The sequence below is a fragment of the Artibeus jamaicensis genome, unplaced genomic scaffold, assembly GCF_021234435.1.
Source record: "Artibeus jamaicensis isolate MK-2021 breed Jamaican fruit bat unplaced genomic scaffold, CSHL_Jam_final contig_956, whole genome shotgun sequence".
NCBI lineage: Eukaryota > Metazoa > Chordata > Mammalia > Chiroptera > Phyllostomidae > Artibeus > Artibeus jamaicensis.
The window spans coordinates 2,562,089-2,673,828 of record NW_026522021.1 but is presented as its reverse complement, the minus strand read 5'-3'; the positions used below and the strand labels follow the sequence as shown (position 1 = coordinate 2,673,828).

The following is a 111,740-nucleotide window of genomic DNA, read 5'->3' as shown; positions in this document are numbered from 1 at the left end:
GTTGTCCCAGGTGCCATTGGGCACTCGCCACTGGGCACTAGTCCCCCAACCAAGCACCGGCAGAGATCCCTGCTGTTCCTCTTTGCTCCATCCAGAGACTACTGTACTGCTGCTGTCTACCTACCATCTGGTTCCTCCATGACCATTGAGGTTTCTGGTCCCTTATTTTCATATATGCTTGGCAACTGCTGGTTTGCTGGCTTCTCCTCCTCTGATCGGACAGGTTTCTCTCCCTTTTGTACTAGGAACTGGCATCTGCTCCGTCCTACTCCATGACCATTGAGGTTTCTGGTCCCTTATTTTCATATATGCTTGGCAACTGCTGGTTTGCTGGCTTCTCCTCCTTCGATTGGACAGGTTTCTCTCCCTTTTGTACTAGGAACTGGTATCTGCTCCGTCCTACTCCATCGCCATCTTGAAAGCCCCCCCTACTCTCACAATTTCTTGTTTAGGAATCCAAGTGTGGCTTAGCTAGAATCCTCTGGCTCAAGTTCCCTCATGAGGTTGCATTCCTGTCAGGATGGGCTGCAGTCCCATCCAAAGACTTGACTGGTGAAGGATCCACTTTCAAGTCTGCTTAGGTGGTCGTTGGCAGGTTTTAGTTCCTTGCAAGCTCATAGACTCAGTCCATCACTGCATGTTGGACAGAGGCCACCCTCAGTTCTTTGCCACCTGGATCTCTTCATAGGGCAGCTTATAACATGGCAGCTGGCTTTCTAGAGTGAGTGAGTGAGTGAGTGAGTGAGTGAGTGAGAGCAGATGCCCAGGATGGGAGCCACAGACCTTTTATAACCTAATCTCAAAAGTGGCATATCATGTCTTTGGCCCTAATCTATTCATTAGAAGCAAGTCACATGATCTGGCCCACACTAAGAGGATGTGATTAAACAGAAGCATAACTACTAGGAGGCAGGGACCATGGGCTGCCATTTCAGAGGATGCAACCACAGGGTGAAGCTGAGAGAATCTAGAAGGTATAAAGGAGATGAATGGTAATGGAAAAACATACAATAAAACCAACTATTAAAAGAAGAAATTTTAAAAAGAATAAACTCTGTGTTTCACATTTAAAAAAGTCATATAAAATCAATTCAAAGAATTGAAAAGGAACACTCCATGCCCAGCTCATTCTATGAGGACAGTATCAACTTGATCTAATTCAGACAAAATGGGACAGGAAATGAAGATTGAATGCCAGTCACACTCAGGAACTTCAATGCAAAAATGCTAAATAAAGTAGTAACAAGCCAAATCCAGAAGTGCTCATACACCATGACCAAGTTGAATTGGACCATGGAACTCAAAGGGGGTTAACAGAAAAATATATATAAATATCAGTTATCACATTAACTAATTAAAAAAGAAATGTCATATCATTTCAATAGTTTCATTTGATAATACTCAACTACCATTTATGATACTAAAAAAACTTAAACCACTCATAGCAGAAAGTTTCTTAATCTGATAAAAGCATCTATCCCCAAAACATCATTCTTTATAGTATAAAACCATTATCCTCATACTGCTTTAATATGTTACCTTGTGAACATATAGCCTTTTCAAAAATAGTAATTTTTCCTAATAAAGATAATTCTATCAATTAACTTGATTTTTGCTGTAAATGGAAAGGTCATTACATGCCTTTTGTAAGAAATCTTGCTTTTGGATTCCCAGGTGGATAGTTTGAAAATCACTGAAAACATTAAATAGTTTTCTCCCTTATGAGGCTATGTGAACTGACCAGATTTAAGGGCAGGAAGAAAAAGTGGGGAGGAAGAGGGCCAGCAATTCATTCAGCTGGGAGCACCTAAGTTCATGAGTTAAAACTGTTGACCTTTAGTCAGAACATGGGATCCTTTGATAGATAAAAGTAATGAACAGTCACCCCAGAAAATAAACAAACACTGATCATTCTCCATGCAGTTCCAAGGGGTTCCCAAAGAGACGTGTTGCCCTGGCACCTGCCAATACCAGTAACTTTTGCCAGGGGCCAGTCAAGTTCATCCCACTCCTGAACTCCAGCACACGATGCCCTATTCCAGTCATAGGGTTGTCCCCAGAGCCATGGAGCCCTGCCTATTAGGCAGGGCCTATCTGCATTGTGCCTTCACTGTGCCCAGTGCTGTGATGCACCATGAAGACAAGGTGTAAACAAAACCAATGCAAATGTCACTTACGAAGAGGACATAAGCAAGGTGCTCCATTGAGGGCAGACATACCCAAAGGCATGGAGAGCTTGAGGAAGGCAGAGATAAGTGGAATCTGGAGCCACCTGGATCTGTGGGTGGGCTTCTCAGAGGAGGTGACACTCTGCTTGCACTACCATGGACAGAGGACTTTTTTTTTTTTTTTCACAGAATAAGAGGAGAGAGGGTATATCAGGCTGCAAGAATGGCCTAGCTTATCATTATCATTGTTGAGTGTGTCTACCATTCCTTGGTTGCAAAGTACAGTGTTGTAACATACCAACCTTTATTACTGCTAGTAAGGAAGTAATCACTTCACAGGCACAGCTGGGGATTTTCTGCTTCTAGGCCCGAGGCTCAGCCCTGGACAAGTCAGCAGGGTGCTGAAGGTGGGGCAAGTCCTCTGGAAATAGCCACTGGGTTTGGCAGGCCCCATCGTGATCTGTATTGCACTTACTAGGGTACATTTCTGGTATTAAAAAAAAATTTGACTGACGTAGAATCCACCTACCATAAAGTTAGTCATTTTAGAATAAACAGTTCGTTATCTTTTAGTACATTCACAATGTTGCATAACTACTACCTCTATCCAGTTCCAAGACACTTTCATTGCACCAAAAATAAAATCCCTTGCACATCAAGCAATGCCTCCCTGCTTTCAGCTCTTCCGAGCCACAAATGCACATTCTGGCTTTATAGATTTAGCCCTTCTAGATATTTTATACAAATGTAATCATGCATATGTGGCCTTTTATACCTGGTTTCTTTCTTTTTGTGTAAATTTTCAGGGTTCATTCTTATTTTATCATGTATCAGTACTTCATTCCCTTTATTTTTTAAATTTTATTTTTTAATTACAGTTTGCACTCAACATAATTTTGTATTGGTTTCAGGTGTACAGAACAATGGCTAGACAATTATCTACTTTACAAAGTGGTCCTCCTGATATTTCTGGTATACACCTGGCACCACACATAGTTATTACAATATTATTGACTATATTCCCTAAGATTCACTTTACATCACCATGACTAATTTATAATTCTCAATTTGTATTTCTTAATCCCTTTTCCTTTCCACCCAGCCCCAACCTGCTTCTCATCTGCCATCTATCAGTCTGTTCTCTGTTTCTATTTTGTTTCTTTATTTTTAAATTTTTTTGTTATTGTATTACAGTCGTCCCAATTTCCCCCTTTGCCCTCCTCCACCCAGCACTGCCCCTGACGTCCCCAGTCCAATTCCCCAAATCATTGTCCATGTCCATGAGTCATTCACACATGTTCTTCGACTAGTCCCTTACCCTCTTTCCAGTATTTTCCCCCCTCCTCCTTCCCCTCTGGCCACTGTCAATCTGTTCCATGTTTCCATGCCTCTGGTTATATTTTGCTCATTAGTTTATTTTGTTCATTAGATTCCTCTTATAAGTGAGATCATGTGGTATTTGTCTTTCACTGACTGGCTCACTTAATTTACAATATTCTCCAGTTCCATCCATGCTGTCATTAGAGGTAGGAGTCTCTTCTTTCTTTCTGTTGCATAGTATTCCATTGTGTCAATGTAGAACAATTTTTTGATCCACTCATCTATTGATAGGCACTCAGGCTGTTTCTAAATCTTGGCTATTGTAAATAGCACTGCTATGAACATAGAGGTGCATAAGTTCTTTTGAATTGGTGTTCTGGTTTCTTAGGGTATATTCTCAGAAGTGGAATTGCTGGGTCAAAGGGCAGTTCCATTTTTAATTTTTTCAGGAAACTCAATACTGTTTTCCACAGTGGCTGCACCAGTCTGCATTCCAAAGAACAGTGCATTAGGGTTCCCTTTTCTCCACATCCTCACCAGCACTTGTTCTTTGCTGATTTATTAATGATGGTCATTCTGACAGGTGTGAGGTGATATCTCACTGTGGTTTTAATTTGCAACAATCTGATGGCTACTAATGTTGAGCATCTTTTCCTATGTCTGTGGGTGATCTGTATGTCCTTAGAGAAGTGCCTATTCAGGTCCTTTGTTCATTTTTTTAATTGGATTGTGTTTCTACCTGATGTTGAGTCATATGAGTTCTTTATATATTTTGGAGACCAAACCCTTGTCCAATGTATCATTGGCAAATATGTTCTCCCACATGGTCAGATCCCTTTACGTTTTGCTGATCATTTCTTTAGCCATGCAGAAGTTTTTTAACTTCATGTGTTCCCATTTTTCTTTTTTCTTTATTTCCCTTGCCCTAGGAGATGTTATTAGTAAAAATGTTGCTGGGTGAGCTATATGAAATTTTACTCTCTATGTTTTACTCTAAGACTTCTATGGTGGCAAGACTTATAATTCTTTTCTCCATCTTAAGTTTATTCTGGTATATGGTGTAAGTTGTGGTCTAGTTTCACTTTTTTGCATGTACCAGTCCAGTTATCCCAACAGCATTTTTAAAAATAATTTTACTGTTGTTGAATTACAGTTTTCTGCATTTCCCCCCACTATTTCCCACCCCCTCCGGCAGCCAAACTCACCTCCCTCCCTTGCTTCCACCCTCCCCCTTAGTTTTGTCCTGTGTCCTTTACAGAAGTTCCTGAGAACCCTTCCCCCCATTGCTCCCTCCCCTTTCCCCTCTGGTTATTCTTAGATTGTTCTTAATTTCAAGGACTCTGGTTATATTTGGTTGGCTTTTTCATTTTGTTGATTATGTTCCAGTTAAAGGTGAGATCATAGGGTATTTGTCCCTCATCGCCTGGCTTATTTCACTTAGCATAATGCTCTCCAGTTCCATCCATGCTGAAAGTAAGAGCTCCTTCTTTCACTCCACTGTGTAGTATTCCATTGTGGAAATGTACTGCTGTTTTTTTACCCACTCATTTACCCACTCATTTACTCATAGGCACTCAGGTTGCTTCTGACACTTGGCTATTGTAAAATGTGCTGCTATGAGCTTAAGTTCTTTTGGATTGGTGTATCAGGTCTCTTAGGGTATAATCCCAGCAGCAGAATTGCTGGGTCAAAAGGCAGATCCATTTTTAGTTTTCGAAGGAAATTCCATACTGTTTTCCACAGTGGCTACACCAGTCTGCATTCTCACCAACAGTGTACTAGGGTTGCCTTTTCTCTGCATCCTCTCCAACACTTGTTCATTGGTTTGTTTACTATGGCCATTCTGACCGGTGCCACCGTCATTTTTTGAAGAGGCTATTTTTAACTTCATTGTATGCTCTTGCACCCTTTGTCAAATATTAATTGGACTATAGAGACATGGGTTTATTACTGGGCTGTCTATTCTGTTTCAATTATCTATGTCTGTTTTTTTTCTTTATTTTATTTTAATTGTTTTTCAAGTACAGTTTTCTGTCTTTTACTCCCATCCAAGCCAAGCCCCACCAGTCCTCCCCATCTCCCTCCCATTTCCACCCCCTTTAGTTTTTGTCCATGTGTCCTTTATACTTATTCCTGTAAACCCATCCCCCTTTTCTCAGAAATTCCCTCCCCTCACCCCTCTGGTCACTGTCAGCCTGTTCTCTATCAGTGTCTTTGGTTATATTTTGCTTGTTTCTTTTGTTGTTTAGGTTCCTGTTAAAGGTGAGATCATATGGTATTTGTCTTTCCCCACTTGGCTTATTTCACTCAGCATAATGCTTTCCAGTTCCATCCATGCTGTTGCAAAGCGTAGGAGCTCCTTCCTTCTTTCTGCTGCATAGCATTCCAGTGTATAAATGTACCATAGTTTTTTATCCATTCATTTACTGATGGGCACCTTGGTTGCTTCCACCACTTGGCTATCGTAAATTGTGCTGCTGTGAACATTGGGGTGCATAGGTTCTTTTGGATTGGTGTTTCAGGGCTCCTAGTATATAATTCTAGCAGTGGAATTGCTGGGTCAAAAGGCATATTCATTTTTAGTTTTCTGAGAAAATTCCATACTGTTTTTCATAGTGGTTGTACCAGTCTGCAACCCCACCAACATTGAACTAGGGTCCCCTTTTCCCCACAACTTCTCCAACATTTGATGCTTGTTGCTTGTTGCTTTGTTTATGATGGCCATTCTGATGGTGTAAAGTGGTATTTCACTGTGGTTTTAATTTGCATCTCTCTGACATCAAGAGATATTGAGCATCTCTTCATGTGTCTCTGGATCCTCTGTATGACCTCCTTGGAGAAGTGTCTGTTCAAGTCCTTTTCCCACTTTTTAATTGGGTTGCTTGTCTTCTTAGAGTGGACTCATGTAAGTTCTTTATATATTTTGGAGATTAAACTCTTGTCTGAGGTATCATTGGCAAATATGTTTTCCCATATGTTTGGTGCTCTTTTTATTTTAATATTATTTTCTTTAGCTGTGCAGAAGCTTTTCATTTCGATGAGATCAATTTGTTTATTCTTTCCTTTAAGTCCCTTGCTCTAAGGGACATATTAGTAAAAATGTTGCTGTGGGAAATATTTAAGATTTTCCCACCTGTGTTCTCCTCTAGGACTTTAATGGTGTCACGGTTTATATTTAAAAATTTTATCCACCTTGAATTTTTTTGTGTGTATGGTGTAAGTTGGTGCTTGAGTTTAATTTTTTTGCACATGGCTGTCCAGCTCTCTCAACACCATTTGTTGAAGAGGCTATTTTTACTCCATTTAATGTTGCTGCCCCCTTTGTCAAATATTAATTTACTGTAGAGAGTTGGGTTTATTTCTGGGCTCTCTGTTTTGTTCCATTGGTCCATGTGTTTATTTTTATGTCAGTACCAGGCTGTTTTGATTACAATGGCCTTGTACTACAGTTTGGTATCAGATATTGTGATCCTGCCTACTTTTCTCTTTGTTTATGGTTCCATATAAATTTTTGAAGTGTTTGTTCTATGTCTGTGAAATATGCCATTGGTACTTTAATAGGTATTGCATTGAATTTGTAAATTTCTTTAACTAGTATAGACATTTTGATGATGTTAATTCTTCCAATCCATGAATACGGTATATGTTTCCATTTGTTTGTGTCTTTCTTCAGTGTTGTGTAGTTTTCTGAATACAGGTCTTTTACTTCCTTGGTTAGGTTTATTTCTAGGTACTTTACTATTATTTTTTCTTTTTGCTATATCAAATGGTATGTTTTTCTTGATTTCTGATTCTGTTGTTTCATTGTTGGTATACAAAAATGTCTTTGATTTCTGGATATTGACTTTGTGTCTACCTGTTTTGCCAAACTCATTTATTAGGTTGAGCAGTTTTTTGGCAGAGTCTATAGAATTTTCTATGTACACTATCATGTCATCTGCAAACAATGAGTTTTGATTCCTCTTTTCCAATTGGGATGCCTTTTATTTCCTTTTCTCGTCTGATTTCTGTGGCTAGGACTTCCAGCAGTATGTTGAATTGTACTGGTGAAAGTGGACATCCTTGTCTTGTTCCTGATCTTGGTGGAAAAGATTTTAGTTTTTGCCCACCCACTGAGTATGATGTTGGCTGTAGGTCTCTCATATATGGCCTTTATTATGTTGAAGAATGCTCCCTCTATTCCCACTTTGCTGAGTGGTTTTTTATCATAAATGGGTGCTGTAACTTATCAAATGCTTTTTCTGAATCTATTGATATGATCACGTTATTTTTGTCTTTTCTTTTATTTATGTAATGTATTACATTTACTGATTTGTGAATATCGTACCATCCTTACATCCCTGGAATGAATCCCACTTGGTCATGGCGTATGATCTTTTTAATGTATTGTTAGATGTGGTTTGCCAGCATTTCGTTGAGGATTTTAGCGTCTATGTTCATCAGCAATATTGGCCTGAAGTTTTCTTTCTTTGTTGTGTCTTTATCTGGTTTTGGGATTAGGATGATGCTGGCTTCATAAAAAGAGTATGGAAGTCATCTATCATTTTGGGTATTTTGAAATAGTCTGTGAAGGATAAGGGTTAGCCCTTCCTTAAATGCTTTGTAGAATTCTCCTGTGGAACCATCATGTCCAGAGCTTTGTGTGTCCAGAGTTTTTTTTATTACTGCTTCAATTTCATCTGCTGTTATTGGTCTGTTCAGGCTTTCTGCTTCTTCTTCTTCTTTGAGTTTTGGAGGACTATATTTTTCTAGAAATTTGTTAATTTCACATAGGTTTTCAAATTCCTTGGCATACAAGCCTTTGTATTTCTGTGGTATCAATTTTAATCTCTTCTCTTTTATTTCTGATTGTGTTTATTTGGATCCTCTCTCTTTTTTTCTTGATCAACCTCCTTAAAGGCTTGTTGATTTTGTTTGTCTTTTCAAAGAACCAGCTCTTGAATTCATTGATCCTTAGAATTGTGCTTTTCATCTCTACGTCATTTCATTCTGCTCTGATCTTGGTTATTTTCTTCCTTCTGTTTGCTCTGGGCTGTCTTTGTTGTTCTTCCTCAAGTTCCTGTAGGTGTAGGGTTAGACTGTTTATTTGAAATGTTTCCATATTGTTTAGGTAGTCCTGTATTGCTATGAACTTCCCTCTCAGGACTGCCTTTGCTGTGTCCCATAAGTTTTGAATTGTTGTGAGTTCATTTTTGTTTGTTTCCAGAAACTTTTTTTTTAAAGATTCATGTGTGTGTGCGTAATTTCTTTTTTTTAAAATTTTTTTAAATTTTTTTATTGATTATGCTGTTACAGTTGTTCTATTCCCCCTTTATTCCCCTCCACCCTACCCCTCATCCCCACCATTACCCCCCCTTTAGTTTATGACCATGTGTCTCAAGTCCTTTAGATTCTATATTTCCCATGCTATTCTTGCCCCCCCATCTATTTTCTATCTACTGCCTATGCTACTTATTTTCTGTACCTTTTCCCCCCATCTCCTCCTCCCACTCCCCTGTTGGTAACCCTCCTTGAGATCTTCATTTCTATGTTTCCACTCCTGATCTAGCTGTCCTTTTAGTTTGCTTTCGTTCTAGGTGTGGTTGTTAATAACTGTGAGTTTGTTGTCCTTTCACTGTTCATGTTTCTTTAACTTCTTTTTCTTAGATAAGTCCCTTTAACATTTCATATAATAAGGGCTTGGTGATGATGAACTCCTTGAATTTGATCTTATCTGAGAAGCACTTTATCTGTCCTTCCATTTTAAATGAAAGTTTTGCTGGATAGAGCAATCTTGGATGTAGGTCTTTAGATTTCATGACTTGGAATACCTCTTTCCAGCCCCTTCTTGCCTGTAAGGTCTCTTTTGAGAAATCTGCTGACAGTCTGATGGGGACTCCTTTATAGGTGACTGTCCCCTTAGCTCTTGCTGCTTCTAGGATTCTCTCCTTCATTTTAATTTTGGCTAATGTAATTATGATGTGCCTTGGTGTGTTCCTTCTTGGGTCCAACTTCTTTGGTACTCTCTGAGCTTCCTGGATTTCCTGGAAGTCTATTTCCTTTGCCAGATTGGGGAAATTCTCCTTTATTATTTGTTCAAATAAGTTTTCCACTGGTGGCTGTTCCTTTCCCCCTTCTGGTACCCCCTATAATTCGGATGTTGGAGCGTTTAAAGATGTCCTGGAGGTTCCTAAGACTCTCCTCATTTCTTTGAATTCTTGCTTCTTGACTCTTTTCTGTTTGGCCATTATTTGCTTTCTTCTGGTCCACTCCATTGATTTGAGTCCCAGTTTCCTTTTCATTGCTATTGGTGTCCTGTGCAATTCCATTCATTTCAATTAGTTTCGCCTTCATATATTTGTCTAATTTGTCCGTATAATCAACCAGTTCTGTGAGGATCTTGATAACCAATGTTTTAAACTGTGCGTCTGTGAGATTTGCTATTTCTTCATCGCTTAGATTTATTTCTGGGGCTCTGAGATCCTCCTGCGCCATTCTTGGTCTGTTCGGGCCCTTTAAGAAGTGGTGCCTTGGATTCCCAGGTCGCTGGGTTGTGATGCTGTATGTGGGGGCGTGGCCAGAGCGGGGAAATGGCGACCCCCTCTGCCGCTTCTCACAGCTGGGTGCGGAGGAGCAGTGCCTTAGGTGGTTCACCTGGGCCGGGCCACTCAGAGTCGCTGGGGTATGTGGAGGTGGGGTCAGAGCAGGAAAATGGCGGCCCCCTCCACTGCCGCTTGCCGTGGGGACCTGCCGGCCCGGTCCAACCGCCCACTCCCTTGCCTGTTCACCCGCGCACAAATGCTCGACCTCAGTCAACACGCTGCCCCGCTGTCTCCCCCGCGGTCGCTCGCCTGGTCACTCGCCCGGTCGCTCACTAGGTCCAACCCTGCGCCTGGATTCCGCGCGTCTGACCGAGTTTTCCTGTGCAACCCTGCTTTACCAGCCTCTGGTTTCGCCCCTTACCGGTCAGGCTGAAGAATTTGTTGTTAACGGACTTCCGAAAAGTTCAATTTTCTGTGTTCTGGCTGTGTTTTCTGTTGCTAATATTTAGTTGTCTCTAATCTTGGTTGTGTGAGAAGGCACGGCACATCCACCTATACCTCCATCTTGGCGGAAGTCTGTGTTTCCAGAAACTTTTTGATTTCTTCCCTAATCTGATTCTTGACTCATTCATTATTAAATAGCATGATATTCAATCTCCATGATTTTGAGTGTTTTGGGTTTTTTTCCTTGGGGTTGCTTTCTAGTTTCAGTCCCTTGTGGTTGGAGAAAATGCTTGGTATGATGTTAATTTTCTTGAATTTGTTGAGGCTTGTTTTCTGTCCTATCATGTGGTTTATCTTTTAAAATGTTTCACATGCATTTGAAAAGAATGTGTATTTTGATTCTTTGGGCTAAAGAGCTCTATATATATCAGTTAAGTCCATTTCATCTACGGCATTGTCCATTGCCACAGTATCTTTGTTGATATTTTGTTTGGAAGATGTGTCCATTTTTGAGAGTGGGGTGTTAAAATCACCTACTATAATTATGTTGCCATCAGTATCTTTCTGGAAGAGCTCCAAGATTTTCTTTATTCATTTTGGTGCTCCTATGTTGGGTGCATATATATTTACTATGTTTATGTCTTCTTTGGTTCACAAGCCTGCACTCAATCCACTGAGATACACCAGCCAGGGCTTGTTTATGTCTTTTTGATGGACTCCTCCCTTGAATATTATGAAGTGACCTTCTGCGTCTTTCTTTTTTTTTTTTTTTTATTTGGTTACTTTTCAAGTACATTTTTTTTTCCTCTTCCCCCCCCCCCCCGCCCGGTCTCCCCCATCCCTCCCGTTCCCCACCCCCCCAGTCCTCATCTCTGTGTCATTCATACTTGTTTCTCAAAATCCCTCCCCCTTTTTCCCCTTAAGTTCCCTTCCCTCTCCCCCTCTGGTCGCTGCCCATTTGTTCTCTATTTCAGCGTCTTTGTTTTCATTCTGTTTGCTTGTTTGTTTTATTCTTTAGCTTCCTGTCAAAGGTGAGATCATATGGTATTTGTCCTTCAATGCCTGGCCTATTTCACTCAGCATAATGCTTTCCAGTTCCATCCATGTTGTTGCAAAAGGTAGTAGCTCCTTCTTTCTCTCTGCTGCTGCGTCTTTCTTTATGACCCTTTTTTAAGGTCTATTTTGCTCGATATGAGTATTGCTATCCTGGCTTTTTTTCCTGTCCATTTGCTTGGAATATTTATTTTCAGCCTTCACTTTCAGTCTGTGTTGGTCTTTTGTTCTGAGTTTGGTCTTCTGTAAGCAGCATATGTGTGGGTCATGTTTTCTTATCCATTCTAGTATTCTGTGTCTTTCAGTTGGGATATTTAATTCATTTACATTTAAGGTTATTATTGATAGGTACTTATTCATTGCCACTTTTTGTACTCATGTTACTCTCTCTTTCACTGTTTTTCTTCTTATTCTTAAAGCAATCCCTTTAGCATCTTCTGCAGAGCTGGTTTGGAGGAGGCATATTCTTTGAGACTTCTTTTGTCTGGGAAGCTCCTTATTTGGCCTTCCATTTTCACTGAGAGTGTTGCTGGATAAAGTAGTCTTGGTTGCAGGCCTCTGGTTTTTATTACCTGGAATATTTCTTGCCATTCCCTTCTGGCTTGGAGTATTTCCATTGAGAATTCAGCTGCTAGTTTTATCGGGGCTCCCTTGCATGTCACTTTCTGTTTTTCCTTTGCTGCCTTTAAGATTCTCTTTTTGTCTGGGAATTTTTCCATTTTAATTATGATGTGTCTTGAAGTGGGCGTCTTTGGGTTCCTCTTGATTGGGACTCTCTGTGTTTCCTGGATTTGTGTGACTTTTTCTCTCATCAAATTAGGGAAGTTTTCCATCATCACTTTTTTAAACAGGTTTTCTACCCCTTGCCCTTTTTCTTCTCCTTCTCGAATCCCTATTATATGGATAGTATTACATTTCATGTTGTTCTGCATTTCCCTTAATCCCTCTTCATTCTTGAGAATGAAGCCTCTTTTCCTTGCCTCCTTTGTTCTGGGTGTTTTTTTCCACCTTGTCCTCCAGCTTGCTGTTCCAATCCTCTGCTTCATCGAGCCTGCTTTTGATTCCTTCTACTGTGTTCTTCAGTTCAGAAATTGTATTCTTCGTTTCCTCTTGGCCCTTGTTGATAGTTTCTATTTCCCCTTTCCTGTTGCTATAGTTTGCAATGAGTTCATCGTAGTTTCCCTGTAGTTTTTGGTAATTCACTGTGAGCTCATTGAACTTCCTGCTAACCACTGCTTTGAACTCAATATGTGATAGTGGACTTGCCTCTATTTCATTTAGCATTCTTTCTGAGGCTTTCTCCTTTTCTTTCATTTGGGAATTGTTTCTCTGTCTTCCCATTGTTTGTGAGACTCTTCTTGTTAGCCTCTGCTTCCTAAATTATCTTTTCTGACTCCCTGGTTTTATGGTGTGAACTTCTATGGCAGAATACCTGTGAGATTCAGTGGTTCAGTTTCCTTGATCTCTCAAGCTCACTGGTCTTGGACTGTCGTTTAAGTTGGCTCCGTGTTTGTCTTTGGGTTTCCATTGTTGTTAGGTCTTTCTTTGGAGGGTCCTTTTCACCAGCTGGTTAACTGAGGGTCACTCTGTCCACCACCTCTTGTATTCTGTTGTGCAGGTGTGGGCAGGTGTGTTGAAGCTGGTTCTTCCATGTGTACAAGGTTTGGAGGATTCTCTTTTGCTTTTATTCAGTTGTTTGTTCTGGGTAATTTCTCCACTATTTAGTTGTATTTCCAGATAGGTCCTGGATTGAGGCTAGTGTGCCTTCTGCTCCTTCCTTCACCTTTTTCTGTTGTTATCTGTTGGTGGTTCCTTTGTTGTTGGGTTTCCTCTTCCATCAGGTATCCTGGTGTTGACAGCTTCCACCTACTCTTTTTTGTGAGCAGTTGGAGGGGGAAGGCAAAATGGTTTAAGACAGCAAGAGAGTATTCTATGATATTTACAACAGCAGCTAGTAGACAAGAGATAGGAGATCCTTTGGCTATATATAGTGTTAACCGTGATATTCCCCCCAACTAGCCACTTTTTAGAAATGATGGAAAGGAGACAAGTCTTTTATGGTGGGGGTGGGAGGATTATGAGTTGGATCTAGAGAGCAGAGAGCTTGTTGGAGGTCAGATTCTGAGGTAAAGTGAGAGTAAAGGATAGAAAATAGGTTTAGTGTGTAAGAGAATAGAATTAACTACAACATTAATAGAGTTCAGGAAACTATGAAGGGGGCTAAGATGTGGGAGGAGTGTTTTGTAGTATTTCAATAGTATAGAACAGCTATTATTTACAATGATAATAGAGCAACAATCACATGACAGAATCTATGTGATCTGGTTAACCAGAATAGGAAATATAGGACCTAGAGTAGTGTACTCATGGAACACAAGTGAAGAGAGAGGCAATAAATCAACAATACATTATGAAAGAGAGAACCAAGGGAAACCAGTCGAACAATGCGATAACCAGCCAAATGAAGAAGACTAATCTGAAAGATGAGGCATACAAAAACACTAATAAAGTAAAAGATGTAAGAATAATGAAAATAATAATAGAAATATGCAATAACTTGCAAATTCTCTGTAGTAGCCAAGTGAAATTCTTCTCACCTTCTCAGCTGTTGGGATGCCCCCTCTTTGGGTCCAACTCTGGTCTTTTCACAGAGTCTTTTCAGGTCTTTTCCTGAACTCCAGGTGTTTGGGTTGTTTGTTGTTTTTTTTTTTCCTTCTGTGGGTATTATAAAAAGAAAAAGAAGAAGGAAGGAGGAAGAGATAAAAGGGGAAGAAGAGAAGAGAAATAAAACAAGAAAGAAGGAAAGACAGGAAGAAGGAGTTAAGTTTTTTTAAATAATCAAGAATTACTTAAATAAAAAAGCCTCCTGCTGGCTTCAAACTGGCTAAGCCAGTTTTTCTGTTCTTTCTGCCTGCAGCTGGCTGAGGGTTGATTGATTTAGTTTTTCTCTATTCCTGATCTGCAGTTAGTCAGCCTCCAGCCCAGTTCCCCAAGTAGCCTCCCATCCCTCAAGTTCAGGCACACACTCTTCCCAATTTATAGGAGTGTTCCTAGGACCTTCTACACCACCTCCCAAGAACAGCGCTGCTGGGTGGGGAGGAGTCCAAAGTGGCTGCTTCAGGAGAATGTCCTAAACAGTTGCCAAGTGTCTCTTTTTTCACTTTTTCTTTTTGAGAAATTCCTCCTGCTCAAGCCTGCCACTCCATACAGAGGCCTGGCCTCTCACACAGCCCAATTCTCCATCCAAACTAAGGAACATCCGGGTCAGGGCCCATCATGGCCCAACTTTCCTCAGCCTGCATCCACACACTCAGTGAGTACTCACAGCCCCTGTGTGTTTGCCTCTTAGTCCTTATTTCCCTTTCTACAACTTCAAGCAACCAGGTCTCTCCCAGTGCTGCTCAAGCCTTGTTTGGAAGGGGAGGGAGCTGTTAACCCAGCCTTCTCCCAAGAACCCTGTGGCAGACCTGTCAGTGCTGGACCAGGGGCTGCAGCCACTGCACTGGTCCCAGGGACCTTACTGTCCTGAAGCACTCTCCTTCCTGTCTAGTTTTTCAATGTCCTCTACAATTTTTGGTCTTCTATTTTCATACATGCTGGGTATTGTTGGCTGTTCACTCTGTTCCTCAGTAGATCAGCTAGGTGTTTTACCTGTGTGCAGGGGGAAGTGGGCTCCACTCCCACCTACCTCGCCGCCAACTTCCTCAAGTTAATTTTTTTTTATTTTATTTATTTATTTATTTAAATTTTATTTATTTATCTTCAGAGGGGAAGGGAAGGAGAGAGGGAGAGAAACATCAATGTATGGTTGCCTTTCGTGCATCCCCTGCTGGGAAGTGCCCTGCAGGGAACCGGCCTGCAACCCAGGCATGTGCCCTGACTGGGAATCGAACCTCGATTGTCTGGTTCGCAGGCCCGTGCTCAATCCACTGAGCTACACCAGCCAGGGCTTCAATAGTTAATTTTTTAAGTTACCTAGAGAAAGAAGCAGTGATAACTGTTCAAGGAGATTCATTAGGAAAGACTCCAAAAGAAGCGTTTCTGTCTGAGTTGAGTTTTGAAGGATGAGTAGGAATCTTCTAGGGCACAGAGACATTTCTTGGTAGAGGAAACTGTAGGGGTAAAGATCTTGAGACTTAGCTTGTTTGAAGGATTTCAAGTGTTTCTTAGTGCAGGCAGCCATGGGGTCGAGGACAGGTTAGAGATTTAAGGCCAATGCTTTACCTGAGTTTCTGTAACCTTTGGGCATACTGATAAAATGAAGTGAGTTGTTCACTGATTACTCACAGAACATGAACTCAAGGGTGGTCAAAGTGGGAGTTTCCATGAGGCTTTGCCAAATATTAAGTTGAGAGGTCACCTGAAGTTTGAGCACAGATGGCATTTCTACTGGGTCAGATCTGGTCCCACCCCCTCTCCCACTATATAAATAGCCAGTCTCATTGAATATCCACTGGGTGGGAAGGGAAATTTCTCACACACAGGCCTGCTGAGAAGAGCACACGGTGCTGCAAGGAAAATTCAGAGGAGAGAATCTCGGGAGGAAAGTGGCCATGGACCTGATCCCAAGCTTTTCCACAGAAACCTGGGTTCTCCTGGCTACCAGCCTGGTGCTCATCTATCTGTGAGTAAACTGTCCAGGCTCATGTCCTCTGTAATCTTGGACTCGGGGAGCTCATCAGGTCCCCCTTTCCCTTCTCTGTTTTAAATATCCAACAGTCAATAAAGGAAAAGTTGTTTAAATTTGGGGGTCTACAAACACCAAAGGGGTTATTATTGATCTGACTTTGATCTTTTGAGGAGTAATATCCCATCTGCCCCCAACTCCCAATTTCTGTAGCCCACATGCTTTGGTGAAATTATTTGCTCCTAGGGTGATTCCAGACCTAGTCTGAATGACCCTAGGAGTTCAGCAGAGGCAGATCAAAAACAATGGGCTTCTGGGCCCTGGCTGGTGTAGCTCAGTGGATTGAGTGTGGGCTATGTATGGGGTGCTGGACACTGCCCCTTCTCTTCACACTAGCTCTTCCCTTTATTCAGTGTCTCTCTCCTGACACTCTCCTCCTAACACTCAGTTCCATCACCCTATAATAGGCAGAACTATTGAAGTATTCTCCCTTCATGAGAAACTAGAGCAGAAGAAAGTTGCAGCAATTTTGACATTGTATTCTTTTATTTCATCTTCATCTTCTAGTCTTCACAGAGGGTTAGCATTATTATAGAGATTTATTTTCCTCCTGACATGAAATCTTCTAACAGCCTGTAAAGGCACAAACCCACAAGCCAATGTGCATTTAAATATTTTTTCCAGTAAGTTGCAGTACAGGAGGATAAACCAAGCCATCTAGCAGAGGAATTCCTTTCAAGAGTGGGATTCCTGCCATCACGTAGCAGGTTGGGATAGGAGGTATTTTGGACATGTGGGTAGGGAAGGCCCCCTCCATGTCCTGTGTGACTTCTATCTTAATCTCACTTTCATGAAGAGTAGGCATCATGATGACTTGAATATAGAAAATATAAACATTATTTTAATTAATTGAAAGAAATGTTATGAATACAGCATATCAGGGCAATATAGTTTCCGTCTGATGACATTTTAGAATAACTTGATAGTGTTAAATTTTATTCTATTTAATATTAGATTTTTTTTACTGACATAAGACTATTTCTGGCATGTCCTTTCTGTAGAATAAAAGAGGCTATTGGTACAAGATTTGTGACTACAAAGGTGTGTAAGTAACCTCACCCAACTAGAATAATATCTGAAATATGAGTCCATTGTACAAATACATACATGCATGACATAGATTGTATATATATATGCATAACTGGTTATTTTAATCTCATAGTGCAGGTAAGTGAGATTGTGAGGCAGTGAGGGTAAGCGAGGCCTTCTGGAAGGAGTAGGAGGATATTTCTCCCAGAAACCCTGGTTTCACAGGACAGCAGGGTAGGCATCTCTTCTGCCTGACCCTGGGGAGAGGGACACCATCTAAGTCACACTGTGTGGTCTGTGTGGCAGTGGGCCTATCACTAGATGCTTTCACCACTGGATAAACAAATTTGGTGCCTTAGGAGACACTGGTACAGTTGTGAGTCATTGCTGTAGCTAGACCATGCCCTCTTATGGCAACACAATGTAAGTGCAATAGAAATGACTGGCTTTACCAAAAGCAGCATTGCTCTACCAAAAAGGGGAAGTTGTAAAGAAGCCATGGAATTCACACAGCCCATCCTCTGCCTTGCTATGGATCATATGAGTTTAGACACCAGACCAGGTCCCTCGAGGGATGAACATTGCTGATGCATTCACTCAAGTGCTGAAGTTCAGAAGCAGAAATGGGTTTAATTGATTTGCCGTGGTTGTCATGGCCAAGGAAGAACGGGGTTGGGACCATCCAAAGGTACCCCAGGTTTCAACAGTCAGTGCACATAACTTCACCAAGTTTCTGGAGGAAGGATCCACACACCCACCTGGGCCCAGCTCAGGCTCCTCTGCTGTCCTTGAGCATGAGTTCTTTTACACATTATTTTACCATTTCCATCACTTATTATAAGATTATTCATACTGCATAGAATGTTAGAAACCTATACTTTCTTAAAGGGAAACCTCTAAAGAAGAGGGGACAAAGTTTTAATTCAGCTTTCTGAAACATATTTTATGTTGTATAGCACATTTTCTGCAATAAACAGAAAGGTGCAGAAGTCTGAAAGGCCCCTTTAGCAGAAAGTGCTGGTAGGGCATGCTGAACGGTTATACAGAGCCTCCTCATCAGCCATACTTTTCTAATTTGCCTCTGTGGGGTGAGTCTTGTAGGCCCAGCAACTTCACCCTTAAAATGGTTGCCAGCGGCCTATTTCCTCAGCCTCTCCTTGCCCTCCACTCTTCCATCTCTCAGTGACACTGGAATGGAAAAACTTGCAAGCATTTAGAACCCCCAGAACACCACACATGACACAGGAAAGATGAGTCACAGGCAGGCCTACCATGGGAAGCAGTAGCCTTAATGGGATTTCAAGATAGCTGACACACAGAAGCAGTAAACAAACCAATTTCTGACTGGCCACCTTGAAAAAATTAGCAAACCTGGTACTGTGCTTAGCAGGTGAGCATCACAGGCTAGAGGACCAGATACCTCGAGGGGAAAAATGGTCTGGAAATAGATCTTTAGTCATTGGTATCTTTATTCAGTTTCATTCAAGAAACACATGAGTCAGTCACCCTTCTCTAGAGCTCAAGTCAATCAAATTGCCTCACGACAGAGACTTGGGTGTAGCTGACAGGCAACCACGTTTCTACAAGGCCAGGGGAACCTTTGAGCACAGTTTTCATTCTGTGGGTAAGACCACTGTAGCTATTATAAGACCTTCCTATGGTGATATACGAGTATTTAAGAAAAGCCAAATCTTAAAACAGAGTCATGGCACAGAGGGAAGTAAAGCCTAAAAGTCACTGAACAAACTGTAAGGACACTGTCTCGGTAGGCTCACAGTAACTCCCTGCTACTGAGTGGGTGCAGTTAAGCAAAATCTTGTCATTGGAGCAGAATTTATTTTGTGTGTGTACACAGAATAGAATCTCAAAGTCATTGAAGAGTCAATTTGCTTAAAAAATGACTGAATTTTCTAGAAATATTTCAGCCTCTCAGGAGTATTCCCAATGGAAACATTTAACAAGTAATCACTCATATTGGGTCCATGAAACTTCGGCCACTTTTTTCTAATTGTTACTTTTTGCGTGTCTCACAGTAGAAATGGGAAAAGAGGTGAGAAGAGAATGTAATTATTGCTGTTGGAGTTGCTGTTATTATTGATGGATTACATGTTCATTCCCTAGCTTGACTGGTCCAGTTGTGAGTCAGTGAATGGCCACACTCTGTGCCTGTTCCATTAACCCCATAACATGTTTTTCTCCTTCACTTTAAAGATATGGGACCCATACACATGGAATTTTTAAGAAGCTGGGAATTCCTGGGCCGACACCCCTCCCGTTTGTGGGAACCGTTCTGGGCTATCGTAGGGTGAGTGTTGTTGGGATTCTTCTTTTGCTTCTTATGATTACAAATAGCAGCTGAGTTCCATAGCAAAAGGGCTGTCCTCAAGGGGAAGTTCAGTGGTTTCACGCTTTTCAGAAAGGGCAGCTTAGGCACCACCCAGCCCATCACCAGGTTTACCCAGGGCTCTATGTCAGCTGTTCAGAGCCTCACATTTTGTCTTGGTTGGGCAGCAGAGCTCTCTGGCTGATTCAGGACATGATTTAATATTCCAACTTGTGTGCATCCAGAGGAGGATTTTCCTTCTGCCAGGTGCAGGTTCCCAGGAAGATATAATCATGCTGAGTATTAGGACAAATGCATGAAGAGGTGCCTGGTAGTGCCTCATGAGGTTGACTATGCCAGAGTCAGACGTTCCTGTTCCTAGGATATGTTCTGGGTAGCCTTTTTTTCCTTCTTCCTCCTGGACAGCTGTGAAACTTCAGTGTATGAGGCAGCCCAAGTATTCACCACTGGGTAATTTGCACATGTTTGTCTCTTCAACCTCTAAAAGAGTCTTGTGGGGTTTTAAAAAAAAAGCACAGTTACTTATATAAAGTCATTATAGAGAAGATGATTTGACAAAGTTATTAGATTTTTTTAGTTTATCTGGATAGAATGAACACAGTGGCACATGGACTGTGAATTTTGGTAAAACCTTCATGGTTGATTCAGTCCTGATCCTTTGCCCAGGGCCCAACCCTTGAACGGAGAGCTAAGAGCTTCCTTAGGCCAGCAGGCAGAGCCTGTGTGCAGGTTGCTCTGTGCCTCAGATTTTCTTTCCCTCAAGGGAGAGGCTTGATTCTCAGATTCTGATTCTCCCAGCTGGGATCTCACTGCCTCTTAGTCTAAGACCTTCCCATAGTTTTTTGCCTCCGACAAGGCAATATTTTCCTCTCTACCATTCCCAGTCAACTCCTTACAGATGCACTCCAGGGCCCACATTTCTGGAACTTCTTTTGTATAGTTAAAATATCAAATTTCACAACTAAAACTTAGCAATAGCAAGATGTGTTCTTTTTTAATTACAGAATTTAAAACTCAAAGAAAGCATTTTAATGTGCTCTGTCCTTGTGCAGTGCTGGCATTTCCCCATCTTTTCCACGTTGATCCATAAAACTGGAAAGCAAGTACTTTCTCATTCATTCATTCACTCACATACTTACTCAATGTACATGCCTGAGACTTATGTAAATCTATTAGACTTCAAGAGGTCACTGGTGATAAAGTTCCTCATTCTGCTAGAATTCAGAAAGGTCAATGAGAGAAATAAAAAGATGCTGCACCAGGAGATCAAAGAGTGTGCAGGCCACTCTTACTCTCCCTCAGCTTCAGTCCAGGAGTCTATGGAGGTAATAATTCTGGGGGTTATGGGGTTTGAGAGATAATACATGCACAACAAAGCCCTTCTGAAAGACAGGAGTTACTTAGTATCAAACACAAGGGTAAGTCAAGTATCAACACTACTTGGAGAAAATTCAAGAGTGATTTTAAATTCCCCACTGCAAATATCTCCTCTATTTCCTCTCTGTTTCCCAAGACACTGCTGAATAAGAGCTTCCCTCTATCAGTGTGAAACACAGAAACACAGTCCATCTGAGTTCATGGGATTCAAGTCATTTTGGTTCCAGTGAGAGGTAGAGGCCAGTACATTCAGATCAATAATCTGATTTTGTTTCTCCTTGCAGGGTTTTGTGGAATTTGACCAGGAATGTTTTAAAAAGTATGGAAGAATGTGGGGGTGAGTACTGGGGAAACTCCCAGTGGATTTACTTGCTGTTATGATGAGGGTCCCATGGTGTGGAGGACAGTCTCAGCCCAGAGCCTCTCAGGATGAAGCACCTGTGGTAAAGGTTTTGGAGGCTTGTCCTACCAGGGATCCCAGATGTCGCCAGGTGTCCAGGTCTGCATTCTGAATTGAGTTGGAGAGTTGCAGGTTGTTGTTACTCTCCAGACTTCAGTGGCCTAGGGACTCCTGGCATCACCTTCTGTCCAGTCTCATCATGCCCCTCTTCTCCATTTTTCCTCCCTTAGGTCTCCTTCCATTGGGTAAAATGCATTATTTCAGGCTCTTCCAATATAGGCTCATAAATGCCTATTACAACTCCTTCCCACATGATTGACTATTAATTAAAAGCCAAAGTCCTTCATTTTAAATTTGGATTTGTTATGTCATTAGGAAAAGGCTGTGGGTATAGGTAAATGGAAAGGGAAACCATATCTGCTCAGCTTTTTAAAATTTCTCTGAAAATATGGAGTTTGGGTTTTTAAAAAGATTTAAAGCAACCCTTCTCAATAGAAGTTTAGTTTATACAAGTATTGATTGCTTTATGTACTCTGTTCTACTACCTTTGAAGAGATGTAGGATATTTCTAAACCACACTGCTCCCTGGTGGGCTGATGGACCTAAGGACTTTGTAAAGTGGCCTCAGGCAGTTGCAGGGGCTGTTCCTGTTGGGAGCTGCTGGAGGGGTGGTGGGTGCAGCAGGAGAGGGCTTGCCCTGCTGCTGGCAGATGTAGCCTGCTTGGAGCCCAGGGCCAGTTATGACCCACATGTAGAATAAATATAAGTAATGAAAGGAAAATATTTGTAAATGAATCATACATGCTTCTCTGTGTTTTTTATTCTCTTTGTTGTTTGTTTCAAATATTTCTAAACTGGATTCTACCAAGGGCCTCTCTTTAGCAGTTAAAATATTTCCTTTAAGCAATTATAAACTAGTAATCGAATTTTAGAAAAAGAGCATAGAAATCATTCATATTTCTGCCATATCTTTTTGAGCATTCCAAGTCTTTTTTATTTGCAGACTCATTTTTACATGTTTGTGATCAGTACGCCTACATTTTTCACCTAATATTCTGTCATTTGCATTTTTATGTTTTTGATTATCTTCAAAAGTGTATCTCTTCCTTTTTATTGTTTATGGTATTTTTTCCATTACCAAAAGTGTATTTTTAAGGGACTGAGTACCTACCCAGGCTCTCCTTATTATTTTTATGTTCTCAGATTATTTACTTGCCTTCATCTATTTACTAACTTAACTTTCTTTTTGATAGTGAAATATTTTAAGCATAAAAAATTCTAAGAATGGTATACAAAACACCCAGGTACATGACCTAGGTTTAAATGTTCTCATGCTATTTCCAACAATGATCACATAAATATGGGTTATGTCACATCAGAATGAAAGCCTGGACTTCCAGACGTGGCTCCAGCTGCAGAAGCTGGCTTGTTAAACTGAATGAGCTCTGTTTTCCGGACACAGGTTCTATGATGGCCGACAGCCTGTGTTGGCTATCACTGACCCAGACCTGATCAAAGCAGTCCTTGTGAAGGAATGCAACTCTGTCTTCACAAACCGGCGGGTAAGTGTCCATTTTTGTTTAAATTAAAGTTTTATTTATTTAATTTTTAATTTTAATATTGAAATAATACCAGATTAATTGGAAGTTACAAAAGAATTCAGGAATATTCTATACCTGTTATTTTGTTTTCTGAGATAGTAATATCTTTTACTCGTATAACTACAGTACAATATCGAAGTAGGAAATTGACTTTGGTGCTATATTTACAGAGCTTATTTAGATTTCATCAGTTTTATGTGCACTCATTTGTGTGTGCGTTATTTATAAAAATTTATCGTATATGAATACTTGTGTAACTATCATCACAATCAGTATACAGAACTGTTCCACCACCATAGTCTCCCTCTTCATATTCTTCTATGGTTACAATGTGTAGCTTGTCTTTTCCTCTTCTCAGGGTCTTTAGCAGAGCAAATATATTTTTACTATTGATGAAGCCAATTTATTCATTTTAAATAGGTTGTATCTTTTTTTTTTTTAAGATTTTATTTATTTATCTTTAGAGGGGAAGGGAAGGAGAGAGGGAGAGAAACATCAATGTATGGTTGCCTTTCATACATCCCCTGCTGGGAACTGGCCTGCAGGGAACCGGCCTGCAACCCCAGTATGTGCCCTGACTGGGAATCGAACCACTATTGTCTGGTTCGCAGGCCCGTGCTCAATCCACTGAGCTACACCAGCCAGGGCGAGGTTGTATCTTTAAAAAAAAAAAACATTTTATTAAGGGCAATCTTAGCTGGAGGTTCCAGCTTTTCATGACTTTGAATATTCCTTGCCAATCCCTTGTTGCCTGCGAAGTTTCTTTTGAGAAATCAGCTGACAGCCTTACGGGAACTCCCCTGTAGGTAGCTATTGCTTTTCTCTTGTTGCTTTTAAGATTCTCTCTTTATCTTTAACTTTTGGCATATTCACAATGTGTCTTGGTGTAGACCTGTTTGCGTCCATCTTGTTAGAGACTCTCAGTGCTTCCAGGACTTGCATGTCTATTTCCTTCACCAAATTAGGGAAGTTTTCTTTCATTAGTTTTTCACTTCCATTGTTTTAGGCTTCCAATTTCCCACTCTTTTTATCTTCTCCTTCTGGCACCCTTAACATGCAAATGTTGGTTTGCTTGAAGTGGTCCCACAGGCTCCTTGCACTCATTTTTTTTATTCTTTTTTCTTCTTGTTGTTCTACTTGGCTGTTTTTTTGTTTCCTTGTGTTTCATATCATTATTTTAATTCTTGGCTTCAACCACTCTACTGTTGATTCCCTGTAAATTGTTGATTTCCATTAGTATTTCCTTCATTTCTGCCTGGCTCTTTTTTAACTGTTGAAATCCTCACTGAGTTCTTTTAGCATCCTTTTAACCAGTGTTGTGAATTCTGCTTCTGATATATTGCTTGTTTTCATTTTGTTTAGGTCTTTTTCTGGAGTTTTGATCCGTTCTTTCATTTGGGTCACATCTCTTTGTCTCCTCATTTGGCAACCTCTCTGTGTTTGTTTCTGCATATTAGGAAGAGCTTCTACAACTCCCTGTCTTGGTAGCATGAGCTGTAGGTCCAGTGGCACTGCCGCCCCATCACCCAAGCTGGGTACTTGAGGTGTGCCATTCATGTGGGTTGAGTACACACTCCCCTTGTAGTTGAGCCTCGATTGCTGTTGTCAGGCCAATGGTAGAAATGTAGTCAGGCCAGCCAGCTGCAAGGATTGGCTGTGACCACTGACCACCAATCTCCACCCTCTGTGGAAGATTATATGTGCAGGAATGGGGTGGTGGTGCTCAGCATTGTCTGTAGCTGTCGCTGAGTAAGCAGGCTCTGGGGTTTCCAGGGTGGTGCAGGGAAGAGTCAGCCCCTACCTGTGTTCCACCTGGGGCCATGTGTGAGCTACAAAGTAATCTGCAGCTGTCTGCTACTTGTGCTGGGCTTGGAGATCCCCAGGCAAAGCCAAACTGTGATCCAAAGCTGGCAGCTGCCAGTGCTGCGCTAGGGCCACTTAGCAGAGGTAGGGGTCTGGGGTCAGGCCCGTAAGTTGGGTAGGGTGGAGCCTCAGGTAAATGCCAAGACAGGGCAAACAGTGTAAGCCAAGTTGATAGAGCCTCATATATGGCTCTCACCTGCTGAAGCTGTGGCTCTGTGCAGGGAGGGCTCAGAAAAGGCACAATGGCCTTGCCCTGTCTTTCTATCTGGTAGAGAGCTGTTCCCCAACTCTCTCCCTGACACTTCAGTTCCTCTCCTTATGCTACTGTTGCATTTCAAGCTGGTACCCCAGTGGTTCTAGAGCTCAGAGGAAGTACATCTGTGTAAGTTCAGCAGGGGCCCTTTAAATGCAACTACTAGGGAGTATAGTAGTTGTTTTTTGTTTGTTTGTTTTTTATCAACTCCAATCCCACTGGTTTTTACAGCCAAAAGTTATGGAGGCTTATCTTTCTGGCACTTGTACTCTGGGCTGGAGGGTCTACTGTGGGTTTAGACCCCTTGCTCCCACGATATCCCACTTGAGTTCTTATTTACCACACGTGGGTGCGGGACTCACTCGTTCCAGGCGTCTGAGTCTCCTACACTTCTGGATTGATGTGATTTCTTTAGTCCCATAGTTTTTGGATTTCCATTCAACTCGACTTCTGAGAGATGATTGGTCTACAGTTTAGTTGTAATTTTATTGTGGTTGTGTGAGGAGGCCAGCCATGTTCAGGTTGTGCCTTTAGTTCCAATTCTGAAAACTCTTCATTTAGCCCTAAGGATCAAAGATTTCCTTCTATTTCCCTAAATGTTATATAGGTTTATGTTTTACATTTAAATCTATAATCAATTTTGTTCTAATATTTGTATAAGGTATGAAATGTCGGTCAAGGTTCTTATTTCCTGTGAATGGATGTCTGATTGCTGCAGCAACATTTGTGAAAAGGCTATCCTTCCTCCTTGAACAGCTTTTGAACTATTTCAAAAATTAACTGAGCCTAGATGTGTGCATGTATTTCTCATCCTCTTCTGTTCACTGATCTATGTATCTGTCCTCCAGCAGTACCACGGCAGTCTTGATTACCATAGCTACATGGTCATTCTTAACATCTAGAATGACTCCTTCCACTTTTTTTTTTCAGAATTGTTTTAGCTATTCTATGTCTTTTACATCTCCATACAAATTTATAATAAGCTTATCTGTGTTATAAAAATTGCTGAGATTTTGATAAGAATTGAAAATAATCATATAGATCAATTTGGAGAAAATCTATAATTGTTACCAGGTCAAGTCTTTCAATCCACAAGCACAGTAAGTCTTCATATTTATTCAGGCTTTCTTCTGTCCCTTTCACCAATATTTTGTAGTTCTCAGCATAGAAATCCTATACATGTTTTGCTAAATTTTTCACTTAAAGTATTTTATTTTCTTTGGAGTGATAATAAATGGTATTATATTTTTAAATACTCATTGTTATTCCATTAAAATGTGGTTGAGTTTTGTTTGTTTCTTATGTATTCTACAACCTTGCTGGGCTCATTTATTAGTTCTAGAGTTTTCTTTTAATATTCCTTAAGATTTTTCAGATTGACAGTTATGTCACCTGAAAACAGAGACACTTTATTTTTCCCTTTTCATTCTAGTATGCCTTTTACTTCTTTTTGTCTTCCTGCACTACCTAGAACTTCCAGTATGATATTATATAAGAGTGGCATGAGTGAACATTTTTGTTCCAAATCTTAGGAAAAAGCATTCTGGTTTTTGCCACTTTTAATTTATATATTTATTCACAACAAATAAAATGTATATACTTAAGGTATGCAGTGTGATATTTTGATATATTGTAAGATGATTACCACAAACGAATTAACATATTCACCAGTGTGTGATAAGAACACTTAACATCTACTGTCTCAGCGAATTTCAAGTATACAATATAATCAATTAAAGTCACCATGTTGTACATTAGGTCTCCAGCACTTATTTATCTTGAATTTAAACTGAGTTTATAGTCTTTGATTGATATCTTTCTTCCACACTCTCATGTTCTTATAGCCCTCATTTTGTCCTGTTTTACTTGGGCTGACTTTTAAAATTCCATATACAAGTGCAATCATACAATATATATCCTTCTCTGCCTGGTGTAATTCACTTAGAATGTTGTCCTCTAGGTTCATGCATGTTATTGTGAATGGCAGGATTTGTTTCCTTGATTCTTCATGAACCAGTGGCCTTCATTAGTGTCTGTGTATTTGAAGAAGCCATCAACTCTTCCAAACTTTATGAAATAACTTAAATAAGGAAAGAAATTTACTTGTGATTTGGGACATACTGGAGTGTTCTTTGGCCCTCAGTGCTAATGTGACTCCAGAACAAGAGAGCATGGTTGGCTTAGGCAGTTGGAATTCACAACATCATCAACTGCATGATCCTTGGCAGCATGAACTATTGAGGTTCCATTTTAGCTACAAGGGATGTTGGGGGTTCTTCAACAGCATCAACAGGGCCACTGGCAAGGAACTCAGTCAGGCAGTAATAGTGGCCAAAGTGGCTGGTGTGAAACACTTATTAGTGGGGAATAACTGCAGGCATATACCCAATGGTAAGTGCCAGGACCAGTGGCAGGAACCAGGGCCAACTGTGGGCATAGAATTTGCTTAGAGTGTTTGGGCCATTAGTGTGCACTGACATGTGGCATGAGCAGGTTGCAGGCACATGCACTGCAGTGACTAGAGTTGTGGCAGGCAATGCACAGGCATGCAGCTGCAAAGGTTAGTTGTGGGCAAATGTGGTTTAGTCCACTGACAGGAGTCAGAGTTAACATCAGGTCTCTGAACAACTGACTGCAGGTATTATACACATGCACAGCCACATACACCAGGGCTGGCTGCTGGAGTGGATCCCATGACTTGGGGTGGTAGCACAACTTGGGGCAGCTCTGGTGGGTGTGGAGGCTTTTATAATCAGCAAATGTGAAAACCTGTGGAGCTATCAGTACCAACATTGGCAGGGTATTCACAGTGGCTGTGCTGGCAATTGATTTCCTCAGCAGCAAAGTCTGTTAGGGTCTTCTCCAGACCACGACATGAAAAGCTTCTTGAGTTAACTACTGAACTCTCCTAGGCCTATTTTTGTTTGTGAATAGATGTCTAATTGTTCTTTGCGGGGCAACAGACACTGGAGTCTCTAACTCTGCCATCTTGCTGATGTTACTCCAGGCTTTCATTTTTAAGTGGGATGTTAGGTGTACATTTTTTGTTTATGCTCTTTATTGAGAAAATTTCACTCTATTCCTAGTTGGTGAGTTTTTATCAGAATGTGTACTGGAGATGTTCTTTTTAAAACAAAATACAGTGTTAAAAGTGAGAAGAAAGTCTCCAGCAGGTTGGCTTGATAGGCCAGTCTCAACCTGAGAAATAGATTTACCTCTTTCTTTTTTTTCTTCTATCCCTGATGGGAAAATGTAAAAGAAAAGGATTTCCCTGTTATTGTATCTTTTTTAAGGAATAGCAAATAGATTCCTAATTTTTTAAGTATTAACTACATTTTTTAATCACCATGTTAAGACTTTTTTTTTCAAGTTGCTCATGCTATAGATATAAGTAAAGATAAAAGTAGTTTGAAACAACATACAGTTTATCAAGGCTGTCTGGATATCAGTCAAGAATCCCTGGAGGAGGTAGTAGGTCTTGTTCCTATCTGTTCCCCTGAAATAGCAGTTTGCCAAACATATTTGCCTCAAAGAATAGATTGGAATAAGTATTAGAAAACACACTGGGTGGCTTGTTATCTCCTCCACCTTCACAGGATACCAGACGTTTAGGATAAGTATTTATTGAGTATCTAGCATAAGGCCGGATACTAAGTAGACAGTCACTAAATATTTGTTGAATAATTGATGCCCATTTAATGATTTTCTACAACCATAGAGAGCTCTAAAACATATGTAGGGGGAAATGTCTTTTGCTTTCAATTCCAGGCTCTTGGTCCAGTGGGATTTATGAAAAGTGCCATCTCTTTGGCTAAGGATGAAAACTGGAAGAGAATACGAGCATTGCTGTCTCCAACCTTCACTAGTGGAAAGCTCAAGGAGGTAAGTGTATAAGAGGACATTTAATTTGAAACTTAAAGAATGTGTCTGGAGACAAGTAGAAAATAAGATAATTTCTTTCTAAGGGTAACCTACTGAATTTGAGCTCCCTTAAAAAAAAGGTCTTTTATCTTTATGTCCTAGAAATGACAATAAGATTCATTATAAAATATCCCTTACTGCTCCATGCTTGTGAAAGCCAGGTCCTTCTGGGACTTGGCTCTTCACATTTAACTCCAAGTGGTGTTATTTTTTGTGTCTAGATGTTCCCCATCATTAACCAGTATGGAGATATGATGGTGAGGAATCTGAGGAAGGAAGCAGAGAAAGGCAAACCCATCAACTTGAAAAAGTGAGTAGGAGCCCAGATGCTGGGATTCTGAGCTTTTCCCTGAGACCCTCCAGCTGCTTTCCACAGAACCGAAATTCCCACTGCTGAGTTACTCTATGACCAAATAGAAGTAGGTGTGTGGTGTTAGAACTACAGTGGGCTACCCGAGAAGATGTGGCTCACCCAAGCAGGGCAGCCAGGAGGGAAATGCCTTCCCTTGTGTATGTGAACCAGGATTAGTGTGTCTGCTTGATTGTCACTGTGTATATTCTGGAAGACAAAGATACATGGTTCAGAGAGAAGAAACATGATTATATCAAAGGGTCCAGTGTAGAGGGTGTGAAATAGTAGTACCAGGGGAAGATACTGGTGCCTATTGGTGGGCAGTGGGTGGGGCAGGGAAGTTACAATGTGGAACTTGGAACAACTTAAACCCCTTCATGAGTTTGGTAAGGACACCAGCAAAATACTAAATATTAAATTTTACCACCACTTCTTTCTTTAATCTAAAAGATAGAAGGTCCTGTACAGACTATGGGGTAGGGTGGCCATATTATTTATTGTCTAAAGTAAGACTTTAAAAAAATTATGTAGGAACAACTGATGTAAACTGGAACTAAGCTGGGATAACTGGGAATGTATGTATGCTCACTTACCTATGGGATTTCCCCAAATCAATTTTGGAGTGATTTTTTATTATTTTTTAAACCAGAAACAATCCTCCTTTTATCTAAAATGGTATTTTCATATAAAAATATTTTACTAGATATAAATTGTTAACTAGATTGAAAAAGGAGTAAAACATACAGACAAAAATGAAGAAATAACTGCCTTTTGAGTTTCTTACACAGTAGGATGGGGAGAAAATGGACATTTTCTAAGCAATAGCTTCATATCACTGTACTGATTTGTTCCAGTAAAGACATTCCATCTGAAGCATAACTTCAACTGAGATTAATATCTAGATTACAGTAAGTCACAGATATTATCTAAGATTCATCTGCCTTCTAAACCAGGAACATTCTTAGTTCTTGTATTTCACAGAAATGAGTCCGCCCTAAGGGCAACCTCAGATCACTGGAGTTCAGGAGAGTAGGTATTTCTAGAGCTTTAGCAAGAGTGTAGAGAAGCAGAGATGACATTCCTGGCAACTCAGACCAGGGTGCTGCTCTTCTGTAATGTGCCGAAGAGGAATCAGCTGAGTACAGATACTTGGATGGGGCAAGACCTAGGTCAATGTCACCTTTTTTGCTTCCACTAGGAAGAGCTCATTATCTACATTCTGTCCTACTCAAACACAGAACAACTGCTATTGTCCAGACTCAAAACATACTATTGTAGTTTGTCTGATTGTGGGTCTCCATCCCTCTGACTAATCTCCCTGTGCTCACAGGTGGGTCTAACTTTCCTTGGTATCCCCATAACCCCAGCACATGGTTAGCTGCATTACTGACACTTGATAAGTACCTCATGATTGAGTGTGACAGGAGCATAGATTTTCAGGTGATCCAGTTGATGGTTTTGACAGTTGTGTGGCTCTTTACCTGTCTTTCCTGAGTATATGAATTTACATGCCCTGCTTGTTGTATGTGTTGGATAAGGCTTAAAGAGTTGCTGATTTTAATTTTTCATATCTTTGTTTCTCTGCTCAGCATCTTTGGGGCCTACAGCATGGATGTGATTACTAGCACATCATTTGGAGTGAACATCGATTCCCTCAACAACCCACAAGATCCTTTCGTGGAAAAAACCCAGAAGCTCTTAAGATTTAATTTCCTTGATCCATTCTTTCTCTCCATATGTACGTAGACTATTATATTTCTTTTTCTTTCTTCCACCTCTCCTGTCCTCTTCTCTCTCTCTCTGTGTCTCTCTCCCCACCTCTTTCTATAAAAGCTTTTTTGAGATATAATTTATATATTGTATCATTTATTCATTTAAAGATGGACAGTTCTATCAATTTTACAACCTAGTATCTGTCAACAGATAAATGAATAAAAATATAGCATAGGTATGATAGGTATGATAGATAGATGATAAATAGATAGATAGATAGATAGATAGATAGATAGATAGATAGATAGATAGATAGAATGGATATTATTCAGCCATAAAAAAGAAGGAAACCCTGCCATTTGTGACAACATAGGTGGACCTTGAGGGCACTGCGCTAAGTGAAGTAAGTCAGCAAGAGAAAGACAAATGCTATAGGCTCTCACTTATATGTAGAATCTAAAAAAATACTTATACTCATAGAAAAAAATAAATGATTTGTAATTGTCACAAGCAGAGGTTGAGGGTGGGGGAATTAGACAAAGGTGGTCAAAAGGTACAAACTTTCAGTTATAAGATATACAAGAGTGTAGATTCTTAAAGTTCTCATCACATGGAAAGAAAAATAATTTTTAACTATGTGAGGTGATTTTTAATAACTGGACTTATTATGATAAATATTCTGCAATATATGTAGAAAAAGCCATTGTGATGTACACCTATACAGTACTGCTTATCAATTACAATTCAATGAAACTGGAAAAAAAGGTTTTTAGTAAATTCAAAGTTATGTGTAGCCATCATATTAATTATTAGAACATTTTTGTCAATTTAGATATATGATACTTTTTTACTTTAACATCTCAATCTCATTAGCCTAAACAATCTGTGATCAACTTTCTGTCTCTATAGATTTGCCTGTGCTGGACACTTAATATAAAGAGAATCATATATGTGGGTTTTTGTGTCTGGCTTTTTAAAATTTAACATAATGTTTTCAAGGTTCATCCATGTTGTAGCATGTATCAGCACTTTATATTTTATTATGGGCAAATAATATTCCACTGTATGAACATTCTGCATTAGGTTTATTCATTAATCAGCTGAGAGACATTGGGTTGTCTCTCTCTACCTTTCAGCTATTGTGAATAATGCTGCTATAAACATTCTGTACAGGGGCTTTTTGTTTGTTTGTTTTTACCAACCTGTTTCAATTCTTTTGGGTTTCTTTTGGTTTCAGTTCTTCCACTCTAGGGTGGAATTGCTAAATCCTATATTAATTTGTTTTTAACTTACTAAGGAACTGCTAAACTTTATTCTACAATAACTACACTACCAGTAACAAATGAAGGTTCCAGTTCTTCCACATCCTCACCGACCCTTTGTTGACATTTTTCTATCTTTTTTATTATGGCTATTCTAGTACATATGACATTGTATCTCATTGTCAGGTTTTGACTTGCATTTCCCTAATGACTAATGATGTTGAGCAACTTTGTATATGTTTGTTGGCCATCTTCGTATCTTCTTTAGATAAATTTCTATTCAAATCTTTTGCCCATTTATAGTTAGGTTGTTTGTCTTTTTGTTGTTGAGTTGTAAGAATTCTTTACATATTCTAGGTAAAAATTCCTTATTAGATATATGAGCTGAGAATTTTTCTCCCATTCTGTAGCTATCTTTCATTTTTCTTGATAGAATCCTTTGAAGCACACAATTTTTTTCAATGTTCTACAATTTGTGTATTTTTTCTTTTATTGCCTATGTTTTGGGTATCATGTCTAAGATTCATTTCCAGATAGGTGATAAATAGCTACCCTTAGGTTTTCTTGTAAGAGAATAGAGGTTTAGCTTTTAGGTTCAGTTCTTTGGTCCATTTTTTATTTTATTTTTGTATATGGTATAATGTAAGAGTCCAACTTCATTCTTTTGCATATGTGTATCCAGTTGTCCCAGCACCATTTATTAAAAAGCCTACTTTCCCCTTTGAATGGACTTAGAACCTTTCTCAACATTCAGTTGACCTTAACCTAAATAGGCATACATACCTCCAGAGAGGACATACATATAGCCATGGACATATGAAAAGATGCTCAATATCACTAAACATTAGGGAAGAGCTAATTAAAACCACCATGTGATATTATCTTATACCTGTGAAAATGCCTATCATTAATAAATCAACAAACAACAAGTGTTGGTGAAGATGTGGAGAAAAAGGAGCCCTCACAACAATTAAAATGACATTTTTTTTAAAAAGGAACCCTCATACCCTGTTGGTGGGATTGTAAATTAATACAGCCACTATGGAAAACAGTGTGGAGGTTCCTCAGAAAATAAAAAATGGAACTACCATATGACCCATTAATTCTACTTCCAGGTATTTATTCAAAGAAATCCAAAACACTAATTTAAAAAGATAAATGCATCTTGTGGTAATTCCCCAGTTCTGGAATGAATAATAAGAATAGATACACACTCAGCAGCTGGCAGAATCCCCAAATTTATAACCTGTTCTATGGAGTAAGGACTATTACTATGGAAAAGGGCAAGTAGAAGCCACTGGAACTGCCACTACCATCAGAAATATAACAAAGTACAAGACAGCACTTCTGGAGGGACTGAAGAGATTAGTGCCACCATCATGGACATGAGAGATGTGGGGGTAGTGAATCTCATCACATCCCCATTCCATTTATCTATTTGTCCTATGCAAAAGGAAGATAGATCTTGGAGAATGACAGTGGATTATTTAAGCTTTACTAGGTGGTGACTCCAATTGCAGCTGCTTCATCAGATATTGTTTCATTGTTTGGATAATTTAACATATCCTGGTACTTGATATGCAGCTATTGGTTTGGTGAATGCTATTTTCTTCATCCTTGGCAAAAGGGCCCACCCAAAGCAGTTCACTTTCATCTGGTAAGGCTTTCCTATGGCAAAGACTTATCAATTTTCCAAGCCTTTGTTGTAATTTGATTGCCTTTCCCTTCTATAAGCTATCACACTGGCTAATAACACTGATGGTATTGGGCCTAGTGAGCAAGAAGCACCACTTACTGGTAAGAGATTTAAGTTTCAGGGGGTGAAAATAAATTTGACTAAAATTTTTTAAAACCTATATGCACACCTTATGTTTAAACAATATTATTTACAATAGTCAAGGTACAAAAGCAACATAAGTGTCCATCATTAGACAAAGGAATAAAAAAATTATGGTAAATATATACAATGGAACGTTGGTCAGCCATAAAAAATGAAATCTTGCCCTAGCTGGTGTAGCTCAGTGGATTGAGTGAGGGCCTGCAAAGTAAAGAATCATGGTTCGATTCCCAGTCCGGGCACATGCATGGGTTGCAGGCCAGTTCCCAGCGGGGGACACACGAGAGGCAACCATATATTGATATTTTTCTCCCTCTTCCCTTCCCTTCCCTTCTAAAGATAAATGAATAAAATCTTTTTAAAAAATGAAATCTTGACATTTGTGACAACATGAATGAACCTAGAAGGTATCGTGCTAAGTGAAATAAGTTAGGCAGAGAAAGACAAATACCATGTGATGCAACTTCTATGCAGACTCTTAAAAAAAAACAAAACAAACAAAATAGAAACAAACTCATAGATATGGAAAACAAGTTGATGGTTGCCAAATGGGAAGGGGTTGGCAGGATGAGTGTAAGTAAAAGAAATTAAGAAGTATAAATTGCTTGTTATAAAAAACATAGTCATGGGGATGTACAGTATTGTATAGAAAATATAGTGAATAATTTTATAATAAGTGTGTATAGTATCACATGGCTAATAGGCTTATCAGGATGATCATTCATAAGATATACTCTTATAAATGTCTGATCACTATATTGATTGCCTAAAATTAATATAATAGAGTATCTCAACTGTAATTAAAAAATTAACTTTTAAAAAATGTAGTTGACCTTAGGCACATTATTTTGGATTTTTAAATTATATTCTATTGATCTCTATGTCTGTCCTTATGGCAGCACAACATTGCCCCAATTATTAAGACTTTTTGGTAAATTTTTAAATTGGTACTTGTGAGTTCTACAATTTACTCTTTTATTCAGATTTGGCTAATTCTGAAAACAAGAATCCTTTGCAATTTATAAAAATTTTAAATTTAGCTTGTCAATTTCTATGAAAAAAACAAGCTAGGAGTCTGATAGAGAATGCATTAAATCTGTAGATCAACTTGGGGAATATTGCCATCATAATAATATGAAGATTTACAATCCATGAACATGGATGTTTTCCCATTTACTTAGATCTACTTTAATTTATTGGAACAATGTTTTGTACTTTAATGACTGTAAGTTTTACACTTCTTTTTGTGCCTTCTGTGAAGCTTTTCTCTTTTTTAAAGTATATTTTGTTGAATATGCTATTACAATCTTCCCAATTTTTCACCACTTATTTCCCCTCCACCCTGCACCTCCCAACCCTCCAGCATTCCTCCCTTAGTTCATGTCCATGGGTTATACATATAAGTTCTTTGACTTCTCTGTTTCCTATACTATTCTTAACCTCTCCTATCTATTTTATGCCTACCAATTATGCTTCTTATTCCCTGTACCTTTTCCCACCATTCCTCCCGTCCCCTTCCCCACTGAAAACTCTCCATGTGATGTCCCTTTCTCTGATTCTGTTCCTGTTCTAGTTGTTTGTTTAGTTTTGGTTTTTTTGTTTTAATATATACATATTAAATATTATGTACTGCTTAATATTTATATTATTATACAATGCACATACCTTATACATTTTTCAGAAGTTTTTTCAATGACAAGAAGAAATAAGACTCACCTATAATTAAACACTCAGATACAATAATCGTTGACATTTTGGTGTCTAGTGTTCTACTGTGCCCATGCATGTGCATCTGACTACTTCTTGAACAGTGAGATTAATTAAAGTATCAGACTCTGGTCTGGTTTATTCAAGGACAGTCTAATTCAATAGATAAAATGCAAAGCCATTCAGGAATGTAATACTGTTTCTTTAGTCACCCAAAAGATGAGAAAGGGGCTGCCGATCTCACTGCTACAGTGATGGTCCTTGTATGTGGGCTTGCCCTTGCTCAGCCATGGGCTTGGAAGTCTGAGCAAAGGTCATAGAGGGAATGGCTCCTTGCTAAGAAGCCTGGTGTCTTTTACTGTTCAGATTAGAAGAGAAAGTTATAATTGCTCCAGGTGTATTTGTATTTTCATTGTGCTTTCTTTTTTTCTTACAGTGCTCTTTCCATTCCTTACCCCAATTTTTGAACTATTAAATATCCATCTGTTTCCAAAAAGTGTTACTGATTTTTTCATAAAAACTGTAAAAAGAATGAAAGAAAGTCGCCTCCAAGATAAACAAAAGGTAAAATCTGGTGGTGGTTACATGCGAGTGTTCCCTTTCTGATCATTTATTGAGCTGTATACATATAATTTGTGCACTTCTCTTATTTTGGATGGGTAGAGAACTCTAGGTTTATAGGAGGAAAGTTATATAACATTTTGTAGGGAATGAAGAAGGTGGAGGTTAAGAAAGAAAATAAAAAATGAATCAGAAAGACATTGTTTAAAATGTAAGAATAAGCACAAAGCTTGGTATATCATTGCATGAATAGTATTGAGATAAAAAACCTTACCAGTTCCCTTCAATAAATTGTCACTCTCATTCATAAAAATAACTGCTTAAAAATCATAATTCCCCAGGCCTTAAACTGGAACAGAATCACATTACTTCCAAGCCTCTTGCTTTATATATTCTGCAATGAAGGCCCCATGAGGCACCTGACAGAGTGCACTCACTCTGTTAAGTCTGAGCCTCCTCGGAGACTGAGAGGGCAGGAGTCTTCTCTGGGCCTTGAGGTTACAAGCTGGCCAACCCAGCTTTGCCTTCATGGACCTGGAGGCCAGCACAAGAATGTTTGCAAGTCATGGTGATAGGGTTAGTTACCCCAGGATTTCACTGAACATTGTGGAGAGTTCTGGGATGGTGGGGCATTTGAAACTGATCACAGAAAAAGCACCAATAAACTCTTCAAGTGTTGGGAGGTTAATCTATGTGGCCATTAATGAAAAATTAAGGCTAGAGAAAAAAATTGAGGTCAGCAATCACTTTTTTTTGTGAGCAAGCAGGTGTGACAAGGGGTAACTTTTTGACCAGGAAGCTGTGTTCAAAAGTGAGAGAAGCCAGAGACCAGAAAGAGTGAGGACCAACAAGCAGTTGGATCTAATGGCTGGATTTCTCTCAGGGAAACATCCTGCTCTCCAGGTTGTAACTGAATGTTTGTGTTCACTGATGACTCAGGCAGCACAAGTCACACTTCCGGGTGGAGCCATATTATTAGGAAAGAAATTTAGTGCTGCACTCTTGATTTATTTCTAACATTGAAATTTCTCTTTTGACTTCCAGCACCGAGTGGATTTTCTTCAGCTGATGATTAACTCCCAGAATTCCAAAGAAACAGGCTCCCATAAAGGTAAACAATGCATGCTTCAAAGGGCCAGTGATGGGGAGGCTCAGAGGGAGGCATTGGTTCTGAAAATGTGCATGTTTTCCAGGCAGATAAGAATTTCTGCCAAATTGAAGAATGACAGATGCTCAGATATAAATGGTAGCCAGAAGCACTTTCTAGAAACATGTGGGCACAACTTTATTCAAAGCTTGAAGGGCACCATAAACAAGAATTTCTTTTACCTAGAAGTCAGTCTATAGTCTGTGGATCACTTATATCAGAACCTCCAGGGAGCTTGTTTCCACTGTCTATTCTCTGGCCTCACCTGGCCCCCTTTACTCAGAATCTCTGCCTGGAGATTCACATTAAGACTTCATCACATTAGGAGGCACACAGCTCCAGTGTGGGCAACCTTAACTAGGAATACTTCATTAAATTTGTGTTTGCTAGCTTAATTGTAAAGTTTTTATTTTTTCCTTAAATTAGTAAGTAACTTTTCAGAAGGCTTTGAGATTAAGCAAATATTCTGTTCCTCTTCAAAATTCCACATACTAATTTTATCATCCATTATTGGATTTTGACTGAAATCATTATTATTATCATGGTTGCAAAATGGTGACTTTCTAGTTCCATCATTTCTTCTACATTTATGAATTGATGTTTCATTGTAAGGAAGAACTTTCCATTCTCCTTCACTTATTTATTTGTTTATTTACTTATATCAATATGAACTCATATATTATAACTTTACTTTCTGAAATCATTCTTTGTCTTTTTTCATAGTCAAATTTTCTCAGGTTTGTCCGCTGTAGTCCTTTTAAGTGGGCTCTGTGTTCTGATTTTGTAATAGATTTTTTTAGGGCAGTTCTAGGTTCACAGCAAAACTGAGTGGAAGGTACAGAGATTTTCAATATTCTTCTTCCCCCTGTCCCTACACAGCTTAACAGACTATCAAAATCCCTTGCAGGTGTGGATCATTTGTTATATCAGTGAACCCACATTAACACATTCCCAAGAATATTGCAGTAGGTTTCCCTTTTCTCCACATCCTCGCCAGCACTTGTTTGTTGATTTATTAATGATGGCCATTCTGACAGGTATGAGGTGATATTTAATTGTGGTTTTAATTTGCATCTCTCTGATGGCTGGTGATGCTGAGCATCTTTGCATATGTCTATTGACCATCTGTATATCCTCCTTGGAGAAGTGTCCAGATCTTTTGCCCATTTTTTTAAATTGGATTGTTTGTCTTCTTGGTGTTGAGTAATCTGAGTTTTTTATTTTGGAGATCAAACGTTTTTCTGGTGTATCATTGGCAAATACATCCTCCCATATAGTCAGTTTCTCTCTATTTCCCTTGATTAGCCCTACAATCAGTCATTTCTCAAGGAGCTCTGGTTCATTTTAATGATAAGTAATATTTAGAAGCCAAAATCTATGATCTGAGAGTGCTTATTCCTATTAGGTATATTTTTGCTTCTAGATCTCCTTGGTGGACAAACCTAAGAACATCAAATATATTTATGCAGGTGTGATAAACTTAAATATTTCTCTATATACCCATAACCAGACAATGATATGATTATATTCTCTCTCTTAAAAAACCCAATTTATGGTTTATTTCCATAATGTAAATAATGCCATCATGGTTAATTTCAAACTGCCAATACCTTGACAACCATCTCACAAAATGTCTGAATATTAAACATTTGGTTCTACAGAGCAGCAATGCGGTGACTCTATCACACCACTATAAATACATAGATATCTATGTCTAGAACTTCTTTCTCTCTCTTCTTCCTTCCTCTTTTTCTCTTTCTTTCTTTTATTATCTATTTATCCATCTATCTACAATGGTCCAAAACAACCTTCTATGGCTAAGGAAATATACAGAGCAAAGAGATGGAGCATGTGCTAAGAAAGATGACTTTCAAGTCAAAATTGGATAAACATTGCTAATTCCACTCACTAAACCCTACATTTCTATGTTTCATGCTGTCCAATGCCCTTCTATCAGCACATTCTTTCTTCTGCTATGTTAATCCCTCTGATTAGGCTAAGCTCAATCACCAGTCTTCTATATTTTTTCTATCTCTGTAGTTTATGCACATATCTGACATCATCTATTTTGAAGATACATGTCTCAGGACTTCTATTACCTGATGTCTGTTAAAAGTATAACCCATGCTTATCAAGCTCGTTGTGTACACAAATCACATCTCTCTTTTAATACTATTTTAATTAAAGTTTATATTCAATATTATTTTGTATTAGTTTCAGATGTAAAGCATAGTATTTAGATAGTCAAGTACTTTACAATGTGATGCCCCTGATTTTATAAGTATTCACCTGACACCATACATAGTTATTACAGTATTATTGACTATATTCCTTATGCTGCACTTTATATCTGCATGACTGTTTTGTAATTACCAATTTGTAATTTTTAATCCCTTTACCTTTTTACCCACTCCCCCAGTCCCTTCCTCTAGCAGCTATCTGTCCTTTCTCTATTATCTATGAGTCTGTTTCTATTTTGTTTTTTCATTTATTGTATTCTTTAGATTTCACATGTAAGTAAAATCACATGGTATTTGCCTTTCTATGACTTATTTCACTTAGCATAATACCCTCTAAGTCCATCCATGTTGTTACAAATGGTCAGATTTTATTATTTTTATAGCAAGAAATATTCCATTCTGTGTATGTATCACCACTGTTTTAACCACTGGTCTACTGATGAGCACTTGGGTTGCTTCCATATCTTGTAAATTACATTGCATTGAACATAGAGGTGCATATAGTCTTTCAAATTAGTGTTTTGGATTTCTTTGGCTATATGCCCAGAATTAGAATCATGGAATTATAAGGCAGCTCTGTTTTTAATTTTTTCAAGGACCTTCCATGCTGCTTTCCAAAGTGGCTGCACCAGTCCACATTCCCACCAAGAGTGCACAAGTGTCCCCTTTTCTCCACATCCTTGCCAGCACTTGTTTTTGATTTATTGATGATAGCCATTCTGACATATACAGGGTGATATCTTATTGTGGTCTTAGTTTGCATTTCTCTAACAATTAGTGACATTGAGCATCTTTTCATATTGGTCATCTAGTTCTATTGGTCACCTGTATATCCTCTTTAGAGAAGTGTCTATTCAGGTCTTCTTCCTATTTTTTATTTAGATTGTTTGGAGTGGGGTTTGCTGTTGAGTTGTATAGGTTTTTTATAACTTTTGGGTATTAGCCCCTTACTGAATGTATCATTGGTGAATATCATCTCCCATTCAGTAGCCTTTTCCCCCCATTTTGTTGGTTTCCTTTGCTTGCAAAAACTTTTTAGGTTGACGAAGTCCTATTTATTTATTTGTTTGTTTGTTCATTTAATTTATTTTTTTGTTTTCCTTGCCCAAGGACATGTGTCAGAAAAAATTATTGCTAAGAAAAATATCAGATATTTTATTGCCTCTGTTTTCTTCTAGGATTTTTACGATTTCAAGTCTTACATTGAAGTCTTTAATACATTTTGAGTTCATTCTTGTATATGGTATAAAAGAAAGGAGTGTAGTTCCTTACATTTTTGCACATAACTGTCAAATTTTCCAAATACCATTTATTGAATACACTGTTTTTACCACTGTTCTTGTATCCTTTGTCATATATTAATTGATCATATAGGTATGGGTTTGTTTTGGGGGCTATTTTGTTCCATTCATCTATGTGTCTGTTTTTATGCCAGTATCATGTTATTTTAATTACTATTGTCTTGTAGTATAGTTTGATACTAGGTAGTGTGATACCTTCTACTTTGTTCTTTCCTGAGATTGCTGTGGCTATTCACAGTCTTTTGTGGTTTCATATAAATTTTTGGATTTTTTGTTCTAGTTCTACAAATCACTACATCTCTTGACAGTTCATATTGTGATTCAGTAGTTCTAGTATAGGGCTTGAGATTTTGCATTTCTATAACCTTTCAGATACTGCCGATGATGCTGGTCCATGGTGATACTTAGAGTAACTATATTTTCTGTGTAACCCAATATTGTTCTCTTAAGTTTCTGTGAACATGTTTGATGAAAGATCCTTTAATTTTTCCCTGAATAATCCTTAGGACAAAGTCTCTCAAAATTTTTCCAAGTATATATTATCTAGAATAATTTAAATTTTTCCTGGGGGTAGAATCCTATCCCAAATTACTTATAGCTAAACCGCTTTTAAGATTCTGCAGTGGTAATGCTGATAAAACTGTGCATGTTATGCAAAAATGCTATCTTGCAATTACACAGCAATGTTGTGGTTGAGAATAGTATAGACCTTGTGAAAAACTAAATTAAGACAACTTTTGCCTTTTCCTGGCTCTGTAACATACACATCAGAGTGCAAAACACTCCCAATTTAAGTTGGATTGCTTTTCAAATTTTTCCCATACGGGTTTGGGAGATTTATTTGGACTTTTCATCATCTAAACTGTAATATTGTACATTGACCTTTATAAAATATCTTTTTTCTCCTTTTAGCTTTGTCTGATCTGGAGCTTGTGGCCCAATCTATTATCTTTATTTTTGCTGGCTATGAGACCACTAGCACTTCTCTCTCCTTCCTTATGTATTTATTGGCCACTCACCCTGATGTGCAGCAGAAACTGCAGGAGGAGATTGATGCCACATTTCCCAATAAGGTGAGTGGGTGATACCTGGAGAGGGAGCTAGAAAGTGAAACCTTAGCAAGAGTTTCTCCTCACCACTTCCTAGGAAAATTTTTTCAAAAAAACATAAGCATCAATTCTTTTAACTGTGCTATTTAGGAAGGATATAAAGGAAAAAATACAAAAAAATTAAGGTATTGTGTGCTATTCATAGATATATAAGATCTTGGAAAAAAGTTTTTTTCCTAGCATATCAATTGTCTGTTATCACAATAATGCCAAGTGAAAATCTAAAAACTTCAGCAGCAGTTAATAATAAACACTTATTGCTTAAGTGCCTGGGTAGTTATCTCTGTTGATATTGGTTGGACTTGCTTTGGTCTGGTTCTTGGCTGGTTGAGAACGGCTTATAGGTAAGCTGGTTGGAGTGATTCAGCTCCACACATTCTAGCATTAACCCAGACAACTAGCATTGGTATGTTCTTCTCAGGCAATGGAAGAGAGAAAGAGCAAGAAGCCCAATCATGTGGGTGCCTTTCAAAACTCTGATTGCATCACACTTAGCCACATTCCATTGGTGCAATGCATGCAACATGACCAACCTCAGCATTATAAAATAAGAGGACAAAATTAGATGACTAAGGCTATGAACACAGAATGTGGCAGATAACTGGCACCATTATTGCAATCTACACCTCTGGGTAAACTTTGCAGTCTAGGAGAAGCCTAGTATACAGGAAAGAACATAGGGTAGGAAATAGAAGACATGAGTTTGAGTCCAGACTGTGGTTTTGGAGAGATCTTAAGACCCTTCTGTATCATAGGTCCTTCAGATATAAGGTAAAAAAACATACATTTCAGAGTCCAACTAAATTAGAGATTATCTTTTATCTCAGGGTAAGTGTATATTGTGATTGATTTTTATTGCAAGGTGAGGTCACTATGAGACAGAGACTAGCTAAAGCATTATGATCTTCCCTTTTTATATTAATAATTACAATGACAATAGCAACACTATAGCTATATACTTCTAACTATATATGTCTGCTCTAAATGCTTTACATTTGTAAATGAATTTAATCTTTAAAAATATTAGGTATTAAAAATAGAAACAGACTCATAGAGAACAGACTGGCAGCTGTCAGAAGGCAAGGGAGTAGGGCGGCTGAGTGAAAAAGGCAAAAGAATTAAGCAAAACACACACACACACAGACAATAGTGTGATAATTACCAGAGGGTCAGGGGGGTGGGGGAGGTAGAAGGCATTATAGGAGGATATGGTGATGGAAGGAGACTGGAATTGGGGTAGTCAACACACAATACAATATACAGGTGATAATATTATAGAATTTTACAGCTGAAACCACATAATTTTATTAAGCAACATCACATAGTAAATTCAATTATAAAAATTATGTAGTAGGACAAAGTAAGGCATGCTACAGCTTCCGATTAGTCACCAGTTCTCAGTGCCTTTACATAGCAAGGAATTATTTCCAACTGACATTATTATGTTCAAACATAGATTGTTAGAGGAAGATGGGAGTGGGACCCTCTGCTCCACATAGTTCCAAGAAAAATAAGCTTAAAAGGCTCCATGTTCTTAAAGCTTCACTCTCTGGAACACAGGCCTTCATGTTATTGAGGAATAAAGAACTAGCGTATTGCTCACCAGATATTCATATTTTTTAATATATTTTATTGATTATGCTATTACAGTTCCCCCATTCCCCCCTTTTTCCCCTCCACCCTGCACACCCCCTCCCACCCACATTCCCCCACTTTAGTTCATGTCCATGGGTGATACATATAAGTTCTTTGGCTTCTACACTTCCCATACCATTCTTGCCCTCCCCCTGTCTATTTTTACCTACCATCCATGCTGCTTATTGTCTGTACCTTTTCCCTCTCTCTCCTCCTCCCACTCTTCTGTTGCTAACCTTCCATGTAATCTTTATTTCTGTGGTTCTGTTCCTGTTCTAGTGGTTTGCTTAGTTTGCTTTTGTTTTTAGGTTAGGCGTGGTTGTTAATAATCGTGAGTTTACTGTCATTTTACTGTTCATGTTTTTTATCTTCTTTTTCTTAGATAAATCTCTTTAACATTTCATATAATAAAGGTTTGGTGATGATGAACTCCTTTAACTTGACCTTATCTGGGAAGCACTTTATCTGCCCTTCCATTTTAAATGAAAGCTTTGCTGGATAGAGTAATCTTGGATGTAGGTCCTTGCTTTTCATGACTTGAAATACTTCTTTCCAGCCCTTTCTAGCCTGTAAGGTCTCTTTTGAGAAATCAGCTGACAGTCTGATGGGAACTCCTTTGTAGGTAACTGCCTCCTTTTCTCTTGCTGCTTCTAAGATTCTCTCCTTATTTTTCATCTCAGGTAATCTAATTATGATGTGCCTTGGTGTGCTCCTCCTTAGGTCCAACTTCTTTGGGACTCCCTGAGCTTCCTGGACTTCCTGGAAGTCTATTTCCTTTGCCAGGTTGGGGAAGTTCTCCTTCATTATTTGTTCAAATAAGTTTTCCACTTGTTTCTACTCCTCTTCCCCTTCTGGTACCCCTATAATTCGGATGATGGAACATTTAAAGATGTCATGGAGGTTCCTAAGCCTCTCCTCATTTTTTTTTTGAATTCTTGTTTCTTCATTCTTTTCTGGTTGAATGTTTTTTTTTTCTTTCTTCTAATCCACACTGTTGATTACAGTCCCAGTTTCCTTCCCATCACTATTGGTTCCTGTACATTTTTTCTTTATTTCACTTAGCATTGCCTTCATTTTTTCATCTAATTTGTGACCAAATTCAACCAATTCTGTGAGCATCCTGATTACCAGTGTTTTGAACTGTGCATCTGATAGGTTGGCTATCTCTTTGTCACTGAGTTGTATTTTTTTGGAGCTTTGATCTGTTCTTTCCTTTTGGCCATTTTTGGGGGGGTCTCAGCACACCTGCTACGTTTGAGGGGCTGAGCCTTAGGTGTTTACCAGGGCAGGGCAACCCATGTCTGCTTTGTGACACCATATGTGGGGGAGGGGTTCAAGAGGAAATAATGGCACTAGCTTCACTCCCTGTCAGATTTCAGTCACTTCCCCCGCTACCCACAAGGAGAGTGGGCCTTTCTGGTGCTGTGGTGGTTTTGTGTACATTCTAGGACCCTGTGGGTCTCTCCAACAAACTGTGAGGCAGGGAGTTTCTCCCGCTGCAACCTTAACCCCCACAGATGTTTTCAATCATGGTTTGAGGCTTTATTTCACTGAGCTGGGACCCCAGGTTTCGAGGTCGGCCTTGCTCCCCAGCTGTTCCTCCCAATTTATCTGCGTGAATGTGAGACCGCTTGCTCCACCCCCTGCTGCTTTGATGGTCTTCCAGCTGCTGCCTTGCTGGCCAGCTGCAGCCTTGCCCGCCCCATTCCACAATCCACCACTTTGCCATGAGTCCTCTTTGCCTGACTGCCCATCTCTGCCCCTCCTACAGGTCTGGATGGATGTTTCTTCTTTAATTCCTTGGTTTTTGGACTTTCATACAGTTTGATTTTCTGTCAATTCTGGTTGTTTTTTGTTTTTAAATTGTTGTTGTCCTTCTTTTGGTTGTGTGAGGAGGCACAGTGTGTCTACTTATGCCTCCATCTTGGCCAGAAGTCAATATTCATATGTTTGGGCCCTGAACTAACATATGTCACCTTAGCTCACAGCCCATTCTCAAAGCTGGTTTTCCCTAACTTCAAGTGGGCTGAGAGATGCTGAGACTACATGGATGTTGGGAGAACTGTGAGTATCTCTGCCACACAATCTATAAAGAGTCAACTCTAATTATCTCCATGTAACATATCAGAAAACTGAGCTACAGAGAGGCGAAGTAACTAATGTAGTAACTCATTCTTCATGAGTCATGTACTTAGTGGTGAAGAGGTCACTAGCCAAACCTTTAGTCTCTACAATATTGCCTCTTCAATATAACACCAAGTGATACCAAATATTGCCTACACTCTTTTCAGATATCTGACAAAACTGGAATTCTTTGTGGTGGTAAGAGACTGGCCTCTGGAGCTAGAGAGCCTTGTTTGAGATCTTCACAGCTTCCAGTCAACCCCTGGAGCAACAACTAGGAGACTGTTTCAGCAAGGCAGCATGGGGCTGAATAGGAATTTGTTATAAACAAATTCCACCTGTTTATAAGTTTCACTAGAATGAACTGTGTACTCTGGTACCTAGTATCCGGTCCTACCCTTCTTTTGCCATATTTGCTTTAGAAAAGAGCTCATTTCTCTCCAAATTATTTATAGTTTGTATACAATATAGTGTTTCTCTCCAAATTTTATATATATCATCCAAAAAGTTAACAAGTGGAATTCTTTAATTTTTTATTGTTATTCCATTATAGTTATTCTGCTTTTCCCCCTTTTGCTCTCCCCTGCCCTGTCCCCACTACTTCTATAGTCAATTCCCCTCATTGTCCATGCCCATGCAAGCAGAATGTTTCAACTAAAGAACTGTATGTCAGAGATTTTGCTCTTTTGCACATTCTCTTTCCTTGGTACAGAAGTGGCCTCTCTTTTGAAGGATACAGTGACTTTGGTATATTTTAGTTAAGGGTAAGAGTCATCAAAAAAGAGCAAGAGTGGTAGTCTCTTAGTCACATCTGTTCACATGAGATGGAAAAGTAACTGCATGGCAATGTGAGAGGTTTGGGATCCTATTGAGAGAATTGTCTCAAAGTCTCCCACAGTCGTAACTACTCCACATATCTCAATGGGCCATTTAGCAGATCAAAGGACATGATGGGTATTAAAATATTTGTAAATCCTAAGGCCCTTTACCAAAACAAGGTATTCTTTGGAGCTCCTAACATTCCTATAGAACTACGCAGACTGTGTTGAAAGTTGATCCCAAACCTCAATTTATCAAAACCTCTTTCTTTCTTCCCAGGCACCTCCCACTTACGATGCCCTGTTCCAGATGGAGTATCTTGACATGGTGTTGAATGAATCTCTCAGATTATTCCCAATTGCTGGTAGACTTGAGAGGCTCTGTAAGAAGGATGTGGAAATCAATGGAGTGTTCATTCCCAAAAGGACAGTGGTGATGGTGCCAAGCTTTATTCTTCACCGAGACCCAGAGTACTGGTCAGAGCCTGAGGAGTTCCAACCTGAAAGGTACTGGGCCCCTGAGAAAGGGAAACCTCCATGATCTGGGCTGGTTGGGGGATATTCCAATGTCTGTTAGTACAGATGACTAATTTATGGTTGTGCAACATTTATATGTATGTTTTTATTTTTAGACATTTACTTTTATTACAAGAGTGATCATTGTTTGTTATCAAAATTTTACAGATTCAGACTAAATAAAATTGTATTTGTCCATAGTCCTACTATCTTGAGATAGGTTTCACTAATAATAATGTGATGTATGTAATTATTGACTTTTTTCTAGACATATACAAAGTTTTAAAAACAAAAATAGTAATATATTTTTATTTTGAAATGCTTTATTTAACAGTAAACCATAAACAATGTTCTATTATATAACCATCATGTACAGTATAATATACACTATATATGGTATATATACTATATATATTTATTTATATACTGTATACATATATATGACTATATGCATATGCCATAAACTACTTAAACATTACCTGGTTTTAGAAATACAGGCTTATTTAATTTCTTTAAGTTCTGTTTTCTTTAGCTCTCTGAATTTACCACCACTGTTTCCACATTCCATTCTTTAAAAACGTTGGCTGCTATTCCTTTAGCATTATTGGGAGAGTGCAGGCTGACAACCTGTACAGGCTGAAAACCCCTGATGGTTTAAGCAGCCTCAGGGTAGAGATGAGCACGGGTCCCTGGAGTTGTCTTTGGTTGCAGTCCTATATCAGCTTCTTCCTAGTCTCAAAGTTTGGTGACTACCAAAGGGAAGTCATCTGCTCTATTTATGTCTGAGATACTACCCCTAGGGTGGTCTTTAGCTTGTTCTTCTGGTAATTCAGAGCCATTTCTGACTTTGGGCACAGCTTGAACTCTAGAAAGAGCTGATTTCTCCTATTTGTTGTATTGGTAAGCAAAATTGGAATGAACTACTGGAATCCCTAGCTGGGATCTAGACTTTCATTAGCCTTACTATAAGGTCCCTAATGTCAGGGACCTTGTATTATTTGCCACAATGTTCTTAGTTCTAGCTTAATGTCTACACATAGTACTTGCAGGAAGAAGTTAGAGATAACCAAATCCTGTTTCCTGGACCAGGGACCTCTGTGGTTTTCCCAAACTCAGCAGTTCTACCCCCACCCCGCCACCTCCCACCCTGTACCTTCAGGAACATGAAACCAGACAGCACTGACTGTGCTTCTCTTTGATCATTCAGTCATGAACAGAGAGTAAGTGTTTACCATTGCAGGAAGTGGTCAAGGCAGTTACAAACCAAATGTTAAAAAATGCCTATGATGGAAAATGTTTAACATTTACAGAAATATTTGCGTATTTGACATATAAAAAGCACGTTTATCCCTGGCTGCTGTAGCTCAGTGGATTGAGCATGGGCTGTGAACCAAAGGGTCACAGTTCAATTCCCAGTCAGGGCACATGCCTGGGTTGCAGGCCTGATCCCCAGTAGGGGGCATACGAGAGGCAACCACACATGGATGTTTCTCTCCATCTTTTTCTCCTTCCCTTCCCCTCTCTCTAAAAATAAAAAAAGAAAGAAAATTTTTTAAAAAAGCACTTGTATATGTCATATGGAAACTATGGCATATATTTGTATCCACAGAATGCTTTTAATGCACCTATATGTCCCATCACCTGCCTTACAGCCATCAACCTACATCTGGTGCTCTATCTAATGCCACTTTGCCCATCCTCCTGATTCCCATATTATTTTAAGTCACACCATCTATAAATATTCCAATGTTCTCCAAAATATAAGAATCTTTTAAAAGTATATAACCAGCTCTATGCATGGCAGTATCATAGCCAAAGAGGTTTATCTGAGACAAGATGCTTGCTAACTGAAAACAGTTCCCAGTACACTGCCGTGATGACTTAAAATACAGTTGGCACTGGCAATTTTTGACAATTTCTATGGAGACTGAAATAAATAAATAAAATCATAATGCCATGGTCACTTTCCCAAATTCATTTTGTTCTTAATGTAATCAAATGTTGAGGAATAAAAAAAGAGAGATTTTCCTTTAAACAGCATTCATATCATCTCTTCAATGAAACTGAAATCTCCTATAGGGCAAGGGGAATGGAAAAGATCTGTAGCTTACAATTCTCACAGCAAAATAATGAGCAGAATCTCACTGACTAGCCCATACAAGTAGCCTGTGTACTACTGGTTGAGGAGCCTAAGTGAGAACCTCAAACATGTAGCTCTTATGGTGTTTATGTTTCAGTAATTGTTTTCATCTGCTGTTGTGGAACCAGGTTCAGTAAGTCGAACAAGGACAGCATAAATCCCTACATATATGTGCCCTTCGGAAATGGACCCCGAAACTGCATTGGCATGAGGTTTGCTCTAATGAACATGAAGCTTGCTGTCATCAAAGTTCTGCAGAACTTCTCCTTCAAGCCTTGCAAAGAAACACAGGTCAGACACTTAATACATTCCCACTCTGCATAAATAATGCTTGATTGAGAGTTTTTCTTAAACTGAGATGCATATACATATATATATACACACATACATACATACATGTATTGTATATGTATACATGTATATATACATGTATATGCATGACTGTGCTCATTCATTATTTAATAATTTGTCCTGTTGGCCAGAGAATCTGTTTGCAGTCATCTGTGACCTCTAAGATCCTGTTATTCTGGAGTGCTAAGTCTGTGATTTATAAATACCCAACTATAAAGACCATCTAGAGTTAAAGCAGTTAGTGTGACACGATGATGCATAGTCCCTTGAGAAAAGTTTAAATTTGGTTTGAAGTCCACTGGAAGGGAGTGGAAGCACTGTGCACAGCCCTGAAGTGCAATGACAATAATGGGTCATGACTTTTGAACACTGCTCTTCTTTACCAGAAGATAGGCTAAGTTGTAATAGTAGTTCTCAACCCCTGGCTGAACAATGAAATCAGCAGGGAGCTTTGAAAAATCCTATGCCTAGGTCATCTCAGGTTCTAAAATAACTCATCTTGTGTGGGTTTAAAAGCACTTCCTTTAGTTCTCATGTGCAGATGAGGTTGAGAATCACTTGTTAAAGCATTTCTGCCTGATGTGAAGAACTCCCACAGTCCAGGGCCATCTGGCTACTTGCACCCTCCTTCTGAGAACCCTGCTACAATCAAGCTGGGATTGTTTATATCTTAATAAGAGCTCTCTCATGTTCTTGCTCTACTCCTCATTCTGTTCTCATCCTTCAAGTCCTAGTTCACTCCCAAAGCCCCTCCAGGAGCCTTCCCCATCAAGTCCAGAGCCTGTTCTTTACTCTGTTCTGTTGTCACTACTGCAGGCTGTTATCATCAGTCATACCATCTAACCTAATCCCTTATCATTAAACCATCCAGTTTGGTTCTTTGTGTTTTCTTTGTACCGAAGAACGTCTTTAACGCTAGCAACTCATTTTATTCCTTTCATAAATTCCCAATGATGCTTTATAATCATGCAGGAAATGCTTAAAGAGGTTTTTTGTTGTTGTTTTGTTTTGTTTTGTTTTGTTTTGTTTTGCATTTGATCTGGAGATTTGGGTACAAATTTTAAATGATTTAATTTGAAAATTTTAACAAATAACATTTGCAGTGAGCTTTTTATATGTGTGTTGTTCTGTGTACAGGGGAAGAATATACATTCTATTTGAAATTATAAAAGAGAAAGGCCTTACATTAATATAAAGAACTAGAATCTCTCTTCTGAAGAACATACAGAACAGTTGCCCTTGACTCATATCAAGCAAGGCCTTATAATAAGGCTTATTTCTAGGACTTACACATTTATTACATAGATTCTTCCCTTAAGTAGGCTCTATCAGAAGGGGTGGAGGATGGAGGTGGTTTGCATCTTATTTGTGGCTTTGGGCAGCTGTGTAGCAGTCCTGTAAGTGGGGCCTCAGCCTTGAGGGGCAGTGGGCTTCTGGCACAATGGGGTGAGGCAGACACTCCCTGAAAGCTCCCAGTCATTGATGGCTGGTGCTTCACACCCTTCATGACAATTTTCATGCATCTTCAGCAAGTCAGATCAGAAGGTTACCATGTTGGTGGCTCCCCCAACACTGAGGGAGTGACTGAATGAGAATAGAGCTTAAAATATTCGTCAAAACACTATATAGGTCTTCAGAAGTTTACCATTTATACTACACTTGGCAGCCAGGAGATGTTAGAAAACAAGTACAACACTTCACAATGAGTTTTTCCCATCATGAAACTGAAAGGCTTCCACTGGGAGAGGTGACTGACTCTTTAGAAGTCAAGGATGATTCAAATAATTAAACTATATAACGTACTCAGAATTACCTTGCAAGTTTCAGCATGCACAAAATTTATACTGTATGGCTTTTCCAAATAGCTTGCTATAATGTCTAAGAATCCAGTTTAAATTCTAAAAATTTATTCTTTTGCTTAAAATTTAAACCAAAAACAAACACAAACCAGTGTGATTTTGTCTCTGGCCAAGCACATAATAGGTGCTGTACTGATATTTTCTTGAATGAATGTATCAATGAATGTTCTCACTACCGACAAGTATTGAGACAGCTTACCATATAAGTATAATGAATGAAAGATATATTATGCTAAAAGTAATTTTACATGTTTGTAAAGCATTATGGTCCTCAATGTATCTCATCTACTTTGCTTCTGTTGTTGACAGTGCTTCATTAACTAGTTCTCATATGCCATTTAACATTTTCAGATTCCTGTGGAATTAGATTCTCAAGGAATTATTAAACCACAAAAACCCATTGTTCTAACGGCTGAGTTGAGAAATAAGACTGTAAGTGGAGCGTGACCTTCCCTAAGGACTTACACCTTGTTCTTCAAGGGAGCTGCATGCCTGACACTGGAGATCTCGATGTACTTTGTGAATAAAACCCAGAAATGAAAATAGGTTTAACCTACAGCACTTGATGAAGAACTAGTGATTCTGTACATTCATTTAGTTTTTCCAGAGTCTATACAGAGTATTATATATTATGTAATATGAGGGAGGTGACTAAATAAGAGCCAGATACGGAGGCATTCATCCACCCCAACTTAGTACCATCCCCTCTTCCTTAGCGCTAATCAAGAATACAAATTTTTCACAATTTTATCACCAAACTTTAATAAAAACAAGAATTAATTATAGTAAACAGCAGTAGTGACATTTTATCATGTTTTATTTTGAAATTCTATGTTGTATATTATTTAGCAATTCAATAAATACCTCTTCACAATAGTATTCTCTAATGCTTTCCTGCAAACTAAGAGGTGGGGGTGGAATCTATAGGACCAAATCAGTGGGAGCCTGTGACTAATTGTTTTTGATAACTCTGATTTGTATATTAAGATAGATGAGAGTTAATCCACTGTGATTCTCCCATTGTTTAGAAAGTACATTCAGAATTTGATTCTACCCTTTTTGGAACACATGTTTTTTGTAACACTCAGTTGAAGCACTTATTATATTACTAGTTTTAATTTAATGTTTCATCTCATCTCACCTGATGATTCTGAAAAACAGGAAACATGTTTTCTTATATTCTTTGTATTTCACCCTCAACTCTCAACTGTCTTAACACAATAAACATGGAATAAAAGACAGTTGATTTAGTCAATGATTGGGCAGAAAGGCTACAGATATTCATCAGTTTCAGAAGTACACAGGGTTCTTCCTTCTCTTTCTCTGCTCCTCTCTCCCCCTTTAGAATCCCCTCTCTTCTCTTACTTTCTTTTCCCTTCTGTTCCCTTCCTTTGTATCTCCTTCCCTGCCCTTCCCTTTCTGAATAATTCAGTTCTAAAACCAATAGGTGGTGCACAGCATTATGGGTAGACACACATTGTAGGGGCAGAGAAGGGAGTCACAGTGGCTACAGCCTGGAGACTAAGTAGGGTGGGAGGGTATCCACATGAAGCAGTAGCCTGGTATGAGTGTGGGAGCCCAAATGAGAAATGTGTCCATGCACAGATGAACACATTGCACCAGGGGTATCCAGGCAAAAGCAGCCATAGCCTAAAGACTGTGTAGAGAACTCAAGTAGGGTGAGGAGGGCATCCATTAATGGAAAGAGATGGAGTGAAGATTGGCTACATAAAAGAGACCTGATCAAAGAAGTAAACATATTAAAGATAATGAAAACCAGATTTCTGACTTTTAGAGAAGGAAGTCACTGATTCTCATCATTAGAAGAAGGGAAAAACAGAATTAACCATATGGACTCAGAGATTAGAACTGAATATAACTTTGTTTTTCTATACAGATAGATGATAAATATATTAATAAATAGTAATACATAGAGATAGATAGATATAGATACTTACATGTATGTTGTATATAAAATCACACACTCTCTACTTCTTTCCACTGATAGAGCTTTAAAACTTTATAGCAATGAGTATACTTCATGCCCAGATCTTGGTTTATAAATTTTCCACCTAAAGGGACCCAAGCTACTTAGAAATGGCTGATTTGAGGGCCAGTTTTGAGAAAGTACAATATGAGCCTGGAAACCCTTTCCCCCTTTTCTTCCATTATCCCCTTCCACCTCCCCTCTGGTTACTGTCAGATTTTTCTTAATTTTAATATCTCTGGTTATATTTGAAACTACTGGGTCAAAGAACAAATAATATAAGAAATCAAAAGACTATAGATAGAAAAAAGAACAAAATTAAAAATAAATAATTATAATGATTGACAAAAAAGATTATAATAAGTAAGTAAGTAAGTAAGATTATAATAAGTAAGTAAAGGAGATAAAATGAATTTTTTAAAAGTCTCAATAAAATTAGAGAATGCAAAAAAAGAAAAAAGAAACAACAAATGAAAGTAATAGGAAACAGCTAGCAAGATAGTATATTTTAATACAACTATACAAACAATAAATTTAAAGGTGAATGATTTAAGAATAACAGTTAAAAATTGAGAGGCTGGGTTGGGAAAAAAAAGTAAGACCCAACTACATGAGACTGAGATTGTATTGGTCAGGATCCTCCAGAGATACAGAAGCAATAGGAGGGGTCATTGGTCATTGCCTCACATAATCACTGAGGCTAAGTTCCACAATTTTCTGTCTGCATGCTGGCGAGCCAGGAAAGATGGTGGTATAATTCAGTTTGAGTCAAAGTCCATGGGGACAAATGGTGTAAATGTCAGTCCAAGTCTGAAGGCTGAGAATGAAGAGCACCAATGTCCAATGGCAGGAGAAGACAGATGTCCCAGCTCAAGTAGAGAACAAATATTCCATCCCTCTCTGATTTTGTTCTATTCGGGTTCTCAAATGATTGGATGATAGCTACCCACACTGAAGAGAGCAATCTTCTTTAGTCTATTGATTCAAATGTTAATCTCTTCTGGAAACACCTCACAGATAAATCTAGAAATAGGATTTTACAGCTATCTGGACATCCATTATCCCACTCAGGTTGACACTCAAAACTAACCATTACAGAGATCTACAAGAAACCCACTTTAATATTATAATAGTAGACTTCTAGTTTCAGCTCCAACATGTAAAGAATTTAGAGGTCATAACTCATACCTCTAAAAAAAGATATGAGAAAGCTGAAAATCAAGGATTTTCTCAGGCCCATCAGAGAACTGACATTGCATGGCAAATTGCCACCCCAAAATCTAGATAGATACAGAGTTGAAGCTCAGATCTGCTTCCCTGAAGCAAAACTCATCAGAGCCATAAACTTGTAGAAATACTTAAATGGTAGATTTGATGAATTGCTGGGGGTTGAGTGTGGGATAGCTTGAGTGAGAAACTTGTTAGAGCTGCAATATTGGAGACGGGGTTACATATTCATAGGTTTTACCTCCAGGAACCCCACCAAATTCTCAGAACAAAAGTTGAATGAGATACCCTGTGGCTCTCTGGCAGGGGGGAGAGGAATAGAAATCATTGGAAACAGTGCCAGAGTGTTTTCCATAACAAAAGCCTAGTCTCCACGGAAAAAAGACTTTAACAGAACCCTATCCAGGATCACACAGTGTGGGTGGCTTACAACACCAAGGCATGTACCCGCCAAATTTGGGGGCTGTGCAGCACAAGTCTAGGCTGAAATCAGAGATGTTCAATATCACCAGGAGAAAGTGTAGGATAAATTAGTCACTGCCAAACTACCTCCTGGGAAGTGTTACTTGTTGTTCCTAGAGCTGAAGTTTCTGTGGTAAAATAAGCTTGAGAAAAACTGCGTAATAAATACCAGTCCTAATGAGTCAGATAATACATTAACATAGTAAAGATTCAGAGAAATCCCTAAGTAAAATTGAAAATTATTACAAGTTTATTCTCAATCCTGTTTGTGCATCAGAAGGGCTTATTTAATTTTTAGTAAATACAACACATGGATCCCATCCCACACCTGAGGATATGAGAAAGGCCAATATCAAGACTCAAAAAAAAAAGGACAAAAAGTTGTTAATAAGATGGGTACAATACCAGAAAAAAAATTTTTGCTTAAAAAAATCAAAATTATGAACAATAAAATGACAACAAACTCATAACTATCAACAAATGAACCTAAAAGAAAAGAAAAATAATGAAAACAAAAACTAAGCAAACAGCCAGAACAGGAAAGAAATCAGAGAAATGGACATCACACAGAGGAAGTTCAGTGGAGAAAGAGAAGGGAGGAATGGGGGGCGGAGTACAGAAAAGAAGAAGCATCATTTGTAGGCATAAAATACACAGGGAAAGATAAAAATGGTACAGGAAACAGAGGACTAAATAACTTATATGTACAACCCATGGACATAAACTAAAGGTGGGAGAATGCTGGAGGGCTGGGGGGGAGCAGGTGGAGGGGAGATAAAGGGGAAAACTATAATAGCATAATCAATAAAAATACTTAATTTTTTTTTCTTAGTAAAAGATTTAAGTTCTATACTCTGGTTTCTCTTCAGATCGTATAAATCTTTTGGCTTTTATTAAAGATGCAATTTCTTCCCAATAGTAAGTAGTAAAGGAATCCAAATGTGTCACCCCAAAATAGGACTGACATAAAAGTTATTTTGAGCTGAAGGCAATTATGAAGCAGGAAGTCCAGGAAAAGCACCCCACCCCTTCCTGCCTAAAGGCAGGATATAAATTCTCCTTTTATTGGAAGCAGACTCTTTTTTTTTTTTTTAAACAGGCTTCATTGACTTTATTTTCCTTGTACAAAAATTATGTGGTGGCCACAGCTGGAACTCGGGTCCTCGGGTCTTTACCAGATGGTCAGTGAATTCCTGGTAGGGAGACTTGGTGAACACAGTCTCTTTCCAGAGGTCAGGGGTGAGATAGCTGTAGGTCTTAAGAGATAGCATCAAAGGTAGCCTTAGCAAAGTTGCCCAGGGTAGCAGTGCAGCCCCTGGCTGAGGGGTAGCAGTTGTCAATACCAGCCATCACCAGCAGCTTTTGGGCACAGGGGCCGAGACGACGCCAGTGCCCCTGGGTGCAGGGATTAGGTGCACCAGCACAGAGCCACAGAGCCTGGTCACCTTACAAGGGACAGTGTGGGGTTTGCCGATCTTGCTCCCCCAGTAGCCTCGCCGCACAGGGACAATGGAGAGCTTGGCCAAGATTATGACCCCATGGATGGCAGTGGCTACTTCCTTTGAGCACTAAACACTGAGACCAACGTGTCTGATACAGGGTCCAGCCAAGGGGGGTACCCCCCAAAAAAGATTTGGAATGGTGTCCAGAATTCAAAGTGTATAAGAATATTGGAGAGACATATAAGATGTCCTCACCGCCCCCCCCCCCCGCCCCAGGGGGAAGAGACAAATAGAACCAGGGCCATTGAGAGCTGTTTTGCATAGCAACAGTTTTGCAGCTAACCTCTGGAATGATTATTTAACATATCTATAACCTTTAACTGGTTTCATAGATATGTTAAATAGCAGTGGCCAAGTTTGGAGCCAGGGAGAAGGGAGTAGCAGGACTCAGAAGGGAACTCAGAAGGGAACTAGGGGCTGCACTCCTGAGAGAGAAGGCCTGTTTGAGAGCTTGGAAAAGACTGGCTCCAGGACATGAGGGGATAACTGCCCAGGTGAAAGGGAAAATCACGCAGCTTTGCCAGAATGGAGATCCCTGCAGCCAGGTGAAGAAGAAAGCCACATGCTTTTGGTGGAGTGCAAACCCCTGCAGCTTTGGTAGAAGAGGCCCACGCGGCTTTGGGATGCCCCGTTTGGCTGTGTGGCCTGGAAAGCAAGAGAGTCTTTGACTGGAACTGGGTACAAAGAACTCTTGCCAGTGGACCATGAGACGGTACCACAGTACTTTGGATTAACTAGAGAGATCCTGCCTGCATGGTGACACAGCTGATGGTGCCAGCAGCCTGCAACAAAGACGTGTGCTCTTTTCCTGATTTACGGTACCCGGAGTTGGGACAGTGGGAGAAGGGAGCTGTGTGGGTGTAGGTGTATACCCTAAAGGACTTTGATATTTTAGTGGAGGCGTTAGGCCTGAATAGCATTAAATAAACATTTCGTTTCCTTTTCACAAATCTCTGGCATTGAGAGATGTCTTTCCAATTGGCGGCGGACAGAAGAGCCCAGTAGATATTAGTATTTTGTTTTTGGGAGGGGCCCCTGTTGTATAGCAGTTTTGGGCATCCCTAGGTGGGCCAAATATTGTATTGCCCCCCCCCTCCCTTGGACCTCTTGTTCGGTAACATGTCCATTGTAGTCCCCAATGGCAACAAATGCCTTGAATCGGGTCCTCTGGCCTGCACATGTCTGCTTTTGCACGGGCATAATCTTCAAAACCTTGTCCTTGAGGGATGCCCCCAAGAAAAAGTCAATGATCTCAGATTCCTTAATGGGCAGAGAAAAGAGATAGATTTCCTCCAGGGACTTGATTTTCATGTCCTTGACCAGGCAGCTCAACTTGGTTACGGGGATCCATTCCTTACCCTCGGCCTTGCCTCACCGAGCTCCACAGCCTCAACCCTGACCCCGACCTCGGGATGCCACTGCCAAATGCTCCTCAGAAGCCTCCTCGGCCTCCCATTCCAGGGCCCCCAGAGCCTCTCAGCCCTCCTGCAGCACCGGCGTCATCCGCCATTTGGTGTTCCTTGGGAAAAAGAGTGGAAACAGACTCTTAACCAAAATACAGCACCAGAGGAATCTGCAAAGTACTCCATTAGTTTCCTCACATATATTTACCTTCCTGCAATCTGCCACTCTTGGGAGGCTGAAATTGTAATGAGGTGCAGCCAAGGGGGGGGCCCAAATAGGGATTTGTAATGGGGTCCAGAACTCATGGTGTCCAGGAAATATTAGAAAAATGTATATATATAGGATGTCCTCACCCCCACAAATCTGAGCTAGGAGATGGGACACATCACGCTGGGACACAGGGCCACTGAGAGCTGTTCTGCATTGCAACAGCTTTGCAGCCAACCTCTGGCATGGTCATTTAACATACCTTTTAACTGGTCTCATAGATATGTTAAATAGACGTGTCCAAGCTTTGAGCCAGGGAAATGGGAGTGACTTCAACTCATGATGTAACTGGGAGGGAACTCCCTCTGGTTACAGCACCTGCATGAGAGCTTGCAGATTGGCTCCACGCCAGGGGGCCACACCTGCCCAGACTTATTATGGCAGCCCAGTAAAGCTGGAATAATATGGGAATGCTGGGAGGTGCACCTGATTGTAGGAGGAGTCGAAAATGGGGCTGCAGAGGAATATTGGCACTGGGATTTAAACCCAGGCATGGCAGCCATGTGGGGTTTTTTTTAGAACCATGCAATTTTGGTGTGCTCCCTTTTGCCACATGTCTTAGGATGCAGGAGACCTTGCTGGGAAGAAAAGGGGTGAAAGGACTCTTGCTGGGGGGGGCATGAGAAGGTGCCACATGGTTTTAGATTAACTGGCGATTGCAGCAGCAACACAGCTGATGGTGCTGAGAACTGAGGGGCTGCCTGAACCATGGACTTCTACTTCTTTTCCTGAGATACGGTACCCCAGACTGGACAGAGGGAGAAGAAAGGACTGCATTTGTGAGTATTCTAAAGGACTTGAGTATTTTAATGAAGACATTAAGTCATTAGTTTAAGTTTGTATAACTCTTTGAATAAATAATTCCTTTTCACCAATCTCTGGCATTGAGAGACATCTGTCCCTGGAGGCGGGAAGGCAAACCTAGTATGGGTGGGTGGATCCCAGGAGGAGAAAGGGAGGGCCCATTTGGTAATAGTGTATCATTCACCCTCCCAGGTCTGTTCTGTAACAAAACTGCTTTCCTTTGTCCCGTCATTTCTCCACAAATTTATTGTTTTTTGTTGAAGATACTGTGATCTTCAGAAAGCTAAGCCACCAATTTGAGCTACTTTTCATTTTAAGTTTCTTTTGTGTGATGTGGCTTAGGCTGCATATGTCAATACACTGTTTTTCTTTTAATCTTTTTGTTAGAATCCCATCTAAAAACCTAAGATGGGTAGAGGTAAAATTTTACCTCTGCTAGTGGTATGATAGGCAGCTCATGAGTTTGAGAAAAGGAAAAGTTTGCAGTCACTACCACCAGAGATGTAAAAGGAAATCAAGGGATAAAATACTCAAGTTTATTTACCAACAGCTCAGAGACCTCTTGAAGCCAGAGCAAGAACTTTGTAGCAGAACCAGTGGTGCTGGTTCAACAGCCCAAAGGCAGAGTGGAGGAAAAGTCCTTGTAAATTTCCCAAGGACTAGAAATTAACAAGGCAGATACTGACAGAAGTCCTGATGGGATCTATTAATTCCCATTGAAAAATACCACAAACTGATTGGTAAAACCACAGAAATTTATTGCCTCAGATTTCTGGAGGCTAGAAGTCTGAAATTAATGTGTTGGCAGGGCCACGCTCTCTCAGAAGTTTCCAGAGGACTCTTCCTTACCTTTCCCAGCTTCTAGCAGCTTCAGGCATGAAGCAGCTTCAGCTTATGATAGCATAATTTCAATCTCTTCTATAGCCATCTTCCATGTATTCATATGGCATTTCTTGTGTGCATGTGTATACAAATTTCCTTCTAATTATAAGGATACCAGTCATGTTGGACCAGTCCCAACCTAATGACCTCATTTTAGTTTCCCAATAAGGTAATATTCACAGGTAGCACTTCAACATATCTTTTCAGAGGACACATTCAACTCATAACAGCAGATATCTTGGAGGGTTGAGAACTAAGCAGGAATCACTGAATGGGGGGGTGCTCTTGTCTGAAAGACAAGTCAGAATGGGCTGGGACAAAAGAAGGGGAAGAAGAGTTAGGGAGAGAGCTGAAAGTTTTGAAAGAAGCCTTGTTAAATCACTGCCAAAAAAATCAATTGCAAGTCTGGCAGGAAACACATTAAAATGTTAGTATTGGTGGGATCATTGATGACTTTAATTTTTTTACACTTTATACATTCCAAATTTTGTACAATAAACAAATTTTTTTGAAGACAATCATTATCTTTAATGTAATATTCACAATCCTCTGAGTATGTACAATTGAGAGTAGAAAGGTAAAGTGAAAAAAACATGTATACAGGAAAAAAACTTAAAATAAACAAAGATGATACTGATCCACAATCTGCACTCAATAAATGCTTACAAATAAAAGTTGATTTGAGATATTTACTCAAATCCCCCCCAAAATAAAGTAGAAAAACATGTAGAATTTAACCCCAACACTCCCATTTGCCAGTTAAGCAATAATGAGTGAGTTACTCCAAAAGTTTGTTTTCTCACTCGTAAAAATAGGATTTTAATTTCCATCTCACCGAGAGCTCTTACAAGATTCATATAAAAGCATTTTGTAAGCAGGCTAGCACAGTGTAAATACTTAAGTGTTTTTGAACATTTTCAATATATTAATGAACTTGTACATACAACATATAATTTTGACAAATGGATGGATAATGAACACGTGAAGGCTGAGACCTGGTCGAGTGAAGAAGAGGAAGAATCTGGGCAGAGTAAGGGAAGACTGCCTCAGCTTTCTGGTCCAGAAAAGTGAGGGGTATTAGTACTAACTGGAAAGAGGAATTACTCAACTGAATTGAATCTGGATTCTATAAATTTGTCAGGTTTCAGAAAAAGTGACATAAGCCTGAACTGTGGGATGTCCACACTATGTGCCTACAGCACCAGTTAGGATAGTTCAGACTGCAACTAACCAAAATGCAACTAAAATGGCCTTATACGAAAAGGGAGCAATAATCTCATATAACAAGAAACGATGCCAACGAACACCGTGTTTCTTCTTCCTTCCCAATGTTACTGTACCTTCCTCAATTTCTGCACAGCTGCTAACATCAGAAAGGGGGCCGTGTTCCCAAATGCCGCTTTTTAGAAGCTACAAAAACATTTCCCAGAAAGTTTCCCCACCTTGGAAAATTCCCCATCCTATCTCATTGGCCATAATTATCTCACATGGAACTGCTTCTCCTGACACATGCAGAGAGCACATACCAAATGGTTCAATTAGAAAGAACAAGGGAAAAAAAGCAGAGAAGTGGGGCAAATGGCTACTAGAAAGGCAACAACAGGGTCTGCCCTTTCTGTCCATGCACAGAATATACAGGGAGTTGAACAAAACATGAAACTGGAGTCTGAATGAGTATTTCTCATGTACTACAAAGGATCAGGATGTATACAGTGAAAGAAGAGGATGGGTGACCCTGGGCTGGGATATAGGCCGAGATTCTTGGGTAAGGAAAGAACAGCCTCATTTCCCACCAGTCACTGGTGGGAGGATTAAAGATGCTAATGGGCTCAACCAAAAAAATGGCCGGAGATGTGAGACAAAAGAACAAGAAAACGTGTGTATGTGCACTCCATCCACAGCATTGTAGAATGAGACATCCCCAGCCTCATAATCTAGGAAAACTCCCACTCGCTGAAGAGCTGGCTCTACACTGGTGGAAACTACAGGGTTACCTGTTAGGGGCCAATAGCAGGTGGAGCTCCAACAAATAGCCAAGATGCCCACATCAGGGGATATTTCTGAATGATTAACAATCTCCAGGACGTCCTCCCGACACACTCCCACAGCAATCACCAGGCCACTTTGGTTCTCAACTTCCCAGTAATATTTCCCTGAAGTAAAAATGTTTTTTCCCAAAACACTTGGTAAGTGTTGAAATCTCTTCACAGAATGCGTGGTCTGCTGAGGATTCCTCCGTGTGGTAAAGTAGTTCCATGCTGAAGAAAATACCGGCCAAGAACTGGCTGGTGTTCCATTTTGCATGTACCTCCCTTCCTGGGAGAAGACAAGTTTGGGGTGAGCTGTGTCTTCAGCTACACTGATAGCCACTGGAGAGAAAACGAGAGCTGAGATAAGTAACACAAGAGCTTACCACCAGCCCTCCTCCAAAAATACCCATCTTTTCCAATTTTGGTCCCATCCTTCTCCTCCTAACGAGTACAGTCAGGGATGAGCATCCTCGTTGCCTCTCAACTATTCATCAGGTGGGTCTAGTGGGCCATAGAATGGCCATAGTGAGCAACCTAAAATTCTCATTTTCCTTTGGCTCCAAAAGACTAACACCTAGAAAATGGGGAGCTCATTAGTTCATGGCCCTCACTCTTCATGATCAGCATAAACTTTGGAGAAACATTAATAAATTCTGACTTATTGAATCAGAACTAGATCAAGGCTGCTGACTAGCTGAATCATTGTATAGGTACACATGGATGTCGTTAACTAGGTTTCTCTTCACTTATTCCAGTTGTTCACTTGCCATCTCCACAGGCCCCCAACAAATAACTCAAAACAGAACTCTTTATCCTAAGTTCCTTCCCATATACTTTGGACTTGGCACCCCACAAATGCAGACACCACTGTCTTCTATGTTCTCTGAGGTATAAGAGTATTACCTCCACCCAAACACATTTGAAATCTTGAGATTATTCGACTGCTCTTTCCTTCTGACCCTCAATGACTAATTAATTCACTAAGTCCTATCAAATCTACCTCTAAAATATCAGTCAGGTTCTTTTCTCCTCTCCATTCCAACTGCGACAGTCTTTACCCAGACGTTCTTCAGCATCTTTTACTTTAACTGTCTATAACATCCTCCCTACCTCCAAATTCTCTTCCTTCCAACTCTCCATGCTGCTCTAGTTTGTCTTCTCTTTTTTAAATCAGGAATGGATATTAGGTTTTGTGCTTTTTTTAACATATTTTATTGATTATACTATTACAGTTGTCCCATCTTCTCCCCTTCACTCCCCTCCACCCTGCATACCCCCTCTCACCCACATTCCCCCACTATAGTTCATGTCCATGGGTCATAAGTTCTTTAGCTTCTCCATTTCCCATACTATTCTTACCCTTCCCCTGTCTATTTCCTACCTATCATCTATGCTTCTTATTCTCTGTTACCTCTTCCCCCCTCTCTCCTCCTCCCACTCCCCTGTTGCTAACCCTCCATATGATCTCCATTTCTGTGGTTCTATTTCTGTTCTAGTGGTTTGCTTAGTTTGCTTTTGTTTTTTTAGGTGTGGTTGTTAATAATTGTGAGTTTGCTGTCATTTTACTGTACATGCTTTTTATCTTCTTTTTCTTAGATAAATCCCTTTAACATTTCATATAATAAGGGTCTGGTGATGATAAACTCCTTTAACTTGACCTTATCTGGGAAGCACTTTATCTGCCCTTCCATTCTAAATGAAAGCTTTGCTGGATAGAGTAATCTTGGATGTAGGTCCTTGTTTTTCATGACTTGGAATACTTCTTTCCAGCCCCTTCTTGCCTGTAAGATCTCTTTTGAGAAATCAGCTGACAGTCTGATGGGAACTCCTTTGTAGGTAACTGTCTCCTTATCTCTTGCTGCTTCTAGGATTCTCTCCTTCATTTTAATCTTGGCTAATGTAATGATGATGTGCCTTGGTGTATTCCTCCTTGAGTCCAACTTCTTTGGGACTCTCTGAGCTTCCTGGACTTCCTGGAAGTCTATTTCCTTTGCCAGATTGGGGAAATTCTCCTTTATTATTTGTCCAAATAAGTGTTCCACCCATGGCTGTTCCTCTTCCCCTTCTGATACCCCTATAATTCAGATGTGGGAAGATGTCCTGGAGGTTCCTAAGCCTCTCCTCATTTTTTTTTTAATTCTTGTTCCTTCATTATTTTTTGATTGAATGTTTTTTTCTTCCTTCTGGTCCACTCCACTGATTTGAGTCCCAGTTTCCTTCCCATCACTATTGGTTCCCTGTACATTGTCCTTTATTTCACTTAGCATAGTGAAATATGCTAAAAATCTTCATTTTTTCATCTAATTTGTGACCAAATTCGACCAATTCTGTGAGCATCCTGATTACCAGTGTTTTGAACTGTGCATCTGATAGGCTGGCTCTTTGTCACTTAGTTATATTTTTTCTGGAGCTTTGATTTGTTCTTTCCTTTGGGCCATTTTTTTTTTTTTTTGTCTTGGCGCACCTGCTACGTATAATAAGGGGCTGAGTCTTAGGTGTTTACCGGGGCAGGGTAACCCATGTCTGTTTTGTGACACCATATGTGGGGGAGGGGTCCAAGAGGAAACAATGGCACTAGCTTCACTCTGTCAGATTTCAGTCACTTCCCCCACTACCCACAAGCAAATTGGGCCCTTCTGGTGCTGACTCCTGTGTGGGTGGTTTTGTGTACGTTCTAGGACCCTGTGGGTCTCTCCAACAAACTCCTGTGATGCTGGGAGTTTCTCACAAGTGTTTTCAGTTGGTGGTATGAGGTTTTATTTCCTCCTGCTGGGAGCGTGGGTTGTGTGGTCTGTCTTGCTCCCCAGTTCCACCAGGTTTATCTGTGTGCAAATATGGGACCACCAGGTCCACCTTGTGCACTGCGCCCCTCCAAAATCCTCCATCTCACTGGGCCTGCCAGCTACTACCTTGCAAGCCCAGGGTTCACCAGCCACTGCTTTGCCGAGACCCCTCTCCACCCAGCTGCCGTACTCTGCCCTCCTACTTACTGGTCTGAATGAATATGTCTTCTTTAACTCCTTGGTTGTCAGACTTCCATACAGTTCAATCTTCTGTCAGTTCTGGTTGTTTTTTGTTTCTAAATTGTTGTTGTCCTTATTTTGGTTGTGCAAGGAGGCACAGCGTGACTACCTACGACTCCATCTTGGCCAGAAGTCATATGTTAGGTTTTGACACAAGCTTTTTCTGCATCTACTGAATTGACCAGCTTTCTTTTTTTTACTTTGCTAAGTGGTAAATTACACTTGTTTTGTCGATGTTAAACCAACCCTGCTTTTCTGGGCTAAATCCCATTTGGTTGTGATGTATTATTCTTTTAATATGTTGTTGGATTCAATTTGTTAAATTTTAGAACTATTCTATGTTCATGAGAAACACTGATCTATATACAGTTCTCTTGTAATGTCTTTGATTTTGGTAATGCAGTACTCATAGAATGAATTAGGAAATGCTCTCTCCTCAATTTTTTTGTGAGTTATTGAAGAATAGATATTTCTTACATGTTTAGTAAATTCACCAGTGAGGCCATTTGGGAAGGGTTTTATTATTTTTTATTGTTGTTCAACTACAGTTGTCCCCATTTGCCCCCAGTACTGTCCCCTACCCTAACAATCCTCCACCTCCCACTCTCAATCCTCCACCCCCACTGTAATTACACACCAATATCTTTAATAGAAATTTAAGTTATTCCAGTTATCTATTTATTCTTGAGTAAACTTCAGTCATTTGTGTCTTTTAAGGATTTTGTACACTTTACCTATTGTACATTGTCAAATTTATCATCACAAAGTTGCTCATAAAATTTACTTATCCTATTAATATCTGTAGAGTTTGCAGTAATATTCTCTTATTCTTCACTTATTGACTTTATTGGGTGATATTGTTTAAAAAAATTGTATAGGTTTCAGGTATAGCCTCTCTCATTGTTGATATTAATAATAGGTGACTTGTTTTTTCTGGTCATTCTGGTTAAAGGTTTATTAAGAAAATCAATCTTCTCCTAAAAGCAGCTTTTGGTTTCATTAATTTTTCTACTGTTTTTCTGTGTTCCATTCCTTTGATTACTTACTTTATCTTCTTTTTCCAGTGTCTTAAGGTGGAAACTGGTCACTGATTTGAGACCTTTCTTTTCTAATATAGGTTAGTGCTATAAATTTCTCCTTAAATTCTAGGGTTATTGAGAAGTATGTTATTTAGTTTCCTAACATTTGGGAATTTTCCAAGGGTATTTTTGTTACTAATATCTAACTTAAATGCATTAGGATAAAAAAACATACAGTGTATAACTGAAATTCTTTTGAATTTAATGAGGTTTGTTTTATGGTCTACCTTGTTCTATCTAGTAAAAAAGTTCCAGGTATACTTTTTTTTTTCAAGTCCTCACCCAAGAATATGTTTATTGATTTTAAAGAGGGAGAAAGGGTGGGAGGGAGAGAAAGAGAAGAAAAGGGGGAGGGGGAGGGAGAGGGGGAGGGAAGAGAGAGAGAGAGAAACATCCATCGGTTGTTTCCTATGCACACCCCAACAGGGGACTGAACCCACAACTTAGGTATGTGCCTGGCCCAGGAATCAAACCTGCAACCATTTGTATATGGGATTAATGCTCCAGCCAACTGAACCACCCAGCTAGGGGTCCATTGATACTTTTTTAAAATCTGTATTCTGGTGTTCTATGTATATACATATCAGTGAGGTAAAGCTGGTTACTAGGGGTCTTCAAGCCTACTATATCCTTGCTAATTTTCTATTTGTTTAAAAATTATTGAAAAAAGGTATTAAAAGTCCAGCTATAATTGTTGATTAGTCTATTCCTCCTTGCAGCTCTATTAAATCTTTGCTTAATGTATTTTGAAGCTATAACTAGGTGTATCAATATTTAGAACTCTATGTCCTCCTGATGAATTAACCCCACTATCATTAAAAATAACCTTTTTATCTCTGATAATGTTCTTTGCCCTGAAATCTTTGATATTAATATAACCACTCCAGATTTCTTTTGACTAAAGTTAGCATGGTATACTTTTTTCCACTGTTTTACTTTAAACATATATGGGTCTTTATATTTAGGGCATTTCTTGCAAAATATAGTTGAATCTTTCTTTGTTTATCCAATCAATTAATCTCATCTTTTAATTAGGATATTCAGACAAGTTATATATATTTATACACACACACTTTTTAATCCTCACCCAAGGATATGTTTATTGATTTGGGGGTGGAGGAAGCAAGAAACACCAATGTGAGAAACACTGATTGATCACCTCCCAATTACCTCCCATACATGCCCTTACTGGGGTTCAAACCTGCACCCGGGTACATCCCCTGACCAGGAATCAAACCCGCAACATTTCTGGTGTATAAGATAATGTTCCAACCAACTGAGCCACCTGGCCAAGGCAGATGACTTATATTTAATATCATTAATAATAATTATCATGTTTCCCTTTTTAATTTTATATTTCAATTACAGTTGACATTCACTATTACTTTATATTAGTTTCAGGTATACAGCATAATGGTTAAGTAATCATGTACTCTACAGTGTTCCTTGATATTCCAGCACCCACCTGGCACCATATTTAAACTTATAATATTATCAACTATATTCCCCATGTTGTATTTTATATCCCCATGACTATTTTGTAACTATCAATTCGTAGTTCTTAATCCCCTTTCACTCAGTCCCAAAAACCCTCCCCTCTGGCACTCTGTTTTCTGTGTCTATGAGTGTATTTCAACTTTGTTCATTTCTTTTGTTCTTTAGATTCCACATATAAGTGCAATCTAATGGTATTTGTCTTTCTCTGACTGATATGTTTCTCCTAGCATAATATCCTCCAGGTCCATTCATGCTATTGCAAATAGTAAGGTTCCATTCTTTTTCTGGCCTAGTGATGTTCCATTCATGTATGTACCACTATTTTTTTATCCACTCATCTATTGATGGGCACTTTATTTGGTTCCAAATCTTGGCTATTGTAAATAATGCTGCAATGAACAGAGGGGTGCATGTGTTCTTTCAACTTTGTGCTTTGGGTTTCTTTGGATATATATACCCAGAAGTGGAATCGCTGGGTCCTAAGATATTTCCATTTTTAATTTTTTGAGGACCCTCCAGTTCTCCAAAGCACCTATTTGCATTCCCACCAACAGTGCATGAGGGTTCCCTTTTCTCCACATCCTCACCAACACTTGCTGTTTGTGGATTTATTGATAACCATTCTGACAGATGTAGATGATACCTCACAGTGGTTTTAATGGGAATTTCTCTAACAACTAGTGACACTGAGCATCTTTTCATGTCCATTGGCTATCTGCATGTGCTCTTTGAAGGAGTGTCTATTCAAGTCCTCTGCCCATTTTTTAAGTGGATTGTTTGGGTTATATGTGTTGAGTTGTATGAGTTCCTTATAAATTTTGGGTATTAACTCCTTATTGGATGAATCATTGGCAAATATTTCTCTTATTCAGTAGGTTGTCTATTTTATTGATGGTTTCCTTTGTTGTACAAAAACTTTTTAGTTTGATGTAGTCCTATTTGTTCACTTTTTCTTTTGTTTTTCTTGCCTGAGGAGATATATCAGAAAAAATAATGTTGATAAGAGAAATGCCAGACATTTTACTATGTTTTCTCATAGGATTTTCTTCCTTTTTTTTTGAGCCTCGATTTTTTTTGTTGATTATGCTGTTACAGTTGTTCTATTCCCCCCTCTTCATTCCCCTTCACCCTACCCCCCGTCCCCACCATTACCCTCCCTTTAGTTTATGTCCATGTGTCTCAAGTTCTTTAGATTCTATATTTCCCATGCTATTTTTGCCCCCCATCTATTTTCTATCTACTGTCTATGCTACTTATTTTCTGTACCTTCTCCCCCCTTCTCCTCCTCCCACTCCCCTGTTGCTAACCCTCCTTGAGATCTTCATTTCTATGTTTCCACTCCTGATCTAGCTGTCCTTTTAGTTTGCTTTTGTTTTAGGTGTGGTTGTTAATAACTGTGAGTTTGTTGTCCTTTCACTGTTCATGTTTCTTTAACTTCTTTTTTCTTAGATAAGTCCCTTTAACATTTCATATAATAAGGGCTTGGTGATGATGAACTCCTTGAATTTGATCTTATCTGAGAAGCACCTTATCTGTCCTTCCATTTTAAATGAAAGTTTTGCTGAATAGAGCAATCTTGGTTGTAGGTCTTTGGATTTCATGACTTGGAATACTTCTTTCCAGCCCCTTCTTGCCTGTAAGGTCTCTTTTGAGAAATCTGCTGACAGTCTGATGGGGACTCCTTTGTAGGTGACTGTCCCCTTATCTCTTGCTGCTTCTAGGATTCTCTCCTTCATTTTAATCTTGGCTAATGTAATGATGATGTGCCTTGGTGTGTTCCTTCTTGGGTCCAACTTCTTTGGGACTCTCTGAGCTTCCTGAATTTCCTGGAAGTCTATTTCCTTTGCCAGATTGGGGAAATTCTCCTTTACTATTTGTTCAAATAAGTTTTCCACTGGTGGCTGTGCCTTTCCCCCTTCTGGTACCCCTATAATTCGGATGTTGGAGCGTTTAAAGATGTCCTGGAGGTTCCTAAGACTCTCCTCATTTCTTTGAATTCTTGCTTCTTGACTCTTTTCTGTTTGGCCATTATTTGCTTTCTTCTGGTCCACTCCATTGATTTGAGTCCCAGTTTCCTTTTCATTGCTATTGGCTTCCTGTGCAATTCCATTCATTTTAATTAGTTTCACCTTCATATATTTGTCTAATTTGTGGCTATAATCAACCAGTTCTGTGAGGATCCTGATCACCAGTGTTTTAAACTGTGCGCCTGAGAGTTTTGCTATTTCTTCATCACTTAGATTTATAGGCTCTGGGGCTTTGAGATCTTCTTGAGCCATTTTTGGTCTGTTTGTGCCCTTTAAGTGTGAGAAGCGGAGGCTTGGAGTCCCAGGTCGCTGGGTTGTGACGCTGTATGTGGGGGCGTGGTCAGAGCAAGGAAATGGCAGCCCCCTCTGCTGTTTCGTGCCGCTGGGTGAGGAACAGAGGCTTAGGTGGTTCACCTGGGCCGGGCCACTCAGAGTTGCTGGGTTATGACGCTGTATGTGGAGGTGGGGTCAGAGCAGGGAAATGGCAGCGCCCTCCCTGCCTCTGGCCGCAGGGACCGGCTGGCTCCCGGTCCAAATGCCTACTCCCTCGCTTGTCTATCCGCGCACCAATGCGCGACCACAGTCAACCCACATCCCTGCTCTCTCACTGTTTCCCCACGGTTGCTCGCTTGATCGCTTGCTCGGTCGCTCACTGGGTCCAACCCTGTGCCTGGGTTCCTCGCGCCTGAGTCGTCTGTTCGAGTTTTCCTGTACAACCCCGCTCCACCAGCTGCTGGTTTCACCCCTTACTGGTCAGGCTGAAGAATTTGTTGTTAACAGACTTCCGAAAAGTTCAATTTTCTGTGTTCTGGCTATGTTTTCTGTTACTAATATTTAGTTGTCTCTAAACTTGGTTGTGTGAGAAGGCACGGCTTATCCACCTATGCCTCCATCTTGGCGGAAGTCTCTTATAGGATTTTCGTGGTTTCAAAACCACAAAAATACATTAAAGTCTTTAATCCACTTTGAATTTATTCTTGTATTTGGTATAAGAAGGTGGTCTAGTTTCTATTTTATTGTTTATGCTATTACAGTTTTCCCAATTTTTTTCTCCCCTTTATCCCTGCTCTGCCCTGCACTTCCCAACCCTCTAGCATTTTCCCCCAGCGTTAGTTCATTTCCATGGGTTGTACATATAAGTTCTTTGACATCTCTGTTTCCTATACCATTTTTAACCTATCCCTATCTATTTTATGCCTACCAATTATGCTTCTTATTCCCTGTACCTTCCCCACCCCCGATTCTTCCTTTCCCTTTTTCCATTGAAAACCCTCCATGTGATGTCCACTTCTCTGATTCTGTTCCTGTTGCAGGTGTTTGCTTAGTTTTTGTTTTTAGGCTGTTATTGATAGTTGTGAGTTTATTGTCATTTTACTATTCACAGTTTTGATCTTTTATTTCTTAGATAAGTCCCTTTAACATTTCATATAATAAGGCCTTGGTAATGATGAACTCCTTTAACTTGACCTTATCTGAGAAGCACTTTATCTGCCCTTCTATTCTAAATGATATCTTTGCTGGATAGAGTAATCTCGGATGTAGGTCCTTGACTTTCATGACTTCAAATATTTCTTTCCAGCCCCTTCTCGCCTGTAAGGTTTCTTTTGAGAAATCAGCTGATAGTCTTATAACACACCTTTATAGGTAACTGTCTCCTTTCCTCTTGCTGTTTTTAAGAGTCTCTATCTTCACTCTTGGGTAAATTAATAATTATGTACCTTAGTGTATTCCTCCTTGGGTCCAATTTCTTTGGGACTCTGTGCTTCCTGAAAGTCTATTTCCTTTGCCAGACTGGGGAAGTTTTCCTTCATTATTTGTTTAAATAAATTTTCAACTTCTCGCTCTTGTTCTTCTCTTTCTGGCACCCCTAGGATTTGGATGTTAAAGCACTTAAAGTTGTCTCATAAGTTCCTAAGCCTCTTCTCTCTTTGAATTCTTGTTTCTTCATTCTGTTCCAGTTGGATGTTTATTTCTTCTTTTTGTTCCAAATAATTGATTTGAGTCCCAGTTTCCTTCCCTTCACTGTAGGCTCCTGTATATTTTGCTTTATTTCACTTTGGGTAACCTTCATTTCTTCCTTCACTTTGTGACCAAGTTCAATCACTTCTGTGAGCATCCTGATTACCAGTGTTTTGAACTCTGTATTGATAGGTTAGCTATTGCTTCATTGTTTAGTTCTGTTTAGTTCTGTTTCTGGACCTTTGATCTGTTATTTCATTTGGGCCATATTTCTTTGTCTCAGCACATTGGTCCAGGTAAATGTTTAACTCCTTGGATGTCAGAGTTCCATGCAGTTTCATTTTCTGGTACTTCTGGTTGTTTATTGTTTTTAAATTGGTTGTTATCCTTTTTTTGGTTGTGCAAGGAAGCAAAGCATTTCTACCTATGCCTCTATTTTGGCCAGAGCTCTAATTTCTTTTTTTTCCATGTATCTGTCCAATTTTCCCAACACCATTTATCAAATAGACTATTTCTACCTCGCTGAATAGTCTTGCCTCCTCTGTGAAATTTTAATTACCCATATAATCATGGGTTTATTTGTGGGCTCTCCATTCTATTCCACTGATCTATATGTCTGTTTTCCTGCCAGTACCAAATGGCAGGCTGTTTTGATTACTGTGGCCTTATAGTATAGTTTGATTAGGTCCAATTAGAAAACCTCCAATAGGCTTTCTATTTGTCTTACTTGTTCCTTTTTCAGCCTTCCTTTTTATTTATCAAATATTATTTATGATTCCACTTTATCACCTTTAACTGTTTTACTTTAGTGTTTGCTGTGAGGCTTATCAGAATCTAGCTTCAAGTGATATACCATCACTTCAAGTGATATAATAATTGTATAATAATATATTTCCATTCTCCCCTTCTAACATTCATGTTATTGTTGTGTATTTTACTTGCAATATGTTACAAACTCCACAATTTTTTTTCTGTTTAAATATTCAATTACTGCATCATTCATCATTCCCAGGAGAAACAACAAACAGGATATGTGTGTATTCAGAAAGAGATTATAGTGATCCCTCACCTATCGCAGGAGTTACCTTCCAGAGACCCCTACGATAGGTGAAAATCCATGAAGTAGTGGCATTGTATTTATTATTTATATACATTTTAAAGCTTTATAAACGTTTCCCACTTTCTTATTAACCTTTCCCACACTCTTATAAACACTTCATATGCTCTTAAACACTTTCTATACTCTTAAACCTATGTAATTTTAAAAACATAAAATTCTACATGGGTATTCGCCAGTGAAGTATACTAAAACTTGAATGATGAAGATCATGAATTATGTAGCTGTGAAGTACTAATGGCGATGAAGGCGATGACAATGAGATGAATGTACTGCACAACCAAGAGCATTATAGCTTTTCTGAAGGCACCACTTCATTGGGTGCTTCATCAGGTGGTACAGTGTCTTCGCCCTGGGCCATAACTTCTATTTCCGCTAAAGGGATAGGTGCAACTGATCTCTTCGCCCTAGTGATGAACATAGTTATGAGGAGTTGCTGACACTGCTTTTTATCCACAGAGGCAGTTTCTCCATGCAGAGAAACGCTCTTCAGTCCAAAGCGTCTCTGAAATTTGTCAAACCAGCCCTTCCTGGCACTGAATGGGGTTGGTCTGGTAGGAGAAGCACTAGATGGTCCTGCTCCTGTGTCGTTGTCCTCGTCTTCATCCTCATCACTGTCGTGAACGTCTGTGCTTTCCACAAAACTATCATAAAGTTTCTTGGCCTTCGTCTGGATAGTGTTGATATCCAGTGAGATATTATTTTTCCTGCAGTCATTTATCCACAGAGCCAATGCAGACCCCATCCTCACAATGGCCTTAGTGTGGCAAGTGACCACCCTCTTTGCAGTCTTGTTAAAAGTCATTGTTGCCGTAGACCTAATATTCTTCTCATCTTTCTTTATGCAGTGAACAGAAGATTCGTTGATTCCATAATGGTGGCCAACAGCCACATAGCTTTTGCCTTCCTTTAACATGTCGAGAAGTTCCACCTTTTCTTTGATGGTAAGCATATTCCTCTGGCGCTTGGGTTCATGCCTTAGAAGGTGTAGAATGTTTGGGTGGCATCATAAGACTTGAAATAAATTCAAACTTTGACGAAAATTTCACATAAACACAATACCACAGAGCAACACTATGCACAGTGATCAGATGTCGATGTGAAGTGGACAAGGAGAGATGCTGAACATATGGGCACAGTAAGAGAGCAAACAGAACAATGCCATGGTCACTGAGACAATCAGCACCCAGGATACAGAACACAGTGCTGTGGTTGGTCACCCTCCATTCCATCAGCCAATAGTGTGCCATGTACAATCTCAGGCTGGCCAACTTGCACAACTAGCAGTGGCATACTGCATTTCCATTGTGTATAGTACAGTATTCATCCGCTGATGAAATATACTATATTTTATTTTGATTTAATATTCTTTCAATATGTTTGAGTTAACATTTTTATATTTTTTATATTGTTTTAAATGTTTTAGGTAAAAATAATTAAAATCGTAAATATTATATAAATACCTATATACCGCAAAATCCCGTGATATAGTGAAAACTCTGTGATACAGAATTAGATATATATATATATTTTAAAACTGTGATACGGTGAAGCCACAAGAAGTGAACCGCAATATAGCAAGGGATGAATGTATAAGGTATTGGTTCACATGAATATGGTAACTGGCAACTTCCAACATCCAACCTGCTGTGTTGAACAGGCTCAAGACCCAGGCAAAATCAATGCTCCTGCTAAAAGGCCATTAGGCAGGAAAGGCCAAAGCTGCAGATGAAGTTCAAAGGCACTTCCCTCTTGCTTGGGGGTGGGGAAAGATGCTTCAGCCCTTTGTTCTAGTTAGGCCTTCAGATGATTTGATGAGGCTCACCAACATTATGGAGGGCAATCTGTCTTACTCAAGTTCCCCAACTTAAATGTTAATCTCATCCAAAATACTTATAGCAACAACCAAAATAATGTTTGACCAAATATCTGGGCACCCTGTGATCCAGTCAAGTTAACACATAAATTAACCATCACTATTAACTTTTAATGATAATTGACACACACATACACACACACACACAGAGTATAGTTGGTAGGGTAATAATATAGGTGTAATAATTCATATTTTTAATTTGAACATTTCACCTAAAATGTCCTATGGTGTGCTTCTTGAGTGTGATGTTATGCTACAGAATCAAATGCTTATGATTTTGTAATAAAAAGGGGCATTACCTGTGCCACACCCTATATATATATTTATGATATATCATTATCATTTCGGGTAATCTTTTTTTTTTTTTAAATTTTTTTATTGATTATGCTGTTACAGTTGTTCTATTCCCCCTTTATTCCCCTCCACCCTACCCCCATCCCCACCATCACCCCCCTTTAGTTTATGACCATGTGTCTCAAGTCCTTTAGATTCTATATTTCCCATGCTATTCTTGCCCCCCCATCTATTTTCTATCTACTGTCTATGCTACTTATTTTCTGTACCTTCTCCCCCCTTCTCCTCCTCCCACTCCCTTGTTGCTAACCCTCCTTGAGATCTTCATTTCTATGTTTCCACTCCTGATCTAGCTGTCCTTTTAGTTTGCTTTTGTTTTAGGTGTGGTTGTTAATAACTGTGAGTTTGTTGTCCTTTCACTGTTCATGTTTCTTTAACTTCTTTTTCTTAGATAAGTCCCTTTAACATTTCATATAATAAGGGCTTGGTGATGATGAACTCCTTGAATTTGATCTTATCTGAGAAGCACCTTATCTGTCCTTCCATTTTAAATGAAAGTTTTGCTGGATAGAGCAATCTTGGTTGTAGGTCTTTAGATTTCATGACTTGGAATACTTCTTTCCAGCCCCTTCTTGCCTGTAAGGTCTCTTTTGAGAAATCTGCTGACAGTCTGATGGGGACTCCTTTGTAGGTGACTGTCCCCTTAGCTCTTGCTGCTTCTAGGATTCTCTCCTTCATTTTTATCTTGGCTAATGTAATTACGATGTGCCTTGGTGTGTTCCTTCTTGGGTCCAACTTCTTTGGTACTCTCTGAGCTTCCTGGATTTCCTGGAAGTCTATTTCCTTTGCCAGATTGGGGAAATTCTCCTTTATTATTTGTTCAAATAAGTTTTCCACTGGTGGCTGTGCCTTTCCCCCTTTTGGTACCCCTATAATTCGGATGTTGGAGCGTTTAAAGATGTCCTGGAGGTTCCTAAGACTCTCCTCATTTCTTTGAATTCTTGCTTCTTGACTCTTTTCTGTTTGGCCATTATTTGCTTTCTTCTGGTCCACTCCATTGATTTGAGTCCCAGTTTCCTTTTCATTGCTATTGGTGTCCTGTGCAATTCCATTCATTTCAATTAGTTTCGCCTTCATATATTTGTCTAATTTGTCCGTATAATCAACCAGTTCTGTGAGGATCTTGATAACCAATGTTTTAAACTGTGCGTCTGTGAGATTTGCTATTTCTTCATCGCTTAGATTTATTTCTGGGGCTCTGAGATCCTCCTGCGCCATTCTTGGTCTGTTCGGGCCCTTTAAGAAGTGGTGCCTTGGATTCCCAGGTCGCTGGGTTGTGACGCTGTATGTGGGGGCGTGGCCCGAGCGGGGAAATGGCGACCCCCTCTGCCGCTTCTCACAGCTGGGTGTGGAGGAGCAGTGCCTTAGGTGGTTCACCAGGGCCGGGCCGCTCAGAGTCGCTGGGTTATGACGCTGTATGTGGAGGTGGGGTCAGAGCAGGGAAATGGCGGCCCCCTCCACTGCCGCTTGCCGTGGGGACCTGCCGGCCCGGTCCAATCGCCCACTCCCTTGCCTGTCCACCCGCGCACAAATGCGCGACCTCAGTCAACACGCAGCCCCGGCCCGGCTGTCTCCCCCGCGGTCGGTCGCTGGCCTGGTTGCTCGCGCGGTTGCTCACTGGGTCCAACCCTGCGCCTGGATTCCGCACCTGAGCCCGTCTGACCGAGTTTTCCTGTGCAACCCTGCTTTACCAGCCTCTGGTTTCACCCCTTACCGGTCAGGCTGAAGAATTTGTTGTTAACGGACTTCCGAAAAGTTCAATTTTCTGTGTTCTGGCTGTGTTTTCTGTTGCTAATATTTAGTTTTCTCTAATCTTGGTTGTGTGAGAAGGCACGGCACATCCACCTATGCCTCCATCTTGGCGGAAGTCTCGGGTAATCTTTTAATTCTAGGTTTTTCTTTCAGTTCTTTGAAGATTTTGCTCACTTACATTGTTTCCAATGAGAAATGTGATGACTGACATGTTTATCTTTGTTCCCCTTTAACATATTCTTTTTATCCTATTGCATTTAAAATGTTCTCTTTCATCACTGGGTTTGGTGTAGTTTTCATCATATTTCTTGCACTTAGGGTTTGCTGAACTATTGCATCTGTGTACATACAGCTTTCAATTTTTGAGCTGAAAAATTTTGGGCCATTATTTCTTCAAATATGTTTTGTTTCATCCCATCCTACTTCTCTCCTTCAGGGACCCTAACTATCACATATAATGGTGCATGGAGTTGCCCACAGCTCACTGATGCTCTTTTCATTTTTAAAGTATTTTTCTGTGTTTCATTTTACAGTTTCCCCTGCTCCATTTTCAAGATCATTAATCTTTTCTTCTATAATTTCTAATCACCTATTAATTCAAAGCAGTGTAATTCTTCACCTCAGTCATGATAGTTTTCATCTCTAGACGTTTGACCTGGGATTTTTAAAATATCTCCCATGTCTCTATTTGCCTATTTACAGAAGAGTTATAATAACTGTATTAATGTCCTCCTATGTTTATTCTGGTCAATTCCAGGTTAGTTCTGATTGATTATTCTCACTGTGGGTCATGTTTTCCTACCTTTTTGCATGCCTGGTGAGATTAGATGTGAAACATTGTGCATTTACATTAAGTACATACTCATTTTAAAAAATTCCAATCAATCTTCTTGAGCTTGTCCTGGCATGCAGTTACTAGGGAATAATTTGATCATTTGGGGTCTTCTTTCATGATTTTTAAGGTGGATCCAACACACTAATCAATGTAGGGTTAATTATTCCCCACTAATTAGTCAAGATTTTCCTGAGTACTCCATCTGGTACCCCATAAATTAGGAGTGCTCCAGTCTGGCTGGTTGACACAGGCATCATTCCTACCTTAGCACCAGAAGTTGTTCCTTACAATCATTTTGGAAACTTCCTCAACCTCAGGTAGTTCTTCACAAGCATGTGTGGATAGGTACTCCGCTGAAAACTCAGCAGGTACCTCTGTAAATCATCAGGGCTCTCTCTCTGTATAGCTCTCTCCTCTCCAGTATTCTGCAAACTCTCACTTTTTTTTTCTCCCTGGACTCTCAGTTCCATTGCTCAACTCAGGGAGTCTACTTGGCTCCATCTCTGTGAACCTTCCCTACGATGGCCAGAAAGCACTCTCAAGGCTACAGGCTGGAGTAATCATAGGGTTCTCCTTGTCTGTTTCACATTTGTAACATGTATATGCCTTGGTACTTCCCTACAGATCCACAAAATTTGTCATCAGCCTTTCTGACACTCTTCTTCTCAGCCTCAGCCTCATCCTCTGCCTTTCCCCACAATGCACCTTATGGTTTAGTCACACTGGATAAACTCCATTCCATTTTCTCCACACCTTTAGCTCATGCTGCTGCCTCTGCTTGGAAGGGTACACTCCCTTTTTCATGTGGCAAGCTCCAAGTCACCCCTCAAATCCCAGAGCTATCAACTCTGCTGTGAAAACTTCCCTACTTCACCCCCCATCAGAGGTCTTCCTCTGTACTTCTGTAATATTTTATTCATACCACCAATACAATGGATCCTACAATATTACAGTGATATGTGTCTGTGTCCCCAATTTGCTTATGAATTGTTAGAAGGAATGGGTCCTTTCTCTTTGTACAGCTGCCGCCTTATAATACACAGTATGTGTTAAATGAATGATTCTCAAATGAAGCATAAATCCATTTATTCCTAAGTAGTTACCATTTTTCCTGACCCTCCTGTTAGCTGTATATGCTGCTTCCTCATTCCTTTCCAGATTTCTCTCTGTTTATTCTCTTACTGAAAGACTTGTAAGGAGCTCCAACTCCTAGAAATTCTGCTCACCTTGGAATCGCTTCAGCATTTCCTTCATCAATGGTACATGGCACTGAGTCTTCACCTGTAGAACTTCAACGGAATAGTTTACATCCTGGTTCTCACTCCTAAAGAAAGCACAGAAGGCAGCTCTTAATAGACAACTAGGGCAGCTAAGACCCCAAATCCCATGTGAAGAGTCCAAGCCCAAAGCTTAGACAACTTCTCTTCTATTCCTCCTTGCAAAAATGAACAGAATTTCTCCTCCACAGACCCTTAGGGTGCACCCAGATTGACCTATGGAGCCTGGCCTTGTTTCCCTTATGCTCAAGGTATATTTTTACTATTCCACTCAGACCCCATAAGTAAGAAGAAGTTCATACCTGATCAAAAGATCTTTTGGATTCTGTTAAGAGAAGAAAGAAATGAGTAAGTTATGTACCTTCCTCTTGAGATCTGGTACTCGACTTTGTGAGCAGGTATTTTTCTGTCAGTTACTTTTGTTTTTGTCACATATGATCTCATGCTGCCAGAGCCAATGAACGGACACAATGAAGTCCTTTTTTTTTTCATGTGACCTCAGCATAATATCTGACAATGTCCATCAATTCTTTCCTTGAAATCTTATTCTTCCTCCTTTAGCACTATGACATTAACTCTCTCCTGTTTTTGCAAACTTCTATTCTCTTTCAATTGCAGATAATAACAAATGTTGGTAAGGATGTGGTGGTAACATAAAGTGGTTCAGCCACTTTGAAAAAGAGTCTGGCAGCTTCTTGAAAAGTTAAATATAAATATACCATACAGCCCAGCAATTCTGCTCCTACTATCTACCCAAGAGAAATTAAAACATATGTCCACACAGAGAATGGTGAACAGAGTTCACAGCAGCACCATTCATAATAGCCAAAAGGTGAAAATCATCCAAATGCCCATCAACTGCTGAAAAAATAAACAAAACTTGGCATATTGTGCAATGAAATACTATTCAAGAATTAAAACAAGAAATGTAAATGCAATACTAATATATGCTACAATGTGAATGAACCTCAAAAAACATTATACTAGATGAAATACATACACAAAAGAATACATATGATTATTTGTGTGATATAGCCAAAAAAGGAAAATCTATGGCGTCAGAAAGTAGGTAGTCTGAGGCTGGGGGTAAGAATGGAGATGAACTGTAAACAAACATAAGAGGGATCTCATGGAAATACCCTAAAACTGGACTATGGAAAGGACTGCACAACTTGATAAAACTACAAATACTATCCAGGTTGTCCCCAGCATCACCACCATTACAAACAATGCTATAGTAAAATCATTATCTGCTCTTTTCGTTATTGTTTTTCCATAGTAGTTTGTGGTGTTTGCTCTGTAGGTCTTTACCCACCTTCTTGAGTTGGCATGCTTAGCTCATTTATACGAGTATTTGATTTGCTGGTATATACAGAGTGGGGCAAAAGTAGGTTTACAGTTATGAGCATTCAAAACACAGAATTTATTATTGTATTATTATTTATTAACTATTGTATTATTTCCCATACTAATAACTGTAAACCTACTTTTGCCCCACCCTATACAAACATAAATAAGACAAATAGAAGAGTCTTAGATATGCTTCAGATCTTAGGTAAGTTATTAGACCAAGTGAATCATACCTATTTTTTACATTAATTTCCTTGGAATAGTAAATCTTTGATTCTCTAATTATATAATGACAGTAGTAATTCGATCACCACCAGAGAGAAAACAGTTCTTCTATTAATTCCACTCACTAAGAAAGACATCCAGCTTTAAAGACAGGAGTTCAGTGAGCACTGTTAACTAACCTTTCCCCAGCCCGTCTCACCTGAAGCAACTCCAGGGTGGAGCTCTGACTCTTCTTCTCTACCTCTAGCATGAGATTCTTTAAGGAAGTGATCGTCCGACTGAGCCTTAATGTGTTCTCAGCTTGTTTCTTCTTTGTCTCTTTTTCTTCTTCGCTCAGCCTCTGAAGAAACAGTTGCTCTTCGTCTTCCAGGAAGTGGTGCAGCTTTGCAAACTGGACACTGACTCTCAACTGCTGGTTATTCATCTTGTCCTAGAGCCACAGGAGATTTGCTCAGTTTTTGTTTCTACCTAGTCCTTACTCCTAAACTCCTTGCACGTGACCCCCCAGTAATCCATGGTCCTATTTGAATTACCTCCTCCAGAAAAGCTCCTGCCCAGCCCCCATAAATTTCCACTACTCCTTTACTTACTTGATATCTTTATACTTATCTTTATAGTATTAATTCATTCTTTGTAACACCTGAGTCTCTACTATTGCTAGCAATGCCTTTCTTGTTTGTAGATTTTCTAAACCAAAAAGAACATTCACATCTACTATTTAGTTTAGCCCTCAGAACACCTGCTGTTCTGTTTTGTTAAATCTTTAGATATGCATGTGTGCACACACATCATGCCTCCCAACCAGAAAAGCATTTCGGAAAACAAAGTCTGTTTACTTCCCACAATGCCATGGACACAAACCAATTCCAATCTTAGGCAAAAGTACGACAGGGGCACTGCCTTAAAGTAGAGATGGATATGAAATGTATGGAACTCACAGGTCTGCACTCCCTGTTCTATCACCTTATGCTCAAAGGGGCACGGCAACTGATGGCATCCTACAAAGCTCATCCCAGCATAATCACATGAGCAGCTGCAGACTGAAAGGACCTCAGAGACAAGAAACAGCCAACCACTTCTGCTGTTACCTTCCACTCTGCAGCATTCTTCATTTCCGCGTCCTGTAAATGTGTGACTTTCTCCATCTTGGCCATTAGACTCTGTTGAGTCTTTAGGAGCTTCTCCTGTCAGCAGAAACACACACCAGAAACAAATCATCTTTCCAAGCATCTCCCTTGTTCAAGAGCAAGAAGTCGCCTAATCCAAATAGGAAAGGATATTGAGAAAAGGTTGAAGATGGTCACAGGGCATCTTCAGAATAAAAAAGATTCTATCCTTAAATACTCGCAATACTATATATAGTTTGCCTATTAAATTGGCAAAAACTAAAAATTGTTAGAGGATTAATAAATACCTAGCATGACAAGGGAGAAAGCCTCTGGTACTGTAATAGTAGGAAAGTATAAAGTTGCCATCTTTTTGAAGGGCACTGGCAAATTTAACAAAATTTAAAATGTATATAATCCTACTTCTAATAATCTATGCAACAAAACACTACCTAAAGTAAACAATATATATAGGAATGTTCACTGCAGCATTATTCATTATCCATTAATGGGAAATTATTAAACATATTGTGTTATATTGATAGTCTACATGAATTTCAGATAGCTCTCTACAATAACATGTTTTATTAACTTAAAATTAAGCTGTAAAACAATAGTATTGTAACATTCTGTTTTGAAAAGAATGTGTGTGTGTTTGAATAGAAGGAAAATATGGAAGGATATACACCAACATATTATTAACACTGGTTATTTCTGGAGGCTAGAAATGGCTTGAAAGTTGGGGGGAGGGGAGACTAAAAATTTTATAAATTTCTGTTTTGTTTCAATTTCTACAAGACACATATGCCATTTTTGTAATTTAGAAACCTGAATAAGCTATTAAAAAATAAAATGAGTCAGTCAGCATTAAGCAAGTGGGGTGCAGAGGGGAAGAACCTGCGAGTAGAAGGTCAGACATGACCCTGGAGACAGAGCAGACAAGTTAGAGATCAAAGGCTGAAGGAAGAAGGAGTCCAGATTTAGCCCCTGGGTTCTGACTTGAGTAGCTAGCTAAATGCATTGTAGGTTATTTACCAAATTAGAAAACATAGGAAGATGAGCAGTATGTAAAGGGAAGCAAAAACAATAAATTCAACTTGAATAAACTGAGTATGAGATATCCGTGGAACATCCGAATGGAGAGATATACGTAGTCTGCAGTTAAGAGTGAAGAAAGAGATCTGAGCTGCAGAAGCACATTTAGGGGTCAGAGCACAGGTAGCAACTGAAGCCATGGGTTTGAGTAAAATCACCCAGGAGAGTTCTACAGAATAAAAAACAAAGTATTAAGGCTAAAACAGAGAATAACTACAAGGAGTCCACAGAGAATGAAAATCATACAGAGAAACTGCAATGAGTGGTTGGTGAAAAACCATGAGATAATGGTTTCTTATACAGGAAGGAAAAGAATATTTAAATTAAAAACTGGTGAAAACTGTCAAATGCTGAAGAATGGTCTAGGGCAACTTTCTGTAAACCTGCATATATGTCAAAATAAAAGCCTTAAAAAAATAATAATTAGGACTTCTGCCAAGATGAAGGCATAGGTGGAAACACTTCCTCCCACAACCAAATCTAAAAACAACAAAGTTTTAACAACAATAAACGCAACCAAATCACAGAAAATCAAACAATATGGAGTCCAAAAATGACAAACTGCTCAGCTAAACAGGTGAGAGGGGCAAAGCCAGCAGCAGAGTGGGTCGGGCAAAAACGATTCCCTGACCCGGGCAGCAAGGGCAGCAAGGAAGCAGCCGAGGGCACAGATCCCAGGTGCGGGGTAGCCGTGGGAAGGCCCGGCGTGGCTGGCTGTCTGAGGTCACGCATTTGTGCCCAGATAAACCAGTGGAGACGTGCTTTGAGACAGACCAAGCAGGCCCCGGGGCAGGGTGGCAGGCTCGCACATTTCCGCTCAGATAAACAGGCGGGGGCAAGCAGTGGGGCGAGCGAAGAGGGCCGCCATTGCTCCCTCTCTGACCCTGCCCCCACATATAGCATCACACACAACCCAGCGACCTGGGTGGCCCCACCCTGGTGAACTCCTAAGGCGCCTCTCCTCATATGTAACAGGCACAAACAGATCAAAACATGGCTCAAGAACAACTCAGAGCCCCAGAGCCCATAAATCTAAGTGATGAAGAAATAGCCAAACTTTCATAGATGCACAGTTCAAATAGATGCACAGTTCAAAACACTGGTGATCAGAATGCTCACAGAACTGGTTGATTTTAGTCACAAATTAGAGGAACATATGAAGGCTAAACTAATTAAAATGAATGGAAATGCACAGGAAACCAATAGTAATGGAAAGGAAACTGGGACTCAAACCAAGGGAATAGACAAGAAAGAAAGAAAAAATGACCAAACAGAAAAATATGAAGAAACAAGAATTCAAAAAATGAGGAGAGGCTTAGGAACCTCCAGGACATCTTTAAACGCTCCAACATTCGAATTATAGGGGTACCAGAAGGGGAAGAGGAACAGTCACGAGTGGAACCTTATTTGAACAAATAATAGAAGAGAATTTCCCCATTCTGGCAAAGGAAATAGACTTCCAGGAAATCCAGGAAGCTCAGAGAGTCCCAAAGAAGTTGGACCCAAGAAGGAACACACCAAGGCACATCATCATTACATTAGCCAAGATTAAAATGAAGGAGAGAATCCTAGAAGCAGCAAGAGCTAAGGGGACTGTCACCTATAAAGGAGTTCCCATCAGACTGTCAGTGGATTTCTCAAAAGAGACCTTACAGGCAAGAAGGGGCTAGAAAGAAGTATTCCAAGTCATGAAATCCAAAGACCTACAACCAAGATTGCTCTATCCAGCAAAGCTTTCATTTAAAATGGAAGGACAGTTAAAGTGCTTCTCAGATAAGATCAAATTCAAGGAGTTCATCATCACCAAGCCCTTATTGTATGAAATGTTAAAGGGACTTACCTAAGAAAAAGAAGATAAAAAAGATGAACAGTGAAAGGACAGCAAACTCACAGTTATTAACAACCACACCTAAAACAAAAGCAAATTAAGAGGACAGCTAGATCAGGAGTGAACCATAGAAATGAAGATCACATGGAGGGTTAGCAACAGGAAGTGGGAGAAGGAGAAGGGGGAGAAGGTACAGAAAATAAGTAGCATAGACAGTAGATAGAAAATAGATAGGGGGGAGGGTAAGAATAGTAGGGGAAATACGGAATCTAAAGAACCTGATACACATGTTCATGAACTAAAGGGGGGAATGGTGACAGAGGGGTGTGCAGGGTGGAGGGGAATGAAGGGGGGAAATAGAACAAATGTAATGGCATAATCAATAAAAAAAGTTTTAAAATAATAATAAATAATTCAAAAATAATAATTAGAACAATAAATAAGTAGTATAATTAATTTTTAAATTTTTACCTAGGGGAATAATAAAAACTAACAGGTATCACTTTTCTTCAAATCATTTATCAATGACAGTGCTTAAAGGTAGATAATTTAAAACACAACACCAAAGTTGCCAAGGATGTGGAACAACCATAACTCTCATACAATACTGGTGGGTACGTGAAACAGTACAACCACAGAAAAAGGTCTAGTATAAAACTAAACGTACATTAATCCTAGAGTCCAACAATTCTACTCTTTATCCCAGGAAAAAATAAAACGTGTCTACAAAAAGACCCATATAAGAATATTCATAACAGCTTCATTCAGAAGAGCCAGAAACTGTAAACAGCTAGGTATCCAAGAGGAAGATGGATAAACAAACTGAGGTATATGCTCATATGAGGAGCACTACTCAGCTGTAAACAGTAACAGTACTGATATGCACAAATGGATGGATGAATTTCAAAATCAATGTGTGGGACAAAAGGAGCCTATATAGAAGAGTACAGACTGTATGATTACATTTACATTTAGTTCTGGAACAGGCAAAACTAATCTGTGGTGGAAAAGAAATAACAAAAGTTGTTGCACTGGGTAAGGGAAGGGAGCAGAGACCAACTGGGAAAGAGCATGAAGGAGCTATCTGGGGCAATGGAATATTCTTTATCCTGAGAAGAGTTTACAGCTACGCATTTGTCAAAGCTCAGCAAATATACACTTAAGATGTGTGTATTTACTTGTATTAAATTTTACCTCAAAAAACACCACAAACATATTAACTCTGGTTAATGATAGGCACGCTAAAATATAGGAAAAAGTGTACTGTCTACAATTAACTTTAAAATGCATCAAAAGGAAATAAGAATTGCTGGATGCAGAGAGGATATAGATGGGTGAAGAGGTGGTAAGTAGAATGAAATGTTAATGGCGGACTCTACATGTGGGTATAGTTATGAAATTCTTCCAACTTTGATATATGTTTGAAAATTGCCTAGTAAAATGTTGGGGGAAACAACACTAGGTTGTAATGGGATTTATATAGCAGTTCTGATACATATCACAAAGTCACCTGTGCTATTTTCTAACACAATCTTTTCTAGCATTATAAAACCTATTTATTACCCCTAATTGTTCACTTAAATAGGTATATGATCCTGCTATTCAGTAAGCTATTATCTCAAATAATTTGATTCCTTTATTCAATTATATACCTGCCACTTTGTGATCACTGTCAAATCTGATGTATGTGTGAGGCTTGTAATGAGATAAACAGCTCCTCTGAATGTGACCAAGATTTTTTTTAAGGTTTCACTTTTGTTTGATAATGAAAAAAATTAAATAATTTTTTAAGTAGAATTTTTCAACTTTTTAAAGTTTTAAACAATTCTAGTATGCGTGAATTATCCTGCATGATTGGTTCTATTATCTAAGACTCTAACTACTGTATTATGCTATGTATAATACACACTATTTTGCCTGAATTTTTGAGGGAAAAATAAGGATGCGTATAATACATGGGCAATGCCTGAAATACCTTGTATCTGTTCTTGTGTTTTGTAATTATTTTGTTACATAAAATCTCTTGTACCATAATGTTCAAAAATAAATGCTAAAATTCTTTTAGAATACAAAACAAGTATCTAAATATAAATAAATATATAATTTACTTTTAAAAAATCAGCCCTGGCTGATGTGGCTCAGTGGATTGAGCACAGGCCTGCAAACCAAAGGGTTGCCAGTTTGATCCCCAGTCAGGGGATGTGCCTGAGTTGCAGGCCAGATGTCTCGTTGGGGGTTTGTGAGAGGCAACCACACGTTGATGTTTCTCTCCCTCTCCCCTTCCCTTCCCCTCTCTAAAAATAAATGAATAAAATCTTTTTAAAAAATTAAAACAAAAAATTTTTTTTCCTGAAAGTTTGGGCCAAAAACATGAGTGTGTATTATAGACGGGAACGTATTATTCATGGTAAAATACATTAAGTCTTTCTAAATCTTGCCACAGTTGCTATATAAATAGGGTCCCTAAGTAAACTTGGGAACCCTTTGGGGAGATTAGAAAACTACTTCCCTGCAATAACAGAAACTGCCAGGAAATGGCAGAAGGGCAACACCAAGCATTTCAAAGCTAGCTAGTTTTTTTTTTAAAGCATTTTCTCATTTAACATCAGATAATTGCATACAAGACCATTAAGTATAATAAAAGTTCATACACTTACAGAATGAAGATATTTGCTGCTTGTGATCATGTTGTTCAAATAACATTAAACTTCAAATCAGACAGGAGTTTCACACTAGACCTTCACAAACTAGTTATGTATCTGAGAAAATCAGCCTCACACATTTCCTGGGTTGCGGCTGCACACAGCTGCAATCGATGGTCTCTTAAATACCATCACCATTCTTAATTTTGTGCATTTCAGTTTTACTGTAACCTCTGCACTCAATCCAAGCAGGAGGATGTACCTCCAAAATAGATATCAAATCAGCCCACTTACTGTCCCCACTACCACCCTTTAGTTCAAGTCACCATCATCTCTTATCTGGACATCTATAATAACCCCATGACTGGATTCGTATGTCCAATCTTGTCCTTCCCTCATCCATATCCACAAGCAGCCAGAATAATCTTTCTGAACACCAATCAGATCACATCACTATCCAGCTTAAGACTCCACTGGCTTTCCACATCACCAGAAAAATTCAAACACCCATAATGGCCCGATATATCCCCACCCTGCCTACATCTCCCAACTCATGCTGCTTTTTCCCTCACTCACGACACTCCAGGTGCCTAGACCTTGTTCCATATATATGTCCAGCTCTTCCCCAGCCTCACATCTTTGCACTTGCTGTCCACAGCCTGGAATGTTCTTCCCCCAGTTCCTCAGATGGCAGGCTCCTTTTCATCCATCAGGTCTCAACTGAAATGTCATCGCCTCAGAGAAAGCTGCCCTGTTACTTCTCTGGCATAGCACATTATTTCTTTCACAGTGTATCACAATCTGTCATTATTTCATTTATTTGTCTGTCTATTGTCTACCTCCCACCTCAACTAGACCATGCACTCCATGAAAACAGGCTTTACCTGTCTTACTCACCATTGTATTTCCAGTGCTATGACTGGCACAGTAGTACAGTATCTGACACAAAACAGGTATTCAAGAAATATTTTTTAAATGAATTAATAGCAATAAAGGGATTCTCTCCAAGAATCAGCATATTAAATACTGAAATGATGGTATGAAGAGCAGTGCTTAGAAGCCTTTGCTGTGCAAACAATCTGCTCCCTCAAGTTTATGAAGCTATTTCTTTTTCTGTTCCCTCTTTTTCTCTTCCACTACCAATGATTCTCTTAAAAACAACTTGTGTTCCAAAAGACTTTTTGAGATTTCCCTCTGTGAAAGTAGTAAGATATGGGTCTATGGTTCTGTATCCTGCATGTACTTTAGAACCACGTACAGAACTTTTAAACAATGCTGGTGCTAGGGGCCCCACCAAGTGAATCAAAATGCCTAGGAGGTGAGGGGTAGGGAAGAAGTGTGGCTCAGGTATTTATTTATTTTTATTTGATAAAATATTATTTTTATTATTTTATTGTTGTTCAATTACAGCTGTCTGCATTTTCCCCCCACTACCCCACCCCCACCCCAGACAAACCCACCTCCTCTCTTGCTTCCACCTTCCCCCTTGGTTTTGTCCATGTGTCCTTGACAATAGTTCCTGAAACTCTTCCCCTGAAACATAATGCTCAAAAAGATTGTTATTATTACAATAAATTTAACTTGATTTTTACTTTCTTCATGCATGCCACCAGAGGCTTACCTTGGAGTTTGAAGTTTAAATACCTGCCAATAATAACAGTGTCATTTCATTACACATATTCTCATTACCTAAAGGGATGTCAGAGGAATGAATTTGTGTTTGTAAACTCCCACCTCCCCTCTGGTTACTGTCAGATTGTTCTTAATTTCAGGTGCCTTTTCTTTTTCTTTTTCTTTTGTTGATTATGTTCTAGTTAAAGGTGAGATCATATGGTATTTACCCCTCACCACCTGGCTTATTCATTAGCATAATGCTCTCCAGTTCCATCCATGCTGTTGCAAAGGGTAGGAGCTCTTTCTTTCTCTCTGCTATGTAGTATTCCATTGTGTAAATGTACCATGGTTTTTTGATCCACTCATTTGCTGCTAATCCCCAAACCAGATAAAGACATAACAAAGAAAGAAAACTTCAGGCCAATATCGCTGATGAACACAGATACTAAAATCCTCAACAAAATATTGGCAAACCGCACCCAGCAGTATTTTAAAAAGATCATATGCTATGATCTTTTGGGATTCATCCCAGGGATGCAAGGATGGTACAATATTCACAAATCAAGAAACATAATACATCACATAAACAAAAGGAAAGACAAAAATCATGTGATCACATCAATAGATGCAGAAAAAATTCTGATAAGGTACCACACCCATTCATGATAAAAACACTTAACAAAGTGGGAATAGAGGAAGCATTCCTCAACATAATAAAGGCCATATATGAGAGACCTACAGCCAACATCATACTCAATGGGCAAAAACTAAAAACTTTCCCACTAAGATCAGGAACAAGACAAGGATGTCCGCTTTCACCACTTCTATTCAACATAGTATTGGAAGTCCTAATCACAGTAATCAGAGAAGAAAAAGAAATAAAAGGCATCCAAATTGGGAAGGAGGAAGCAAAACTGTCATTGTTTGCAGATGACATGATAGTGTACATAGAAAATCCTAGAATCCACCAAAAAATTACTCAGCCTAGTAAGTGAATTTGGCAAAACAGCAGGATACAAAGTCAATATTCAGAAATCAATGGCTTGGGTATTTCTTAAAAATGCTCCCAGGTCATCTTAACTGTGTCCTGAGCCACTGGTATGGCCCAAAGAGAGCAAGCAGAGTGGACTAGGAATTTATCAAAGGTGGTTTTCTGGATGTAGTACTCAGGAGCGCAGATCCTGATAGGAAACATCTGGCACACTGTTTGCCAGGCTCCGGTGTAGGTTTAGGATGGGAGATATTTTCCAGAGATTAGGGAACTCCCAACTTTTAAGACACAGACCACCCATCTGAGTATATGCTGGAAATGGTATGCTTGGAAACAGGGTAGCTCCACCCAACAGCGATTTAGTGTTTTTCTAACTAACTGTGGGTAGGGACAGAGGGTACAGAGCAGGACACATACCAAGGAATTCTGCCTAATGATGTAACTCCTGAACACCCACCCAGTCAACCTTGTGATATTCAGGCCATCCCAATGTTACTCTTCCCTACTTACTCCCCACCTGTTGAACACATTATTTAATCTTGAAATTCCACCTTTTTCAAGAAGTCTTGTTGGCTAGATTAGATGTGACAGAGTGAACAGTGGACTAAGAGTCCACTAAGAGTGAACAATGGACTAAGAGTTAGAGGACCTCAATTTAGACTTTCCTACTTCCTAGCTCTGTGACCTGGGGCAAATGACCTCACACCTCTGTGTCTCAACTGCAAAATGGGGATAATAAAATCCATTAGGGTTGCTATGAGGATGAAAGAATTACTGTATGGAAAATGCTTAGAACTATAGATGGTACATAAATAATCAACTGATAGCTACTATTAATATCATTATTATTATTGCTGAAGATTTAAGGGCTATGTTCCTGTTTAATACCCACCAACTTTATTTGTCTCAGCCCTCACCCACAAATGTGTTTTCCCTTCCATTTCTCTAATGGGTCCTTTCGATCTCTTTTGCTGGCTACTAAGCACTGCTATTTCCCAAGCTGCTCTTTTATACCCCCTTTTTCTTACCCTCTATATTGTTCCCCTAGGGGAATCTCATCTGTTTACTTCCTCTATGATTTCAAGGATATGCTGACAATTCTAAAATAGTGTTTCGAGCCTCTGATGCCCCCTGCCTCCCGTCCCTCTTTCTTGGACTTCCTATCACAGTTACTTCATACTCAACAGGTGCCAAAATGAGTACTAGAAGTCTGGACTGCCATCCTGGACTCTTCTTTCTCCCTCACCTACCAAGTCCAATTAGTCACCAAGTCATTCAACTTTCGCTCATACTGAATCCATCCCCTCTTATCCATCATCCCTGCCCTGCACAAATTCAGGCCCTTGTTGCCTCCTGCTTGAAATGGTGCAACAGCAGTCTAATTGGTCTTCTCCACCCACAAAGATACCAAAGGGATCTTTCTAAAACAAAAAAACTGATGGTGTGTCACTCCCTACCTTTAACTCAATCCCTCAGTGACTCCCTACCGCCTCAAAGAGAAAGCTGTGAACAGGATCCTTCATGACATGGCCCTTGACTTTTTCTTCAACCTCAACTCCCACCATCCCACCTCCCATGATCTACACTGCAGAAGTACCAACCAACCTCCAGTTGCTATTCCACACTGCCACACTGAATATGTTGTTCCCTTGGCTTGCATATCCTCTCCCCTCCCTTGCTACATTCATAACGCCTCTGTGAAGCCATTCCTCATTCCTCATTGATCATTCTGTGTACTTGGTACACACCTGGGTAACTCTCACACATTGAAATTATTGGTGTACATGCTTATGTACCCTACAAGATAGGGCCCATGTCTTTCTCATTTGTTTATGTCCAGATTCTAGAACAGTGCCTGGCATACAGTAAGCATCAATAATGTTATTAAATGAAGAAATTAACGTACACTTCATTCTCCAGCTTTACATGTTTCCTGTTTGTAATTCGCTAATAAAATTGTACAGCATTTTATAGTTTACAAAACACTTTAACTTGTATCATTAAATAATTGCATGCAACCAGTACTTACTAGATACTAATTCTGTTGGAGGCCAGTGGAGTTACACCGTCAATTATGGAAGGGGGTAGGGCTACCCAGGAAAGGATGATCAAGGAAGGTCTTCAGCTAAAAGCAAGTAAGATCTAAAGAATGGAAGATGTGAGTAGAGAAAGAGAACAGCCTTGAAACAAAAGCAAGAAGGCCAGTGTGGCTGGAGCAGAGTAGTATAAACTGATTTATTCAACTGAACCTTAACTAATGCATGAGATAGGACAAATAATCCATAATTCAAACATTAAGTGATTTTCCCAACTGCTGAAGGAAACTTCTAAAATCCGGTCTCATCATTCCACACCATGCTTTCCCAAATCATCAGTTGTCGGTAACACCTGTTTGGACGGACCTGCACTGTCCCATATAACATCCAGTTGCCATGTGAGCACCTGAAATGTGCACAGCTTAAATTGGTATGTGCTATAAATGAAGTACACACAGATTTTTAAAGACCTACTATGAAAAAATATCTCACTGATAATCCTTCGTAACAATGTTAAACAGCATTTTGGATAATTAGGTTAAATAAAATATATTATTAAAAATTAACATCGCCTCTTCTTTTTACCACTATAAAAATGTTTAATTACACATGTGGTTTGCCTTATGTTCCTGTTGGACAGCGATGGTATACAAACACGGTCTCAGTGTTTTTCTTAAACTAGAAGCTCCCCTGGGCCAGCTCCTTGAAAGCTCCTCGGTGATGACGAGCCTAACACCGCCCCGTCCCACTTCCAGTTTTAACTTCAGCTCTACGATCGTGTAGTGTATAACTTTTTTGAGTTATACACTCAAGGGGTTTTTCATGCTTCCAATGGAACTAGCAACCACTTCATGGGGCTTTTATGAAAGTTAAGTAAACGGTGGACATTCCCGGGCAATACCGGCAAGCCCCTCAGGGCCAGCTCACCCGGTAGCTCTCGAAGGCCTCATCCACGGGCGCCATGGAGTGGTCCTGGTGCTCCTGGGACTCCCTGCACACCAGGCACACGGGCCGCTGGTCGTCCTCGCAGAAGAGCCGCAGGGGCTCCAGGTGGCGGTCGCACAGGCCGCAGGAATCTGGAGCCCGGTGCCGGCGCCGCGCCTTCTCCGCCAGCCGGGCCAGGGCCCAGTTGGGCCTAAGCGCGGCGGATGAGGACGGCTCTCGGCACACGGGGCAGGGGAAGCGGTCGCCGCCCTGTGCCAAGTTATGGCGTAGGCAGTGGCGGCAGAAGTTATGGCCGCACTCTATGGACACCGCACCCTGGAAATAATCCAGACAGATGGGGCAGGTCAGCTCCTCCTGGATGTCCTCTGCAGCCATGGCGCTCCTCGCCCCTAAAGCCCGAGGGGCCTGCGGGGAGGCGGGGAGCGGGCTGCGGGCGGTGCGCGGGCTGCGGGCGGTCAGCGAAACCGATGGCGGCCGCACTTCCGGGGCCGGGGGCTGAGTGGCCGGGCGATCCGCCCTCAAGGCGGCCCTTCCCCGCCCGGGCGTGGCGGGGTAGCTCTGGAGCCTCGGGCTGTCGTTGCTCCGCTACCCAGGCCTGGACGCCGAGGGTAACCGGATGTGGGCTGTTTCTCCCGACAACAGCAGATAGGAGGACAGACTCACGGATGGAGAGCAGGATGATAGCTAGTTGGAGAAGGCAGCCAGTTGGGGGAGGTTACGCATCTTTGAACTCAGTGAAAAGGTGGCCTATGGCCCCCCCTAAAGGACTGTAAGCAACACATTTATATTCATCATTGTCCTGTGCTCCCTAACAGGATGTGTGGCAAGTTCCTGAGGCGGCTGGTGGCTGAGGAGAGCTGGCACTCCACCCCGGTGGGGCGCCTCCTTCTTCCCGTGGTCCTGGGCTTCCGCCTTGTGCTGCTGGCTGCCACTGGGACGGGGGTCTATGGCGATGAGCAGAGCGAATTCGTCTGTCACACCCAGCAGCCAGGCTGCAAGGCAGCCTGCTATGATGCCTTCCACCCCCTCTCCCCACTGTGCTTCTGGGCCTTCCAGGTCATCTTGGTGGCTGTGCCCAGTGCCCTCTACATGGGTTTCACCATGTATCATGGCATCTGGCATTGGGAAGACTCGGGAAAGGTGAAGAAGGAAGAGGAGACCCTGATCCAACAAGGACAGGGCAGCATGGATGCCTCAGGGGCTGAAAGGCCCAGGCTGCTCTGGGCCTATGTGGCACAGCTGGGGGTGCGACTGGCCCTTGAGGGGGGCAGCCTTGGGGGGACAGTACCATCTGTATGGGTTCAAGATGCCCAGCTCCTTTGCATGTCGTCGGGAGCCTTGCCTTGGCAGTATAACCTGTAATCTGTCCCGCCCCACTGAGAAGACCATTTTCCTAAAGACCATGTTTGGGGTCATTGGGCTCTGTCCCTTCTTTACTCTTTTGGAGCTTGTGCTTTTGGGCCTGAGGACATGGTGGCAGACCTGGAAGCAAAAATCTTCCTGTTCTGACGTTCCAACTTCAGAGAGCACCAGGAAACACAAGTAACCAACTGATAACTTCCCAGTGGTGGAATCAAAAGACCAATTCCAGATCAGAATGGCCATCATAAACAAAGCAACAAACAACAAGTGTTGGAGAGGCTGTGGAGAAGAGGGGACCCAAATCCATTGTTGGTGGGATTGCAGACTGGTACAACCACTGTGGAAAACAGTATGGAATTTTCTAAAAAAACTAAAAATGGACCTGTCTTTTGATCCAGCAATTCCACTGCTGGGACTATATCCTAAGAACCCTAAAACACCAATCCAAAAGAACCTATGCACCCCAATGTTTATAGCAGCACAATTTACAATAGCCAAGAGCTGGAAGCAACCTAGGTGCCCATCAGTGAATGAATGCATCAAAAAACTATGGTACGTTTACACAATGGAATTCTATGCAGCAGAAAGAAAGAAGGAGCTCCTACCCTTTGCAACAGCATGGATGGAACTGGAAAGCGTTATGCTGAGTGAAATAAGCCAGGTGGTGAAAGATAAATACCATATGATCTCACCTTTAACAGGAACCTAAACAAAAAACAAACAAGCAAGCAAAACAAAAACAAAGACACTGAAATAGAGAACAGAGGGACAGCGACCAGAGGGGGGGGGGGAATTTCAGGGGAAAAAAGGAAAGGATTTACAGGAACTAGTATAAAGGACACATGGACAAAAACTAAGGCAGGTAGAAATGGGAGGGAGGTGGGGAGCACTGGGGGGGGTGGGCTGGGATAGGAGTAAAAACCAGAAAATTGTACTTGAACAGTAATTAAATAATAAAAAATTTTACTTAGACATTATTTGGCTGTTTCACTTTTAAAACTGCAATAATTTACATATTTATATTGCTCTGCTTTGGAACTGTAACTGTGGGAAGCAATTAGACACAGAGCAAAGACAATGGGCCAGGTACAGAGGGTCACCAGGGCAGAAAGCCCCAGGTACCCAGCAATGGGCAAAACTGGAAAAACAAGGACCTTGCTCAGCAGGGTGACTTTCCTCCCCAAGGGCATGGCCGGTTATGCAGTTTAGACCCAGGAACTTTCCTCCCTACAGATAACATCTAGGCCTCAGTTGTATTTCAGCCCCAGGCCCAGAAAAGCAGCAAAACAAGACAAGCCATACTAAGGCTGACCTCAGACCAGCTGCATTGACTGATGACTCCCTGCTCTGGTGCTAACCAATCAGTGTAGACCAGGACCCTGAAAGGACACACCTAGAAAGCTGATGAATATACTGTTCAGCCCCTGGGCCTCCTCTAAGAGTTCCACCATTAAAGGTTCTAGAGGGACCCAACACTCTCCCTTGGGAAGTAGTGTCCCACCCCTCCTCAGTCTCTCCCTCCAGATGTATTACCTTGACCTTCCTCTCTTAAGCTCCAAGGACCTTTCTTTTGCTTATGTAGTTTGTTTCCTGAGTTCATTTCTTCTACCTCTGTGACTTAATATATTTTCTCTTATAATTTGAGTCAAAGAAGTAAAAGGGACATCAGTGCCCTTCTCACCTGCTGTTCGGAATTGGTCTTTTTTAAAAAAATTATTTAATTATTGTTCAAGTACAGTTTTCTGTCTTTTACTCCCATCCCAGCCCACCCCCCCAGTGCTCCCCACCTCCCTCCTATTTCCTAGCCCCCACCTTAGTTTTTGTCCATGTGACCTTTATACTTGTTCCTGTGAACCCTTCCCCTTTTCCCCTGAAATTCTCTCCCCTCTGGTCCCTGTCAGTCTGTTCTGCATCTCACTGTCTTTGGTTATATTTTCCTTGTTTGTTTTTTTTTGTTGTTTGTTTAGGTTCCTGTTAAAGGTGAGATCATATGGTATTTGTCTTTCACCACCTGGCTTATTTCACTCGGCATAACGCTTTCCAGTTCCATCCATGCTGTTGCAAAGGGTAGGAGCTCCTTCTTTCTTTCTGCTGCATAGAATTCCATTGTGTAAATGTACCATAGTTTTTTGATGCGTTTTTTTGATGCATTCATTCACTGATGGGCACCTAGGTTGCTTCCAGCTCTTAGCTATTGTAAATTGTGCTGCTATAAACGTTGGGGTGCATAGGTTCTTTTGGATTGGTGTTTTAGGGTTCTTAGGATATAGTCCCAGCAGTGGAATTGCTGGATCAAAAGACAGGTCCATTTTTAGTTTTTTTAGAAAATTCCATGCTGTTTTCCATAATGGTTGTACCAGTCTGCAATCCCACCAACAATGGATTTGGGTCCCCTCTTCTCCACAGCCTCTCCAACACTTGTTGTTTGTTGCTTTGTTTATGATGGCCATTCTGACTGGTGTAAAGTGGTATCTCATTGTGGTTTTAATGTGCATCTGTCTGATAGCTAGTGATATTGAACATCTTTTCATGTGTCCCTGAATCTTCTGTATGTCCTCCTTGGAGAAATGTCTGTTCAAGTCCTTTGCCCACTTTTTAATTGGGTTGATTATCTTCTTAGAGTGGAGTCATGTAAGTTCTTTGTATATTTTGGAGATTAAACCCTTGTCTGAGGTATCATTGGCAAATATGTTTTCCCATACAGTTGGATCTCTTTTTAATTTAATACTGTTTTCTTTAGCCATGCAAAAGCTTTTAATTTTGATGAGATCCCATTTGTTTATTCTTTCTTTTATGTCCTTTGCTCTGGGGGACATATCAGTAAAAAAGTGGCTGCATGAAATATCTGAGATTTTCTTGCCAATGTTCTCCTCTAGGACTTTAATGGTGTCACAGCTTATATTTAAGTTTTATCCACCTTGAATTTATTTTGGTGTATGGTGTAAGTTGGTGCTTGAGTTTCATTTTTTTGCACATAGCTGTCCAGTTCTCCCAACACCATTTGTTGAAGAGGCTATTATTAGTCCATTTTGTGTTGCTGCCCCCTTTGTTGAATATTAATTGACTGTAGAGATTTGGGTTTATTTCTGGGCTGTCTGTTCTGTTCCATTGGTCTATGTGCCTGTTTTTATGCCAGCACCAGGCTGTTTTGATTACAGTGGCCTTGTAATACAGTTTAGTATCAGGTATTGTGATCCCTTCTACTTTGTTCTTCTTTCTCAAGATTGCAGCTGCTATTCAGGGTCGTTTATGATTCCATATAAATTTTTGAAGTGTTTGTTCTATATCTTTGAAATATGCCATTGATGCTTTAATAGGTATTGCATTGAATCTGTAAATTGCTTTGGGTAGTATGGACATTTTGATAATGTTAATTCTTCCAATCCATGAACATGGTATATGTTTCTTCAGTGTTATGTAGTTTTCTGCATACAGGTCCTTTACATCCTTGGTTAGGTGTATTCCTAGATATTTTATTTTTCCTTTTGCTATATCAAATGGGATTATTTTCTTGATTTCTGCTTCTGCTGTTTCATTGTTGGTATACAATAATGCCTTTGATTTCTGGATATTGACTTTGTAACCTGCTGTTCTGCCAAATTCATGTATTATAAGTAAAATTTTTTGAAACCAGCTTGGTTTTGACCATTGCAGTTGAATTTTCTCTTTCCAAATGTCTTAGCTATCATCAGGTTTAAGAGGTGAGGTTAAGAGTTGCAAGCTGACCTGGTGATTTAAGTGCTGGAGTCCTAGGCAAGCTGCATCTAGGAGGGCACTGTGGGCCCTCCTGAAGGACTAGAGGTATCTATGTAGCTGGGCCTGGAGTGGGGCTAATGAGGCACTAGGCCCTTTAGGCTTAGTGTCCCTGAAGCCCCTTTTTTTCCGTTTCATGCTCCAGGGAGAGGAACCTGTTCTCAGCTCCAACTCCAAGGTCTAGTTGAGTTCCTAGAAAAGCAGGATATCCTGCACCCCCACAAAACCCACCGACTCTCTGAAGCCCAGGGAACTTGAGAGCCAGCTTTCCATGATGCAAGCACGAGATGGAGTGTTAAGCCCCATCTCCTGCCACCCTGATTTCCCTCTTTCTTACCAAGCATAGGAAACTCTAGGTAGAGGAAGTCCATACTGAGGACGTGGGGCACATTCACCCCATGCTGATAGGGGTTCTAGTAGTTAAGTTAGGGGAAGGAATCTAGAGTTAGATGGTCTTCTCCACACTTGACTTTCCATCAGTCAAATTTTAGGTAGTTCAATTCCCAGAAGGTTGTAAGATGCTCTGAGCCAACTCTGGGAGATCTGCTGTGAGTGGCAGTCGTCTAAGATGCTGGAAAGGAGCAAATCCTGCAGCTTCTGGTGCTGGAGCAGCTTCTGATCCTCTTCTTTGATAGGATCAAGACCAGGATGTGAGAGCAATAGTCAGAGAGTAGTATAGCTGTTGTGAGGACATTGTGAAAGACCTAATAGCACCTGGAGAATGGGTGACAAGAAATGAAGTTTTTTAAGTGGGAATGGTTAAGATTCAGAAGCACAGATACATTGTCTTTTGGTACCCAGCTTGAAGACAGTGACCATCTTGCTATCCCAAGGAATGTCCATTGAGGCTTTCAACAAATAATATACTTGCCTACTTCGGGGAATTATCTGTTCCTCTTTAATGGATTTTCGATCTTGTATTTCTGAGGTACTTTCTTTTTTGTTTATTCTTCCCACTTTGTTCCTTTACTTATGAATGAAGTCTTTAATTCCTCTTGTGTCCCAATATCAGACACTGCCTTTCCCATGATTTGCTCAATGAGTATTTACTGAATGTATGACTAAATGATTGGAAAGGGAGTTTCCACAATTTCTGTTTTGGGGTTTTTGATAAAAGTCCTATAGCATACCTAGTTTTAAAATGTTTAAATTATACAACTAAGAAGTTCATTTTTCACAAATTGGGATGCTATATTGAGAAAAAACTGGGTCTTTCTGAGTCTTAATATGGACTGAGGAGGAAATGTTCTTATCAGTTACTAATGTTTGCCATGAGTGTTTGTGAGGGGACAGTGTGAGTATGTGTCTGTATGTCTGTCTGCCTGTGTATTTAGTGACAGAAATGAGGACCTATGTCTTATTAAAGTCCTATGTCTTCAGTCCTACCATACTCCTGAAATGGATGTCCTTCTTTACTGAAAATATTGAGATACCCTGATTCACAATTTTATTCATCTGGAATTACAGGGGACCCCAAGTAGCCAAGCAATCTTGAAAAATAAGAACAAAGTAGAAGTACTCACACTTCCCAATTTCGAATTTGTTGCAAAGCTACAGTAATCAAAACACGTGGTACTGGCATAAGGATAGAATAGACATCAATGGAATTGTATTAGGAAAATTTCCTGGGGCCAAGAGACTGGAGAAAGAGGCTGACAACTCCAGGATTACATCAAGAGTTTTTTTAAAAAGTACTTACACATGAGGCATGTCTTGGGCAGCAGCAGGACAACGTGGATATCCTCCATGCCATGTGGCAGGCACTAAAGGGCTTCCTAGCACAGGGCAGGAAGGATAGTGGTACTGGGGTGTGACCAGCCACAGAGAGGGGGGAAACATCTTATATGCTTGTCCAGCATAGAGCAAAGCCCTGTTTCAGGAACCAGCATGCCTTGGGTATAGAATAGGGGTTGATTGGATATTTTCTGAGGGAATTTATGGGAAGCTATCTCTGTTCTGGTCCAAATCTAGCTGGATCTAGCTTAAGGATCCAAAGCAGTCACATATGGGACATTCTCTCCTCCATAAATAAAATTGAGAATACAGAAAAATTTTCATATATCTACAAGCAATTGATTTTCAACAAGGATGCCAAAGCAATGTTTGGGGTTATGGAGGTTTGGAGATAATATCTAAGGCTCATAGGGTTTCCTTTTGAGTTGATGAACATTTTCTAAAATTGTTTGTGTTAATGGATGCACAACTCTCTGACTATACTAAAAGCCATTGAATTGTATACTATAGTTGGATGAATTATATGGCACATGAAATATATATACGTATGTGTGTGTATCAATAAAGCTGTTAAAAAAGGGATACTATCAAGGAGGAATAACAAGCGATGACATTGGCTTTCTTCTCTTCTTTCTCACTTGGCTGGGCTCTGGCTATAGCAGATAAGCAATTCTTTATGAAACACTTATATAGCAAAAAGAAAAATTCTTATTTTACTAGTTGTTGCCAAAGTGTCTCTTGGAAAACCAAATATCTTTCCTTAGGGATGTGCCTTCTTAATTTACTTGGGGATAATTTAGGATCGAGGAGGAGAAAACAAAACTAGGTAACTACTCTTCATTGAGAATTCAGGGACAAGAAGAACTGAGGAGGGAGGCGTTTCTGCTGAAAGGTGGGAGGCCAGAACACTCTTGGACAGAAATGACAGAAAGACTCAAAAGAGAAACCTGCTGTTCATTCACCTTTAAATTACCTCCCAATCACACTATGATGTAAACATCCCTGTTACCCCTGAATCAGCATTAGAACTCTTCTAGCTTGTCTGTGTGGTATGAGGGATAGGAGTTTAAAAAGTAGGGACTTAACACCACATATAAGGTGCTGCTGTGCTAGAGCCAATGGAGCAGCTGCTGTGAACCAAGAAGAGATTGAGAATTGAGCAGAAATCAGAGCTGTCAGTGGTCCAGGGGACATAATCCTCTGAATTCACAGTAATCTTCCTAAAGGTTGTGGCCACGTGTTTGAATAAATCTAATCTACATATAAATGCTGGACACTGCATTACATATGCTTAGAAGGCCAGAGGTTCTGGATAAGACAAATGCAGCAAGACTGTGGGTGTTCAGGGTTACAGGACTTTGAATTTGGGGGGAGCAGAGACTGTGGAACAACAGGAGAGAGATAAGTAGAGTCACTGAGACAGGAAGGAGGATTGTCTTTAGCAACAAGAATAACACCAACAGTAATCAATCTTTATTGCACAGGACAAAGGAGAGGCATGGTTTTATGGAGGTTTCTGCTGGCTGACTCTGGAACAAAGTCCATAAAATTGTGATGCTGGCACCAGAGAATTCTGGTGAGAAGGCACAAGCAGTAGTTCTTCAGGGAAATGCTTTAAGCAGCATGGCACACTCTAGCCCTTAAATATGCTTCAACAGCCTCTAACTCATCACAGAGGTAAATCCCCATTCACTGGGTGTTGGGGAGAAGATCCAGTCATAGGGTTTTCTTCAGAGTTGAGCCAGGTGTCTTTATAACTCTGCAAAGTAGAGAATCAAGCAGAAGCTGAGACTATTTCTACATGGGAAGAGATGTCAATGGAAGAGCACTCTGGTGATGGTTTATCAGAAAGAGTCATCATATTGACAGGGTTGGGGCTTGGCTGGGAGCAGAGGTCAGAACATCTACCTAGAACCTAGTTTTCTACTTTGTTAATTGAATTTATAGGAGTGATATTGGTTTATACAATTACATAGGTTTCAAGTGTACAAATCTATAATACAGCATCTGTATATTGTTTGCGTATTCACAACCCAAGTCAGTTCATCACCATTTATGGCCCACTATACCCACTTCTACCTTTCTCCACCCCTTTTTCCCTCTGGTAATCACTATGCCCTTGTCTGTGTCTATGAGTGTTTTTTGTTTGGTCTGTTTTGCATAATCCCTTCACCTTTTTCTACTTTGTAACATGTGGGAGTGGTACTTCCCAGAGGGAAGAGATCCACTGAAGGGAATCATCAGGACAAGCATCAGACAAAGAAGAATAAAAGGACATCAGTGCCCTTCTCACCTGCTGTTTGGAATTGGTCTTTTGATTCCACCACTGGGAAGTTATCATTTGGTTCCTTGTGTTTCCTGGTGCTCTCTGAAGTTGGGACATCAGAACAGGAAGATTTTTGCTTCCAGGCCTGCCACCATCTCCTCAGGCCCAAAAGCACAAGCTCCAAAAGAGTAAAGAAGAGACAGAGCCCACTGACCCCAAACATGGTCTTTAGGAAAATGGTCTTCTCAGTGGGGCGGGACAGATTACAGGTTATACTGCCAAGGCAAGGCTCCCGACGACATGCAAAGGAGCTGGGCATCTTGAACCCATACAGATGGTACTGTCCCCCCAAGGCTGCCCCCTCAAGGGCCAGTCGCACCCCCAGCTGTGCCACATAGGCCCAGAGCAGCCTGGGCCTTTCAGCCCCTGAGGCATCCATGCTGCCCTGTCCTTGTTGGATCAGGGTCTCCTCTTCCTTCTTCACCTTTCCCGAGTCTTCCCAATGCCAGATGCCATGATACATGGTGAAACCCATGTAGAGGGCACTGGGCACAGCCACCAAGATGACCTGGAAGGCCCAGAAGCGCAGTGGGGAGAGGGGGTGGAAGGCATCGTAGCAGGCTGCCTTGCAGCCTGGCTGCTGGGTGTGACAGACGAATTCGCTCTGCTCATCGCCATAGACCCCGGTCCCAGTGGCAGCCAGCAGCACAAGGCGGAAGCCCAGGACCACGGGAAGAAGGAGGCGCCCCACGGGGGTGGAGTGCCAGCTCTCCTCAGCCACTAGCCACCTCAGGAACCTGCCACACATCCTGTTAGGGAGCACAGGACAATGATGAATATAGATGTGTTGCTTACAGTCCTTTAGGGGGGGCCATAGGCCACCTTTTCACTCTGACTTCAAAGATCGGTAACATAAGTTTTCTTGCTCTTCTCCAAGGATCTGGTTGATCAAATATTAAAACTCTGATTTCACCTATTCATATACTGAGTCATCTTTGTAAAATAATAATTGCGAGTAACTGTGGGTGTGGCTCTCTTCTGTCCTCTGTTCACCACTGCAGTGAAGAGCAACTCTCAGTGTTGGGTAGAGACCAGGGTCTGTCTCACCTTTTTCCCTCCTTCCCTCCCACCCTAAATAGGCTAAATAGTAAGAGACCAGTGTCCTCTGAGAACTAATACTTCTCCAAGTGATGTCTGCCAGCTCTGATGCTATTGTCAACACCATCTGAACAAAATTATTGCTGAACTTGTGGAAAAAGTGCATTCTCTTGCTTTCTGCTTTTCTCTGGCTCATTGCCCTCAGATACTCACAGGTGTGTTGGGCTGGCCTCTGCTTCTACCACAAAGTAAAACTGAGATGTGGTTAGGTTAGGGGGCTCCCTGGGGAACAAGTGAAGAGAGTACGTCTGAAGGCTTGCTTTAGTCTAATGTTCTTTAGCCTAAAAAAAGGAGAACTTTTTAAAATAAAACACAGCAGAATCTACTAGTTAAATGTAATGGGGTTTGGTCAAAGCCAGGATTGATTGAAAAAAATTTTAAATTTTATTCTCCTCTGCCATTGTTCCTAGGGCTCATATCTCCTTTACGGTAAGAGGTCGTCATGATTAGGAACAGATTTCAGCAACTCCTCAATTCTCTGGAGAAAATATCGTTGTGCTAACAGCCCAGTTTGTCCTCTTTATCTTTGTTCCAATTAGCAGTCTTCCTCAGTGCCCAGTCACTTTTTCTAATCATCACCATTAAACCCAAACTCTTACACTCCTGGCTCCCCTCACTCTTACAAGACCACACAAACCTCTTATTCTACAGGGAAACTAGGAACTTTGTGAGGTGAATCCTCATAGCTACCACTTCTCTTATCTTCATAGTCACTTCTTTCTATAGCATCTTAGAAAAAGAAGTGGCCCTACTCTTGTCCAAGGTTGTTCTCCCTTCCAAATCTGTGTCTTTGGGTCTCTCCTTTTTGGATTCTTCAAGGATTTGATCCCTAAATTACCTTTCCTCTAACTCATACCACCCTTATTTCCTGACTATGAACTTGCTTAGGTCTTCCCCCTTTAACTCTAGTAGTAATAACCTGAATTTCTAAGTTAATACGGCAGCAAATGAAACATGCTTAATTTGTACTGTATCAGCTTTCCAATTATAATACTCACAAAGATGCACAAAACAATTTTAAATGGGCATTAGTGTCATAAACTGTAGATAAGAACAGGCCATATGGGAAAACTTAGGCAGAACAGTCACTTCTGTACAACTGGCAGGGATGGATTAAGATGCTTCCAAAGGTTCCATTTGACCAAAGAAATATGTCCCCATCCACTGACTGTAAGAAACCATATTTTGAGCCACTAGAAATCAAGAGTTTGACTCTCTGCCTGCTCCTCAGTCCCTATCTTTCTACCCTCATCATAGATTGTGAAGACTCAGAAGTACGTCAGTGATGAAATTTCTATAAAATTGGGTTAAAATTTTTAGGAGAAACCTACTTCAGCCTTTAGAAAGATGCAAAATTGTCCTCATGAGTAAAGAAGGCAAATTGAAGATAGAGATTTATCTACTTTCATTGCCAAGACTTTTCAAAAATGACAGTAAATAGATTTTTAAACATATAAACCAACCAGAAATAGAGTTGGAGAAATGTGGTCAGTAGCACAACTAAAATCTGTGTTGAAGACAATAGGACAGATTCTGAGGAAAATCAAACTGTGGTGCTAAAAGTACATTGGGTAATTTTTCAGAATTCAGAAGAAGAGAATAGTTGAAAATAATAAAAGGCAAATAGATAAGGAAACAAAACCTATTTTCTAATTCAAAAATCAAGACAACAGTAAAACAAAAACACTAGTTTACCTTTTGGATGAAAACAAGCATTTAGTGAAGTGCCCAGGGGAAAGAAACAGTTTCCCAATCAATGCTTAATGAGAGAACTTCCACCAAGATGGAGGCATAGGTAGAAATACCTTGTGTCCGCACACAACCAAATCTAAAAACAACAATAAACGCAACAAAACCACACAGAAAATCGACAATACGGAGTCCGAAAACAACGAAATGCTCAGCTAAACCGGTAAGAGGGGTGAAACCAGCAGCAGAGTGGGTTGGCCAAAAAGATCCCTGACCGGGTGGTGTGCAAGCAGCCAAAGGCACAGATCCCAGGTGCAGGCCAGCTACGGGCAGACACAGGGAAGAGGCATGGCTGGCTGTCTGCTGTCGGTCGAGCATTTGTGTGCAGATAAACCAGTGAAGAGTCCAGCATTGAGACCACACAGCGCAGGGCCGCAGGCTCGCACATTTCCGCTTGAATAAACAGGCTGGGGCAAGCGGTGGGACAGACTTGGCGAGAGGACCGCCATTGCTCCCTCTCTGACCCTGCCCCCACATACAGCAATACAAACCAGCAACCTGGGTGGCCCCGCCCTGGTAAACAACTAAGGTTCCACTCCTCATACTTAATGGGCGCAAACAGACCAAAACATGGCTCAAGAAGAACTCAGAGCCCCAGAGCCCATAAATCTAAGTGATGAAGAAATAGTCAAACTTTCAGATGCACAGTTCAAAACACTCGTGATCAGGATGCTCACAGAACTGGTGGATTTTAGTCACAAATTAGAGAAACATATGAAAGCTAAACTAATAGAAATGAATGGTAATGTACAGGAAACCAACAGTAATGAAAAGGAGATTGGGACTCAAATCAAGGGAGTAGACCAGAAGGAAGGAAAAAATGACCAAACAGAAGAATATGAAGAAACAAGAATTCAAAAAAATGAGGAGAGGCTTAGGAACCTCCAGAACATCTTTAAACATTCCAACATTCGAATTATAGGGGTACCAGAAGGGGAAGAGGAACAGTCATGAAGGGAAACCTTATTTGAACAAATAATAAAAGAGAACTTCCCCATTCTGGCAAAGGAAATAGACTTCCAGGAAATCCAGGAAGCTCAGAGAGTCCCAAAGAAGTCGGACCCAAGAAGGAATACACCAAGGCACATCATCATTACATTAGCCAAGATTAAAATGAAGGAGAGAATCCTAGAAGCAGCAAGAGATAAGGGGACTGTCACCTACAAAGGAGTTCCCATCAGACTGTCAGCAGATTTCTCAAAAGAGACCTTACAGGCAAGAAGGGGCTGGAAAGAAGTATTCCAAGTCATGAAAGCCAAAGACCTACAACCAAGATTGCTCTATCCAGCAAAGTTTTCATTTAGAGTAGAAGGACAGATAAAGTGCTTCTCAGATAAGGTCAAGCTAAAGGAGTTCATCATCACCAAGCCCTTATTATATGAAATGTTAAAGGGACTTACCTAAGAAAAAGAAGATAAAAAAGATGAACAGTGAAAGGACAGCAAACTCACAGTTATCAACAACCACACCTAAAACAAAAGCAAATTAAGAGGACAGCTAGATCAGGAGTGAACCATAGAAATGAAGATCACATGGAGGATTAGCAACAGAGGAATGGGAGAAGGAGAAGGGGGGAGAAGGTACAGAAAATAAGTAGCATAGACAGTAGATAGAAAATAGATAGGGGGGAGGGTAAGAATAGTAGGGGAAATACAGAATCTAAAGAACTTGAGACACGTGTTCATGAACTAAAGTGGGGGGAATGGTGGCAGAGGGGTGTGCAGGGTGGAGGGGAACGGAGGGGATAGAACAAATGTAATGGCATAATCGTTTAAAAAATGCTTAATTAAATTTTGTTTGGAGAGATACTGAGCTCCATGAAATATCAAAAAGAAGATCAAGTCCAATGCTGGTTTTAGGTTTCTCAACCTTGTCAATTTTGACAGTTGGGGCCTGATAATTTTTGTTTGGGGGCACAGGGGATGCTGTCCTGTGTGTTGTGAGATGTTTAGCAGCATTCCAAGCCTCTGTCCATTAGATGCCAGTAGCACACTTCCCTCTCACCCACAAATGTCCCCAGATATTTCTAAATGTCTCTTGGGGGTCACATTCACCCTGGTTGAGAACCACTGCTTTAGGGTAGCACCGGTCCATTATCTCTCCACTGATGGCTTCAGTTACCAGCTCTGTCTCTGTAAGGCAAGACGTCTGTACCAGAGCATCTCCAAGGGCTTTTGTTGAGTGGGACATGATAATCCACCCATTTCCATGCTGGTCGTGAATGCTCCTTCAACCAGTCCCATCAGTGAGGATGCCTGCAGCCCCTCCCTGCCTCATAAGTCAGGGGTAGGGGGTTGGGGGATCTAACCTGGGGAGGCAGCTCTGGGGCTTTGAGGATTTCTGTTCTGGCTCTCTTGGAGTGTTATCAGACTGAATTCTAGTACGGTCAATTTTCAAGTTTTGCTCTCAGCCTCCTCATTTCAAAGTGCAGGCCCAGCATCCTCTAAAGCACAAGTGGCAAACACAAGTCCCAAGGGCTGAATCTGGCCCTCCACCTTGTCTTACCTGGCCTGGCACCTTGTTTCTACCAAGATCCTTGACCCTAGTTAAGGAATAGTTACATTTATACAGTCCTAAAATTACATTCGGCCCTTTGAAGGTAACCACGAGGCTGATGTGGCCCCCAGTGAAAATGAGTTTGACACCCCTCCTCTAAAGACTTCCAGCACATTCCCAGCAGAACTGCAATTTAACACAGAGCAGGCCTGGCATATTTTAAGTGTTGGGAATTTAATTAGTTCCCAGAGGCCCAGTCTCTAGTTCTTCTCTCTGCACTGTGCCCACCCAAGACCCAGCCAGACACACAAATGTCCTCTGCGAGGCTCTAGGAACTGAACTGGGGTCTCCAGAGCTCACCACAGAGCTTTAGCGGTTTAGAAGGGACAGAAGAAAACGGAGGACAAGAGAACTTGCCTAACAACCCCTTAGTTTGGAGCCCCCATATCTAATTTTGAGTGACCTTCCTGTCCTTGGCCCCATGGCTGTTATCACCAAAACAATACCTATTCTACATATTCCTGGGTCTCGTATTCAGGCAAAACTGTGCTCCATCTCCCAAAGTCTGCAGACCAAAGGGAGTTTCCTATAGGCCAGAGCCTAAACACAGTCCCTCCTCCTTCATCCCCTGAGTTCCTGTGACTTTGTGGTTCCCCACCCCCACTCTCTTCCTGCAGTCCCCAGTGCACCTGTCTCATTCTCTGAGACCCACACCCTCCTCCTATAAACAGGTCTGCAGCTCCATCCACCGGGACCAGTGACCCAGGGTGAACTTCAGGACCTAGGGAGCTAAGGGTTAAGCATTACTGGCAAAGTTCAGCTCAAGGGACACCTCTTTCTAGGACTGGAGAAATAGTTTGCAGATAAATCTATCTGGGAGAAAATTGGTTGGATCTGAGCCCTGTTAAGACTTTAATCAGGGGAGCAATACCTGTGAGCTCAATAGTTGGGAGAGGGAGGAAAGCCGAGAGTTCAAATATGTAGATAGATTTTTAAATTCCATCATGATTATGGTAAGAATTTTTTCTAAGCATCTATTCTTTTGGAGAAAATTTTCAGGATTCCATCAATGGCAGAATTCATCTCAGACAGTTAGGGTATGACTGAAGGATGTCCACTGAGGACAGTGCTGGATCCCACTCACTGGTCCCATCCCACCCCACCTGGCCTGGAAAACATTCTAGATTCTTTCATTCAAAGTGTGGTCCATGTGAAGCAGAACAGGCATCACCATGTATGCAGACTCAGGCTGAATCCCAGCTTGGCCAATTAAATCTGAACTTTAATAATACCCCCAGGTCAGTGGTGCACACATTGGAGTTGATGGAAGCAGTGTAGAGCTCCAAGCAGCCCCCACCACCTCTGACCCCCAGCCCTGCCATCCCAGCTGCCCCTGTCCCAGCATGAGCACTCACCTGGCAGCTTTGAGCAGAAGTACCAGCAGCAGGAGGAGACAGAATCAGCTTCAGGCCAGAGCTCACAGGGTCCCAGCTCTGCCCTAGGTCCTGCCTCCTGCCACCGCCCACCTCTCCCCCTCCCCTTTTCATTCCTGGCAGCCTTAGTGAAGGGTAAAAGAATTGCAGCTGGAGGAGCAGGCAGCCCTGCCTTTAAAGAATGGGCTGTGGAGAATAACTCTGTTGTTGAGGGTGAGGGTACGTGTCCTAACTGAACTGAAACAGGACTTTTCAGATCGTCGGAAAGGGGGCAATGACTTCAGCATGTTTCCAACATGAGTGAGGGCTTGCCACCAACAACAGATAGAATATCCTGAAGTTTATCTCAGGATGTCCTCTCCTGTTGGCTGGGAGAAAGAGCACAGTTTTCTCCCCACAACACAATGGGGTATCTGCTCCATGCACCTTCTGCAACTCCAGGAGCCCATCTCCTCTCCTCCTGGCCCAATGAGAACTATGATGCCTGCCCCCATCCCCATTCTTGCCGCATAGCTAGAGCCAGGATCCCCTCCAAAGAATGGTAAGGGGCAAGGCTGGGAGAGCAGGTGGGTGGGTGGGTGGGTGGGAGAGTAACTCACAAGTGCAGAGTGAGGGATCTGTTTACTCTGTCGCAGCTCCCAGGGCCAACATTGCCCTCCTCAAGGAGAAGAGTCGGAGGGGACCTCAGTTCTTGATTCTGCCCCTGTGGCTATTTGGGGCATCATTCCACTGTTTTCTAACACTTAATATTGTCATTGAGGAGTCTAAGTTCAGCTGGATAGACTTCTTTCACCATTTAAGTGATCTGATCTTTTTTGACAGTTTGTCAAATGGATTCTTTTTTCTTTTTAACCTTTGAAGCCTATTCACTTCTCCAGGGGATTCTGTTAAGCACAACATAAAATAAACTCACACTAGCTCTCTCCTGGGCATGCTCACATCTGGTCCACAGGAAGTATACGCATCCTTAGGGCCAACAAACGGGGCATGCAGGCCTATTTCAATGCAGCCACATCTCCTCCATTCATTGCCTGGGAATGCTGTCTTTTGCCTTTTTGATGTATCAAGCAGGAGTCAGTCATTGGAGCTCCTCTCATCAGGCTCTGGATCCAGAAGGCAGCACCCTCAGGCCTTTGTCTTGGGGAGAACTAACAGCACATCTCTTTCCAAAGGTAGTCTCTCTCCCAGGATAACCCTTTCACTCTCTGATTTCCAACAACTCTGTCATTTTATAAAACTTTGACATGGGTGTACAGTTTAAGAGTGACATAATTTGCTTTTCCTTTGAAGTAATGCATCTCAGACTAACAAATCACTTTAGAATGTCATTTGTGTTATATAGTCTTAAAACATTGTTCAAAATTCCAGCCAAGATTTCCAACTTAATATTTTGTACCCTAATATTTATTCAGTGCTTAATAAATGAGGGATATTCTAAGTCTCTGTGGCTATTGATTCACTTATCCCTTTTAACAGCTTTTGGTATAAGTACTATTATTACAAAGTAGAGAAATGAAGAATAGAGAAGCTAAGGAACTTAACTTATTCAAGGTCGACCAGCTAGCGGATGGAGAAGCTGGGATTTGAACAAGCAATCTGCAATTCTCTGCTTACATTTCCCACATTTTAATGACCAACTCTGCTATCCACCCTGGATCCCAGCCAAAAAAACTTGGGTATCATCACTGACATCTCCTTCAATGACCACCTTATTGACCTACCACCTATGCAGATACTGTCCCTGGAATTTAGAAGGGGCCATAGTTCAAAACTGAATTAATGGAATGCCATCCTACTATCTCTGCCTCTAGGCTTGTCCGCCTCTAATTCATTCTCTGCATTTCAGAAAGAATATTTAACTCAACTCTTGTTTATTTATTTGTTTATTTTAAGATTTTATTTATTTACTTTAGAGGGGAAGGGAAGGAGAAAGGGAGAGAAATATCAAGGTATGGTTGCCTCTTGTACATCCCCTGCTGGGAACTTGATCCTCTTGTTCACAGGCCCGTGTTTAATCCACTGAGCTATACCAGCCAGGGCTCAACTCTTATTTAGATTTACCAACATGTTTACCAGCTTCTTTGCTCAATGTTGCTTCTTGAACCCCATACCTTCCTTCTGGATTAAATTTTCTTCTTTTCTACTTATTTTTATCATTTTTTAATTAATGTTTGAATACAGTTGTCTCCATTTTTCCCACGACCACTTTCCCCCGCCCCACCCAACTCCACCTCTCACCCTCAATCCTACCCTCCTTTGGCTTTGTCCATGGATCCTTTATACATGTTCTTTGATGATTCTTTCCCTTCTTTCCCCCATTATTTTCTTCCCCTCTCCCCTCTGGTTACTGTCAGTTTGTTTTTTATTTCCATGTCTCTGGTTCTATTCTGCTTGCTTGTTTATTTTGTTGATTAGGTTCCACTTATAGGTGAGATCATATGGTATTTGTTTTTCACTGCCTGGCTTACTTCACTTAGCATAATGCTCTCTAGTTTCATCTATGCTATTGTGAAGGGTAGGAGGTCCTTTATTTCTGCTGCATAGTATTCCATTGTGTAAATGTACCACAGTTTTTTGATCCACTCATTTACTGATGGGCACCTAGGCTGCTTCTAGCACTTGGCTATTAATGAAACTGCCTTTTGACCCAGCAATTCCACTGCTGGGATTATACCCTAAGAATCCTAAAACACTAATTCAAAAGAACCTACACACCCCAATGTTCTTTTTTATTTTTTTAACCATCAATCACTTTTTTACATATGTAGTGTTAAGTATATTCACATTGTTGTGCAGAGATCTCCACAAGTCTTTCATCTAGCAAAACCAAAACTTTGTACCCATTGCTCCCTCCCCTTCCCCCCTGGAAACCATCATTCTACTTCCTGTTTCTATGAAGTTGGCTATTTAGATACTGCATATCAGTGGAATCATACAGCATTT

General features: G+C 40.3%; 3 protein-coding genes, 1 non-coding gene and 1 pseudogene across 4 annotated transcripts; 3 read left to right on the top strand and 2 right to left on the bottom strand.

Annotated features, from left to right (window-relative positions):
* The first annotated feature begins 15,951 nt into the window (after positions 1 to 15,951).
* Positions 15,952 to 55,710, top strand: LOC119041580 (cytochrome P450 3A12-like). The gene is made up of 13 exons (XM_053655363.1): positions 15,952 to 16,130; positions 19,434 to 19,527; positions 21,228 to 21,280; positions 22,806 to 22,905; positions 28,829 to 28,942; positions 29,203 to 29,291; positions 30,923 to 31,071; positions 36,289 to 36,416; positions 37,458 to 37,524; positions 42,014 to 42,174; positions 47,068 to 47,294; positions 49,572 to 49,734; positions 52,005 to 55,710. Exons 1-13 carry the CDS (start codon positions 16,060 to 16,062, stop codon positions 52,098 to 52,100), a joined length of 1,512 nt encoding a protein of 503 aa, XP_053511338.1. The 5' UTR covers positions 15,952 to 16,059; the 3' UTR covers positions 52,101 to 55,710.
* Positions 49,091 to 49,230, top strand: LOC119041622 (U4 spliceosomal RNA). Its single transcript, XR_005081071.2, has one exon. It is a non-coding gene; the product is annotated as a U4 spliceosomal RNA (small nuclear RNA).
* Positions 55,711 to 60,847: 5,137 nt separating the features above from the next.
* TRIM4 (tripartite motif containing 4) lies at positions 60,848 to 93,221 on the bottom strand. The gene is made up of 6 exons (XM_037134918.2): positions 92,829 to 93,221; positions 81,678 to 81,773; positions 80,789 to 81,019; positions 79,317 to 79,339; positions 78,964 to 79,061; positions 60,848 to 62,557 (listed from the first exon to the last, which is right to left on the bottom strand). The coding sequence occupies exons 1-6, from the start codon at positions 93,219 to 93,221 to the stop codon at positions 61,971 to 61,973; spliced, it is 1,428 nt and encodes a 475-aa protein (XP_036990813.2). The 3' UTR covers positions 60,848 to 61,970.
* Positions 93,222 to 93,639: 418 nt separating this feature from the next.
* LOC119041571 (gap junction gamma-3 protein-like) lies at positions 93,640 to 95,065 on the top strand (annotated as a pseudogene).
* Positions 95,066 to 101,947: 6,882 nt separating this feature from the next.
* LOC119041612 (gap junction gamma-3 protein-like) lies at positions 101,948 to 108,822 on the bottom strand. The gene is made up of 2 exons (XM_037134981.2): positions 108,780 to 108,822; positions 101,948 to 102,770 (listed from the first exon to the last, which is right to left on the bottom strand). The coding sequence occupies exon 2, from the start codon at positions 102,767 to 102,769 to the stop codon at positions 101,948 to 101,950; it is 822 nt and encodes a 273-aa protein (XP_036990876.2). The 5' UTR covers position 102,770; positions 108,780 to 108,822.
* Between the last annotated feature and the right edge of the window lie 2,918 nt (positions 108,823 to 111,740).

Coding starts and splice junctions, on each gene's coding strand:
- LOC119041580 (XM_053655363.1), top strand. CDS start 16,060: ATGGACCTGATCCCAAGCTTTTCCACAGAAACCTGGGTTCTCCTGGCT. Junction 21,281..22,805: donor AAGTATGGAAGAATGTGGGG/GTGAGTACTGGG, acceptor TTCCGGACACAG/GTTCTATGATGGCCGACAGC. Junction 36,417..37,457: donor GCCTCCAAGATAAACAAAAG/GTAAAATCTGGT, acceptor TTTGACTTCCAG/CACCGAGTGGATTTTCTTCA.
- TRIM4 (XM_037134918.2), bottom strand. CDS start 93,221: ATGGCTGCAGAGGACATCCAGGAGGAGCTGACCTGCCCCATCTGTCTG. Junction 81,774..92,828: donor AGGCCTTCGAGAGCTACCGG/GTGAGCTGGCCC, acceptor TTCTGCTGACAG/GAGAAGCTCCTAAAGACTCA. Junction 79,340..80,788: donor CCACCCTGGAGTTGCTTCAG/GTGAGACGGGCT, acceptor TTCTCTTAACAG/AATCCAAAAGATCTTTTGAT.
- LOC119041612 (XM_037134981.2), bottom strand. CDS start 102,769: ATGTGTGGCAGGTTCCTGAGGTGGCTAGTGGCTGAGGAGAGCTGGCAC.